This window comes from Cetorhinus maximus, chromosome 11 (assembly GCF_964194155.1).
Source record: "Cetorhinus maximus chromosome 11, sCetMax3.hap1.1, whole genome shotgun sequence".
NCBI classification, from domain to species: Eukaryota; Metazoa; Chordata; class Chondrichthyes; order Lamniformes; family Cetorhinidae; genus Cetorhinus; species Cetorhinus maximus.
In genome coordinates, this window is record NC_135889.1 from 118181866 (window position 1) to 118319818 (window position 137953).

The window sequence follows — 137953 nt, forward strand, 5'->3', positions numbered from 1 at the left end:
TGTCCCCACTCTCCTCTCGCACTGTTTTGAATGTTATCCCTCTCTCCTCACGCACTGTTTTAAATGTTGTCCACACTCACCTGTCGCTCTGTTTTAAATGTTCTCCCCACTTTCCTCTCGCACTGTTTTAAATGGATTCCCCACTCTCCTCTCGCACTGTTTAAAATGTTCTCCCCACTCTCCTCTCGTACTGTTTTAAATATTGTCCCCGCTCTCCTCTCGCACTGTTTTAAATGGTTTCCCCTCTCTCCTCTCGCACTGGTTTAAATGTTGTCCTCACTCTCCTCTCGCACTGTTTTAAATATTGTCCCCACTCTCCTCTCGCACTGTTTTAAATGTGGTCCCCACTTTCCTCTCGCACTGTTTTAAATGTTGTCCCCACTTTCCTCTCGCACTGTTTTAAATATTGTCCCCACTCTCCTCTCGCACTGTTTTAAATGTTGTCCCCACTTTCCTCTCGCACTGTTTTAAATGTTGTCCCCACTCTCCTCTCGCACTGTTTTAAATGTCATCCCTCTCTCCTTTCGCACTGTTTTAAATGTTATCCCTCTCTCCTTTCGCACAGTTTTAAATATTGTCTCCACTCTCCTCTCGCACTGTTTTAAATGTCATCCCTCTCTCCTTTCGCACTGTTTTAAATGTTGTCCCCACTCTCCTCTCGCACTGTTTTAAATGCTATCCCTCTCTCCTCTCGCACTGTTTTAAATGTTATCCTTCTCTCCTCTCGCACTGTTTTAAATTTTGTCCCCAGTCTCCTCTCGCACTGTTTTAAATGTTGTCCCCACTCTCCTCTCGCACTCTTTTGAATGTTATCCCTCTCTCCTCACGCACTGTTTTAAATGTTGTCCACACTCACCTCTCACTCTGTTTTAAATGTTATCCCTCTCTCCTCTCGCACTGTTTTGAATGTTATCTCTCTCTCCTCTCGCACTGTTTTAAATGTTATCCCTCTCTCCTCTCTCACTGTTTTAAATGTTATCCCTCTCTCCTCGCTCACTGTTTTAAATGTTATCCCTCTCTCCTCACGCACTGTTTTAATTGTTGTCCCCACTCTCCTCTCGCACTGTTTTAAATGTTCTCCCCACTCTCCTCTCGCACTGTTTTAAATGATGTCCCCACTCTCCTCTCGCACTGTTTTAAATGGTTTCCCCACTCTCCTCTCGCACTGTTTTAAATGTTGTCCCACTCTCCTCTCGCCCTGTTTTAAAAGGATTCCCCACTCTCCTCTCGCACTGTTTTAAATATTGTCCCCACTCACCTCTCGCACAGTTCTAAATGTTGTCCCCACTCTCCTCTCGCACTGTATAACTGTTGTCGCCACTCTTCTCTCGCACTGTTTTAAATGTTGTCCCCACTCTCCTCTCGCACTGTTTTAAATGTGGTCCCCACTTTCCTCTCACACTGTTTTAAATGTTGTCACTCTGTCCTCTCGCACTGTTTAAGTGTTGTCCCCACTCTCCTCTCGCACTGTTTTAAATCTTGTCCCCACCCTCCTCTCGCACTGTTTGAAATGTTGTCCCCACTCTCCTCTCGCACTGTTTTAAATGTTATCCCTCTCTCCTTTCGCACAGTTTTAAATGTTGTCTCCACTCTCCTCTCGCACTGTTTTAAATGTTGACCCCACTCTCCTCTCGCACTGTTTTAAATGCTATCCCTCTCTCCTCTCGCACTGTTTTTATTGTTGTCCCCACTCTCCATCGCACTGATTTAAATTTTGTCCCCACTTTCCTCTCGCACTGTTTTAAATGGATTCCCCACTTTCCTCTCGCACTGTTTTAAATGGATTCCCCACTTTCCTCTCGCACTGTTTTAAATGTTGTCCCCACTCGCCTCTCGCACTGTTTTCAATGGATTCCCCACTCTCCCCTCGCACTGTTTTCAATGGATTCCCCACTCTTCTCTCGCTATGTTTTAAATGTTGTCCCCACTCTCCTCTCGCACTGTTTTATATATTGTCCCCACTCTCCTCTCGCACTGTTTTAAATGTTGTCACCACTCTCCCCTCGTACTGTTTTAAATGGATTCCCCACTCTCCTCTCGCACTGTTTTAAATGTTAGCCCTCTCTCCTCTCGCACTATTTTAAATGTTATCCCACTCTCCTCTCGCACTCTTTTGAATGTTGTCCCCACTTTCCTCTCGCACTGTTTTAAATATTGTCCCCACTCTCCTCTCGCACTGTTTTAAATGTTGTCCACACTTTCCTCTCGCACTGTTTTAAATGTTGTCCCCACTCTCCTCTCGCACTGTTTTAAATATCATCCCTCTCTCCTTTCGCACTGTTTTAAATGTTATCCCTCTCTCCTTTCGCACAGTTTTAAATGTTGTCTCCACTCTCCTCTCGCACTGTTTTAAATGTTATCCCTCTCTCCTCTCGCACTGTTTTAAATGGATTCCCCAATTTCCTCTCGCACTGTTTTAAATGTTATCCCTCTCTCCTCTCGCACTGTTTTAAATGTTATCCCTCTCTCCTCTCGCACTGTTTTAAATGTTATCCCTCTCTCCTCTCGCACTGTTTTAAATGTTGTCCCCACTCTCCCCTCGCACTGTTTTAAATGCTGTGCCCACACTCCTCTCTCACTGTTTTAAATGTTATCCCTCTCTCCTCTCGCACTGTTTTAAATGTTATCCCTCTCTCCTCTCGCACTGTTTTAAATGTTATCCCTCTCTCCTCTCGCACTGTTTTAAATGGATTCCCCAATTTCCTCTCGCACTGTTTTAAATGTTATCCCTCTCTCCTCTCGCACTGTTTTAAATATTATCCCTCTCTCCTCTCGCACTGTTTTAAATGTTATCCCTCTCTCCTCTCTCACTGTTTTAAATGTTGTCCCCACTCTCCCCTCGCACTGTTTTCAATGCTGTCCCCACACTTCCTCTCGCACTGTTTTAAATGTTATCCCTCTCTCCTCTCGCACTGTTTTGAATGTTATCTCTCTCTCCTCTTGCACTGTTTTAAATGTCATCCCTCTCTCCTCTCTCACTGTTTTAAATGTTATCCCTCTCTCCTCTCGCACTGTTTTAATTGTTGTCCCCACTCTCCTCTCGCACTGTTAAAAATTTTGTCCCCAGTCTCCTCTCGCACTGTTTTAAATGTTGTCGCCACTCTCCTCTCGTACTGTTTTGAATGTTATCCCTCTCTCCTCTCGCACTATTTAAAATGTTATCCCTCTCTCCTCTCGCACTGTTTTAAATTTTGTCCCCAGTCTCCTCTCGCACTGTTTTAAATGTTGTCGCCATTCTCCTCTCGCACTGTTTTGAATGTTATCCCTCTCTCCTCACGCACTGTTTTAAATGTTGTCCACACTCACCTGTCGCTCTGTTTTAAAGGTTCTCCCCACATTCCTCTCTCACTGTTTTAAATGGATTCCCCACTCTCCTCTCGCACTGTTTTAAATGGATTCCCCAATCTCCTCTCGCACTGGTTTAAATGTTGTCCTCACTCACCTCTCGCACTGTTTTATATGGATTCCCCACTCTCCTCTCGCACTGTTTTAAATGTTGTCCCCACTTTCCTCTCGCACTGTTTTAAATATTGTCCCCACTCTCCTCTCCCACTGTTTTGAATGTGGTCCCCACTTTCCTCTCGCACTGTTTTAAATGTTGTCCCCACTTTCATCTTGCACTGTTTTAAATGTTGTCCCCACTCTCCTCTCGCACTATTTTAAATGTCATCCCTCTCTCCTTTAGCACTGTTTTAAATGTTATCCCTCTCTCCTTTCGCACAGTTTTAAATATTGTCTCCACTCTCCTCTCGCACTGTTTTAAATGTCATCCCTCTCTCCTTTCGCACTGTTTTAAATGTTGTCCCCACTCTCCTCTCGCACTATTTTAAATGCTATCCCTCTCTCCTCTCGCACTGTTTTAAATGTTATCCCTCTCTCCTCTCGCACTGTTTTAAATGTTGTCCCCACTCTCCCCTCGCACCCTTTTAAATGCTGTCCCCACACTCCTCTCGCACTGTTTTAAATGTTATCCCTCTCTCCTCTCGCACTGTTTTGAATGTTATCTCTCTCTCCTCTCGCACTGTTTTATATGGATTCCCCACTCTCCTCTCGCACTGTTTTAAATGTTGTCCCCACTTTCCTCTCGCACTGTTCTAAATATTGTCCCCACTCTCCTCTCGCACTGTTTTGAATGTGGTCCCCACTTTCCTCTCGCACTGTTTTAAATGTTTTCCCCACTTTCCTCTCGCACTGTTTTAAATATTGTCCCCACTCTCCTCTCGCACTGTTTTAAATGTTGTCCCCACTTTCCTCTCGCACTGTTTTAAATATTGTCCCCACTCTCCTCTCGCACTGTTTTGAATGTGGTCCCCACTTTCCTCTCGCACTGTTTTAAATGTTGTCCCCACTTTCCTCTCGCAATGTTTTAAATGTCATCCCTGTCTCCTTTAGCACTGTTTTAAATGTTATCCCTCTCTCCTTTCGCACAGTTTTAAATATTGTCTCCACTCTCCTCTCGCACTGTTTTAAATGTCATCCCTCTCTCCTTTCGCACTGTTTAAAATGTTGTCCCCACTCTCCTCTCGCACTGTTTTAAATGCTATCCCTCTCTCCTCTCGCACTGTTTTAAATGTTATCCCTCTCTCCTCTCGCACTGTTTTAAATGTTGTCCCCACTCTCCCCTCGCACTCTTTTAAATGCTGTCCCCACACTCCTCTCGCACTGTTTTAAATGTTATCCCTCTCTCCTCTCGCACTGTTTTGAATGTTATCTCTCTCTCCTCTTGCACTGTTTTAAATGTTATCCCTCTCTCCTCTCTCACTGTTTTAAATGTTATCCCTCTCTCCTCTCTCACTGTTTTAAATGTTATCCCTCTCTCCTCTCGCACTGTTTTAATTGTTGTCCCCACTCTCCTCTCGCACTGTTTTAAATGTTCTCCCCACTCTCCTCTCGCACTGTTTTAAAAGGATTCCCCACTCTCCTCTCGCACTGTTTTAAATATTGTCCCCACTCACCTCTCGCACAGTTCTAAATGTTGTCCCCACTCTCCTCTCGCACTGTATAACTGTTGTCGCTACTCTTCTCTCGCACTGTTTTAAATGTTGTCCCCACTCTCCTCTCGCACTGTTTTAAATGTTGTCCCCACTTTCCTCTTGCACTGTTTTAATTATTGTCCCCACTCTCCTCTCGCACTGTTTTAAATGTTGTCCACACTTTCCTCTCGCACTGTTTTAAATGTTGTCTCCACTCTCCTCTCGCACTGTTTTAAATGTCATCCCTCTCTCCTTTCGCATTGTTTTAAATGTTGACTCCACTCTCCTCTCGCACTGTTTTAAATGCTATCCCTCTCTCCTCTCGCACTGTTTAAAATGTTATCCCTCTCTCCTCTCGCACTGTTTTAAATTTTGTCCCCAGTCTCCTCTCGCACTGTTTTAAATGTTGTCCCCACTCTCCTCTCGCACTGTTTTGAATGTTATCCCTCTCTCCTCACGCACTGTTTTAAATGTTGTCCACACTCACCTGTCGCTCTGTTTTAAATGTTCTCCCCACTTTCCTCTCGCACTGTTTTAAATGGATTCCCCACTCTCCTCTCGCACTGTTTAAAATGTTCTCCCCACTCTCCTCTCGTACTGTTTTAAATATTGTCCCCGCTCTCCTCTCGCACTGTTTTAAATGGTTTCCCCTCTCTCCTCTCGCACTGGTTTAAATGTTGTCCTCACTCTCCTCTCGCACTGTTTTAAATATTGTCCCCACTCTCCTCTCGCACTGTTTTAAATGTGGTCCCCACTTTCCTCTCGCACTGTTTTAAATGTTGTCCCCACTTTCCTCTCGCACTGTTTTAAATATTGTCCCCACTCTCCTCTCGCACTGTTTTAAATGTTGTCCCCACTTTCCTCTCGCACTGTTTTAAATGTTGTCCCCACTCTCCTCTCGCACTGTTTTAAATGTCATCCCTCTCTCCTTTCGCACTGTTTTAAATGTTATCCCTCTCTCCTTTCGCACAGTTTTAAATATTGTCTCCACTCTCCTCTCGCACTGTTTTAAATGTCATCCCTCTCTCCTTTCGCACTGTTTTAAATGTTGTCCCCACTCTCCTCTCGCACTGTTTTAAATGCTATCCCTCTCTCCTCTCGCACTGTTTTAAATGTTATCCTTCTCTCCTCTCGCACTGTTTTAAATTTTGTCCCCAGTCTCCTCTCGCACTGTTTTAAATGTTGTCCCCACTCTCCTCTCGCACTCTTTTGAATGTTATCCCTCTCTCCTCACGCACTGTTTTAAATGTTGTCCACACTCACCTCTCACTCTGTTTTAAATGTTATCCCTCTCTCCTCTCGCACTGTTTTGAATGTTATCTCTCTCTCCTCTCGCACTGTTTTAAATGTTATCCCTCTCTCCTCTCTCACTGTTTTAAATGTTATCCCTCTCTCCTCGCTCACTGTTTTAAATGTTATCCCTCTCTCCTCACGCACTGTTTTAATTGTTGTCCCCACTCTCCTCTCGCACTGTTTTAAATGTTCTCCCCACTCTCCTCTCGCACTGTTTTAAATGATGTCCCCACTCTCCTCTCGCACTGTTTTAAATGGTTTCCCCACTCTCCTCTCGCACTGTTTTAAATGTTGTCCCACTCTCCTCTCGCCCTGTTTTAAAAGGATTCCCCACTCTCCTCTCGCACTGTTTTAAATATTGTCCCCACTCACCTCTCGCACAGTTCTAAATGTTGTCCCCACTCTCCTCTCGCACTGTATAACTGTTGTCGCCACTCTTCTCTCGCACTGTTTTAAATGTTGTCCCCACTCTCCTCTCGCACTGTTTTAAATGTGGTCCCCACTTTCCTCTCACACTGTTTTAAATGTTGTCACTCTGTCCTCTCGCACTGTTTAAGTGTTGTCCCCACTCTCCTCTCGCACTGTTTTAAATCTTGTCCCCACCCTCCTCTCGCACTGTTTGAAATGTTGTCCCCACTCGCCTCTCGCACTGTTTTCAATGGATTCCCCACTCTCCCCTCGCACTGTTTTCAATGGATTCCCCACTCTTCTCTCGCTATGTTTTAAATGTTGTCCCCACTCTCCTCTCGCACTGTTTTATATATTGTCCCCACTCTCCTCTCGCACTGTTTTAAATGTTGTCACCACTCTCCCCTCGTACTGTTTTAAATGGATTCCCCACTCTCCTCTCGCACTGTTTTAAATGTTAGCCCTCTCTCCTCTCGCACTATTTTAAATGTTATCCCACTCTCCTCTCGCACTCTTTTGAATGTTGTCCCCACTTTCCTCTCGCACTGTTTTAAATATTGTCCCCACTCTCCTCTCGCACTGTTTTAAATGTTGTCCACACTTTCCTCTCGCACTGTTTTAAATGTTGTCCCCACTCTCCTCTCGCACTGTTTTAAATATCATCCCTCTCTCCTTTCGCACTGTTTTAAATGTTATCCCTCTCTCCTTTCGCACAGTTTTAAATGTTGTCTCCACTCTCCTCTCGCACTGTTTTAAATGTTATCCCTCTCTCCTCTCGCACTGTTTTAAATGGATTCCCCAATTTCCTCTCGCACTGTTTTAAATGTTATCCCTCTCTCCTCTCGCACTGTTTTAAATGTTATCCCTCTCTCCTCTCGCACTGTTTTAAATGTTATCCCTCTCTCCTCTCGCACTGTTTTAAATGTTGTCCCCACTCTCCCCTCGCACTGTTTTAAATGCTGTGCCCACACTCCTCTCTCACTGTTTTAAATGTTATCCCTCTCTCCTCTCGCACTGTTTTAAATGTTATCCCTCTCTCCTCTCGCACTGTTTTAAATGTTATCCCTCTCTCCTCTCGCACTGTTTTAAATGGATTCCCCAATTTCCTCTCGCACTGTTTTAAATGTTATCCCTCTCTCCTCTCGCACTGTTTTAAATATTATCCCTCTCTCCTCTCGCACTGTTTTAAATGTTATCCCTCTCTCCTCTCTCACTGTTTTAAATGTTGTCCCCACTCTCCCCTCGCACTGTTTTCAATGCTGTCCCCACACTTCCTCTCGCACTGTTTTAAATGTTATCCCTCTCTCCTCTCGCACTGTTTTGAATGTTATCTCTCTCTCCTCTTGCACTGTTTTAAATGTCATCCCTCTCTCCTCTCTCACTGTTTTAAATGTTATCCCTCTCTCCTCTCGCACTGTTTTAATTGTTGTCCCCACTCTCCTCTCGCACTGTTAAAAATTTTGTCCCCAGTCTCCTCTCGCACTGTTTTAAATGTTGTCGCCACTCTCCTCTCGTACTGTTTTGAATGTTATCCCTCTCTCCTCTCGCACTATTTAAAATGTTATCCCTCTCTCCTCTCGCACTGTTTTAAATTTTGTCCCCAGTCTCCTCTCGCACTGTTTTAAATGTTGTCGCCATTCTCCTCTCGCACTGTTTTGAATGTTATCCCTCTCTCCTCACGCACTGTTTTAAATGTTGTCCACACTCACCTGTCGCTCTGTTTTAAAGGTTCTCCCCACATTCCTCTCTCACTGTTTTAAATGGATTCCCCACTCTCCTCTCGCACTGTTGTAAATGGATTCCCCAATCTCCTCTCGCACTGGTTTAAATGTTGTCCTCACTCACCTCTCGCACTGTTTTATATGGATTCCCCACTCTCCTCTCGCACTGTTTTAAATGTTGTCCCCACTTTCCTCTCGCACTGTTTTAAATATTGTCCCCACTCTCCTCTCCCACTGTTTTGAATGTGGTCCCCACTTTCCTCTCGCACTGTTTTAAATGTTGTCCCCACTTTCATCTTGCACTGTTTTAAATGTTGTCCCCACTCTCCTCTCGCACTATTTTAAATGTCATCCCTCTCTCCTTTAGCACTGTTTTAAATGTTATCCCTCTCTCCTTTCGCACAGTTTTAAATATTGTCTCCACTCTCCTCTCGCACTGTTTTAAATGTCATCCCTCTCTCCTTTCGCACTGTTTTAAATGTTGTCCCCACTCTCCTCTCGCACTATTTTAAATGCTATCCCTCTCTCCTCTCGCACTGTTTTAAATGTTATCCCTCTCTCCTCTCGCACTGTTTTAAATGTTGTCCCCACTCTCCCCTCGCACCCTTTTAAATGCTGTCCCCACACTCCTCTCGCACTGTTTTAAATGTTATCCCTCTCTCCTCTCGCACTGTTTTGAATGTTATCTCTCTCTCCTCTCGCACTGTTTTATATGGATTCCCCACTCTCCTCTCGCACTGTTTTAAATGTTGTCCCCACTTTCCTCTCGCACTGTTCTAAATATTGTCCCCACTCTCCTCTCGCACTGTTTTGAATGTGGTCCCCACTTTCCTCTCGCACTGTTTTAAATGTTGTCCCCACTTTCCTCTCGCACCGTTTTAAATATTGTCCCCACTCTCCTCTCGCACTGTTTTAAATGTTGTCCCCACTTTCCTCTCGCACTGTTTTAAATATTGTCCCCACTCTCCTCTCGCACTGTTTTGAATGTGGTCCCCACTTTCCTCTCGCACTGTTTTAAATGTTGTCCCCACTTTCCTCTCGCAATGTTTTAAATGTCATCCCTGTCTCCTTTAGCACTGTTTTAAATGTTATCCCTCTCTCCTTTCGCACAGTTTTAAATATTGTCTCCACTCTCCTCTCGCACTGTTTTAAATGTCATCCCTCTCTCCTTTCGCACTGTTTAAAATGTTGTCCCCACTCTCCTCTCGCACTGTTTTAAATGCTATCCCTCTCTCCTCTCGCACTGTTTTAAATGTTATCCCTCTCTCCTCTCGCACTGTTTTAAATGTTGTCCCCACTCTCCCCTCGCACTCTTTTAAATGCTGTCCCCACACTCCTCTCGCACTGTTTTAAATGTTATCCCTCTCTCCTCTCGCACTGTTTTGAATGTTATCTCTCTCTCCTCTTGCACTGTTTTAAATGTTATCCCTCTCTCCTCTCTCACTGTTTTAAATGTTATCCCACTCTCCTCTCTCACTGTTTTAAATGTTGTCCCCACTCTCCTCTCGCACTGTTTTAATTGTTGTCCCCACTCTCCTCTCGCACTGTTTTAAATGTTCTCCCCACTCTCCTCTCGCACTGTTTTAAAAGGATTCCCCACTCTCCTCTCGCACTGTTTTAAATATTGTCCCCACTCACCTCTCGCACAGTTCTAAATGTTGTCCCCACTCTCCTCTCGCACTGTATAACTGTTGTCGCTACTCTTCTCTCGCACTGTTTTAAATGTTGTCCCCACTCTCCTCTCGCACTGTTTTAAATGTTGTCCCCACTTTCCTCTTGCACTGTTTTAATTATTGTCCCCACTCTCCTCTCGCACTGTTTTAAATGTTGTCCACACTTTCCTCTCGCACTGTTTTAAATGTTGTCTCCACTCTCCTCTCGCACTGTTTTAAATGTCATCCCTCTCTCCTTTCGCATTGTTTTAAATGTTGACTCCACTCTCCTCTCGCACTGTTTTAAATGCTATCCCTCTCTCCTCTCGCACTGTTTTAAATGTTATCCCTCTCTCCTCTCGCACTGTTTTAAATTTTGTCCCCAGTCTCCTCTCGCACTGTTTTAAATGTTGTCCCCACTCTCCTCTCGCACTGTTTTGAATGTTATCCCTCTCTCCTCACGCACTGTTTTAAATGTTGTCCACACTCACCTGTCGCTCTGTTTTAAATGTTTTCCCCACTTTCCTCTCGCACTGTTTTAAATGGATTCCCCACTCTCCTCTCGCACTGTTTAAAATGTTCTCCCCACTCTCCTCTCGTACTGTTTTAAATATTGTCCCCGCTCTCCTCTCGCACTGTTTTAAATGGTTTCCCCTCTCTCCTCTCGCACTGGTTTAAATGTTGTCCTCACTCTCCTCTCGCACTGTTTTAAATATTGTCCCCACTCTCCTCTCGCACTGTTTTAAATGTGGTCCCCACTTTCCTCTCGCACTGTTTTAAATGTTGTCCCCACTTTCCTCTCGCACTGTTTTAAATATTGTCCCCACTCTCCTCTCGCACTGTTTTAAATGTTGTCCCCACTTTCCTCTCGCACTGTTTTAAATGTCATCCCTCTCTCCTTTCGCACTGTTTTAAATGTTATCCCTCTCTCCTTTCGCACAGTTTTAAATATTGTCTCCACTCTCCTCTCGCACTGTTTTAAATGTCATCCCTCTCTCCTTTCGCACTGTTTTAAATGTTGTCCCCACTCTCCTCTCGCACTGTTTTAAATGCTATCCCTCTCTCCTCTCGCACTGTTTTAAATGTTATCCTTCTCTCCTCTCGCACTGTTTTAAATTTTGTCCCCAGTCTCCTCTCGCACTGTTTTAAATGTTGTCCCCACTCTCCTCTCGCACTCTTTTGAATGTTATCCCTCTCTCCTCACGCACTGTTTTAAATGTTGTCCACACTCACCTCTCACTCTGTTTTAAATGTTATCCCTCTCTCCTCTCGCACTGTTTTGAATGTTATCTCTCTCTCCTCTCGCACTGTTTTAAATGTTATCCCTCTCTCCTCTCTCACTGTTTTAAATGTTATCCCTCTCTCCTCGCTCACTGTTTTAAATGTTATCCCTCTCTCCTCACGCACTGTTTTAATTGTTGTCCCCACTCTCCTCTCGCACTGTTTTAAATGTTCTCCCCACTCTCCTCTCGCACTGTTTTAAATATTGTCCCCACTCTCCTCTCGCACTGTTTTAAATGTTGTCCCCACTTTCCTCTCGCACTGTTTTAAATGTTGTCCCCACTCTCCTCTCGCACTGTTTTAAATGTCATCCCTCTCTCCTTTCGCACTGTTTTAAATGTTATCCCTCTCTCCTTTCGCACAGTTTTAAATATTGTCTCCACTCTCCTCTCGCACTGTTTTAAATGTCATCCCTCTCTCCTTTCGCACTGTTTTAAATGTTGTCCCCACTCTCCTCTCGCACTGTTTTAAATGCTATCCCTCTCTCCTCTCGCACTGTTTTAAATGTTATCCTTCTCTCCTCTCGCACTGTTTTAAATTTTGTCCCCAGTCTCCTCTCGCACTGTTTTAAATGTTGTCCCCACTCTCCTCTCGCACTCTTTTGAATGTTATCCCTCTCTCCTCACGCACTGTTTTAAATGTTGTCCACACTCACCTCTCACTCTGTTTTAAATGTTATCCCTCTCTCCTCTCGCACTGTTTTGAATGTTATCTCTCTCTCCTCTCGCACTGTTTTAAATGTTATCCCTCTCTCCTCTCTCACTGTTTTAAATGTTATCCCTCTCTCCTCGCTCACTGTTTTAAATGTTATCCCTCTCTCCTCACGCACTGTTTTAATTGTTGTCCCCACTCTCCTCTCGCACTGTTTTAAATGTTCTCCCCACTCTCCTCTCGCACTGTTTTAAATGATGTCCCCACTCTCCTCTCGCACTGTTTTAAATGGTTTCCCCACTCTCCTCTCGCACTGTTTTAAATGTTGTCCCACTCTCCTCTCGCCCTGTTTTAAAAGGATTCCCCACTCTCCTCTCGCACTGTTTTAAATATTGTCCCCACTCACCTCTCGCACAGTTCTAAATGTTGTCCCCACTCTCCTCTCGCACTGTATAACTGTTGTCGCCACTCTTCTCTCGCACTGTTTTAAATGTTGTCCCCACTCTCCTCTCGCACTGTTTTAAATGTGGTCCCCACTTTCCTCTCACACTGTTTTAAATGTTGTCACTCTGTCCTCTCGCACTGTTTAAGTGTTGTCCCCACTCTCCTCTCGCACTGTTTTAAATCTTGTCCCCACCCTCCTCTCGCACTGTTTGAAATGTTGTCCCCACTCTCCTCTCGCACTGTTTTAAATGTTATCCCTCTCTCCTTTCGCACAGTTTTAAATGTTGTCTCCACTCTCCTCTCGCACTGTTTTAAATGTTGACCCCACTCTCCTCTCGCACTGTTTTAAATGCTATCCCTCTCTCCTCTCGCACTGTTTTTATTGTTGTCCCCACTCTCCATCGCACTGATTTAAATTTTGTCCCCACTTTCCTCTCGCACTGTTTTAAATGGATTCCCCACTTTCCTCTCGCACTGTTTTAAATGGATTCCCCACTTTCCTCTCGCACTGTTTTAAATGTTGTCCCCACTCGCCTCTCGCACTGTTTTCAATGGATTCCCCACTCTCCCATCGCACTGTTTTCAATGGATTCCCCACTCTTCTCTCGCTATGTTTTAAATGTTGTCCCCACTCTCCTCTCGCACTGTTTTATATATTGTCCCCACTCTCCTCTCGCACTGTTTTAAATGTTGTCACCACTCTCCCCTCGTACTGTTTTAAATGGATTCCCCACTCTCCTCTCGCACTGTTTTAAATGTTAGCCCTCTCTCCTCTCGCACTATTTTAAATGTTATCCCACTCTCCTCTCGCACTCTTTTGAATGTTGTCCCCACTTTCCTCTCGCACTGTTTTAAATATTGTCCCCACTCTCCTCTCGCACTGTTTTAAATGTTGTCCACACTTTCCTCTCGCACTGTTTTAAATGTTGTCCCCACTCTCCTCTCGCACTGTTTTAAATATCATCCCTCTCTCCTTTCGCACTGTTTTAAATGTTATCCCTCTCTCCTTTCGCACAGTTTTAAATGTTGTCTCCACTCTCCTCTCGCACTGTTTTAAATGTTATCCCTCTCTCCTCTCGCTCTGTTTTAAATGGATTCCCCAATTTCCTCTCGCACTGTTTTAAATGTTATCCCTCTCTCCTCTCGCACTGTTTTAAATGTTATCCCTCTCTCCTCTCGCACTGTTTTAAATGTTATCCCTCTCTCCTCTCGCACTGTTTTAAATGTTGTCCCCACTCTCCCCTCGCACTGTTTTAAATGCTGTGCCCACACTCCTCTCTCACTGTTTTAAATGTTATCCCTCTCTCCTCTCGCACTGTTTTAAATGTTATCCCTCTCTCCTCTCGCACTGTTTTAAATGTTATCCCTCTCTCCTCTCGCACTGTTTTAAATGGATTCCCCAATTTCCTCTCGCACTGTTTTAAATGTTATCCCTCTCTCCTCTCGCACTGATTTAATATTATCCCTCTCTCCTCTCGCACTGTTTTAAATGTTATCCCTCTCTCCTCTCTCACTGTTTTAAATGTTGTCCCCACTCTCCCCTCGCACTGTTTTCAATGCTGTCCCCACACTTCCTCTCGCACTGTTTTAAATGTTATCCCTCTCTCCTCCCGCACTGTTTTGAATGTTATCTCTCTCTCCTCTTGCACTGTTTTAAATGTCATCCCTCTCTCCTCTCTCACTGTTTTAAATGTTATCCCTCTCTCCTCTCTCACTGTTTTAAATGTTATCCCTCTCTCCTCTCGCACTGTTTTAATTGTTGTCCCCACTCTCCTCTCGCACTGTTTTAAATTTTGTCCCCAGTCTCCTCTCGCACTGTTTTAAATGTTGTCGCCACTCTCCTCTCGTACTGTTTTGAATGTTATCCCTCTCTCCTCTCGCACTATTTAAAATGTTATCCCTCTCTCCTCTCGCACTGTTTTAAATTTTGTCCCCAGTCTCCTCTCGCACTGTTTTAAATGTTGTCGCCATTCTCCTCTCGCACTGTTTTGAATGTTATCCCTCTCTCCTCACGCACTGTTTTAAATGTTGTCCACACTCACCTGTCGCTCTGTTTTAAAGGTTCTCCCCACATTCCTCTCTCACTGTTTTAAATGGATTCCCCACTCTCCTCTCGCACTGTTTTAAATGGATTCCCCAATCTCCTCTCGCACTGGTTTAAATGTTGTCCTCACTCACCTCTCGCACTGTTTTATATGGATTCCCCACTCTCCTCTCGCACTGTTTTAAATGTTGTCCCCACTTTCCTCTCGCACTGTTTTAAATATTGTCCCCACTCTCCTCTCGCACTGTTTTGAATGTGGTCCCCACTTTCCTCTCGCACTGTTTTAAATGTTGTCCCCACTTTCATCTCGCACTGTTTTAAATGTTGTCCCCACTCTCCTCTCGCACTATTTTAAATGTCATCCCTCTCTCCTTTAGCACTGTTTTAAATGTTATCCCTCTCTCCTTTCGCACAGTTTTAAATATTGTCTCCACTCTCCTCTCGCACTGTTTTAAATGTCATCCCTCTCTCCTTTCGCACTGTTTTAAATGTTGTCCCCACTCTCCTCTCGCACTATTTTAAATGCTATCCCTCTCTCCTCTCGCACTGTTTTAAATGTTATCCCTCTCTCCTCTCGCACTGTTTTAAATGTTGTCCCCACTCTCCCCTCGCACCCTTTTAAATGCTGTCCCCACACTCCTCTCGCACTGTTTTAAATGTTATCCCTCTCTCCTCTCGCACTGTTTTGAATGTTATCTCTCTCTCCTCTCGCACTGTTTTATATGGATTCCCCACTCTCCTCTCGCACTGTTTTAAATGTTGTCCCCACTTTCCTCTCGCACTGTTCTAAATATTGTCCCCACTCTCCTCTCGCACTGTTTTGAATGTGGTCCCCACTTTCCTCTCGCACTGTTTTAAATGTTGTCCCCACTTTCCTCTCGCACCGTTTTAAATATTGTCCCCACTCTCCTCTCGCACTGTTTTAAATGTTGTCCCCACTTTCCTCTCGCACTGTTTTAAATATTGTCCCCACTCTCCTCTCGCACTGTTTTGAATGTGGTCCCCACTTTCCTCTCGCACTGTTTTAAATGTTGTCCCCACTTTCCTCTCGCACTGTTTTAAATGTCATCCCTCTCTCCTTTAGCACTGTTTTAAATGTTATCCCTCTCTCCTTTCGCACAGTTTTAAATATTGTCTCCACTCTCCTCTCGCACTGTTTTAAATGTCATCCCTCTCTCCTTTCGCACTGTTTAAAATGTTGTCCCCACTCTCCTCTCGCACTGTTTTAAATGCTATCCCTCTCTCCTCTCGCACTGTTTTAAATGTTATCCCTCTCTCCTCTCGCACTGTTTTAAATGTTGTCCCCACTCTCCCCTCGCACTCTTTTAAATGCTGTCCCCACACTCCTCTCGCACTGTTTTAAATATTGTCCCCACTCACCTCTCGCACAGTTCTAAATGTTGTCCCCACTCTCCTCTCGCACTGTATAACTGTTGTCGCTACTCTTCTCTCGCACTGTTTTAAATGTTGTCCCCACTCTCCTCTCGCACTGTTTTAAACGTGGTCCCCACTTTCCTCTCACACTGTTTTAAATGTTGTCACTCTTTCCTCTCGCACTGTTTAAGTGTTGTCCCCACTTTCCTCTCGCACTGTTTTAAATCTTGTCCCCACCCTCCTTTCGCACTGTTTTCAATGTGGTCCCCACTTTCCTCTCGCACTGTTTTAAATGTTGTCCCCACTCTCCTCTCGAACAGTTTTAAATGATGTCCCCACTCTCCTCTCGCGCTGTTTTAAATGTTATCCCACTCTCATCTCGCACTGTTTTAAATGTTGTCCCCACTCTCCCCTCGCACTGTTTTAAATGGTGTCCCCACTCTCCTCTCGCACTGTTTTAAATGGTGTCCCCACTCTCCTCTCGCACTGTTTTTAATGTTGTCCCCACTCTCCTCTCGCACTGTTTTAAATGGTGTCTCCACTCTCCTCTCGCACTGTTTTAAATGTTACCCCACTCTCCTCTCGCACTGTTTAAAATGTTGTCCCCGCTTTCCTCTCGCACTGTTTTAAATATTGTCCCCACTTTCCTCTCGCACTGTTTTGAATGTGGTCCCCACTTTCCTCTCGCACTGTTTTAAATGTTGTCCCCACTTTCCTCTCGCACCGTTTTAAATATTGTCCCCACTCTCCTCTCGCACTGTTTTGAATGTGGTCCCCACTTTCCTCTCGCACTGTTTTAAATGTTGTCCCCACTTTCCTCTCGCACTGTTTTAAATGTTGTCCCCACTCTCCTCTCGCACTGTTTTAAATATCATCCCTCTCTCCTTTAGCACTGTTTTAAATGTTATCCCTCTCTCCTTTCGCACAGTTTTAAATATTGTCTCCACTCTCCTCTCGCACTGTTTTAAATGTCATCCCTCTCTCCTTTCGCACTGTTTTAAATGTTGTCCCCACTCTCCTCTCGCACTGTTTTAAATGCTATCCCTCTCTCCTCTCGCACTGTTTTAATTGTTATCCCTCTCTCCTCTTGCACTGTTTTAAATGTTGTCCCCACTCTCCCCTCGCACTCTTTTAAATGCTGTCCCCACACTCCTCTCGCACTGTTTTAAATGTGATCCCTCTCTCCTCTCGCACTGTTTTGAATGTTATCTCTCTCTACTCTTGCACTGTTTTAAATGTTATCCCTCTCTCCTCTCTCACTGTTTTAAATGTTATCCCTCTCTCCTCTCTCACTGTTTTAAATGTTATCCCTCTCTCCTCTCGCACTGTTTTAATTGTTGTCCCCACTCTCCTCTCGCACTGTTTTAAATGTTCTCCCCACTCTCCTCTCGCACTGTTTTAAAAGGATTCCCCACTCTCCTCTTGCACTGTTTTAAATATTGTCCCCACTCACCTCTCGCACAGTTCTAAATGTTGTCCCCACTCTCCTCGCGCACTGTATAACTGTTGTCGCTACTCTTCTCTCGCACTGTTTTAAATGTTGTCCCCACTCTCCTCTCGCACTGTTTTAAACGTGGTCCCCACTTTCCTCTCACACTGTTTTAAATGTTGTCACTCTTTCCTCTCGCACTGTTTAAGTGTTGTCCCCACTCTCCTCTCGCACTGTTTTAAATCTTGTCCCCACCCTCCTCTCGCACTGTTTTCAATGTGGTCCCCACTTTCCTCTCGCACTGTTTTAAATGTTGTCCCCACTCTCCTCTCGAACAGTTTTAAATGATGTCCCCACTCTCCTCTCGCACTGTTTTAAATGTTATCCCACTCTCCTCTCGCACTGTTTTAAATGTTGTCCCCACTCTCCCCTCGCACTGTTTTAAATGGTGTCCCCACTCTCCTCTCGCACTGTTTTAAATGGTGTCCCCACTCTCCTCTCGCACTGTTTTTAATGTTGTCCCCACTCTCCTCTCGCACTGTTTTAAATGGTGTCTCCACTCTCCTCTCGCACTGTTTTAAATGTTACCCCACTCTCCTCTCGCACTGTTTTAAATGTTGTCACCACTCTCCCCTCGTACTGTTTCAAATGGATTCCCCACTCTCCTCTCGCACTGTTTTAAATGTTAGCCCTCTCTCCTCTCGCACTATTTTAAATGTTATCCCACTCTCCTCTCGCACTGTTTTAAATGTTGTCCCCACTCTCCCCTCGTACTGTTTTAAATGTTATCCCTCTCTCCTCTCGCATTGTTTTAAGTGTTGTCCCACTCTCCCCTCGTACTGTTTTAAATGTTAACCCACTCTCCTCTCGCACTGTTTTAAATGTTGTCCCCACTCTCCTCTCGCACAGTTTTAAATGGTTTCCCCACTCTCCGCTGGCTCTGTTTAAATGTTGTCCCCACTCTCCTCTCGCAGTGTTTTTAATGGTGTCCCCCCTCTCCTCTAGCACTGTTTTAAATGTCATCCCTCTCTCCTTTCGCACTGTTTTAAATGTTGTCCCCACTCTCCTCTCGCACTGTTTTAAATGCTATCCCTCTCTCCTCTCGCACTGTTTTAAATGTTGTCCCCACTCTCCCCTCGCACTCTATTTAATGCTGTCCCCACACTCCTCTCGCACTGTTTTAAATGTTATCCCTCTCTCCTCTCGCACTGTTTTGAATGTTATCTCTCTCTCCTCTCGCACTGTTTTAAATGTTATCCCTCTCTCCTCTCTCACTGTCTTAAATGTTATCCCTCTCTCCTCTCTCACTGTTTTAAATGTTATCCCTCTCTCCTCTCGCACTGTTTTAATTGTTGTCCCCACTCTCCTCTCGCACTGTTTTAAATGTTCTCCCCACTCTCCTCTCGCACTGTTTTAAATGATGTCCCCACTCTCCTCTCGCACTGTTTTAAATGTTCTCCCCACTTTCCTCTCGCACTGTTTTAAATGGATTCCCCACTCTCCTCTTGCACTGTTTTAAATCTTGTCCCCACTCTCCTCTCGCACTGTTTTAAATGTTGTCCCCACTCTCCTCTCGCACTGTTTTAAATATTGTCCCCACTCTCCTCTCGCACTTTTTTAAATGGTTTCCCCTCTCTCCTCTCGCACTGTTTTAAATGTTGTCCTCACTCTCCTCTCGCACTGTTTTATATGGATTCCCCACTCTCCTCTCGCACTGTTTTAAATGTTGTCCCCAGTTTCCTCTTGCACTGTTTTAATTATTGTCCCCACTATCCTCTCGCACTGTTTTAAATGTTGTCCACACTTTCCTCTCGCACTGTTTTAAATGTTGTCTCCACTCTCCTCTCGCACTGTTTTAAATGTCATCCCTCTCTCCTTTCGCATTGTTTTAAATGTTGACTCCACTCTCCTCTCGCACTGTTTTAAATGCTATCCCTCTCTCCTCTCGCACTGTTTTAAATGTTATCCCTCTCTCCTCTCGCACTGTTTTAAATTTTGTCCCCAGTCTCCTCTCGCACTGTTTTAAATGTTGTCCCCACTCTCCTCTCGCACTGTTTTGAATGTTATCCCTCTCTCCTCACGCACTGTTTTAAATGTTGTCCACACTCACCTGTCGCTCTGTTTTAAATGTTCTCCCCACTTTCCTCTCGCACTGTTTTAAATGGATTCCCCACTCTCCTCTCGCACTGTTTAAAATGTTCTCCCCACTCTCCTCTCGTACTGTTTTAAATATTGTCCCCGCTCTCCTCTCGCACTGTTTTAAATGGTTTCCCCTCTCTCCTCTCGCACTGGTTTAAATGTTGTCCTCACTCTCCTCTCGCACTGTTTTAAATATTGTCCCCACTCTCCTCTCGCACTGTTTTAAATGTGGTCCCCACTTTCCTCTCGCACTGTTTTAAATGTTGTCCCCACTTTCCTCTCGCACTGTTTTAAATATTGTCCCCACTCTCCTCTCGCACTGTTTTAAATGTTGTCCCCACTTTCCTCTCGCACTGTTTTAAATGTTGTCCCCACTCTCCTCTCGCACTGTTTTAAATGTCATCCCTCTCTCCTTTCGCACTGTTTTAAATGTTATCCCTCTCTCCTTTCGCACAGTTTTAAATATTGTCTCCACTCTCCTCTCGCACTGTTTTAAATGTCATCCCTCTCTCCTTTCGCACTGTTTTAAATGTTGTCCCCACTCTCCTCTCGCACTGTTTTAAATGCTATCCCTCTCTCCTCTCGCACTGTTTTAAATGTTATCCTTCTCTCCTCTCGCACTGTTTTAAATTTTGTCCCCAGTCTCCTCTCGCACTGTTTTAAATGTTGTCCCCACTCTCCTCTCGCACTCTTTTGAATGTTATCCCTCTCTCCTCACGCACTGTTTTAAATGTTGTCCACACTCACCTCTCACTCTGTTTTAAATGTTATCCCTCTCTCCTCTCGCACTGTTTTGAATGTTATCTCTCTCTCCTCTCGCACTGTTTTAAATGTTATCCCTCTCTCCTCTCTCACTGTTTTAAATGTTATCCCTCTCTCCTCGCTCACTGTTTTAAATGTTATCCCTCTCTCCTCACGCACTGTTTTAATTGTTGTCCCCACTCTCCTCTCGCACTGTTTTAAATGTTCTCCCCACTCTCCTCTCGCACTGTTTTAAATGATGTCCCCACTCTCCTCTCGCACTGTTTTAAATGGTTTCCCCACTCTCCTCTCGCACTGTTTTAAATGTTGTCCCACTCTCCTCTCGCCCTGTTTTAAAAGGATTCCCCACTCTCCTCTCGCACTGTTTTAAATATTGTCCCCACTCACCTCTCGCACAGTTCTAAATGTTGTCCCCACTCTCCTCTCGCACTGTATAACTGTTGTCGCCACTCTTCTCTCGCACTGTTTTAAATGATGTCCCCACTCTCCTCTCGCACTGTTTTAAATGTGGTCCCCACTTTCCTCTCACACTGTTTTAAATGTTGTCACTCTGTCCTCTCGCACTGTTTAAGTGTTGTCCCCACTCTCCTCTCGCACTGTTTTAAATCTTGTCCCCACCCTCCTCTCGCACTGTTTGAAATGTTGTCCCCACTCTCCTCTCGCACTGTTTTAAATGTTATCCCTCTCTCCTTTCGCACAGTTTTAAATGTTGTCTCCACTCTCCTCTCGCACTGTTTTAAATGTTGACCCCACTCTCCTCTCGCACTGTTTTAAATGCTATCCCTCTCTCCTCTCGCACTGTTTTTATTGTTGTCCCCACTCTCCATCGCACTGATTTAAATTTTGTCCCCACTTTCCTCTCGCACTGTTTTAAATGGATTCCCCACTTTCCTCTCGCACTGTTTTAAATGGATTCCCCACTTTCCTCTCGCACTGTTTTAAATGTTGTCCCCACTCGCCTCTCGCACTGTTTTCAATGGATTCCCCACTCTCCCATCGCACTGTTTTCAATGGATTCCCCACTCTTCTCTCGCTATGTTTTAAATGTTGTCCCCACTCTCCTCTCGCACTGTTTTATATATTGTCCCCACTCTCCTCTCGCACTGTTTTAAATGTTGTCACCACTCTCCCCTCGTACTGTTTTAAATGGATTCCCCACTCTCCTCTCGCACTGTTTTAAATGTTAGCCCTCTCTCCTCTCGCACTATTTTAAATGTTATCCCACTCTCCTCTCGCACTCTTTTGAATGTTGTCCCCACTTTCCTCTCGCACTGTTTTAAATATTGTCCCCACTCTCCTCTCGCACTGTTTTAAATGTTGTCCACACTTTCCTCTCGCACTGTTTTAAATGTTGTCCCCACTCTCCTCTCGCACTGTTTTAAATATCATCCCTCTCTCCTTTCGCACTGTTTTAAATGTTATCCCTCTCTCCTTTCGCACAGTTTTAAATGTTGTCTCCACTCTCCTCTCGCACTGTTTTAAATGTTATCCCTCTCTCCTCTCGCTCTGTTTTAAATGGATTCCCCAATTTCCTCTCGCACTGTTTTAAATGTTATCCCTCTCTCCTCTCGCACTGTTTTAAATGTTATCCCTCTCTCCTCTCGCACTGTTTTAAATGTTATCCCTCTCTCCTCTCGCACTGTTTTAAATGTTGTCCCCACTCTCCCCTCGCACTGTTTTAAATGCTGTGCCCACACTCCTCTCTCACTGTTTTAAATGTTATCCCTCTCTCCTCTCGCACTGTTTTAAATGTTATCCCTCTCTCCTCTCGCACTGTTTTAAATGTTATCCCTCTCTCCTCTCGCACTGTTTTAAATGGATTCCCCAATTTCCTCTCGCACTGTTTTAAATGTTATCCCTCTCTCCTCTCGCACTGATTTAATATTATCCCTCTCTCCTCTCGCACTGTTTTAAATGTTATCCCTCTCTCCTCTCTCACTGTTTTAAATGTTGTCCCCACTCTCCCCTCGCACTGTTTTCAATGCTGTCCCCACACTTCCTCTCGCACTGTTTTAAATGTTATCCCTCTCTCCTCCCGCACTGTTTTGAATGTTATCTCTCTCTCCTCTTGCACTGTTTTAAATGTCATCCCTCTCTCCTCTCTCACTGTTTTAAATGTTATCCCTCTCTCCTCTCTCACTGTTTTAAATGTTATCCCTCTCTCCTCTCGCACTGTTTTAATTGTTGTCCCCACTCTCCTCTCGCACTGTTTTAAATTTTGTCCCCAGTCTCCTCTCGCACTGTTTTAAATGTTGTCGCCACTCTCCTCTCGTACTGTTTTGAATGTTATCCCTCTCTCCTCTCGCACTATTTAAAATGTTATCCCTCTCTCCTCTCGCACTGTTTTAAATTTTGTCCCCAGTCTCCTCTCGCACTGTTTTAAATGTTGTCGCCATTCTCCTCTCGCACTGTTTTGAATGTTATCCCTCTCTCCTCACGCACTGTTTTAAATGTTGTCCACACTCACCTGTCGCTCTGTTTTAAAGGTTCTCCCCACATTCCTCTCTCACTGTTTTAAATGGATTCCCCACTCTCCTCTCGCACTGTTTTAAATGGATTCCCCAATCTCCTCTCGCACTGGTTTAAATGTTGTCCTCACTCACCTCTCGCACTGTTTTATATGGATTCCCCACTCTCCTCTCGCACTGTTTTAAATGTTGTCCCCACTTTCCTCTCGCACTGTTTTAAATATTGTCCCCACTCTCCTCTCGCACTGTTTTGAATGTGGTCCCCACTTTCCTCTCGCACTGTTTTAAATGTTGTCCCCACTTTCATCTCGCACTGTTTTAAATGTTGTCCCCACTCTCCTCTCGCACTATTTTAAATGTCATCCCTCTCTCCTTTAGCACTGTTTTAAATGTTATCCCTCTCTCCTTTCGCACAGTTTTAAATATTGTCTCCACTCTCCTCTCGCACTGTTTTAAATGTCATCCCTCTCTCCTTTCGCACTGTTTTAAATGTTGTCCCCACTCTCCTCTCGCACTATTTTAAATGCTATCCCTCTCTCCTCTCGCACTGTTTTAAATGTTATCCCTCTCTCCTCTCGCACTGTTTTAAATGTTGTCCCCACTCTCCCCTCGCACCCTTTTAAATGCTGTCCCCACACTCCTCTCGCACTGTTTTAAATGTTATCCCTCTCTCCTCTCGCACTGTTTTGAATGTTATCTCTCTCTCCTCTCGCACTGTTTTATATGGATTCCCCACTCTCCTCTCGCACTGTTTTAAATGTTGTCCCCACTTTCCTCTCGCACTGTTCTAAATATTGTCCCCACTCTCCTCTCGCACTGTTTTGAATGTGGTCCCCACTTTCCTCTCGCACTGTTTTAAATGTTGTCCCCACTTTCCTCTCGCACCGTTTTAAATATTGTCCCCACTCTCCTCTCGCACTGTTTTAAATGTTGTCCCCACTTTCCTCTCGCACTGTTTTAAATATTGTCCCCACTCTCCTCTCGCACTGTTTTGAATGTGGTCCCCACTTTCCTCTCGCACTGTTTTAAATGTTGTCCCCACTTTCCTCTCGCACTGTTTTAAATGTCATCCCTCTCTCCTTTAGCACTGTTTTAAATGTTATCCCTCTCTCCTTTCGCACAGTTTTAAATATTGTCTCCACTCTCCTCTCGCACTGTTTTAAATGTCATCCCTCTCTCCTTTCGCACTGTTTAAAATGTTGTCCCCACTCTCCTCTCGCACTGTTTTAAATGCTATCCCTCTCTCCTCTCGCACTGTTTTAAATGTTATCCCTCTCTCCTCTCGCACTGTTTTAAATGTTGTCCCCACTCTCCCCTCGCACTCTTTTAAATGCTGTCCCCACACTCCTCTCGCACTGTTTTAAATATTGTCCCCACTCACCTCTCGCACAGTTCTAAATGTTGTCCCCACTCTCCTCTCGCACTGTATAACTGTTGTCGCTACTCTTCTCTCGCACTGTTTTAAATGTTGTCCCCACTCTCCTCTCGCACTGTTTTAAACGTGGTCCCCACTTTCCTCTCACACTGTTTTAAATGTTGTCACTCTTTCCTCTCGCACTGTTTAAGTGTTGTCCCCACTTTCCTCTCGCACTGTTTTAAATCTTGTCCCCACCCTCCTTTCGCACTGTTTTCAATGTGGTCCCCACTTTCCTCTCGCACTGTTTTAAATGTTGTCCCCACTCTCCTCTCGAACAGTTTTAAATGATGTCCCCACTCTCCTCTCGCGCTGTTTTAAATGTTATCCCACTCTCATCTCGCACTGTTTTAAATGTTGTCCCCACTCTCCCCTCGCACTGTTTTAAATGGTGTCCCCACTCTCCTCTCGCACTGTTTTAAATGGTGTCCCCACTCTCCTCTCGCACTGTTTTTAATGTTGTCCCCACTCTCCTCTCGCACTGTTTTAAATGGTGTCTCCACTCTCCTCTCGCACTGTTTTAAATGTTACCCCACTCTCCTCTCGCACTGTTTAAAATGTTGTCCCCGCTTTCCTCTCGCACTGTTTTAAATATTGTCCCCACTTTCCTCTCGCACTGTTTTGAATGTGGTCCCCACTTTCCTCTCGCACTGTTTTAAATGTTGTCCCCACTTTCCTCTCGCACCGTTTTAAATATTGTCCCCACTCTCCTCTCGCACTGTTTTGAATGTGGTCCCCACTTTCCTCTCGCACTGTTTTAAATGTTGTCCCCACTTTCCTCTCGCACTGTTTTAAATGTTGTCCCCACTCTCCTCTCGCACTGTTTTAAATATCATCCCTCTCTCCTTTAGCACTGTTTTAAATGTTATCCCTCTCTCCTTTCGCACAGTTTTAAATATTGTCTCCACTCTCCTCTCGCACTGTTTTAAATGTCATCCCTCTCTCCTTTCGCACTGTTTTAAATGTTGTCCCCACTCTCCTCTCGCACTGTTTTAAATGCTATCCCTCTCTCCTCTCGCACTGTTTTAATTGTTATCCCTCTCTCCTCTTGCACTGTTTTAAATGTTGTCCCCACTCTCCCCTCGCACTCTTTTAAATGCTGTCCCCACACTCCTCTCGCACTGTTTTAAATGTGATCCCTCTCTCCTCTCGCACTGTTTTGAATGTTATCTCTCTCTACTCTTGCACTGTTTTAAATGTTATCCCTCTCTCCTCTCTCACTGTTTTAAATGTTATCCCTCTCTCCTCTCTCACTGTTTTAAATGTTATCCCTCTCTCCTCTCGCACTGTTTTAATTGTTGTCCCCACTCTCCTCTCGCACTGTTTTAAATGTTCTCCCCACTCTCCTCTCGCACTGTTTTAAAAGGATTCCCCACTCTCCTCTTGCACTGTTTTAAATATTGTCCCCACTCACCTCTCGCACAGTTCTAAATGTTGTCCCCACTCTCCTCGCGCACTGTATAACTGTTGTCGCTACTCTTCTCTCGCACTGTTTTAAATGTTGTCCCCACTCTCCTCTCGCACTGTTTTAAACGTGGTCCCCACTTTCCTCTCACACTGTTTTAAATGTTGTCACTCTTTCCTCTCGCACTGTTTAAGTGTTGTCCCCACTCTCCTCTCGCACTGTTTTAAATCTTGTCCCCACCCTCCTCTCGCACTGTTTTCAATGTGGTCCCCACTTTCCTCTCGCACTGTTTTAAATGTTGTCCCCACTCTCCTCTCGAACAGTTTTAAATGATGTCCCCACTCTCCTCTCGCACTGTTTTAAATGTTATCCCACTCTCCTCTCGCACTGTTTTAAATGTTGTCCCCACTCTCCCCTCGCACTGTTTTAAATGGTGTCCCCACTCTCCTCTCGCACTGTTTTAAATGGTGTCCCCACTCTCCTCTCGCACTGTTTTTAATGTTGTCCCCACTCTCCTCTCGCACTGTTTTAAATGGTGTCTCCACTCTCCTCTCGCACTGTTTTAAATGTTACCCCACTCTCCTCTCGCACTGTTTTAAATGTTGTCACCACTCTCCCCTCGTACTGTTTCAAATGGATTCCCCACTCTCCTCTCGCACTGTTTTAAATGTTAGCCCTCTCTCCTCTCGCACTATTTTAAATGTTATCCCACTCTCCTCTCGCACTGTTTTAAATGTTGTCCCCACTCTCCCCTCGTACTGTTTTAAATGTTATCCCTCTCTCCTCTCGCATTGTTTTAAGTGTTGTCCCACTCTCCCCTCGTACTGTTTTAAATGTTAACCCACTGTCCTCTCGCACTGTTTTAAATGTTGTCCCCACTCTCCTCTCGCACAGTTTTAAATGGTTTCCCCACTCTCCGCTGGCTCTGTTTAAATGTTGTCCCCACTCTCCTCTCGCAGTGTTTTTAATGGTGTCCCCCCTCTCCTCTAGCACTGTTTTAAATGTCATCCCTCTCTCCTTTCGCACTGTTTTAAATGTTGTCCCCACTCTCCTCTCGCACTGTTTTAAATGCTATCCCTCTCTCCTCTCGCACTGTTTTAAATGTTGTCCCCACTCTCCCCTCGCACTCTATTTAATGCTGTCCCCACACTCCTCTCGCACTGTTTTAAATGTTATCCCTCTCTCCTCTCGCACTGTTTTGAATGTTATCTCTCTCTCCTCTCGCACTGTTTTAAATGTTATCCCTCTCTCCTCTCTCACTGTCTTAAATGTTATCCCTCTCTCCTCTCTCACTGTTTTAAATGTTATCCCTCTCTCCTCTCGCACTGTTTTAATTGTTGTCCCCACTCTCCTCTCGCACTGTTTTAAATGTTCTCCCCACTCTCCTCTCGCACTGTTTTAAATGATGTCCCCACTCTCCTCTCGCACTGTTTTAAATGTTCTCCCCACTTTCCTCTCGCACTGTTTTAAATGGATTCCCCACTCTCCTCTTGCACTGTTTTAAATCTTGTCCCCACTCTCCTCTCGCACTGTTTTAAATGTTGTCCCCACTCTCCTCTCGCACTGTTTTAAATATTGTCCCCACTCTCCTCTCGCACTTTTTTAAATGGTTTCCCCTCTCTCCTCTCGCACTGTTTTAAATGTTGTCCTCACTCTCCTCTCGCACTGTTTTATATGGATTCCCCACTCTCCTCTCGCACTGTTTTAAATGTTGTCCCCACTTTCCTCTTGCACTGTTTTAATTATTGTCCCCACTATCCTCTCGCACTGTTTTAAATGTTGTCCACACTTTCCTCTCGCACTGTTTTAAATGTTGTCTCCACTCTCCTCTCGCACTGTTTTAAATGTCATCCCTCTCTCCTTTCGCATTGTTTTAAATGTTGACTCCACTCTCCTCTCGCACTGTTTTAAATGCTATCCCTCTCTCCTCTCGCACTGTTTTAAATGTTATCCCTCTCTCCTCTCGCACTGTTTTAAATTTTGTCCCCAGTCTCCTCTCGCACTGTTTTAAATGTTGTCCCCACTCTCCTCTCGCACTGTTTTGAATGTTATCCCTCTCTCCTCACGCACTGTTTTAAATGTTGTCCACACTCACCTGTCGCTCTGTTTTAAATGTTCTCCCCACTTTCCTCTCGCACTGTTTTAAATGGATTCCCCACTCTCCTCTCGCACTGTTTAAAATGTTCTCCCCACTCTCCTCTCGTACTGTTTTAAATATTGTCCCCGCTCTCCTCTCGCACTGTTTTAAATGGTTTCCCCTCTCTCCTCTCGCACTGGTTTAAATGTTGTCCTCACTCTCCTCTCGCACTGTTTTAAATATTGTCCCCACTCTCCTCTCGCACTGTTTTAAATGTGGTCCCCACTTTCCTCTCGCACTGTTTTAAATGTTGTCCCCACTTTCCTCTCGCACTGTTTTAAATATTGTCCCCACTCTCCTCTCGCACTGTTTTAAATGTTGTCCCCACTTTCCTCTCGCACTGTTTTAAATGTTGTCCCCACTCTCCTCTCGCACTGTTTTAAATGTCATCCCTCTCTCCTTTCGCACTGTTTTAAATGTTATCCCTCTCTCCTTTCGCACAGTTTTAAATATTGTCTCCACTCTCCTCTCGCACTGTTTTAAATGTCATCCCTCTCTCCTTTCGCACTGTTTTAAATGTTGTCCCCACTCTCCTCTCGCACTGTTTTAAATGCTATCCCTCTCTCCTCTCGCACTGTTTTAAATGTTATCCTTCTCTCCTCTCGCACTGTTTTAAATTTTGTCCCCAGTCTCCTCTCGCACTGTTTTAAATGTTGTCCCCACTCTCCTCTCGCACTCTTTTGAATGTTATCCCTCTCTCCTCACGCACTGTTTTAAATGTTGTCCACACTCACCTCTCACTCTGTTTTAAATGTTATCCCTCTCTCCTCTCGCACTGTTTTGAATGTTATCTCTCTCTCCTCTCGCACTGTTTTAAATGTTATCCCTCTCTCCTCTCTCACTGTTTTAAATGTTATCCCTCTCTCCTCGCTCACTGTTTTAAATGTTATCCCTCTCTCCTCACGCACTGTTTTAATTGTTGTCCCCACTCTCCTCTCGCACTGTTTTAAATGTTCTCCCCACTCTCCTCTCGCACTGTTTTAAATGATGTCCCCACTCTCCTCTCGCACTGTTTTAAATGGTTTCCCCACTCTCCTCTCGCACTGTTTTAAATGTTGTCCCACTCTCCTCTCGCCCTGTTTTAAAAGGATTCCCCACTCTCCTCTCGCACTGTTTTAAATATTGTCCCCACTCACCTCTCGCACAGTTCTAAATGTTGTCCCCACTCTCCTCTCGCACTGTATAACTGTTGTCGCCACTCTTCTCTCGCACTGTTTTAAATGATGTCCCCACTCTCCTCTCGCACTGTTTTAAATGTGGTCCCCACTTTCCTCTCACACTGTTTTAAATGTTGTCACTCTGTCCTCTCGCACTGTTTAAGTGTTGTCCCCACTCTCCTCTCGCACTGTTTTAAATCTTGTCCCCACCCTCCTCTCGCACTGTTTGAAATGTTGTCCCCACTCTCCTCTCGCACTGTTTTAAATGTTATCCCTCTCTCCTTTCGCACAGTTTTAAATGTTGTCTCCACTCTCCTCTCGCACTGTTTTAAATGTTGACCCCACTCTCCTCTCGCACTGTTTTAAATGCTATCCCTCTCTCCTCTCGCACTGTTTTTATTGTTGTCCCCACTCTCCATCGCACTGATTTAAATTTTGTCCCCACTTTCCTCTCGCACTGTTTTAAATGGATTCCCCACTTTCCTCTCGCACTGTTTTAAATGGATTCCCCACTTTCCTCTCGCACTGTTTTAAATGTTGTCCCCACTCGCCTCTCGCACTGTTTTCAATGGATTCCCCACTCTCCCCTCGCACTGTTTTCAATGGATTCCCCACTCTTCTCTCGCTATGTTTTAAATGTTGTCCCCACTCTCCTCTCGCACTGTTTTATATATTGTCCCCACTCTCCTCTCGCACTGTTTTAAATGTTGTCACCACTCTCCCCTCGTACTGTTTTAAATGGATTCCCCACTCTCCTCTCGCACTGTTTTAAATGTTAGCCCTCTCGCCTCTCGCACTATTTTAAATGTTATCCCACTCTCCTCTCGCACTCTTTTGAATGTTGTCCCCACTTTCCTCTCGCACTGTTTTAAATATTGTCCCCACTCTCCTCTCGCACTGTTTTAAATGTTGTCCACACTTTCCTCTCGCACTGTTTTAAATGTTGTCCCCACTCTCCTCTCGCACTGTTTTAAATATCATCCCTCTCTCCTTTCGCACTGTTTTAAATGTTATCCCTCTCTCCTTTCGCACAGTTTTAAATGTTGTCTCCACTCTCCTCTCGCACTGTTTTAAATGTTATCCCTCTCTCCTCTCGCTCTGTTTTAAATGGATTCCCCAATTTCCTCTCGCATTGTTTTAAATGTTATCCCTCTCTCCTCTCGCACTGTTTTAAATGTTATCCCTCTCTCCTCTCGCACTGTTTTAAATGTTATCCCTCTCTCCTCTCGCACTGTTTTAAATGTTGTCCCCACTCTCCCCTCGCACTGTTTTAAATGCTGTGCCCACACTCCTCTCTCACTGTTTTAAATGTTATCCCTCTCTCCTCTCGCACTGTTTTAAATGTTATCCCTCTCTCCTCTCGCACTGTTTTAAATGTTATCCCTCTCTCCTCTCGCACTGTTTTAAGTGTTGTCCCCACTCTCCCCTCGTACTGTTTTAAATGTTAACCCACTCTCCTCTCGCACTGTTTTAAATGTTGTCCCCACTCTCCTCTCGCACAGTTTTAAATGGTTTCCCCACTCTCCTCTCGCTCTGTTTAAATGTTGTCCCCACTCTCCTCTCGCAGTGTTTTTAATGGTGTCCCCCCTCTCCTCTAGCACTGTTTTAAATGTCATCCCTCTCTCCTTTCGCACTGTTTTAAATGTTGTCCCCACTCTCCTCTCGCACTGTTTTAAATGCTATCCCTCTCTCCTCTCGCACTGTTTTAAATGTTGTCCCCACTCTCCCCTCGCACTCTTTTAAATGCTGTCCCCACACTCCTCTCGCACTGTTTTAAATGTGATCCCTCTCTCCTCTCGCACTGTTTTGAATGTTATCTCTCTCTACTCTTGCACTGTTTTAAATGTTATCCCTCTCTCCTCTCTCACTGTTTTAAATGTTATCCCTCTCTCCTCTCTCACTGTTTTAAATGTTATCCCTCTCTCCTCTCGCACTGTTTTAATTGTTGTCCCCACTCTCCTCTCGCACTGTTTTAAATGTTCTCCCCACTCTCCTCTCGCACTGTTTTAAAAGGATTCCCCACTCTCCTCTTGCACTGTTTTAAATATTGTCCCCACTCACCTCTCGCACAGTTCTAAATGTTGTCCCCACTCTCCTCGCGCACTGTATAACTGTTGTCGCTACTCTTCTCTCGCACTGTTTTAAATGTTGTCCCCACTCTCCTCTCGCACTGTTTTAAACGTGGTCCCCACTTTCCTCTCACACTGTTTTAAATGTTGTCACTCTTTCCTCTCGCACTGTTTAAGTGTTGTCCCCACTCTCCTCTCGCACTGTTTTAAATCTTGTCCCCACCCTCCTCTCGCACTGTTTTCAATGTGGTCCCCACTTTCCTCTCGCACTGTTTTAAATGTTGTCCCCACTCTCCTCTCGAACAGTTTTAAATGATGTCCCCACTCTCCTCTCGCACTGTTTTAAATGTTATCCCACTCTCCTCTCGCACTGTTTTAAATGTTGTCCCCACTCTCCCCTCGCACTGTTTTAAATGGTGTCCCCACTCTCCTCTCGCACTGTTTTAAATGGTGTCCCCACTCTCCTCTCGCACTGTTTTTAATGTTGTCCCCACTCTCCTCTCGCACTGTTTTAAATGGTGTCTCCACTCTCCTCTCGCACTGTTTTAAATGTTACCCCACTCTCCTCTCGCACTGTTTTAAATGTTGTCACCACTCTCCCCTCGTACTGTTTCAAATGGATTCCCCACTCTCCTCTCGCACTGTTTTAAATGTTAGCCCTCTCTCCTCTCGCACTATTTTAAATGTTATCCCACTCTCCTCTCGCACTGTTTTAAATGTTGTCCCCACTCTCCCCTCGTACTGTTTTAAATGTTATCCCTCTCTCCTCTCGCATTGTTTTAAGTGTTGTCCCACTCTCCCCTCGTACTGTTTTAAATGTTAACCCACTCTCCTCTCGCACTGTTTTAAATGTTGTCCCCACTCTCCTCTCGCACAGTTTTAAATGGTTTCCCCACTCTCCGCTGGCTCTGTTTAAATGTTGTCCCCACTCTCCTCTCGCAGTGTTTTTAATGGTGTCCCCCCTCTCCTCTAGCACTGTTTTAAATGTCATCCCTCTCTCCTTTCGCACTGTTTTAAATGTTGTCCCCACTCTCCTCTCGCACTGTTTTAAATGCTATCCCTCTCTCCTCTCGCACTGTTTTAAATGTTGTCCCCACTCTCCCCTCGCACTCTATTTAATGCTGTCCCCACACTCCTCTCGCACTGTTTTAAATGTTATCCCTCTATCCTCTCGCACTGTTTTGAATGTTATCTCTCTCTCCTCTCGCACTGTTTTAAATGTTATCCCTCTCTCCTCTCTCACTGTCTTAAATGTTATCCCTCTCTCCTCTCTCACTGTTTTAAATGTTATCCCTCTCTCCTCTCGCACTGTTTTAATTGTTGTCCCCACTCTCCTCTCGCACTGTTTTAAATGTTCTCCCCACTCTCCTCTCGCACTGTTTTAAATGATGTCCCCACTCTCCTCTCGCACTGTTTTAAATGTTCTCCCCACTTTCCTCTCGCACTGTTTTAAATGGATTCCCCACTCTCCTCTTGCACTGTTTTAAATCTTGTCCCCACTCTCCTCTCGCACTGTTTTAAATGTTGTCCCCACTCTCCTCTCGCACTGTTTTAAATATTGTCCCCACTCTCCTCTCGCACTTTTTTAAATGGTTTCCCCTCTCTCCTCTCGCACTGTTTTAAATGTTGTCCTCACTCTCCTCTCGCACTGTTTTATATGGATTCCCCACTCTCCTCTCGCACTGTTTTAAATGTTGTCCCCACTTTCCTCTTGCACTGTTTTAATTATTGTCCCCACTATCCTCTCGCACTGTTTTAAATGTTGTCCACACTTTCCTCTCGCACTGTTTTAAATGTTGTCTCCACTCTCCTCTCGCACTGTTTTAAATGTCATCCCTCTCTCCTTTCGCATTGTTTTAAATGTTGACTCCACTCTCCTCTCGCACTGTTTTAAATGCTATCCCTCTCTCCTCTCGCACTGTTTTAAATGTTATCCCTCTCTCCTCTCGCACTGTTTTAAATTTTGTCCCCAGTCTCCTCTCGCACTGTTTTAAATGTTGTCCCCACTCTCCTCTCGCACTGTTTTGAATGTTATCCCTCTCTCCTCACGCACTGTTTTAAATGTTGTCCACACTCACCTGTCGCTCTGTTTTAAATGTTCTCCCCACTTTCCTCTCGCACTGTTTTAAATGGATTCCCCACTCTCCTCTCGCACTGTTTAAAATGTTCTCCCCACTCTCCTCTCGTACTGTTTTAAATATTGTCCCCGCTCTCCTCTCGCACTGTTTTAAATGGTTTCCCCTCTCTCCTCTCGCACTGGTTTAAATGTTGTCCTCACTCTCCTCTCGCACTGTTTTAAATATTGTCCCCACTCTCCTCTCGCACTGTTTTAAATGTGGTCCCCACTTTCCTCTCGCACTGTTTTAAATGTTGTCCCCACTTTCCTCTCGCACTGTTTTAAATATTGTCCCCACTCTCCTCTCGCACTGTTTTAAATGTTGTCCCCACTTTCCTCTCGCACTGTTTTAAATGTTGTCCCCACTCTCCTCTCGCACTGTTTTAAATGTCATCCCTCTCTCCTTTCGCACTGTTTTAAATGTTATCCCTCTCTCCTTTCGCACAGTTTTAAATATTGTCTCCACTCTCCTCTCGCACTGTTTTAAATGTCATCCCTCTCTCCTTTCGCACTGTTTTAAATGTTGTCCCCACTCTCCTCTCGCACTGTTTTAAATGCTATCCCTCTCTCCTCTCGCACTGTTTTAAATGTTATCCTTCTCTCCTCTCGCACTGTTTTAAATTTTGTCCCCAGTCTCCTCTCGCACTGTTTTAAATGTTGTCCCCACTCTCCTCTCGCACTCTTTTGAATGTTATCCCTCTCTCCTCACGCACTGTTTTAAATGTTGTCCACACTCACCTCTCACTCTGTTTTAAATGTTATCCCTCTCTCCTCTCGCACTGTTTTGAATGTTATCTCTCTCTCCTCTCGCACTGTTTTAAATGTTATCCCTCTCTCCTCTCTCACTGTTTTAAATGTTATCCCTCTCTCCTCGCTCACTGTTTTAAATGTTATCCCTCTCTCCTCACGCACTGTTTTAATTGTTGTCCCCACTCTCCTCTCGCACTGTTTTAAATGTTCTCCCCACTCTCCTCTCGCACTGTTTTAAATGATGTCCCCACTCTCCTCTCGCACTGTTTTAAATGGTTTCCCCACTCTCCTCTCGCACTGTTTTAAATGTTGTCCCACTCTCCTCTCGCCCTGTTTTAAAAGGATTCCCCACTCTCCTCTTGCACTGTTTTAAATATTGTCCCCACTCACCTCTCGCACAGTTCTAAATGTTGTCCCCACTCTCCTCTCGCACTGTATAACTGTTGTCGCCACTCTTCTCTCGCACTGTTTTAAATGTTGTCCCCACTCTCCTCTCGCACTGTTTTAAATGTGGTCCCCACTTTCCTCTCACACTGTTTTAAATGTTGTCACTCTGTCCTCTCGCACTGTTTAAGTGTTGTCCCCACTCTCCTCTCGCACTGTTTTAAATCTTGTCCCCACCCTCCTCTCGCACTGTTTGAAATGTTGTCCCCACTCTCCTCTCGCACTGTTTTAAATGTTATCCCTCTCTCCTTTCGCACAGTTTTAAATGTTGTCTCCACTCTCCTCTCGCACTGTTTTAAATGTTGACCCCACTCTCCTCTCGCACTGTTTTAAATGCTATCCCTCTCTCCTCTCGCACTGTTTTTATTGTTGTCCCCACTCTCCATCGCACTGATTTAAATTTTGTCCCCACTTTCCTCTCGCACTGTTTTAAATGGATTCCCCACTTTTCTCTCGCACTGTTTTAAATGGATTCCCCACTTTCCTCTCGCACTGTTTTAAATGTTGTCCCCACTCGCCTCTCGCACTGTTTTCAATGGATTCCCCACTCTCCCCTCGCACTGTTTTCAATGGATTCCCCACTCTTCTCTCGCTATGTTTTAAATGTTGTCCCCACTCTCCTCTCGCACTGTTTTATATATTGTCCCCACTCTCCTCTCGCACTGTTTTAAATGTTGTCACCACTCTCCCCTCGTACTGTTTTAAATGGATTCCCCACTCTCCTCTCGCACTGTTTTAAATGTTAGCCCTCTCGCCTCTCGCACTATTTTAAATGTTATCCCACTCTCCTCTCGCACTCTTTTGAATGTTGTCCCCACTTTCCTCTCGCACTGTTTTAAATATTGTCCCCACTCTCCTCTCGCACTGTTTTAAATGTTGTCCACACTTTCCTCTCGCACTGTTTTAAATGTTGTCCCCACTCTCCTCTCGCACTGTTTTAAATATCATCCCTCTCTCCTTTCGCACTGTTTTAAATGTTATCCGTCTCTCCTTTCGCACAGTTTTAAATGTTGTCTCCACTCTCCTCTCGCACTGTTTTAAATGTTATCCCTCTCTCCTCTCGCTCTGTTTTAAATGGATTCCCCAATTTCCTCTCGCACTGTTTTAAATGTTATCCCTCTCTCCTCTCGCACTGTTTTAAATGTTATCCCTCTCTCCTCTCGCACTGTTTTAAATGTTATCCCTCTCTCCTCTCGCACTGTTTTAAATGTTGTCCCCACTCTCCCCTCGCACTGTTTTAAATGCTGTGCCCACACTCCTCTCTCACTGTTTTAAATGTTATCCCTCTCTCCTCTCGCACTGTTTTAAATGTTATCCCTCTCTCCTCTCGCACTGTTTTAAGTGTTGTCCCCACTCTCCCCTCGTACTGTTTTAAATGTTAACCCACTCTCCTCTCGCACTGTTTTAAATGTTGTCCCCACTCTCCTCTCGCACAGTTTTAAATGGTTTCCCCACTCTCCTCTCGCTCTGTTTAAATGTTGTCCCCACTCTCCTCTCGCAGTGTTTTTAATGGTGTCCCCCCTCTCCTCTAGCACTGTTTTAAATGTCATCCCTCTCTCCTTTCGCACTGTTTTAAATGTTGTCCCCACTCTCCTCTCGCACTGTTTTAAATGCTATCCCTCTCTCCTCTCGCACTGTTTTAAATGTTGTCCCCACTCTCCCCTCGCACTCTTTTTAATGCTGTCCCCACACTCCTCTCGCACTGTTTTAAATGTTTTCCCTCTCTCCTCTCGCACTGTTTTGAATGTTATCTCTCTCTCCTCTCGCACTGTTTTAAATGTTATCCCTCTCTCCTCTCTCACTGTCTTAAATGTTATCCCTCTCTCCTCTCTCACTGTTTTAAATGTTATCCCTCTCTCCTCTCGCACTGTTTTAATTGTTGTCCCCACTCTCCTCTCGCACTGTTTTAAATGTTCTCCCCACTCTCCTCTCGCACTGTTTTAAATGATGTCCCCACTCTCCTCTCGCACTGTTTTAAATGTTCTCCCCACTTTCCTCTCGCACTGTTTTAAATGGATTCCCCACTCTCCTCTTGCACTGTTTTAAATCTTGTCCCCACTCTCCTGTCGCACTGTTTTAAATGTTGTCCCCACTCTCCTCTCGCACTGTTTTAAATATTGTCCCCACTCTCCTCTCGCACTTTTTTAAATGGTTTCCCCTCTCTCCTCTCGCACTGTTTTAAATGTTGTCCTCACTCTCCTCTTGCACTGTTTTATATGGATTCCCCACTCTCCTCTCGCAATGTTTTAAATGTTGTCCCCACTTTCCTCTTGCACTGTTTTAATTATTGTCCCCACTCTCCTCTCGCACTGTTTTAAATGTTGACCCCACTCTCCTCTCGCACTGTTTTAAATGTTATCCCTCTCTCCTCTCGCACTGTTTTAAATTTTGTCCCCAGTCTCCTCTCGCACTGTTTTAAATGTTGTCCCCACACTCCTCTCGCACTCTTTTGAATGTTATCCCTCTCTCCTCACGCACTGTTTTAAATGTTGTCCACACTCACCTGTCGCTCTGTTTTAAATGTTCTCCCCACTTTCCTCTCGCACTGTTTTAAATTGATTCCCCACTCTCCTCTCGCACTGTTTAAAATGTTCTCCCCACTCTCCTCTCGCACTGTTTTAAATATTGTCCCCATTCTCCTCTCGCACTGTTTTAAATGGTTTCCCCTCTCTCCTCTCGCACTGGTTTAAATGTTGTCCTCACTCTCCTCTCGCACTGTTTTAAATATTGTCCCGACTCTCCTCTCGCACTGTTTTAAATGTGGTCCCCACTTTCCTCTCGCACTGTTTTAAATGTTGTCCCCACTTTCCTCTCGCACTGTTTTAAATGTTGTCCCCACTCTCCTCTCGCACTGTTTTAAATGTCATCCCTCTCTCCTTTCGCACTGTTTTAAATGTTATCCCTCTCTCCTTTCGCACAGTTTTAAATATTGTCTCCACTCTCCTCTCGCACTGTTTTAAATGTCATCCCTCTCTCCTTTCGCACTGTTTTAAATGTTGTCCCCACTCTCCTCTCGCACTGTTTTAAATGCTATCCCTCTCTCCTCTCGCACTGTTTTAAATGTTATCCTTCTCTCCTCTCGCACTGTTTTAAATTTTGTCCCCAGTCTCCTCTCGCACTGTTTTAAATGTTGTCCCCACTCTCCTCTCGCACTCTTTTGAATGTTATCCCTCTCTCCTCACGCACTGTTTTAAATGTTGTCCACACTCACCTCTCACTCTGTTTTAAATGTTATCCCTCTCTCCTCTCGCACTGTTTTGAATGTTATCTCTCTCTCCTCTCGCACTGTTTTAAATGTTATCCCTCTCTCCTCTCTCACTGTTTTAAATGTTATCCCTCTCTCCTCGCTCACTGTTTTAAATGTTATCCCTCTCTCCTCACGCACTGTTTTAATTGTTGTCCCCACTCTCCTCTCGCACTGTTTTAAATGTTCTCCCCACTCTCCTCTCGCACTGTTTTAAATGATGTCCCCACTCTCCTCTCGCACTGTTTTAAATGGTTTCCCCACTCTCCTCTCGCACTGTTTTAAATGTTGTCCCACTCTCCTCTCGCCCTGTTTTAAAAGGATTCCCCACTCTCCTCTCGCACTGTTTTAAATATTGTCCCCACTCACCTCTCGCACAGTTCTAAATGTTGTCCCCACTCTCCTCTCGCACTGTATAACTGTTGTCGCCACTCTTCTCTCGCACTGTTTTAAATGTTGTCCCCACTCTCCTCTCGCACTGTTTTAAATGTGGTCCCCACTTTCCTCTCACACTGTTTTAAATGTTGTCACTCTGTCCTCTCGCACTGTTTAAGTGTTGTCCCCACTCTCCTCTCGCACTGTTTTAAATCTTGTCCCCACCCTCCTCTCGCACTGTTTGAAATGTTGTCCCCACTCTCCTCTCGCACTGTTTTAAATGTTATCCCTCTCTCCTTTCGCACAGTTTTAAATGTTGTCTCCACTCTCCTCTCGCACTGTTTTAAATGTTGACCCCACTCTCCTCTCGCACTGTTTTAAATGCTATCCCTCTCTCCTCTCGCACTGTTTTTATTGTTGTCCCCACTCTCCATCGCACTGATTTAAATTTTGTCCCCACTTTCCTCTCGCACTGTTTTAAATGGATTCCCCACTTTCCTCTCGCACTGTTTTAAATGGATTCCCCACTTTCCTCTCGCACTGTTTTAAATGTTGTCCCCACTCGCCTCTCGCACTGTTTTCAATGGATTCCCCACTCTCCCCTCGCACTGTTTTCAATGGATTCCCCACTCTTCTCTCGCTATGTTTTAAATGTTGTCCCCACTCTCCTCTCGCACTGTTTTATATATTGTCCCCACTCTCCTCTCGCACTGTTTTAAATGTTGTCACCACTCTCCCCTCGTACTGCTTTAAATGGATTCCCCACTCTCCTCTCGCACTGTTTTAAATGTTAGCCCTCTCTCCTCTCGCACTATTTTAAATGTTATCCCACTCTCCTCTCGTACTGTTTTAAATGTTGTCCCCACTCTCCCCTCGTACTGTTTTAAATGTTATCCCTCTCTCCTCTCGCACTGTTTTAAGTGTTGTCCCCACTCTCCCCTCGTACTGTTTTAAATGTTAACCCACTCTCCTCTCGCACTGTTTTAAATGTTGTCCCCACTCTCCTCTCGCACAGTTTTAAATGGTTTCCCCACTCTCCTCTCGCTCTGTTTAAATGTTGTCCCCACTCTCCTCTCGCAGTGTTTTTAATGGTGTCCCCCCTCTCCTCTAGCACTGTTTTAAATGTCATCCCTCTCTCCTTTCGCACTGTTTTAAATGTTGTCCCCACTCTCCTCTCGCACTGTTTTAAATGCTATCCCTCTCTCCTCTCGCACTGTTTTAAATGTTGTCCCCACTCTCCCCTCGCACTCTTTTTAATGCTGTCCCCACACTCCTCTCGCACTGTTTTAAATGTTTTCCCTCTCTCCTCTCGCACTGTTTTAAATGTTATCTCTCTCTCCTCTCGCACTGTTTTAAATGTTATCCCTCTCTCCTCTCTCACTGTCTTAAATGTTATCCCTCTCTCCTCTCTCACTGTTTTAAATGTTATCCCTCTCTCCTCTCGCACTGTTTTAATTGTTGTCCCCACTCTCCTCTCGCACTGTTTTAAATGTTCTCCCCACTCTCCTCTCGCACTGTTTTAAATGATGTCCCCACTCTCCTCTCGCACTGTTTTAAATGTTCTCCCCACTTTCCTCTCGCACTGTTTTAAATGGATTCCCCACTCTCCTCTTGCACTGTTTTATATCTTGTCCCCACTCTCCTCTCGCACTGTTTTAAATGTTGTCCCCACTCTCCTCTCGCACTGTTTTAAATATTGTCCCCACTCTCCTCTCGCACTTTTTTAAATGGTTTCCCCTCTCTCCTCTCGCACTGTTTTAAATGTTGTCCTCACTCTCCTCTTGCACTGTTTTATATGGATTCCCCACTCTCCTCTCGCAATGTTTTAAATGTTGTCCCCACTTTCCTCTTGCACTGTTTTAATTATTGTCCCCACTCTCCTCTCGCACTGTTTTAAATGTTGACCCCACTCTCCTCTCGCACTGTTTTAAATGCTATCCCTCTCTCCTCTCGCACTGTTTTAAATGTTATCCTTCTCTCCTCTCGCACTGTTTTAAATTTTGTCCCCAGTCTCCTCTCGCACTGTTTTAAATGTTGTCCCCACTCTCCTCTCGCACTCTTTTGAATGTTATCCCTCTCTCCTCACGCACTGTTTTAAATGTTGTCCACACTCACCTGTCGCTCTGTTTTAAATGTTCTCCCCACTTTCCTCTCGCACTGTTTTAAATTGATTCCCCACTCTCCTCTCGCACTGTTTAAAATGTTCTCCCCACTCTCCTCTCGCACTGTTTTAAATATTGTCCCCACTCTCCTCTCGCACTGTTTTAAATGGTTTCCCCTCTCTCCTCTCGCACTGGTTTAAATGTTGTCCTCACTCTCCTCTCGCACTGTTTTAAATATTGTCCCCACTCTCCTCTCGCACTGTTTTAAATGTGGTCCCCACTTTCCTCTCGCACTGTTTTAAATGTTGTCCCCACTTTCCTCTCGCACTGTTTTAAATATTGTCCCCACTCTCCTCTCGCACTGTTTTAAATGTTGTCCCCACTTTCCTCTCGCACTGTTTTAAATGTTGTCCCCACTCTCCTCTCGCACTGTTTTAAATGTCATCCCTCTCTCCTTTCGCACTGTTTTAAATGTTATCCCTCTCTCCTTTCGCACAGTTTTAAATATTGTCTCCACTCTCCTCTCGCACTGTTTTAAATGTCATCCCTCTCTCCTTTCGCACTGTTTTAAATGTTGTCCCCACTCTCCTCTCGCACTGTTTTAAATGCTATCCCTCTCTCCTCTCGCACTGTTTTAAATGTTATCCCTCTCTCCTCTCGCACTGTTTTAAATTTTGTCCCCAGTCTCCTCTCGCACTGTTTTAAATGTTGTCCCCACTCTCCTCTCGCACTCTTTTGAATGTTATCCCTCTCTCCTCACGCACTGTTTTAAATGTTGTCCACACTCACCTCTCACTCTGTTTTAAATGTTATCCCTCTCTCCTCTCGCACTGTTTTGAATGTTATCTCTCTCTCCTCTCGCACTGTTTTAAATGTTATCCCTCTCTCCTCTCTCACTGTTTTAAATGTTATCCCTCTCTCCTCGCTCACTGTTTTAAATGTTATCCCTCTCTCCTCACGCACTGTTTTAATTGTTGTCCCCACTCTCCTCTCGCACTGTTTTAAATGTTCTCCCCACTCTCCTCTCGCACTGTTTTAAATGATGTCCCCACTCTCCTCTCGCACTGTTTTAAATGGTTTCCCCACTCTCCTCTCGCACTGTTTTAAATGTTGTCCCACTCTCCTCTCGCCCTGTTTTAAAAGGATTCCCCACTCTCCTCTCGCACTGTTTTAAATGTTGTCCCACTCTCCTCTCGCCCTGTTTTAAAAGGATTCCCCACTCTCCTCTCGCACTGTTTTAAATATTGTCCCCACTCACCTCTCGCACAGTTCTAAATGTTGTCCCCACTCTCCTCTCGCACTGTATAACTGTTGTCGCCACTCTTCTCTCGCACTGTTTTAAATGTTGTCCCCACTCTCCTCTCGCACTGTTTTAAATGTGGTCCCCACTTTCCTCTCACACTGTTTTAAATGTTGTCACTCTGTCCTCTCGCACTGTTTAAGTGTTGTCCCCACTCTCCTCTCGCACTGTTTTAATTCTTGTCCCCACTTTCCTCTCACACTGTTTTAAATGTTGTCACTCTGTCCTCTCGCACTGTTTAAGTGTTGTCCCCACTCTCCTCTCGCACTGTTTTAATTCTTGTCCCCACTTTCCTCTCACACTGTTTTAAATGTTGTCACTCTGTCCTCTCGCACTGTTTAAGTGTTGTCCCCACTCTCCTCTCGCACTGTTTTAAATCTTGTCCCCACCCTCCTCTCGCACTGTTTGAAATGTTGTCCCCACTCTCCTCTCGCACTGTTTTAAATGTTATCCCTCTCTCCTTTCGCACAGTATTAAATGTTGTCTCCACTCTCCTCTCGCACTGTTTTAAATGTCATCCCTCTCTCCTTTCGCACTGTTTTAAATGTTGACCCCACTCTCCTCTCGCACTGTTTTAAATGCTATCCCTCTCTCCTCTCGCACTGTTTTTATTGTTGTCCCCACTCTCCATCGCACTGATTTAAATGTTGTCCCCACTTTCCTCTCGCACTGTTTTAAATGGATTCCCCACTTTCCTCTCGCACTGTTTTAAATGGATTCCCCACTTTCCTCTCGCACTGTTTTAAATGTTGTCCCCACTCGCCTCTCGCACTGTTTTCAATGGATTCCCCACTCTCCCCTCGCACTGTTTTCAATGGATTCCCCACTCTTCTCTCGCTATGTTTTAAATGTTGTCCCCACTCTCCTCTCGCACTGTTTTATATATTGTCCCCACTCTCCTCTCGCACTGTTTTAAATGTTGTCCCCACTCACCTCTCGCACTGCTTTAAATTTTTTCCCTCTCTCCTCTCGCGCTGTTTTAAATGTTGTCCCTATCTCCTCTCTCACTGTTTTAAACGGTGTCTAATTTCTCTCTCTGAGCGAAAAACATTGCATTGAGTTTGTGGCGTTTACCAATTGGCAACTTGTTTCCGTGTTGGGTGAGGCTCAGGTTTTGCTGGTTCACTGGCTGATGAACTGAATGGGACGTCATCTAAACCAGTTGAGCCGCTGCAGCCTTCAGACTCGGTTAGGTTTAGTTGTAACAGTGCAAAAAAAGAAGAGTATGTCTCTACGGCTGTGTCTCCCTCCCACTGGGAAGCGGTTGCTCCCCGGAATTCGGATGCTTCCCCCGCTATCTCGATGCAAGTCGGGCGTAAGACCAGCGGTGGTCGCGGCTCTCAATCCCCAGACTGACCGACCGACCGCGGATTTGAAAACCGTTCGGGATCTTCCTGTGCAGGGTCTGTTTTCTACCTTCTACTGGTACTTTGTGAAAGGATACCAAAACAAAACCCATGAGCTTCAGGTAAGGAATTGTTCATTTGAAGCTCGCTGGCTAGTTCGTCACTGAAAGTGGGACTTTGCTCAATGCACAGCAATAACTGCTTTTTCATAACATCATTAAACAAAGAAAGCCTTTGCACCGATTCTTTGAACAGAGCTTTTTAATTAGACTCCATTCTTTCTCCATAGCCCTGTAATGTTTGTCTCCTTTTAAATACAAATCTAATTCTCTCTTGAAAGTGATGTATCAAATATGAGAGACTGTGGTTATGTAATGCAGAGACCTGGGCTAACCCAGCGGACCTGACCTCAAATTCCAGCCTGGCAGTTTGAGAATTTTTTGGGGGAGGTGGTAGTGATGGTGGTGGTGTGAGGGGTTGGGTTTGGCAGGGATGTGCCCATTTAGTTTAAAGGGGAATAAGGTGCAAGGAGTGAGAGTGTTGGATAGTACAAGAATGAGTGAAGGAACTAACACCATATTTGATATGAGCAGACGAAGGGAGGATACAATTAAGGGATACAAGGACATGTTTACGATGCGTGTATGTTATTCAAGGGATGTGTGGCTTCGCTGGCTGGGCCAGCATTTATTGCTCTTCCCTAATTTCTCTTGAGAAGGTGGTGGTGAGCTGCTTTCTTGAACCGCTGCAGTCCATGTAGTGTAGGTGTACCCACAATGCTGTTTGGGCCTTTCTGCTTTTATTTTAACCCAAGGCGGGTGGGAATTTTCCTGACTTCCGTTGCCTGTGTCGATGCTGAAAATCCAGGCCAGCGTTTCAAATTGAATGATTTCTTCAGAAGGCATCCGCAGTATTTTTCTTTTATTTTGCTTTTATGATAATGAACCGAGTTACATATAAGATCAGTGATTAAAACACACTTTTAAATCATGTCAGAAACCAACGATGCATAAACCAAAAATATTGCTTTGAGTTTGTAATGTTTGTCAACTGGCAACTTGCAGAGTGTTGGGTCAGGTGTCCCACTCCTCTCTCACTGTTTAAATTGTGTCACACTCCATGAAACCATAAGACATAGGAGCAGAAGTAGGCCACTTCAACACAAAAACAGAAACAGAAATACCTGGAAAAACTCAGCAGGTCTGGGGCAGCATCGGCGGAGGAGAGCACGGTTAACGTTTCGAGTCCTCATGACTCTTCAACAGAACTAAGTAAAAATAGGAAAAGGGTGAAATATAAGCTGCTTTAAGGGGGGGGGAGGGGGTGGAGTTGGTTGTTGGGACAAGCAGCCAGTAACAGGTCGAGATAACCAAAAGATGTCACAGACAAAAGAACAAAGAGGTTTTGAAGGTGGTGATATTATTTAAAGGAATGTGCTAATTAAGAGTAGAAAGCAGGACAAAGTACAGATAGCTCTAGTGGGGGTGGGGGAATGCTAAAAGGTAGAGATAAACAATGGGTGGAAATACATTTAAAAATAATGGAAATAGGTGGGAAAAGAAAAATCTATATAAATTATTGGAAAAAACAAAAAGGAGGGGGAAGAAATGGAAAGGAGGTGGGGATGGAGGAGAGAGTTCAAGATCTAAAATTGTTGAACTCAATATTCAGTCCGGAAGGCTGTAAAGTGCCTTGTCGGAAGATGAGGTGCTGTTCCTCCAGTTTGCGTTGAGCTTCACTGGAGCAATGCAGCAAGCCAAGGACAGACATGTGGGCATGAGAGCAGGGTGGAGTGTTGAAATGGCAAGCGACAGGGAAGTCTGGGTAACGCTTGCGGACAGACCGAAGGTGTTCTGCAAAGCGGTTACCCAGTCTGTGTTTGGTCTCTCCAGTGTAGAGGAAACCGCATTGGGAGCAACGAATGCAGTAGACTAAGTTGAGGGAAGTGCAAGTGAAAAGCTGCTTCACTTGAAAGGAGTATTTGGGCCCTTGGATGGTGAGGAGAGAGGAAGTGAAGGGGCAAGTGTTGCATCTTCTGCGGTTGCATGGGAAGGTGCCGTGGGAGGGGGTTGAGGAGTAGGGGTTGATGGAGGAGTGGACCAGGGTGACACAGAGGGAATGATCCTTACGGAATGCCGCCAGGGGGGTGAAGGGAAGATGTGTTTGGTGGTGGCATCATGCTGGAGTTGGTGGAAATGGCGGAGGATGATCCTTTGATTGCGGAGGCTGGTGGGGTGATAAGTGAGGACAAGGGGGACCCTATCATGTTTCTGGGAGGGAGGAGAAGGCGTGAGGACGGATGCGCAGGAGATGGGCTGGACACAGTTGAGGGCCCTATCAACCACCATGGGTGGAAAACCTTGGTTAAGGAAGAAGGAGGAGATGTCAGAGGAACTGTTTTTGAAAGTGGCATCATCAGAACAGATGCGACGGAGGCGAAGGAACTGAGAGAATGGGATGAAGTCCTTACAGGAAGCGGGGTGTGAGGAGCTGTAGTCGAGGTAGCTGTGGGAGTTGGTAGGCTTGTAATGGATATTGGTGGACAGTCTATCACCAGAAATTGAGACAGAGAGGTCAAGCAAGGGAAGGGAAGTGTCAGAGATGGACCATGTGAAAATGATGGAGGGGTGGAGATTGGAAGCAAAATTAATAAATTTTTCTAGGTCCCAACGAGAGCATGAAGCAGCACCAAAGTAATCATCGATGTACCGGAGAAAGAGTTGTGGGAGGGGGCCGGAGAAGGACTGGAACAAGGAATGTTCCACATACCCCATAAAGAGACAGGCATAGCTGGGACCCATGCGGGTACCCATAGCCACACCTTTTATTTGGAGGAAGTGGGAGGAGTTAAAGGAGAAATTGTTCAGTGTGAGAACAAGTTCAGCCAGACGGAGGAGAGAAGTGGTGGATGGGGATTGTTCGGGCATCCGCCACTACTCCTTCTGGTGGGGCAGGCTCGAGGGGCTGAATTGCCTACTCCTGCTCCTAGTTCTTATGTTCTTTGATTTTTAAGGAGGAGGTGGTTCAAGTACAGGCTAGGTACATTCCAACAAGGGGGAAAGGTAGGGGAACCAAAGCCAGGGCTCCTTTGATGAAAAGGGAGACAGAGAATGTAATGAAATAAAAAAAAAGATGTATGATACAGGTCAGGTGAATTCTTCAAGCAAGAGCCAGGTCAAATACAATAGGTTGAGAGGAGAAGTGAAGAGGAAAGTAAGACGGGCAAAGAGAAAATATGAAAAGTGAATGGCAGTTAACATTAAAGGGAGCCCAAAAATCTTTTATCGGCTTGTGAATATTAAGCAGGTAGTAAGAAGTGGGATGGGGACAATTAGGATTGAAGAGGATGAAATGTGCTTAACAGTGCCAGGCAAGGTTAGGATACTTAATAAGTACTTTGTATTGGTGTTTCCCAAAGAAGAGGATGCTGACAAAATCTTGGTAAAAATGGAGATGGTAGAGGTAAGGGATGGGGTGAAAATTGAAAGGAAGGATGTACTGGAGGTTGCTGAGAGTGGATAAGCCAAAGGAAGTGGGGGTAGAGATATCAGAGGGGCTTGCCATAATCTTCCAATTGTCTCTACATACAGGGAAGGTGCCAGAGATTTGGAGAGTGGCAAATGTGAACTGGAAATGGAATAAGGACAGTACCAATACTTGCAGACCAGTCAGTTTAACATCTGTGGTGGTAAGATTTTAGAAACAATAATCAGAAAAAAATCAACAGACATTTGGAGAGGTTTGAGTTAATTAAAGATAGCCAGCACGAGCTTGTAAAAGGCAGATTCTGCTTAACTGGGCTATATTCAATATTTGGTGAGGGCTGAAGGGAATGTGGTGAATATTGTTCATCTGGATTTTCAGAAAGTATTTGACAAAGTGCCACATAAAAGGCTGGTTAACAAAACTGAGGCTCACAGAATAGGAGGGTCAGTATCAGCTTGGATAAAAAATTGGCTTTAAGGATAGAAAACAGTGAGTTGTGGTAAATGGTTGTTCTTTCTCCCAGAGTGTCATTGGTGTGTGGAATTCTCTTCCCCAGAAAGTAGTGGAGGCTGAGTCTTTACATTTACTCAAGGCTGAGTTAGACAGACTTTTGGTGGGCACAAGAGTAAAGGTTTATGGGGGGGAGCAGACAGGAACACAGAGCTGAGATGACAGTCAGATCAGCCATGATCTTATTGAATGGTGGGGTAGGCTCGAAGGGCCAAATGGCCTACTCCTGTTCCTATGTTCAGACTAGTCAGTGGTGTTTCTGGAATTTCAGTGCTGGGAGCAGTTTTTTAATATTTTTAAATGACTTGGATATAACTTGAGTAAAATTTGAAATTTTCCCCATGATACCTAACTTGGAGGAATGGTAAACAGTGAGGCTGATACTAACCAACTGCAACAGGGCAAAGATAGGCTAGCAAAATAGGTAGAGAAGCAGCAGATGGAATTTACGAACATAGGAATTAGGAGCAGGAGTAGGCCATTAAGCCCTTTGAGCCTGTTCTGCCATTGAATAAGATCATGGTTGATCTGATTGTGATTGTGAATTTCCAAAATTTTCAATGCATCTACAAAATCAGCAGCCCTTCCTTTAAGGCCCTAGGATGAAGTCTATCTGGACTTGGGGACTTGTCAGTTTTTAGTTCTAATAATTTTCTCAGTACCCTTTCACTGGTGAATGTAATTGTTTTAAGCTCCACCTTGCCTCTCATCTCTTGATTCACAATTGTTTTTCTGGGATGTCATTCTGGACGCAAAATATCTGTTCAATTCATCGCCATTTCCTTATCTTCCATTATTAGTTCCCCCGATTCACACTCTAGAGGACCAATGCTCACCTTGCTTATTCTTTTCCTTTTTAATTTAATACGGAGAAATGTAACACATGCATTTTAGCAGATGGGAGAGGGAGAAAGTGACTGTGGTGCTCAATTTTTACCAATAGCTTCTTTCAAGGCTCCACAGGTGATGTGTGTGAAGACTTGCGGGATCCCACACACAAGTGCATCCAGGAGGTCAGGGACGCCATCTTTACAAAGTCACAGAACTTTGTGCATTTCCCCTGGGATCAGGAAAACCAGGAAGCAAGAGTGCTGGGATTTGCGCAGGCCTCAGGCTTTCCACAGGTGCAGGGTGCCATCGACTGCACTCATGTGATGCTTAGATCTCCGTGGCAACACGCAGTCTACTACGAAGGGCTTCCAATCGCTGAATGTTCAGTTGGTGTGCGTCCACCACAAATGCATCCTACAGGTCTGCGCACGGTTCCCATGGAGCATCCACGACTCCTACATCCTTAGCAAGTCTCAAACCCCTGACATATTCCAGGGCCCAAAAGAGGCTGCAGGGATGGCTTCTCGGGAACAAGGGCCACCCACAGAGGACATGGCTGATGATGCCCGTGCAGCGACCTCAGGCTGCAGCTATAACGAAGCTCGTGCCGCAACCCAGACTTTGGTGGAGCAAGCAATAGGCATTTTGAAAACGAGGCTCCAGTGCCTTGACAGGTCTGGTGGAGCACTGCAATACAGACCCCAGAGGATGTTATGCATCATCGTCGCTTTCTGCGTGCTCCACAACCTGGCGCTGCAAGGGCGGGAGGAGCTGGCTGAGGGGGAGATAGAGGATTTGCACGTATCCTCTGATGAGGAGGATGTCAAGGAGATGATGGTGATGAAGTCCTCGAAGGCGAGGATGCTGGCGATGAGACCATCGCACTGGCCAGATGAGGCGCGCAGCTCGGGAGGCCCTCATAGCCGCAAGATTCATGGAGGATGATGACGAGATGCAGTGAGGACAGTCCTGACACCATCACCTTCAATTTGTGAATGTTTGACTCCTATGTGGCTGATGGAAGCGCACAAACCCTCAGTGCTCAGGTTCATGTCATAGAGACGTAGTGGAGGCCGTAATAGGCACTAGATTCCAGGAGAAGGATTATGATGACATGCAGTGAGGGCACTCCATAGATCTTCACATTGCCTCTGAATGTCTGACTCCTGTCTGGCTGAGGGAAGCTCGCTTGTGCTCTGTGATCAAGGTCATATCATGGAGACGCAGCCATGAAACTTTAAATGCACCTGATCCTTTGTCAGCCTTCAGCACTTGAGTACAGCGTCACTAGTCCAGATGCTGAAGAAATGGGGACCAGCCCCACCTAAAACATGCTGAGAGCACGCAGAGAGAATGACGGAACTCTGTGATGCCTGCCCACTGCATTCTGGCAGTAATAATGAGCACCATCGAGGTGTAGGCATCAATGAGTGTGAAGCCGGATCATCACTTTGGTCCAAAGGTTACACACTGCACAGGAAAGAGGCCCTGGACTGAGACACCTGCCTTTATATGATGTAGGAACCAAGGTTTCACATCTGAGTGACACGAGCACTCCTCATCATAACAAAGAGCCATAGGCAAGGAGACATTTTTGGAAGCTTATTTACAATAGTGAACATTATGTACAAGTGATTAACACCCGTGCCCAGGCTATGCAACAACATCATCTTAACCTTCCTAAACCTGCTGCTACATCTTGGTGCTCCCCTGACATCCATAGCGGAGGTAGAGGCATCCTGCTGACTGCTCGCCTTGTCTATGATGATCTTGGTGAGCATCTTCTGGAGGGCCCCGGCCTACTTTCGGGGTCACGCTGTGTGGCAGTGGCACCCTCCTTGGCCTGCGGAGCTGGAGCTGCTGGGGTCACAGGAAGAGGGGATTTGGATGGGCCAAACACTCCCGTAGTCACCCGAGTGACTGGCCCCCGGGTGTGCACCTGTTGATCCTCCTCCCAAGGGACCCTGGCTGACCACATGAGGAGAAGGGGAAGCTGGAGTGAGATCGAGCTGCTCCGCACCCCTCTCGCACATACACTGTTGGCGGCCAACTATGACGTCAGCGAGGGAGTTTTAGTCTGCGCAGCAATGCAGGAGCGATGTCCTTGGTGCGTTGGCATGCTGGCACTATCACCTCAGACTGAAGGCAGTTGGACTCCTCCATCGTGCCTTGCAATCTGAGAAGTGCAGCGGACATCCCTTCCTGATGTCCCTGAGCTTGCCTTTGCAGCTCCAGCAACTGTGACGTGACCGAGTCCAGAGGCTCCTTACTTGTCTCGGACTCAGCAGATTTTTGGCCTCCAGCAGTCCTCAAGAGTGCTGGAGACCTGGGAACTCCCTGCAGCCGCCTGCAGTGGATCAGACAGAGTGCGATGTGCTCACCAGCTTGTGACCCCAAGGCTACTCTAGAACTAGGTTCCACCAAAGAATGTGTCTCTGCGCTGGTGGAGGGTGTGGGTGGCGCTGTGATGGGTTTTCAATTAAGGCGTCATGACATTCTTCTTCTGAGGTGTCTTCGGGCTTGAGTCGAGCACTTGGCTCATGGACCCCCCCTTGGTTGCTTCCCAGATGTGCCTCCTCAAACAAGGAGAGATAATTAGGGCATGGCAGGGGAGGCGGAACAGGGGAACTCACAGCATGGTTGTCTGATGGATTTTGCGCTGCTGGATCCTTACTTGGCTGAGCACCGCCAACCTCACCGTCAGCACAAGAATGATCCAGATCGCCATCGGCCAGCTGGATGGCTTTATTTTCAAAGTCCGTGAGTACCTTGATTTCAGGCGTTCCTCTACAGGTCTGCGACCGCTCCATTTGTTGTGTGCCAGCTTGTCCTGCATGAAGACAGATGGAGAGAGAGTAAGCAGGACATTTGCCAGGCCAGATGATAAATAGAAAAGAAGCGTCATACGGACTCGAAACATTAATTCTATTTTTCTCTCCACAGATGCTGTTAGACCTGCTCAGTTTTTCCAGCATTTTCTGTCTTTGTTTCAGACGATAAGTGTGCCTGGCATGTGTGGATGGGATGAGGACATGATCTGCAGGGAAGATGAAGGTGTGTACGAGAGTGAATGGTGATGTCCCTTGAACTGGCAGCAAGTGAGATCCTTATGGGATTTGTGATGAGTTTGAAAGTTGAGAGTGATGAGAAGAGTGATTTACCCTGGTGGAACAGAGGAGATCATTCATCCTCTTTTGGCACTGGGTGGCTGGCCTCTTTTGCAGGGCATTGGTGTTGGCTACCGTTGCCACTGCCTACCACGCTGGATTGGTGACCTTGATTGCTGGTCTTCGCCCAGACCAGGGGTAGAGGACTTCATGGTAGGCCTTCACTGCATCCAGTCGGCACCTGAGGGAGGAACCTCTCAATTTGAATGCCGCACGTTTCCTCCCTTTAGCAGCCATAACTTCGCAGTAGTTTCCGAAACCTTAGAGAGTGCTAGCTCTGTGCAGGGGCGCCCTTTAAATATGGCGCCTGGGTTACTGAAGGCCTGAGGTGACGGTAGGGCAGGCGAATCAGAGGTCACCCTGCCAGCAATCTGACGTGTCTCCCGGGAATGCATTATTACTGAGGCAGGGAATCCTGGGAATGTGATGATATGACGCGAAAACCCACCATTGCGGCCGGCAGGTAAAACATCTGTTTTCCCACCCGTTACCGCACTTTGTGTAAATCTGGGACGATTCCACCTGTTAACTCTGTTTCTCTCTCCAGAGATACTGCCAGACCTGCAGAATGTTTTCTGTGTTTATTTTTGATATGACTGAACTGGTCATAAGATCATACATCGCATGTGTCCAAATTTATGTTATTATAGAACCATGGAATCTTGCACTTCAGAATGAGGCCATTCAGCCCACTGTGCCTGTGTTGGCTCTTTGAGATATCCAATTAGTATGACACTTTTACTCTTTACCCATAGCCCTATAAAATTTTCCTTTTCCAATTTTTAATTATCTACTTTCTTTTGAAAGTTATTATTGAATCTTCTCCCACTAGGCAGTGCATTCTAGATTATAACAACTCAGTGTTAAAAAAATTCTCCTCATCTCCCTCCTGATTTCAGTGACAATGTTTGTTTTGTGATGGCTCTTGTCATAAATGTTGTTCCTCCTTTGCTCCCATGGTTCTGCTCTTCTGCCATGACATTGTCAGAACTGCCACCTTCTCTGAACTTTAGAAGAATGAGAGGTGACCTCATTGAAACACATGAGATTTTGTGAGGACATTGTCACATTTCTGTTTGAAGAGGGTATTTCCTCCTATCCAGCAACTACCACATAGGCCAGTTGAAGAGGTGAAACTACAATCCCCGATCACACAGTGACCACAGAGACTCAGGCTTCCTTTCACCGGTTTATTCAAGCATATGCAAGGGAGCGGCAATCATTCCTGAAAATGACCCAGCTCCCAGATTGATTACATTTCACTACTTTTGTACTTTTTCTTATCAGAATACATTTGAATATATCCAATCGGTAACTGACACATGGGTACCATGTTAAAATTATCCTATTGAGTACATAAACATGTGAGTTTGCTAACCAATTATTCTAAAGGCTGTATACATAATTATATTATCCAATCAAAATTAAAACATGTACACAAAGACCTTGATTCTCATAACTCAGAACTGTTTGTGTTTCATCAAAGCCCCCTCTTGTCTTTGTATGTCCTCCCATATCTAAGCTAAACCATCTGCCCCATCCCTATCTGAGAGAGGAGTATACCTAAACTAACTTTATGTTATGTTTTATCTCCTGTCCAGCTCTCAAGGCTTCAACGTATCGTTGCACCACTGGAATGGTTCTGCCTGCGCTTAGACATTAGCTCGTCTCTTGAAACTGTGTAAATCACGCAAAACTCAAAAGTCCCTTTGTGTGCAATGTCCATCTGTTTACCCGCAGCTGTCAATAGGTTTAGCACCCACGGTTGATTGGAGATTTTAAATGTGTTCAGTAAATTCTTACTGTGTGTTGATGTTACAGTGACTCACTGTCAAAATATTGAGAGAAATTTCAGAACAAATTACTATTTTCTGTCTGATTTTTTTTTTGTCTCATTTGTAGATTTTGCAAAAGAAGATGTTTGGCCCCATTTGGAAGTCCAAAGTCGGTCACTTCAGTGTCATCAATGTGGCCAGCGCTGATTTGATTGAGCAGATTTTGAGACAGGAGGGTAAATATCCCTTGCGAGCCTACATGCCACACTGGCGGGCATACAGAGAGCTGCGAGGGCAGGCTTACGGACCACTTTGTGAGTGAGTATTGTGGGAACCATGCAACACTACCATTAAGGGTCCATTTGTTTAATGGATGAAGGTTTATCAGTTGTAAAAATATCGGAGATGGGGGAGGATGAAAGCTGTCTGGTTGAGAGTCAAGAATTATTCAGTTAGCTGACAAAACGTTTGTCACTTTTCAATGGGCCGTTCCAGTAGGAAAGGTGTGGGAGGTGTGCTGCAAGTAGGGATGCATTGGGTAAGCATTGGTGGGAGTGGAGGGGTGGGGAGGTTGAGGCAGGAAGTTACATGATGAAAGTTTCAGGAAGTACGGTGGTGTCCCCAAAAGGTCCATATTAGAAACACTGCTCTTTTTGCATAGGAATACATTATATGGGATAGGCCATTTGGCTCTTTCAATCCGTGCCAGTGTTTATGCTCCACTCAAGCCTCTTCCCATCTTTACTCATTTAAATCTATCATCGTAACCATCTGTTCCCTTCTCCCCAGTGTACATGTGTGGTTTGCACTTCAATGCATCCATGCTGTTCACTTCAACCACACCCTGTGATGACGTGTTCCACATTCTCAGCATTCTTTGGGTAAAGAAGTTTCTTCTGAATTCCCTATTGGATTTAGGAACATAGAAACACAGGAACATAGGAGTAGGGGTAGGCCATTCGACACATCGAGCCTGCTCTGTCATTCAAACAGAGTGTGGCTGATCGTCTATCTCAACACCATTTTCCCCCATTATCCCCATGTCTCTTGATGTCATTAGGACCCAAAAATCTATTGATTTCGGTCCCGAATATGCACAGTGATTGAGTTTCCTCAGCCCTCGGGTAGAGAATTCTAAAGATTCAGCACTCTGAGTGAAGAAATTCCTCCTCATCTCAGTCTTAAATGGCCTGTCCCTTATTCTGAGACTGTGCGCCCTAGTTATAAACACATGAACAAGGAGTAGGAAGGAGTAGGCCATTCAACCCCTCGAGCCTGCTCCATCATTTAATAAGATCATGGCTGATCTGATAGTAACCTGAAATCTGCATCCCACCTACCCCTGATAACCTATCACCCCCTTGCTTACCAAGAATCTATCCACCTCTGCCTTAAAAATATTCAAAGACCCTGTTTCCACCACCTTTTCAGGAAGAGAGTTCCAAAGATTCACGACCCCCTGAGTGAAAAATTTCGCCTCATTTCTGTTTTAAATGGGCGACCCCTTATTTTTAAACAGTGACCACCAGCCAAGGGATTCTATTCACATGAACTCTGTCACGAACTGCAAGAATTTCGTAAGTTTCAATGCGATCGCCTCTGTTATGACCGACGTTGTTGGTAAAGCGGAGTTATTTAAAAATCCCAGAGGGAAACTTTAAACAACTGTCATAACATTTTAAGTGTTATGTTTGCAATACGACTCTAAATTCAGACCACCAGTTCTTGAGGTTTTACATTAAACTAAAGGAAACATTTTATTAAGTTACACAGGTTAAAATATATATACACATGGCTACAAATTACTACTATCATAACTTTTAACAAATTCCCAAACTAATCTCCATTAAGGCAACAGCAACCCATAAATTTAACCAAACATCAGGCAAAGCATTTTCACCGTACGAATTCAAAATGAGGTTCTTTCATTTTGGTTGCTGTGTAGCCAGTTGGAGGCTTGCAGCTGCCTTTTGATCTCACATTGCCTCTGCTCTGCACACCCGAAAACTGCTGAAGTTATATCTACCACCGCCCATTGAATGTTAATTCTCATTGTATCAACAACCTCCGAACTAAACCTCTCTAACAATGAAACCCCTTTCATAGTACCATCTTTATTAGTAATATAAACATATTGCTTGGTAGCTGCTAGAAAGGCGTCAGGTTTCACCCCACTTCTTGAATGCTTTAATCAAAAAATGCAAATACACGCTAGTTCTCTGTTTACATCTCAAACTAGTACACATCAAAGTACCCAGACTAGCTCGGGCGTGAAAAAAGTTGTTTTACCCACCAGCTGCAATGGTGAGTTTTCGCGCCGTGTTGTCCCATTCACAGCGCGTTCTGCCTCGTTAATAATGCGTTCACGGGAAACGTGATGGATCGCTGGCGGGGAAGCACCTGATTCACCTGCCCTGCCAACACCTCAGGTTTTCAATAATCTGGATGCCATATTAAAAGGGTGCCCCTGCACAGAGCTAGCACTGTCTTAAGGGATTGAAAGCTGCTGGAATGTCAAGGCTGCCAAAGGAGGAAACATGCTGCCCCTAAATTTAGTAAGGCCTCACTTGAGCACCTACTTGTTGCACTGGAGGCCCACCGTGAAGTCCCCTACCCCCGCTCTGGGTGAAGATCAGCAAGCAAGGTCACCAATCCAGCATGGAAACTGCTGGTCAGCACCAATGCCTTGCAAAAGAGGACAGCCACCCAGTGCCGAAAGAGGTCATCACAGACAGGGCGTAGCAGTCAGCAGGCTGCCTCCACCTCTACTGTGGATGTCGGGGGAGCACCAAGATGTAGCAGCAGGGTTAGGAAGATCAAGAAGATGTCGTTGCACGGCCTGGGCACGGGTGTTAATCACTTGTACATAATGTTTACTATTGTGAATAAACTCCCAAGAATGTCTCCCCGCCTATGGTTTCTTGTTATGATGAGCTGTGTTCATGTTATTCAGATGTGAAATCTTGGTTCCTGCTCAAGATAAAGACAAGTGTCTCAGTCCAGGGCCTCTTGCCTGTGCAGTGTGTAACATTCAAACCAAAGTGATAGTCTGGCTTCCCACTCACTGGACACATTAATGATGTCTGCACCTTGTTATTGCTGCCGGAATGTTATGGGCAGGCATCACAGAGTTCTGTCATTCTCTCTGTGTGCTCTCAGCACCTTTGAGGTGGGGCTGGCCCCCCATTTCTTCAGCATCTGTGACTGGTGACGCTGTGCTCCCTGAAGGAGACAGGTGCTGAAGGATGATAAAGCATCAGATGCATTTAAAGTTTCACGGCTGTTTCTCCATGGCAAGCGAGCTGCCCTCAGCCAGACAGGAGCCAGACATTCACAGAGGCAATGTGAAGATCTAGGAAGTGTCCTCACTGTATGTCGTCATCATCCTCCTGGAATCTAGTGACTATTAGGGCCTCTGTTGCGTGTCTATGACATGAGCCTGAGCACTGATGATATGTGCACTGCCATCAGCCACACAGGAGTGAAACGTTCACAGATGCAAGGTGAGGATGTCAGGACTGTCCTCACTGCATCCCATTCTCATCCTCCTGGAATCTTGTGGCTATGAATGTCTCCTGAGCGTGCCTGCCTCGTCTGGCCAGTGTGATGGCCTTATCGCCGGCATCCTTGCTTTCGAGGGCCTCATCACCGTCATCCCCTTCGACATCCTCGTTGTCGGAGGATACGTGCAGCTCTTCCATCTTCCAGCCGGGTCCTCCCACTGTTGTAGCGCCAGGTTGTGTAGCATGCAACAAGCTCCGATGATACGCGACACCCACGACAGGTTGTATTGCAGTCCTCAACCGGACCTGTCGAGGCCCGGGAACCTCATTTTCAAAACGCCTATCATTTGCTCCACCAAAATGTGGGTCACAGCGTGAGCCTCGTTATATCATCGCTCTGCTGAGTCCAAGGCCGCTGCACGGGCACATCCTCACATCAGTCACATCCTCTGTGGGTAGCCCTTGTCCCTGAGGAGCCAACACTGCAGCTTCTGTGGACCCTGGAAGATGTCAGGGATCTAAGACCTGCTAAGGATGTAGGAGTTGTGGACGCTCCCTGGGAATCGTGCGCAGACCTGTAGGAAGCGTTTGTGGTTGCAAACCAGCTGAACATCCAGCGAGTGGAAGCCCTTGTAGTTGACTTAGTTAACTGCTTGTTGCCATGGAGATCTAAGCGTCATGTGATTGCAGCCGATTGCACCCTGACCCTGTGGAAAACCAGAGTTCTGCGCTATTCCCTGCACTCTTGCTTGCTGGCTTGCCTGATTCTGGGCAAAATGCACAAAGTTCTGTGCCTTCGCCAAGATGGCACCTGTGACCTCCTCGATACACTCCTGGAGGCTTGCGAGATCCTGCACTGGTCACCTGTGGAGCCTTGGAAGGAGCCACTGGCATAAAAATTGAGCACTGTGGTCACTCTCACTGACACTGCCAGTGGATGACCTCCATGTCCCCATGGCTTCAAATCCTGCAGCAGGTGGCACATGTGGCCGACTAGTTCCCTAGATATGCACAATCCTTGGCAACGTTGGTTCTCAGTCATCTGTAGGAATGACAGGCACTGTCTATAGACCCACCCTGGGTCTAGCAAAGTGCCTATGAGCGACAGCTCGCTGTGGATCTTCAGATGTGTGCGCAGCAGACCCTGCGCCTCTTCATCTTGCGCTCCTCCCTTTGCTGAGCCAAGCGCCTCCGCCACTCTTCTCTTCTTCTCTGCTCCCTGGAGGACATGAGGCATGCCGAGAAATCACCACGCTCCATGGTCCTGATGCTCTCCTCCTGCAGGATCAAAGAGAGAGATCCGTGGGTTAACATAGGTGTCCTAAGAATCTCTCCTCGTTATGTCTGAAAACTCCTTCCCACATGCAGGAGAGTGATGGCCCACCACATGGATGGCCATTGTATAGTGCGCTCGTTGGCTGTCTGAAACCCCGCCCTCCACATTTCTCCACTTGACTGATTGGCGGCAGCTTCGGCCGCTGGACTGCATTCTGTGCTCTCATTCTTCTAAACTGCCCTGCAAGGCTGCGCTGTTAGCTTGAACCATGATGGATACTGGTCCGATCCTTAATAAAGACATTGCAAGGGGCTGTGAGCATCTCCAGCACTGACTGTGCCATGGCCACCTTTCGCAAGGGGATTTTACAACTTGCTCAGCTGGCCAATTGCTTTACTGTCCGCTAAAATGCACATTCATGTTCAGTCTGTGCCCAAGGGGTGAAAATTTCTGGAGCATTTCGTGGGACTTTCATGCTTTTGTGTTGCTTGAGTGGGCAGCAAAGCTTCAGAGGCCTGATTCCAAGCACGTCAATGGAGTTGCAGCTGAACGGTCTCAGCTGCGGAAGAATGCTCGCTTCTGACAAGCTTTTCCAAGTGTGTGGCCTCTTCTCTCACCCCCACCCCTTGCTGTCTACCCTATCTAGGCCCCTTATAATTTTGTACACCTCAGTTAGGTCACCCCCTCAGCCTCCTCTGTTCTAAGGAAAACAACCCCAGCCTATCCAAGCTTTCCTCATAGCTGCAATTTTCAAGCCCTGGCAGCATTTTTATAAATCTCCTCTGTACTCCCTCCCGAGCAATTATGACCTTCCTGTAATGTGATGATTCATGTACTAGTCTACAGAGTTAGAGAGGGAATATGGAGAACTGGAATCCTATATAACCTCTGAGAGAACTGAGAACAAAGCCGGGTGTTTGGTGAAACTATCACAACGCTTATCTCTCTGAACCACAGATAGGGGCAAAGACTTCAGGGGGAGATGTAGGTTAGTGTAAATAGTATTTATGGGAGACAGAGACTTGGGGGAGAGGCAGTATAAAAGGTTAATATTAAATATGTAGTCTACATTATCAGTGACATAAGATCACATGATAACAGAGCAAGGTAAAAGAGAGTTCTATGTAGAGCCTCGTGCTGAGTCTGGATTTCACATAGTTAGTATAATGTTCAATAAAAGGTAGAGTTTACCAATAACCTTGCCTACTGTGGTATTTGTAAATCAAGACCATTAACAACCCCACCTAAGACCCACAATAATGATAACAGATACTGAATCCTTGTCTCTGCAAATAGAGCGATAGAATACAAAAGCAAGGAAGTTATTTGGGCATCACACTGTAGGAAGGATGTTAAGGCTTTGGAGAGGGTACGGGGGAGATTTACTACTGGTACCAGGGTTTTGAGGGATTACAGTTAAGTGGATCGACTGGAGAAACTGGGATTGTCCTCCTTAGAGCAGAAAAGGCCTAGATATAGATCAAGGTGTTCAAAATCATGAATATGGTTTTTATAAAGTGAGTGAGGAGAAACTGTTTCTGGTGATAGATGGCCCAGTAACCAGAGGACACAGTTTTAAAGTAATTGGCAAAAAATTCGGAGATAACATGAGGAAATAATATGTTTTATGCAGAATCGTTACAATTTGGAATGCATTGCCGCTTTCAAGAGGAAATTGGATAAATAGTAGAAAAAGGGAAAAGAATTGCTGGGATACAGAGAAAGTGCAGAATAATGGAACTAATTAGATTCCCCTTTCAAAGAGTGACCTACTTCTCTGTGCTGTATTAGCCTTTGATTCTATGAATGCATCCAAACATTTGGCAACCCTATTCTGGCTATTTGCCCACCCAGTTCAGCATTGGTTCAAGTCGAGACTTGAAATCTATATTTGATCCAAGCAACTTGTCACTGTGCATTTGGAGAATTTGTTGATCAGTGGGTTAAACTTACTGCGGCATAAGTAACAATTACATAACAAATTCATCTGAAAACCTTCTGTATTAACAAAGAGAATGTCACATTTAGTATTTTCAAAGGTAAATGTTGAGCATGCAGATCTCACATGAGCAGTTTGTATATTCTAGTTTCAGCCCATTGGTCGGTGCTTACCAAATTTTTTCCTGGTGTGACCTTATTTTAATGCCTCAGACTTTGTGTGACCCCAGAATTAAAACTTGAGGGACACAAGAGCTGTTAATGCCGGGTGGAAGGCTTCAGTTACTGAGGGTTTCTCCACCAAAACAAACACGCCTATGTTTTTACAGGCTTTATTTGTAGCAGCAACTGGGCCTCAGAGAGCAGCCCATTAGGCCACACCCACCAGAAACTTCTTTATCCCGAGAGTGATTAGAATATGGAGCTCACGACCACAGGAAATATTTCAGATGGATTGAATAGATACATCTAAGGGGAAGCTAGAGGAGGGAGAAAGGAATAGAAAGTTCTGCTGATAGGGGGAGATGAAGAGAGATGGGAGGATGTTCACAAGAAGCATGAGCACCGACATTGACCAGTTGGGCTGAATGACCTGTTTCTGTGCTGCACATTCGAGATAATCTCAGGTTCTGTAATTGAAGTCCCCCTCATCCTGTCTGCAATTTGAATGCATGGTATGGAGCAGGGGGCTGGATTTGAGTCTGCCATTGGCATATTAGAAGGTGGGGGGCTGGTAAGATAAAGCAGGTAGCTTTCTTTTGCCTTTTTGCCAACCCTGACCTGTTCCCCATATTATGGTGGGCGAGAAAGGCCCTTAAATGACAAATTAATGGTCACCGATGGGCCTCATTGCTCCTCTGCTGCTATTTTACATGCGGCAGGGGAAGGTGGAGGTAAGGCAGGTAGCCCGCCACCTGTATTGTGCGGGCTGCTGATGGGCAGGAAGCCGGGGGTTGGGGGGGGTGGCACCTCCTTTTGGGGGGATCCATCGGAAGTATGCCCCTTCTTTAACCCTACCTCCCTAGCCTTTAAAACCCAGCTGCCTCACCTCCCTGACCATCACCCTGCCTATCACTCTCCTCCCCCCACCTCCCTCACCACCACCCTGCCCACCTCTCACTGAGATATGCCAGCCAGGGCTGTCCAAAATCCCTGATTAACCTCTGAGCCCAGGCTCCATGACACTTCTTCTTTGGGGACTGTTTGTAATCCCATGAGTGGCCACTGTTCAATTCTGGCACTGCTGAGAGTATAGGGCTTCTGGCCAAATGAATTGACCGGCAGCTCTTTAGGGTGGGACTTCCTCCTGCAATGTCGATAAGACGTGAAAAGAAATCCAAAACTATCTATCAAAAATTTATTGTTTTTAGCTATTTTCAAAATGGACTTTCTGCTGAAACAAAAAGATGGCTGCCACAAGTCACATGCCCACAGGATTGGCCCTTCGTTCTGGAAGCTAGCAACAGAAGTTACAAGAACAAAAGAATCCTCCTCATCATCGTGGAACCTCACACCCAATTGTTAAGGACATTGTAATCATGAAACCAGGGGACTCACAGAGCAAAACCCATTATGCCTTCAGAGTAGTTAATTGATCCATCTCATACCTGGGACTGCCCAGGCCCATTTGAAAAGAGGATCATTGAGGGGATAATGGAGGTCATTTGCATCTTGATAAGCTTACTGCTCTAGCAGAGTCAGAGGGTCTGCCTAGACAATGGCTTCCTAACACAAGAACCTCATTATGGATAGCAACTCTTTCAAAAGTTAATGGCTGGGACATTATCAATCCTGATACCAAAAGTCAGTTCCAGTCAATAGGTAAACATCCCTTTTGACATCATTGTGGGGAAAGAAGGTCACATGACTCATGACCATTTTGAAACCCCTATATTCCTTAGAGAACTGAGAAACCCTCAGACTGTTGTTTTAACATCAACTGGAAAGGACTCCAGCAGCCCGCCTGAGCAAGCAGCCAACCAGTTACCACCTCGCAACTCCTCAAAGCCTGTTTGATTTTAAAAACCTCTGATCATTACCTGCCAAGTGGTCTAAGCACAGAAAGCCCATCGTGTTGCAGTGTCACTCGTTTCCAAGATTTTTGTGTTGTCTCCAACCCGAATTTTATCTGGACTGAACCCCACCGTGAAGAAAACACTCTCTGGGCTTTGGCTTCTCGGACTCTGAAAATCATATGAACTAATATTCATTTCTGTGGTTCTTTTACTGCTGCTGCCTATAGTTGTAAATCTTTCTCTTTTCTATCCCCCGTTACTCTGTGCGTGTGTGTGTGTGTGTGTGTGTGTGTGTGCACACGCTGTTGTGAACACTAACCCCCCCTGCCCCCACCCCAACCCTGCAATTTGAAAGTGAATAATGTAACCTTCTGAGTTAATCATAATGAGTTTGCTGCGAGTCATTAGTAAATTGGTTCACACAAACAGGGATTGGGGAAACACGCCAGAGCCCACTTTAAAAATACTTCAAAAGCACCTCTGCTTGTGGACAGACGGGAAGAGGATAAAGAAGTTCAGTTTCTGTCTCTCCTGTCCATGACGCTCCCCTGGGCGGAAGTCTGACTCTGAATCGATTAAGGCTGCTCCCACTGTAATATCACTGTGGAGCAGCCACATTCGGAGTCAGCGGGCTCAAGACTGACTTTTCTGTCAGGGGGGTGGAGGTGGTTGAGAGGAATAATTCTGCACGTAAAATCCACCCCAGGGCATAGCCAGTGGCTTACTCCTCTTATTCTTCCCGTTTCAGATATGGTGAAGACTGGAAACGCCTGCGGAGCATTTTGAACCCCAAGATGTTGAAGCCGAAAGAAGTGTCCAGTTATTCTCCCGCCATCAGCGCGGTGGTGACTGACTTTGTGAAGAAGATTCGGTGGCTGAGAGAAAACCAAGGAGGAGGGGTGATGGTGAACGATGTGTCCAGTGAACTGTACAAATTTGCATTTGAAGGTATCACCTTTAAATCTTAAAAAACAGAAGGAAGCCATTAGGTCCATTGCGCCTGTGAATGAATGATCCAATTAGTGCCAGTCTCTTGACCTTTCCCAATAGCCCTGCAACTTTCTCCCTCGAGTATTCATCTAATTGTTTTTTTTTAAAGTTATGATTGAATCTGCCCCCATCTTCCCATCAGGCAATGCATTCCAGATTATAACGCCTCGTTGTGTTTAAAAATGTCTCCTCAGTCTCACATCTGACTCTTTTGCTGACAGTCTTAAAGTTGGGTCCTCTGCTGACCGGCCAACAAGTTTTCCCTAACTTACTCTTTCACAGGTTTAAGTACCTCTGTTGAGTCACCCATTACCCCTCTTTACTGAGAAGTCTGTGTCACTCAAGATCATCCCTGTTCCCCTTCAAAACTACTTTTTAAGTGAAGATTTTGTCATCTGTGCTGAAATCTCCTTCATGGTTTGGTATTAAAAATGTTTTTATTGATATTGCTCTTGTGAAGATTTGGGGACGTTTTGCTATGTTAAAGACACTATACAAAAGCAAGTCGTTGTTGCTTTCTGACCCTCCTGCCAGTGGAAATAGTTTCTCCCTCTGCACTCTATCAAAACCACTGCTAATTTTGAACACCTACTTTAAATCTCCCCTTAAATCCTGTGCTGACAATCTCAGCTTCTCCAGTCTTTCCTTAAAACTGAAATTTTTCAGTGTGATTTGGACAAGCTGAGTGAGCGGGCAAATGCATGGCAGGTGCAGTATAATGTGGACAAATGTGAGGTTATCCACTTTGGTAGCAAAAACAGGAAGGCAGATTATTATCTGAATGGCTATAAATTGAGAGAGTGGAATATTAAACGAGACTTGGGTGTCCTCGTACACCAGTCACTGAAGGTAAGCATGCAGGTGCAGCAGGCGGTAAAGAAGGAAAATGGTTTGTTGGCCTTCATAGCGAGAAGATTCGAGTACAGGAGCAGGGATGTCTTGCTGCCATTATACAGGGCCTTGGTGAGACCACACCTGGAATATTGTGTGCAGTTTTGGTCTCCTTATCTGAGGAAGGATGTTCTTGCTATAGAGGGAGTGCAGCGAAGGTTTACCAGACTGATTCCTGGGATGGCGGGATTGACATATGAGGAGAGATTGAGTCGGTTAGGATTATATTCGCTGGAGTTCAGAAGAATGAGGGGGGGATCTCATAGAAACCTATAAAAATCTAACAGGACTAGGCAGGGTAGATGCAGGAAGGGTGTTCCCGATGGTGAGGGAGTCCAGAACCAGGGGTCACAGTCTGAGGATACGGGGTAGACCATTTAGGACTGAGATGAGGAGAAATTTCTTCACCCAGAGAGTGGTGAGCATGTGGAATTTGCTACCACAGAAAGTAGTTGAGGCCAAAACATTGTATGTTTTCTAGAAGGAGCTAGATATAGCTCTTGGGGAGAAAGCGGGAGCAGGCTATTGAGTTGGATGAAAAGTCATGATCAAAATGAATGGCGGAGCAGGCTCGAAGGTCCAAATGGCCTGCTCCTTTTTCTATGTTTCTGTGTTTCTATGAAATGACTCATCCCTGGTACCATTCTAAAAAATCTTGTGATTCATGGTACAGAGGGATCTGGATGTCCTGTTTTGTGAATCACAAAAGTTAGAATGCAGGTAGAGCAAATGAGTAGGCAGGCAAATGGAATGGTGGTGTTTATTGCCAGAGAAATGGAATATAAAAGTAGGGAAGTTTTACTGCAGCTGTACAGGCCCTTGGTGAGACCACATTTGGAATACTATGTACAGTTTTGGTCTCCTTATTTGAAAAAAGATATAACTACATTAGAAGCAGTTCAGGGAAGGTTCACTTGACTCATTTCTGGGAAGGAGGACTTTTTTTTATCTATTCTTACATAGGATGTGGCCTTCACTGGCGAGGCCAGCATTTGTTACCCATTTCTAATTGCCCTTGAACTGACTGGCTTGCTAGGCCATTTCAGAGGGCAGTTAAGACGTAAGAACCTTACGAAGAAAGGTTGAACAGGTTGGGCCTGTACCCAATGGAGCTTAGAAGAATGAGAAATGATCTTGTTGAAACATATAAAATCCTGAGGGGACTTGACAGAGTGGATACCAGGAGGATGTTTCCTACTCGGAGGGGGCGGGGTGGAGATTAGAATTATGGGCACTCTTTCAAAATAAGAGGCCTCCCTTTTAAGACAGAAATGAGGAGAATTTTGTTCTTTGAGGGTTCTTAGTCTGTGCAATTCTCTTCATCAGGAAACAATGTAGGCAAGGTCATTGAATTTATTCAAGGCTGAGTTAGACAGATTTTTGATAGACAAGGGAGTCAAGGATTATTGGGCCATACAAGAAAGTGGATTTGAGACCACAATCAGATCAGTCATGATCTTATTGAATGGTGGAACAGGCTCAAACGGCCAAATGGCCTACTCTAGGTTCACTAGATCGCTCCCTAGGGTGAGGGGGGTTGTCCTGTGATGAGAGGCTGAGCAAACTGGGCTTAAATTCTCTGGAGCTCAGAAGATTGAGAGGTGATTTCATTGAAACCTGCAAAGTTCTGAAGGTGCTTGATAGGGTAGACACTGAGAGATTGTTTCCACTGGCCGGGGAATCTAAAACACGGGGGCACAGTCTCAGGATAAGGGGCTAATCATTTATGACTGAAATGAGGAGAAATTACTTCACTCAAAGGGTTGAGAGTCTTTGGAATTCTCTACCCATAGGGTTGTGGATGCTCCATCGTTGAATATATTTAAGGCTGGGATTTTTGGTCTGTCGAGGAATTAAGGGATATGGGGAATGGGCGGGAAAATGGAGTTGAAACCCAAGATCAGCCATTATTGTATTGAATAGTGGAGCAGGCTCGACAGGCTGCGTGGTCAACTCCTGCACCTATTTCTCGTGTTCCTGCTCCTATGTTCCTCAATCTCTTCCTCACCTTCTCCAAGGCCTTGACACTGCCACTAAAGTGTGGTGCTCAAAGTTGACCGGGGAGATGATGGCATAGTGGTATTGTCGCTGGACTAGTAATTCAGAGACCCAGTGTAATGCTCTGGGGACCTGAGTTTGAATCCCACCACGGCAGATGGTGGAATTTGAATTCAATAAAAATCTGGAATTAGGAGTCTGATGATGACCATGAAACCATTGTCGATTATTATATTAAAAAAAAGCTACCTGGTTCACTAATGCCCTTTTATCTTTCGTCCTGAGCTGGTCTGGCCTACAATGTGGTTGACTTTTAAATGCCCTCTGAAATGGCCTAGCAACACACTCAGTTGTAACGAACTGCTACAAAGTCACAAAAAAGAATGAAATCAGATGGAACACCAAGCATCAACCTAGGCACCGGAAACGACAACTGTCGACCCTGCAAAGTCCCCCTTACTAGCGTCTGGGGGCTAGTGCCAAAATTGGGAGAGCTGTCTCATATAGTCACACTCTCAGAATCGCATCTTACAGATAATGTCCCAGGCATCACCATCACCATCCCTGGGTATGAACTGTCCCGCCGGCAGGACAGACCCGACAGACCCAGCAGAGGTGGTGGCACAGCGTATGTGTGTTGGGAGGGAGTTGCCCTGGGAGTCCTCAACGTTGACTCCGGACCCCATCTCATGGCATCAGGTCAAACATGGGCAAGAAAACCTCCTGATCACCACGTACTGCCCTCCCTCAGCTGACGAATCATTGCTCCTCCATGTAGAACACCAATTGGAGGAAGCACTGAGGGTGGCAAGGGCGCAGAATGTGCCCTGGGTGGGGACTTCGATGTCCATCACCAAGAGTGAATCAGTAGCACCACCACAAACCGAGCTTGCCGAGTCGTAAAGGATATAGCTGCTAGACTGGGTCTGTGGCAGGTGGTGAGGGAACCAAAAAGAGGGAAAAACACACTTGACCTCATCCTCACCAACTTGCCTGCTGCAGATGCATCTGTCCAAGACAATATCGGTAGGACTGACCACTGCACAGTCGTTGTGCAGACGATGTCCCGCCTTCACATTAAGGATACCCTCCATCATGATGTGTGGAACTAACACCGTGCTAAATGGAATAGATTTCAAACAGATCTAGCAACTCAAGACTGGGCATCCATGAGGCGCTGTGGGCCATCAGCAGAATTGTACTCGAACACAATCTGTAACCTCATGACCAGGCATATCCCCCACTCTACCATTACCTTCAAGCCGGGGATCAGGTCAGAGCAGGTCAGAGGCTAGGAATCCTGTGACACGTAACTCACCTCCTGACTCCCCAAAGCCTGACCACCATCTACAAGGCACAAGTCAGGAGTGTGATGGAATACTCCCCGAAAAGACAGCTCACCACCACATTCTCAAGGGCAATTAGGGATGAGCAATAAATGCTGGCCCAACCAGCGAAGCCCACATCCCAGAAATACATTTTTTAAAAACCATCTGGAGACTAACCAGTGATTTCTAAAGGTTTAGCATAACTTCTTTGCTTCCTTCCATTTCTTTGCAGATTTGAATGTTTTTTTTTGCACTCTAAATCTCAAAACTGGCGTTCAAACATATTTGTAACAAGGATAAAGTTATAATGAACACTTTGTACCTTCTGATAACTGTCAATAACTTAAATAATTGTTATGAAAATTAAAGTTATACACTTCAATAAAAGGCCATCAGTGTCAACCAATCAGCTCAGTTAATAGCTGAGACTGAAGGCTGTCCATAAGACCATAAGATATAGGAGCAGAAATTAGGCCATTTGGCCCATCAAGTCTGCTCCGCCATTCAATCATGGCTGATACGTTTCTCAACTCAATTCTCCCGCCTTCTCCCCGTAACCTTTGATCCCCTTACCAATCAAGAACCTATCTATCTCGGTCTTAAAAACACTCAATGACCTGACCTCCACAGCCTTCTGTGGCAATGAATTCCATAGATTCACTACTCTCTGGCTAAAGAAGTTTCTCCTCATCTCTGTTCTAAAATGTCTTCCCTTTACTCTGAGGCTGTACCCTCGGGTCTTAGTCTCTCCTACTAATAGAAACATCTTCCCCACGTCCACTCTATCCAGGCCTTTCAGTATTCTGTAAGTTTCAATCAGATCCCCCCTCATCCTTCTAAACTCCATCGAGTATAGACCCAGAGTCCTCAAACGTTCCTCATATGTTAAGCCTTTCATTCCTGGGATCATTCTCGTGAACCTCCTCTGGACCCTCTCCAGGGCCAGCACATCTTTCCTGAGATATGGGGCCCAAAATTGCTCACAATATTCTAAATGTGGTCTGACCAGAGCCTTATAAAGCCTCAGCAGCACATCCCTGCTTTTATATTCTAGTCCTCTCAAAATAAATGCCAACATTGCATTTGCCTTCCTAACTACTGACTCAACCTGCAAGTTAACCTTAAGAGAATCCTGGACTAGGACTCCCAAGCCCCTTTGCACTCCAGATTTCTGAATTCTCTCCCCATTTAGAAAATAGTCTATACCTCTATTCTTCCTACCAGAGTGCATGACCTCAAACTTCCCCACGTTGTATTCCATCTGCCACTTCTTTGTCCATTCTCCTAACCTGTCTAAATCCTTCTGCAGCCTCCTTGCCTCCTCAATACTACCTGTCCCTCTACCTATCTTTGTATCATCTGCAAACTTAGCCAGGATGCCCTCAGTTCCTTCATCTAGATCATTAATGTATAAAGTGAAAAGTTGTGGTCCCAACACTGACCCCTGTGGAACTCCACTAGTCACCGGCCACTATCCTGAGAAGGACCCCCTTATCCCCACTCTCTGCCTCCTGCCAGACAGCTAATCTTCTATCCATGCTAGTACCTTGCCTCTAACACCCTGGGCTCTTATCTTACTGAGCAGCCTCCTGTGCGGCACCTTATCAAAGGCCTTCTGGAAGTCCAAGTAGATAACATCCATTGGCTCTCCTTTGTCTAACCTACTCGTTACCTCCTCGAAGAATTCTAACAGATTTGTCAGGCATGATCTCCCCTTGATGAAACCATGCTGACTTTGCCCAATTTTACCATGCACTTCCAAGTATTCTGAAATCTCATCCTTAATAATGGACTCTAAAATCTTATCAACGACCGAGGTCAGGCTAATCGGCCTGTAATTTCCCATCTTTTGCCTCACTCCCTTCTTAAACAGGGGGGTTACATTAGCGATTTTCCAGTCCTCTGGGACCCTCCCTGACTCCAGTGATTCCTGAAAGATCACCACTAACGCCTCCACTATCTCTTCAGCTATCTCCTTCAGAATTCTGGGGTGTAATCCATCTGGTCCAGGTGATTTATCCACCTTCAAACCTTTCAGTCTTCCTAGCACCTTCTCCTTGGTAATGGCCACCATACTCACCTCTGCCCCCCGACTCTCTTGAACTTTGGGGATGTCACTCGTGTCTTCCACCGTGAAGACTGACGCAAAGTACCTATTCAGTTCCTCCGCCATTTCTTTGTTCCCCACTACTACTTCTCCAGCGTCATTTTCCAGCGGTCCAATGTCCACTTTTGCCTCTCTCTTACCCTTTATACATCTAAAAAAACTCTTGCAATCTTCTTTCATATTACTGGCTAGTTTACCCTCATATTTAATCTTCTCCCTCCTTATTTCTTTTTTAGTTGTCCTCTGTTGGTCTTTGTAGGCTTCCCAATCCCCTGGTTTCCCACTGCTCTTCACCGCATTGTATGCTTTCTCTTTAGCTTTTATGCTGTCCCTGACTTCCCTTGTCAGCCATGGTTGCCTCGTCCTCCCTTTAGTATGCTTCTTCTTCCTAGGGATGAATTTTTGCTGTGTCTCCCAAATTACTCCCAGAAACTCCTGCCATTGCTGTTCCACTGTCTTTCCTGTTAGGCTCATCTCCCAGTCAATTCTGGCCAGCTCCTCCCTCATGCCTCTGTAGTTACCTTTATTCAACTGTAATACCGTTACATCTGATTCCAGCTTTTTCCTCTCAAATTGCAGGGTAAATTCTATCATATTATTGTCACTTCCTCCTAAGGGTTCCTTTACCTTAAGCTCCCTTATCAAATCTGCCTCATTACACATCACTAAATCTAGAATTGCCTGTTCCCTAGTGGGCTCCACCACAAGCTGCTCCAAAAAGCCATCTCATAGACATTCCACAAATTCCTTTTCTTGGGATCCACTACCAACCTGATTTTCCCAGTCTACCTGCATATTGAAATCCCCCCATGATCACTGTAACCTTGCCTTTCTTACACACCTTTTCTATCTCCTGGTGTATCTTGTGCCCCACATCCTGACTACCGTTCGGAGGCCTGTACATAACTCCCATTATGGTTTTATTACCTTTGTGGTTCCTCAACTCTGCCCACACAGGTTCTACATCATCTGACCATACATCATTTCTTGCTGTCAATTTAATTTCATTTCTTACTAACAAAGCAACCCCACCCCCTCTGCCAACCTGCCTATCTTTTCGATAGGATGTACATCCTTGGATATTTAGCTCCCAGTCCTGATCCCCCTGCAGCCATGTCTCCGTAATGCCCACCACACAATACCTGCCAATTTCAATCTGCGCCACAAGCTCATTTACCTTATTTCGTATACTGTGTGCATTCAGATACAACACCTTCAGTCCTGTATTTCCCGTCCCCTTTCTCATTGTCATACCTTTATCTGATGTGCTTGAAGTTAGATTCCTAGCCCTTTCCAAACACTCTGTCCTATTTTGTGTTCTGGAGACTTTAATAGCCTCTCCTGGGCTCTCCTTTCTTTTCAGTTTTTTCATAATTTTCCATGAAGTTGAATCCACCCCTCCCACACGCTAACCTGTTGCTTTGTTTCCCATTAGTCATACTTCTTGGTGTTTTACCCTTCCCTCCCCCCACCCACTTTCTAGTTTAAAGTCCTGTTGACCACCCTATTTACCCTTTTCGCTAGAACATTGGTCCCAGATCGGTTCAGGTGGAGACCGTCCCAACGGTACAGATCCCTCCTGTTCCAATACTGATGTCAGTGCCCCACGAAATGGAACCCCTCTTTCCTGCACCACTCCTTTAGCCACGTGTTTACTTCCCTTATTCTCGCGTCCCTATGCCAATTTGCACGTGGCTTGGGTAGTAATCCGGAGATTATAACCCTTGAGGACCTGTTCTTTAATTTAGTTCCTAGTTCCTGATAATCCCCAAACAGGTCCTCTGTCCTAGTCTTACCTATATTATTGACGTGGACCACAACAACTGGATCCTCCCCCTCCCTCTCCAATATCCTTTGAAGCCGGTCAGAGATGTCCCTTACCCTGGCAGTGGGCAGGCAACATACCATGCGGGACTCTCGATCCTGCTTACAAAGGAAGCTATCAATTCCCCTAATTATAGAATCCCCTACAACTACCACTTGTCTTTTTGCTCCGCCCTCTTGAATGGCCTCCTGTGCCGCGGTGCTGTGGTCACCTGGCTCATCCTCCCTGCAGCCCTCTTCCTCATCCACACAGGGAGCAAGTACATCGTACCTGTTGGACAAGGTCAAGAGCTGAGGCTCCTCTGTTCCTGAACACAGGATCCCTCTACCTGCCTCACTTGCAGTCACACCCTGCTGACCCTGACCACTGACCGGACTTGAGGTACTTTATCTACTGGGTGTGAGCGCCTCCTGATACAAAGCGTCCAAACCAATCAGAAAACTGAGGAGTGGAACTGGATCCAAATGGAACCACACAGACCTGTTGGAGAGCAGGACTGACCCGACCATTCAGATCACTGTTTGTTGCATAGCACTTTAGGCAGAAAAGTTTCAAGTTGAGCTGATGGTTTTTAAGAGCAGATTGATGTATGTTTATTTAAGGGTTGCCTGCAAAGAAGTTGCTAAAATGCTGCCTTTAAGTGGCTTTATTTTTCTCAAAGGTTCCTTTTGTGGCACGCCCTGTGATTAATTTGTTGTTTTTCTCATGGCTGGTTCCAGCATATGTGAGGAGAAAAAAACCCCAGAGGACATGAATTTAAGACAATTGGCAAAAAAATGTGAAGGAAATGAAGATAAGAACCAAGAGCAGGAGTAGGCAATTCAGCCCCTCGAGCCTGACATGATTCAGTATCTCACTTCGGCCTCAACTCCAATTTCCCGCCCTCTCCTCATAACGTTTCAACCTGTTACTAATTAAAAATCTGTCTATCTCCTCCTCCTTAAATTTATTCAGCGTCCTGGCATCCACTGCACTCTGAGATAGTGAATTCCACAGATTCACGACCCTTTGAGAAAAGTAATTCCTCCTCATCTCTGATTTAAATCTACCACCCCTTAGCCTAAAACTATGGCCTCTTGTTCTAGAATGCCCCACAAGGAGAAACATCCGCTCCACGTCTACTTTGTCTATCCCCTTTAGCATCTTATATACCTCAATTAGATCTCCTTTCATTCTTCTAAACTCTAGCAAGTATAGGCCTAAACTGCTCAATCTCTCCTCATAAGACAAGCCCGGCATCTCTGGAATCAATCTAGTGAACCTCCTCTGAACTGCCTCCAATGCAACTACATCCTTCCTCAAGTAAGGGGACCAAAACTGTGCACAATACTCTAGGTGCAGTCTCACCAATGCCTGTACAGTTGCAACAACACTTCCCTATTTTTATACTCTATTCCTTTAGCAATAAATGCCAAAATTCCATATGCCTTCCTTATTACCTGCTGTACCTGCATACTAGCTTTCAGAGATTCATGCATGAGGACACCCAAATCACTCTGCACTAAAGCGTTCTGAAGTTTCTCTCCATTTAAATAATAAGTGACCTTTTTATTCTTCCGACCCAAATGGATAACCTCATACTTATCCACCTTAAACGTCATTTGCCAAATTTTGGCCCATTCATCTAACCCGTTCATATCCATTTGTAAATTTCTTATTTCTTCATTGCAACTTACTTTCCCACCTATTTTGGTGTCATCTGTAAATTTAGCTATTGTACCTTCTATCCCTGAATCCAAGTCATTAATATAGATTGTAAATAGTTGGGGCTCAAGGACCGAACCCTGTGGCACCCCACTAGTTACAGCTTGCCATCCAGAAAAAAACCCATTTATCCCGATTCTCTGCTTTCTGTTGGTTAGCCAATCCTCTATCCAAGCTAATATATTACCCCTAACTCTGTGTGATCTTACCTTGTGTATTAATCTTTTGTCGGCACCTTATCAAAGGCCTTCTGGCAGTCCAGATATACAATATCCACAGGATCCCCATTATCCACTTTGCTTGTCACATCTTCAAAGAACTCTAGCAAATTGGTCAAACACGATTTACTCTTCATAAAACCACGCTGACTCTGATGGATTGCATTTTGACTTCCTTAATAATGGATTCCAACAATTTCCCAATGACAGACGTTAAACTAACTGGTCTATAGTTTCCTACTTTCTGCCTCCCCACCTTTTTGAATAAGGATGTTATATTAGCATTTTTCCAATCCACTGGAACCTTTTCAGAATCCAGGGAATTTTGGAATATTATAGCCAATGCATCCACTATCTCCACTGCCACTTGCTTTAAGAAACGAATTAACTCAGTGAGTTGTTGTGATCTGGAATGCACTGCCTGAAAGGCCAGTGAAAGCAGATTCAATAGGAGCTTTCCAAAGGAGATTGGATAAATACTTGTGAAAGGAAAAAAATTGCATTGATATGTAAGAGCGGGGAAGTGGGACTAAATTGGACAGCTCTTACAAAGAGTTGGCGCAGAAAAGATGGGCTGAATGGCCACCTTTAGTGCTGAATGATTCTTTGATAAGGATGGTGTTACCTAAAGTGAGTGTGGTAACTGGTTTTGTTTAAGCATTCTTGTCTTGCAGAATTGCCTGCGGTTTGGATAAATATAGGGAATTTGATTGGAGAAATTGGAGGTGGCTGATGACACTTCCAGGAATGTGTCCAACCAGAGTAGGCAACCCTCTTGCCTCCTCTGGTTCCCTCACCCAATGGTGATTCTTCATGTGCGAGTCAAGACAGTCCCAATCCTTTTTTTTTCGGCTTATTTGAGCCACACTATAGTGGCCATCATTGATCTGAGCTTTTTTTTGTGGTCCCCCCGAACCCTAAAAGCTTGAAACTCCAATATTGTTTTTCCTGGTCCCTGATCCTCACTGCTTTGAAACCAAAATCTTACGGTGCTGTCCCCTAATCAAGTTCATTCTATCCCAGAGCTTCAAAACTGTGGAAATCTTTCCCTCCTTTAGTGCTTCTCTCCGTGCCTCTGTTGGCAGCACATTTGCTTGAGTTGCAAAATTCCAGGTTTGTTCAAGTCCCCCCCCAGGGCTTGAGCACATAAAATAAGGCTCACATTCCAGTGCAGTACTGAGGGAGTGCTGCATGGTCAGAGGTCCCTTCTCTTCTGGACATTAAATAATAGGCCTCATCTGCCTACTTGGGTGGATGTAAAAGATCCCATGCATTATCTTCCAGAAGAGCAGGGGAGTTCTCCCCAGTGTCCTGACCAACATTTATCCTTCAACCAACATCACAAAAACAGATTATCTGGGTGTTATCACTTTGCTGTTTGTGGGAGCTTGTTGTGCACAAATTGACTGCCGCATTTCCTACTTCACAACTGTGATTACCCTTCAGAAGTACTTCAGTGGCTGTAATGTGCTTTGAGGCATCCTGTGGTCACGAAAAGTGCTATATAAATGCAAGTCTTTATCACATTTCCCTTTGACAACCTTCAGGCTTTTTACAATTGCTGATTACTTCAGAATTTCAATCAAACTTTTCAGACTTAATGTCCTTGACCTTTCACCTCGCTATCTCAACTTAAAACTAAAGCCTCTGTGCTAAATAAAGGTTCAAAGATCACCTGGAAAAATGTTGCAAAGAAGAGTTACTGAAGTTTAAATGAGAGTAGATCTGTTCGAACCATAAAAGTTACAGAATAAACAGACTCAGGAGCAAGTTCCTTATCTTATCTTTTAGATGTCAGTTGTGGCTCAGTTGGTAGCACTCTCGCCTCTGAGTCAAAGGGTTGTGGATTTGTGCCCCTCCCCCCAAGAGAAGTGAGCACAAAAACCCAGGCTGACATTCTAGCGCCTGTACTGAGGGAGTGTGGCACTGACTGAGGTGTGGTCTTTCCAATGAGAACCATTCGTCTGGATGTAACAGACCCCATGGAAATGTATGAAGGGCAGGGGAGTTGTCCCTGGGTCAACTTATCAATCAGCATGATCTCTAAAACAGATTATCTAATCATTATCCTATTGCTGTTTGTGGGAGCTTATTGTGTGTACATTGGCTGCAGAAATTCCTACATTTCAGCAGTGACTACAGTTTAAAAGTGTTTCATTGTCTGTAAAATGCTTTGGGATTCCCTAAGGCCATACCAGTCTGTCTTCATTGTATCTCCTGACGCTGATTTGAAGGTGACTTTGCGCACGTGCAATGTGTCCGTCTGCACCAGCACTGCTTTCCTGTTGGTTGACTATATGACATTCGTACCAAGGGGAGTTCAATATTTTTATTATACGCATCTTGAGCATTGATGCAAATTTGATCAATTCTGAGGCGTCAGTTAACTACAGTACCACAAACCGGACAGAACATGCCATTAAATAGTGGAATACGCCTTTCTTGCCAGCCTTTGTGTGTGAATTTTATGACAGGAAATTGAGGAAATATATTATGAAATGGATACTTTTGATTATCGGCTTGTGAGGATTAAGAATAGAATGTAATGATATGGTGGAAAGTATATTAATGAACATTAAGCATAGTATGTTCTGGCACAGTGGAATATAGATGAATGAGGATTAAACATAGTAAATGTAAAGGGGATGGGAAAGACTATTATTGGGGATTAAACATAGTGGCTGGGATTTTCCGGCCCCATCATGGGTGGGACCTGCCGCGGCCGAGGCAGCCCCCCACCCCAGCCAGAAGCCCATTGACTTGCGGCAGGACCGGAAGATCCCGGCGGCGGACGGGTGCGGAAAATCCTAGCCCAGTGTGTTGTATGTGGTGAGTGGAAGGCAAACCACCACTGGGGGAGAAACAGCCTAGAAAAACAGCTCAGGATGAAGCATCAGCAGACGATGAGCCAAGGACCTGACTTCAGGCAGAGCACAAATGAACGAATGAATAGTATGTCTTATATTGAGGTATGTGGGCTACATCATGAATACAGGCACTGCAACTGTGCAGGGCAAGAAATGTGCCCTCTACAGCTGCGGCCTCAACAAATGCAGTCGTTCCCCTGTCACCCCCACCACTTTCTCTGTAATCTCCTCCAGCCCCACACCCTATGAGATATCTGTGCTGATATAAAACCTGGCCTCTTGGGCCTCCCTGATTCTAATTGCTCCACTATTGGTGGCTGTCCCTTCAGTTGCCTTGGGCCTAAGCTCTGGGATTCTCACCCGACACCTCTCGGCCTCTGTACCTCACTTTCCTTCTTTAAGACACTCCATAAAACCTACCTCTTTGACCAAGCCTTTGGTCACCTGGCCTAACATCTCCTTATGTGGTTCAGTGTCATATTTTCTTTTTAAATGCTCTGGTGAAGTCCCTTGGGATTTTTTAAATTTATAGTTTTAGCACCTTTAATATATTCGACAGCCAATGAAGTATTATTGAAGTGTAGTCACTGTTGTAGGGAACAGTTAAATGATTGCTGTGTATACCGAGCACATAACACACAAAGCCTATATAAAGCCTTGTATTTTAACTCAGGGCTGCTTTTGAGTTGCCAGTTGTGTTGAAATACATGCTAGTTCTTTAATCTGGCATCTGTGAAATGCAGTGAAGGAAACACTGCCAAGAATGCCTTCATAGCTGTAATTCCTTGCAGGAAAAAAGCATTTACATCGGGCGTGGCTGTCTGTGTACCTCTCTTGCCTCTGTTTGTTCAAAGCCTCACTGCAGAATCTTGAGCACAAATTCCAAGCTGACACTCCCAGTGCAGTACCAAGGGAGTATTGCATTGTTGATGCTGCCGTCTTTTGGATGAGATGTTAAACCGAGGCCCTATCTGCCCTCGCAAGTGGATGTAGCACCTTGAGCCTACTCTGCTATTCAATAAGATCAAGGCTGATCCTTACCCTGGACGCCACTTTCTCACCCAGTCCCCATGCCCCTTGATTTATTTAGAGTCCAAAAATCTATCAATCTCAGATGTTTAGGCAGGGATTTTCTGTATCCACTGGCGTTGGGTGTGTTTGGTGGCGTGAGTGAACAATATGGTGCAATGGGTTTCACGACAACGTGAAACCAGATGCGATTGTCCTCTCAGCTCGTGCTGAGACAATTGCCATACCTTGGCTGAATGGATGAGATCATTCATCCTCTATCTGTATTGGATGGCCAACCTCTTCTCTGCAGCATTGGCACTGATCACTACTGCCATCGTGTACCAAGCTGGTCCCCCTCCCGCGCCTAGAGCGGGAGTGGAGGACATCACAGCGGGCCTCCACGGTATCCAGAAGGCGCTCGAGGGCTGCAGTCTTCTTGTCTTTCGGGGCCATGCCTTCTTTGCTGCAGTCCTGTGCTAGAAGCCCTGAGCATGGCTGTACTTTAAATGTGGTACCGGGCGAGGTGAAGGAGTGCCAGGCGATTCAGAGCCCGCCCATCATCAAAACTATGTTCATCCCAGGAATGCATAATTAATGCTGCGGGTTTAGGACGATATGGCATTAAAAGCCGCCATTGCGGCCGGCAGGTAAAACGTTGTTTTCCCGTCCGAGAACACACTTAATGCAAATCTGGGATGATTATGCCCTTAGTCTTACAAGGTGCCATGGCGTTGTCTGAGCAGCGGAGCTATCCCTGGCCATCATTTATCCACCGACTCGCATCACTAATACAGATTATCTGGTCATTACACATTGGTGTTTGTGGGAGCTTGCTGTGTGCAAATTTGCTGTCACGTTTCCTACATTAAAACAGTAACTGCATTTGGCTACAAAACGCTTTGGGATGTCCTGAAGTTGTGAAGGGTACCATATCAACAACAATTTTTGTAATGTAGGAAATGCAGCAGCCAATTTGTACACAGCAAGCTCGCACAAACAGCATTTGTATTGATGACATGATAATCTATTTTATTGATGTTGGTTGAGGATAACTATAGGCCTGGATACTGGCTGCTGCTCTTCAAAGTCGTGTCATGTGATCTTTTTAGGTCTGACTGAGAGGGCGATAATTTAACATCACGTGCAAAAGATGGCACCTCTGTCAGTGTAGCACTACCTCAGCACTATACTGAAGAGCCAGCCAGGATTATCTTCAGAAGTCTTTTGGAGGAGGGCTTGAGCTTCTGACAGCCTTCTGACTCAGGGACAGGAGGGTTACCAATGAAACAAGTCTGATATCTCAGAAGAGCCTTCAATAATGCCCTAAAGGAAGCTGTGTCAGATGCATGTATTGAACACATGTCTGAAATCACAGGTCAAAGACTGAGCTCCCTTTTTCAGCAGTTGACTGGACCTTGACTTGGGTGGAAATTTGTCTGAGGGGGCAATGCACTCTCTCTGATAATAATTAGCTGTTCCTCCCCAGAAGGAAAAAAACAGTTCAGACCAGTACTCTTACCCCCAGTTTTTACTAATGTTCCATTTTAAGGTATACAAGACCAGTTTGGACCAGTATTCATATTTCCCAGTTTTTACTGTTTTTTTTGTACTGGGTCTGTATTTCATAAGCTGCAGCTTAACCAGTGATCTCAGGGATATTTCCATCCCTTTGCTCTTCCTGTTCTGTGCAATTGCATTCTTTCTCCTAATTGTGCTGTATTTTTCCCTTATTTCGGTGTCAGGAAAGATGGGGGAGATCTGAATACAGGAAGCAGTAAGCTTGGTATTAGGAGGATGGCGTTTCCTTGTTGTAGGAAGAATGAGGAGAGACCATATGAAATAAAGGTACAATTTTGAAGGAGGTGCAGAACCAGAGGGAACTGGGTATATGTACATAAATCCTTGAAGGTAGTAGGGCAGGTGGTTAAAAAGGCCTTCGGGATCCTAGATTTTATAAACAGAGGCATAGAGTACAAAGGCAAAGAAGTTGTGGTGAACCTTCATAAAACACTGTTTCAGCCTCAAGTGGAGCATTGTGTTCAGTTCAGAGAGCACTGCGCTTTCAGAAAGATTTGAAGACATTGGAGAAGGTGGGGAAAGGATTTATAAGAATGGTTCTGAAGATGAGGGACTTCAATTACGGTTATAGATTGGAGAACCCAGGGCTGTTCTCCTTGGAGAAGAGAAGGTTGAGATAGAGGTTTTCAAAATTATTAGGGTCTGACCAGAGTTCTTTTTTACTCATTTACGGGATGTGGACTTCACTGGCTGGGCCAGCATTTATTGTCCATCCCTCGTTACCCTTGAGAAGGTGGTAGTGAGCTGCCTTCTCGAACTGCTGCAGTCCCTGTAGTGTAGGTACACCCACAATGCTGTTAAGAAGGGAGTTCCAGGATTTTGACCCAGTGACAGTGAAGGAATGGCAAAATATTTCCAAGTCAGGATGGTAAGCGACTTGGAGGGGAACTTGCAGGTGGTGGTGTTCCCATCTATACGCTGCCTTTGTCCTTCTAGATGGCAGTGGTCGTGGGTTTGGAAGGTGCTGTCTAAGGAATCTTGGTGAATTCCTGCAGTACAACTTGCAGGTGGTACACGATCCTGCTACTGTTCGTGGGTCGTGGATGTGGTGCCAATCAAAATGGCTGCTTTGTCCTGGAGGGTGTCAAGCTTCTTGAGTGTTGTGGGAGCTGCACTCATCCAGGGAAGTGGGGAGTATTTCATCACACTCTGACTTGTGCCTTGTAGCTGGTGAACAGGCTTTTGGGAATCGGGAGGTGAGTTACTTGTCGCAGGATTCCTAGCCTCTGACCTGCTCTTGTAGCTACAGTATTTATATGGCTAGTCCAGTTCAGTTTCTAGTCAATGGTAACCCCCAGATGTTGATAGTGGGGGATTCAGTGATGATAGTGACATTGAGTGTCAAGGGGTGATGGTTAGATTCTCTCTTGTTGGAGATGGTCATTTCCTGGCACTTGTATGGTGCGAATGTTACTTGCCACTTGTCAGCCAAGTCTTGATATTGTCTAGGTCTTGCTGCATTTGGATATGGACTGGTTCAGTGCCTGAGGAGTCACGAATGGTGTTGAACATTGTGCAATCATCAACATCCCCACTTCTGACCTTATATTGGAAGGAAGGTAATTGATGAAGCAGCTGAAGATGGGTTGGGCCTAGGACACTACCTTGAGGAACTCCTGCAGTGATGTCCTGGAGCTGAGATGACTGACCTCCAACAACCACAACCATCTTATTTTGTATTAGGTATGACTCCAACCAGTGGAGAGTTTTCCCCCGATTCCCATTGACTCCAGTTTTGCCAGGGCTCCTTGATGCCACACTTGGTTAAATGCGGCCTTGATGTCAATGGCAGTCACTCTCACCTCACCTCGGGAGTTCAGCTCTTTTGTCCAACATTGAACCTCGGCCATAATGAGGTCAGGAGCTGAGTGGCCCTGCTGGAACCCAAACTGGGCATCAGTGAGCAGGTTCTTGCTAAACAAGTGCTGCTTGATAGCACTGCTGCTCTGCTTGAGAGTGTGGTGGATGCAGATTCAATCATGGCTTCCAAAAGGGAATTGGTAATTACCTGAAGAGAAAGAAATTGCAGTGCTATGGGGAAAAGGTAGGGGAGTGGGACTCACTGAGTTGCTCTTGCAGGGAGCCAGTTGTTGTACGGTGTTGATTACAGTTTGGTAGAAATCTTCATAGTCATCCACAAGTTAACTGTAAGTCTTTATTGACTGTTGGAACTATTTACAAATATACAGTAAAAGGTACAAGTTAGGAGTGGTCTCCATGCTTGCTGGTACATATGGCTTTGCCAACACTAGACTTAATGTGGGTCATGTGCTCTCTTACATCACTTTGTGTGCAGTACTGCACTCAATCCTGCATTAACCCTATATGTGCCTGACCCTTATACTACACCAGCAAGGACATAACGGGCTGAATGGCTTTGCTGCTGTGCTTTGCTGTAACATTCCATTATTCTCCGATTTGTAATGCCTGGTTCCATTGCCTCAGTGATTCAGGGTTCAGATCCATCTGTGAACTGTGCAGCCAAGAATTTTCCAAACTATTCTCTAGCAAGCAGTGTTAATATTTACGGAAATTCCTGTGTTTGTAATTCCAGTAAGTTGTTCCGGCATGGTTGACCTGAGGCTATCTTGCTTGGCTAGTAATCCCCTGGCCCACATTCATAATTCAGAGTGCATGAATTTAAATCCCCTCAGTATGAGAAACATCTGAAAATAAAATGCCGATAATGCAAGTGACCGTAAAATTGTCAGATTGTTGTAACGCTTCGGTTGGTTCATTCATGCCCTTTGTGGGGGAAACCTGGCATCTTTGCTCTATCTGGGCTCTATGTGACTCCAGGCTCACATCAATGAGGTTAACTCTTAACTGGCCAAGAAAACCACTCAGTTGTATCAAAATGCTAGCGGAGACACTACAGCTGCCTCACAACATTGAGAGAAGGGGATTAGATGCCCTATCAATGCCACCTAATTCCTGAGAATGAATTTAAAAAAAATAAAAAATGGGAGATTTTGTGTCTAAATTTTATGGCAGGAAGAATCAGGAAAGCTAATGATCCATAGGAGTATAAGAATTCTAAATAGTCGCTTCGGATCATAGAATTGTTACAGCACAGAAGCAGGCCATTTGACCCATCATGTCCATGCTGGAGCAATTCACGTCCTGCCACATTATCCCTACATCCCTGCACATTCCTCATTTTCAGATATTTAGGAAATTTAGAGAAATTAATGCCATAGAAGGAGGCCACTCTGCCCGTCATGTCTGTACCAGTCAAAAAATGAACCACCCAGCCTAATCCCATTTCCCAGCACTTGGTCTGTAGCCCTGCATGTTAGAGGGCTTCAGGTGCACATCCCAACATATTCTGAATGATTTGAGGGTTTCTGTCTCTACTACCCTTTCAGGCAGGTGTTCCAGACCCCTATCACCCTTTTGATGAAAACAGTTTCCTCCTCTTCCCTCTAATTCTTCTATTAATCACTTTAAATCTATGCCCCCTAGTCACTGACCTCTCTGCTAAGGGGAATAGGCCCTTCCCATCCACTCTATCCAGGCCACTCACAACCTTGTGCATCTTAATCAAATCTCCCCTCAGCCTCCTCTGTTCCAAGGAGAACAACCCCAGGCTATCCAGTCTCTCCTCGTAGCTGCAATTTTCCAGTCCTGGCAACATCTTCATAAATCTCCTCTGTACCCTCTCTAGTGCAATTACAACCTTTCTCTAATGAGGTGACCAGAACTGCACACAGTACTCAAGTTGTGTTCAAACTAATGTTTTATATAGTTCCAGCAGAACCTCCCTGCTTGTATTTTCTATGCCTTGACTAATAAAGGGAAGGGTTCCATATGCCTTCTTAACCACCTTATCGAACTGTCCTGCTACCTTCAGGAATCTGTGGACATTGGCTCCAAGGTCCCTCACTTCCTCCACACCTCTCAGCATCCTCCCATTTAATGTGTAATCCCTTGCCTTGTTTGACCTCCCAAAATGCATCGCCTCACACTTCTCTGGTTTGAATTCCATTTGCCACTTTTCTGCCCACCTGGCCAGTCCATTGATATCTTCCCGCAGCAATCCCCATCGCTATCAACCACACGGCCAATTTTTGTGTCGCCTGCAAACTTCTTAATCATGCTCCCTACATTTAAGCCCAAATCAGTATATATAACACAAAAAACAGGGGACCTAGCACTGAGACCATCTCACGGGCTAGTCGAGCAACAGCTTGACATAGTGATACTCATGGAATCATACCTTACAGATAATGTCCCTGACACCACCATCACCCATCCCTGACTATGTCCTGTCCAAGCGGCAGCACAGACCCAGCAGGTGTGGCAGCACAGTGGTATACAGTTGGGAGGGAGTTGCCCTGGGAGTCCTCAACGTCGAATCTGGACCCCATGAAGTCTCAAGGCATCAGGTCAAACATAGGCAAGGAAACCACCTGCTGATTACCACCTACTGCCCCCACTCAGCTGATGAATCAGTGCTCCTCCATGCTGAACACCACTTGGAGGCAAGAGTGCAGAATGTACTCCTGGCCAGGAACATCAATGTCCATCACCAACAGTGTCTCAGTAGCACCACTACTGACCGAGTTGGCTAAGTCCTAAAGGACATAGCTGCTAGACTGGGCCTGTGGCAGGTGGTGAGGGAAACAACATGAAGGAGAAACATACTTGACTTCATCCTCACCATCCTGCCTGCCACACCTGCATCTGTCCATGACAGTGTCGGTAGGCGTGACCAGCATACAGTGCTTGTGGAGACGAAGTCCCGTCTTCACGTTGAGGATACCCTCCATCATGGTGTGTGGCACTGCCACTGTGCGAAACGGGATAGATTTCGAACAGATCTAGCAACACTGGACTGGGCACCCACGAGGCGCTGTGGGCCATCAGCAGCAGCAGAACTGTACTCAATCACAATCTGTAACCTTATGGCCTGGCATATCCCCCACTTTACCATCATCATCACGCCAGTGGATCAACCCTGGTTCAATGAAGAGTGCATGAGGGCTTGCCAGGAGCAGCACCAGGCATACTTTAAAATGAGGTGTCAACCTGGTGAAGCTACAACGCAGACTATTTGCATGCCAAACAATATAAGTAGCAAGCGATAGACAAAGCTAAGTGATTCCACAACCAATGGGTCAGATCTAAGCTCTGCAGTCCTGCCACATCCAGTTGCGAATGGTGGTGGATAATTAAACAACTCACTAGAGGAGGAGGCTCCACAAGTATCCCATCCTCAATGATAGGGGAGCGCAGCACATCAGTGCAAAAGATAAGGCTGAAGTATTTGTAATAATCTTCAGCCAGAAGTGCCGAACGGATGATCCATCTCAACCCTCTCCAGAGTTCCCCAGCATCACAGACGCCAGTCTTCAGCCAATCCGATTCACTCCAAGTGATGTCAAGAAAGGGCTGAAGGCACTTGATACTGCGAAAGCTCTGGGCCCTGACAATATTCCAGCAATAGTACTGAAGACTTGTGCTCCAGAACTTGCCGCGCCCCTAGCCAAGCTGTTCCAGTACAGGTACAACAATGGTATTTACCCGGCAATGTGGAAAATTGTCCAGGTATGCCCTGTACATGAAAAGTAGGACAAATCCAACCCATCCAATTACTGTACCATCAGTCTACCCTCGATCGTCAGTAAAGTAATGGAAGGGGTCATCAACAGTGCCATCAAGCCGCACTTGCTTAGCAATAACCTGCTCACTGACGCTCAATTTGGGTTCTGCCAGGGTCACTCAGCTCCTGACCTCATTACAGCCTTTGTTCAAACATGGACAAACGGGTCGAACACCAGAGGTGAGAGGAGAGTGACTGCCCTTGACATCAAGGTCGCATCTGAGTATGACACCAAGGAGCTCTAGCAAAACTGGAGTCAATGGGAATCAGGTGGAAAATGCTCTGCTGGTTGGAGTCAAAGGAAGATGGTTGTGAGTGCTGGAGATCAATCATCTCAGTTCTAGGACATCACTGCAGGAGTTCCTCAGGATAGAGTCCTTGGCCCAACCATCTTCAGCTGCTTCATCAATGACCTCCCTTCCATCATAAGGTCAAAAGATTGGACGTTTGCTGATGATTGCATAATCTTCAGCACAATTCGTAATTCCTCAGATATTGAAGCAGTCCATGTCCAAATGCAGCAAGACCTGGACAATATCTAGGATTGGGCTGACAAGTGGCAAGTAGCATTCATGCCACACAAGTGCCAGGGAATAACCAGCTCCAACAAGAGAGAATCCAACTATCACCCCTTGACATTCAATGGCATTGTCATCATTGAATCCCACATTATCAACATCCTGGGGGTTACCATTGACCAGAAACTGAACTGGACTAGCCATATTGATATTGTGGCTACAAGAGCAGGTCACATGCTTGGAATCCTGTAGCGAGTATCTCACCTCCTGACTCCAAAAAGCCTGTGCACCATCTATAAGTCACAGGTCAGGAGCGTGGTGGAATACTCCTCAATTCACTGAATGAATGCAGCTCTCACAACACTCAAGAAGCTTGACACCATCCAGGCAAAGCAGCCCACTTGATTGACACCCCATCCACAAACATTCACTCCCTCCACTATTGATGCACAGTGGCAGCTGTGTTTACCATCTACAAGATGCACTGCAGGACCTCACCAAGGCTCCTTAGGCAGCAGCTTCCAAACCCACGACCACTACCATCTAGGAGGACGAGAACAGCACACCGATGGGAACACCACCACCTGGAAGTTCGCCTCCAAGCCACACTCCATCCTGACTTGGAAATATATCACTGTCCCTTCACTGTCGCTGGGTTAGTATCTTGGAACTTCTTCTGCATAAAATGGTGGTGTGGAGCCGAACGCAGGTGGTGGTCAGCTCCGCAACCACCCCTGCCCACTCCCACCGAGCCCGCCCTACGTGGGAAAAATTCAGGCCATGGTAAACATGGGGGAAGTTTAGAATGTAAAGTGTAAAAGGACATTTGCATTTTTAAATAAACCATACTAGATTATTTTCAAAGGAGGAGCGAAATGTGTCACCTAGCCAGGTGAAGTTTACAAACAGTGTGTTTATTTTTCTCAAAGATTACTGGTAAATGTGGTACTATAATAAATTTTTGTGAGCAGGAGGTAAAGTCCAAAGACATAGTAAAACAATCGGAATTTGCATTCAAAGGGGAAAATATGTATAAAAGCGCGAAGGCTATGTGTAAGGGAGGCATGTTTAAGATCTAACAAGTGTGAAAAGCCTTCAGCATCCATGCCTCAAGCTGCTGTTTTCAAAGAAGTGAAGTTAAGAAAACTCACTTTGAATTCAATTGTTCAGGGTATTGTGTGTCACCTTGCCTGGGTCTTTTAAAATCTATGCGTCTTACTGTTGCCTTAACAAAAGTGTAACTGCGAGCCAGATAAAGTAGGGGATTTGGAAGTCATCATAGTAGTAATTTGTATATCTATGTATGTGTTTAAAATTATTTCTCTTATTAATAAATGTTTAACCTAGTTTTGTAAAAACCTATAAGACTTGGTGGTCTTATTACTACTGAATTCAATAAATCTTGAAATTTATACAAATTGCTAAACAAGTTGTGGCAGTTGTTTCAAGTTTTGCTTTGAGATTTGAACAACTCAGCATTTACCATCAGCTGTGCCATAACATAGTTGGGGGCTCTTTGCGGGATATATTTGAGATTCCTTGATTCGGTTGGAGTTGGTGAATCTTAAAGTTACGAGTATTTGAATTCAGGAGTTGGTGTGAGGTTTTTTAAAGTGGTGAGACTGCAATATGGCTTTGGCAGGTGCTCAGACTTGTCTGGGAGTTGAAGTTATAACCTTGGCTGGTTTACAAAAGGTAACTAAAGTTAAGTTAATGGAATTGGTGGATAAATTACAACTGGGGTTACCTGCAGGGGCAAAGAAAGCAGATCTAAATTTAAATGCTATACCTTCAATTATAAGTGATGCCTGACACTAAGGAGTCACAGCTAGAGGTAGTGAGACTTCAGTTAGAAGTGAAGAGGCAAAAGGAACTGAGAAAACTCGAATTGGAGGGAAACGAAAAGGAAAAAGAATTGGAAATGAAAAAACTGGAACTAGAGGCAGGAGAAAAAGAAATGGCATTTCAAAGGGAGCAAGTGGAAAGGCAGGAGAAAGAAAGGAAGCTGGAACTGGAATTCCAGACAAGAGAGAAGGATAAAGAAAGAGAGACAAGGGAAAGAGAGAAGGAAGGAGAAAGGGCATACTGGGTTAAAAGGTTGGAAGTTAAAAGAGAGACCTCAGATTCTCAGGAAAATTGTGATGAGGAAAAAACCTTTAACCTAAACCCAGTGGTGAGATGTTTAAATTTGTACAAGCTCTTCCAAAGTTTGAGGAAAGAGATGTGGAAGCATTCTTTATTTCATCTGAGAAGATAGCTAAACAAATGAAATGGCCACAGGAAAACTGGACATTGTTGTTGCAATCCAGGTCGGTGGGTAGAGTGCATGAGGTATAAGCTTCACTATCAGAATAAATGTCGATGAACTATGATGTGGTTAATAAAAAAAGAGGCTATTTTGAGTGCATATGAGTTGGTTCCTGAGGCATACAGGCAGAAATTGTGGAATATGAGAAAACAGCCTGGGCTGTTAAGAGTAAAACAAAGTAATTTTGACCGGTGGATAGGGGCATTAAAGATAGAGACAGCATATGCAACTCTTAGAGAGGTAATTGTTTTGGAAGAGTTTAAAGATTCGATCCCTTCGTTAGTGAGAACTCATCTGGAGGAACAGAGGATTAAAACGGTAAGACAAGCAGCAGAGCTGATGATTATGAGTTAGTTCATAGAGCTAAACCTTTTTTTGTCACCCTTTCAAACCAGAAAAAGGATAAAAAGCGGGAGGGTGAAAGGAAGGTGCTTAATCAGGGATGAGAAAGGAATAGGTGGAAATTTGAAGTAAGTTTTTTTTTTCTCAATAAAATGGAAGATGCTGAGGGTAGAAGTGATATTTGAAAATTTAAGTGTTTTCATTGTAATAAAGTTGTACATACAAAATCTGTGTGCTGGAAATTGCAGGGAAAATCTGTTGGAATTATAGGGGTGCAGAAAAGTACCGGAAGTAAAAGTACTGGAAGTAAAAGTACTGTGGGTTCTGAAGCTCAGGCACAGGAAAAACCAGTGGTTTGTGTACAGGTAAAACAGGGAGAATCAGTGATAAGTAAAGAAGTGGGAACATGTTCACTATTTACCCAAGAGAATTCAGAGGAGCAGGTTGCAGAAATGCTTAGAGATTTTCTAAGTGAAGGGAAAATCTTTTCATCTGTACAGAGTGGAGTAAGTAAAGATGTTAAAATTTTAAGAGACACAGGGGCTAGTCAATCCTTAATGTGGGATAGTGACATTTTTTGTTCAGAGGGAGTATTTCAGGAACAGGTGATAATAAGTGGGGTTCATGGAGATGCTAAATCTATTTCATTGTGAAAGGTGAATTCAAAGAGTGAGTGGATAACAGGTGAGGTGTCTGTTGGAGTAGTGAAAAAGTTGCCCATTGCAGGGTTCACTTTATTCTGGGTAATGATATAGCTGTATCACAAATGTGGGTGATGCTTATGGTAGTTGAGCAACCTGTAGAAGTGTTTTCAACAGAAGTGTTGCAGAGAGAGCATCCTGGCTTGTTTCCAGATTGTGTGATAACAAGATCACAGGCTCATAGGTTGAAACAAGAAGAACAAGAAGTTCAAAGGCAGAGAGAGAGAGCGTGGAAATCCAATTAGCTGACACTGTTGTCATGAATATATTAATATATATAATGTTATTGGAAATTATTTTAAATTGGACTTGTAGTAGGGCCTGTGGGTGTCTGTGTGTGTCTTAATTGGATCAAAGCTAGATAGTCTGGGTGCTTTGATGTATAGTAGTTTTGAAATGTTAAATGGTAAGGTAGAAGGATATATTTGCATTTTGTTGAATACACCATTCAAAGCGTGAAATCTTGCACCCAGCTAGGAGACACCAAGCAATATGTTTATATTACTAATAAAACTATGAAAGGGGTTTTATTGCTAAAGAGGTGGGGTTCAAAGGGCCTGGTGATACAATGAGAATTTGCATTCAAAGGCTAGGTATATACAGTAAAGAGTTTTGTGTGTGTAAATCAGAGGCAGATAAGATTTAAGCCGCTTGTAAGCCTACAACGGTGCAAAGGAACCAACCTCATTTTGAATTTGTAAGATAAAATGTGCTTTGTCTGGTGTCTATTTAAGTCTATGGGTTATTGTTGCCCTGGGGAAGATTTACCTGGGAGTGATAAATTTGGTGATTTGTTTAATAGTTATTATGGTAGTAATTTGTAGACACGTCTATGTGTTTAATTTCTTGTTAAATAAATAAATGTTTAATTTAATTTATATAAGAAACCTCTTGAGGCTTGGTGGGTTTCATTTTTGAATTCAGAGCTGCAACTCAAACATATCAATTGAAAATATAGGTTATGACAGTTGTTAAAGTTTCCCTCTGGGATTTTAAATAACTCAGCCTTTACCAACTGCTCTGTCATAACAGTGTTTGATAAGGTTGTTCGGGAAGAAAAACTAGAGGACAATTCAGCTGAAATGTTTAACTCAAGGAGGTTAGTGGAGTTACAGAAAAAGGTTTTGGAAATAAAACATTTATATCAGACAGCTTACTCTGAAACAGAGGCAAAATGTATTCCAGAATGTTATTATCTTAAGGGTAATATTTTAATGAGAAAAAGGAGGCCTTATCATGCTTTATCAAATGAAAGCTGGTGGGAGGTGCATCATATTGTACTACCATTTGGATATAGAAATGATATCCTGAGGATAGCTCATGAAATTCCAATAGAGGGACACTTAGGAACTAGAAAGACAGAGGCAAAGATACAAAAACATTTTTATTGGCCTGGATTGCATAGGGATGTAGTCAAGCTCTGTAGAACATGTCACACATATCAGGTGATAGGGAAACCACAAGCAGTGATTAAGCTGGCACCTTTAATTCCAATTCCAGCATTTGAAGAACCTTTTACTAGGGTCATGATTGATTGTGCAGGACACCTCCCTAAAACTAAAAGTGGAAATCAGTACTTACTGACAATAATGGATATGTCTATCAGGTTTCCTGAAGCAATACCTTTGAGAAATATTACAACAAAGAAAATGTGGAAGAGTTAATTTTTTTACAAGATATGGTTTACCTAAGGAAATACAATCAGATCAGGGTTCAAATTTCATATCACAGCTGTTTAAGGAAGTAATGAACAGTTTGGCGATAAAACAATTGAAGTCAACAGCTTATCATCCTGAGTCACCAGGAGCTTTGGAAAGATGACAACAAACTCTAAACACTATGATGAGAGCGTATAGTCAGGGTTATCCACAAGATTGTGATGGGGAATTCCATTCTTGTTATTTGCTATTAGGGACGCTCCTAATGTATCGACTGGTTATAGTCCTTTTGAACTAGTTTATGGTCATGAGGTAAGGGGACCACTGAAATTGATTCACGAGAAATTGGTGGGTCAAGACTGAGAAACTACTCTCCTGGATTACGTATCAAATTTCAGAGAGAGATTGGACAAAGCATGTGAGTTGGCTAGGGAACATTTAAAGATATCACAGCAAGTGATGAAAATGAAAGCAGACAGGAAAGCTACAGCTGGTAGTTTTTTTGCTGGGGAGAAAGTATTAGTTCTGTTACCAGTACTGGGTGACTCATTAGAGGCAATGTTCAGTGGACCTTACAGGATTGAAAAGAAGCTGGGTGAAGTGAATTATTGAATAAATACTCCAGATAGAAGAAAGAAGGAGGGGGGGGGGGGGTGGGGTGTGTCATGTAAACGTGCTTAAAAAGTGCTTTGACATGGAAGAAGACCAAAAGGAGGTGTTAGTGGTGGTAGACAATGGTTTGTTTCTAACATTTGTACATCAAACATTATTCAAGTTTAAATTTATACAAGGATTTTATAACAAGTCCTTTCTTTAATTTGAGTCCCATTGGTTTTGCCAGAAATCTGTCAACGTGTTTTATTTTGTGCTTTCCTTTTCTTAGCGATCTGCAGCATATTATTTGAAACGAGGATGGGATGCCTGAAGAATGAGATTCCCGAGGAAACGCAGAAGTTCATCGAGGCTGTGTTTGAGATGTTCCGCCTCTCTGCAGTTCTCTCCTTCTTCCCAAAGGCAGTGACGCCATTTCTGTCCCAGTGGAAACAATTTGTAGCAGCATGGGACTATCTCTTTTACATCAGTAAGATGAAATTATTTGCAGTGGAATACTTAGTGAGATCCTTCTTCTTTACTTTAAAATGAACAATATGTCCAGAAGGCTTCATGGCAATACTAAGATGACCACTCCCCCTCCTCCCCACAAGTGGTCCAGTCACTAGTTGGCAAACAGAAACATTGGGCTGGATGTTACAGGATGGGGCCCTCCCCCGAACCTAAATGATGATGATGTTGGGTCACCAATACAATCTCATCGGGCCACTTGGAAAGCGAGTGGGTGTGGAAATCAGAAGCCCGCCCACATTTTGAAATAACTTAGCTATTGAGCTTGTTAAAGAGTCACTTTAACGCAATTTTTCATTGCCAGTCGCATTTCTTGGGCTTCGGACAGGCAAAGGTTTTAGAGTGCTATGCAGCAGATATGAAGAGGCAGAACAAGGGTGGGAGAAAAGGCCTGCCACCAGCAACAGATTCTGTTGGTGAAGGTGGCGGCGTCTGTATGCTTTTGGACTTCATTTGTAAACTTTTCCTTAAATTTGAGCCTGCTACAAGGAAAAGAAGAGAGATTGAGAGAGCAGGGGCCTTTAAATTAGCAGTCATGACCGACTTCCTGTTCACGGCAGAACCTCTCTGCCATGTGACATCCCAGCCTAGACTCCCGATTGGGTGCAGAGCCCCCCTTTGCATTGTTAATTGGCTGCCTTTCCATAATGGGGCTACTAATTAGTCATCTGATGCTTGATTCGCCAAGCTGAGATTGTGGGGATGGGACTGAATGGACCACTCACTTTCCATTCTGGCTCCCTCACCCTGCCAGAAAACGTAAAGTCCAGCCCATAGAACGATTTATAGTACAGGTGGAGGCCATTCGGCCCATTACATTTGCGCTGTCCAAAAAGGAGCTACTTAGTCTAATTTCACCATCCAGCTCTGTAGGTTACAGAACCTCAAGTGCCTATCCAAGGGTTTTTTTTTTTAAATGCAAGGAGGGTTTCTGCCTCTACCACCCTTTCAGGCAGTAAGTTCCAGACCCCCACCAACCTCTGGGTGAAAAATTCCTCTTCAACTCCCCTCTGATCCTTCTGCCAATTACTTTAATTGCCAGCTCTGTTTCCTTAACTTTTAGCTGAGAAGCTGGTGAACAAGAAAATCAAAGAGATACACGAGAGCATTGAGAAAGGCTGTTCAGTGGAAGGACAGTACCTCACATTCCTGTTGACCAGTACCAAGATGACTCCTGTGGATATATATGGCAGTCTTTGTGAGCTGCTGCTAGCTGCAGTGGACACCGTAAGAACAAGATATTTAATAATTAGTGCCTTTGGCTAATCGCAATAAACTCAATCCCGCTCAGGGACATGCTTAATGGATGAAGTGTTGTCTTTACGGAATCAAATGCATTATCACGGGATAACTCAAGTAATGTATAGAGCAGCAGAATGTTTTTTTAAAATGAGAGAGACGAGCAAATGTTAGCATTCAGAGGCATTTAGGTATCTTTGTACACAAATCACAGAATCTCAGGAAGTTAACATTCAGGTACAGCAAGCAATTAGGAAGACAAATGGTATGTTAGCCTTTGCTGCAAAGGGGTTGGATTTTAAGAGTAAATAAGTCTTGTTGGAATGAAATAGGAGTTGGTGAGGCCATACCTGGAGTACTATGTAAAGTTTTGGTCTCATTACCTAAGAAGGGATGTACTTCATTTAGAGGGAGTGCCACAAAGGTTCACAGGATTGATTCCTGGGATGACGTGATTGTCCTATGAAGAGAGTTTGAGTTGAGTGGGCCTACATTCTCTGGGGTTTAGAAGAATGTGAAGTGATCTAATTGAAAGGATAAAATTCCTGAGGGCTTGACAGGGTAGATACTGAGAAACTGTTTCCCCTTGGCTGGGGAGTCTAGAATGAGGGGATCAGAGTACCAGGATAAGGGGTCAGCCATTTAGGACTTAGATGAGGAGAAATCTCTGCACTCAGAGTTGTAAATCTTTGGAATTCTCTGCCCTAAAAGACTGAATGCTCTATCATTGTGCATATTTAAGACTGAGATCGATAGATTTTTGGACATTAAGGAATAGGATGGGAAAGTGGAGTTGATGTTGAAGATCAGCCATGATTGCATTGAATAGTGGAGCAGGCTCCTGGGGTCTGTTGGCCTAACCTATTCCTATTATAGATTTATGTTCTCCTGGTAGATAGTACCTGATTCTCTTTTACTGGTAAATATATTACATTGCATTTTGCTCCACTGATACAGCACAGTGTTCCCCACTTCTCTGCTGATTTATAGCACACAACTCCCTGTAGTGGTATATCACAGAACATTCCTCTGTATAGTACAAGACTTGGGAGGTCTTGTGGTGTGCCTGTAAACCAGAAGCTCTGGTCTCGAGTTCCACTCCGGGTCTTGATGGCCACGGAAGGCGTGTTCATGATATGGCCAATAAATGTTGATTGTCAACCTGTAAATCCTTTCAATACAGCTTTGGCAGCCAGTAAGAGTGGTAGAGTCTCCTGGTCATCCAGAACTGTGTGGTAGCTGCAGCACAACAGTCTCCCCACATTAAAAGAGCCTACGCGCAAGCTCTTGTCATGGGCTCTACTCTGTGGCAAACGTCCTCCTTGCTTCGAGGGGCTGATGATGATAAGTACATAATTCACCTTGACGCCATTGTGTATAGCATAGGAAGTCTCCCATGCTCTGTTGGCATACAGTGAAGAAAAACTGCTCCTATCTTTCAGACCTCCAACACAACCTCCTGGATCCTGTACAATCTGGCCAGGGAGCCGTCCATTCAGCAGGACCTCTATGAAGAAGTGACCAGTGTTTGCCCTGGAGACCAAATTCCAGGAGCGGAAGATTTTGCCAGGATGCCCCTGTTAAAGGCAGTGGTCAAAGAGACTCTTCGGTAGGGTATGGGTTTACACCCTCTGATTCCAGTTTTTCCCCTCTTGCTGTCTTTTTCCGCTTCTCTGGAGTTATTGACTCCAAAATCCCTGGGCTGAGGGTGCAGGGAAAATAAGTTTCCCCATTGAAGCATTGGAGGGTGTGGAGAGCAGAGTCAAACCCAATTTTACCAGGATTCCTTACTTTTAACAAATGTGGGAAAATAAGCTGAGGAACAGGAAGATTTCATTTACTCCCTCAAGCCTTTTCTGCCATTAATTAAGATCATGGCTGATCTGTAACCTAACTCTGTACACCTACTTTTGCCCCATATTCCTAGATACCTTTGAGATTGATGGATTTTTGTGAATCAGATTTAAAATCAACAATTGATCTAAAATCAAAAGGGAATTAGACTGTTATCTGAAAAGGAAGGGGACAGACACGATGGGCCAAAAGACCTCCTTCTCTGTGGTAACAACTCTGTGATTCAATGTAGGCAAATCTGAGGTCATCCACTTTTAACCTAATAAGCATACAAGAGTACCTTATAAATGGTGAAAAGCTAGCAACAATGGAGGACCGAAGAGACAGTGTGTGGGAGGGGGGGAGGGGGTGTCAGTACATAGGTAAATAAAGGTTATGCACAAATACAGAAAATAATCAAAAAGGTTAATGGAGTGCTGTTTGTAGAAGAGCTGTAAATTTTTATACCCTTTGTGTGAATAACTGTTTCCTAATTTCACTCCTGAAAGGTCTGGCTCTAATTTTTTGATTCTGCCCTGTAGTCCTAGACTCCCCCGATCATTGAAAATGTTTTCTTCCATTCTACTGGATCCGGTCCTATTAATACCTTGCAAACTTTGATCCAATTACCCCTTAACTTTCTAATTTTTTTTCATTCATGGGATGTGGGCTTCGCTGGCTGGGCCAGCATTTATTGCCCATCCCTAATTGCCCTTGAGAAGGTGGTGGTGAGCTGCCTTCTTGAATCACTGCAGTCCATGTGGTGGAGGTACACCCACAGTGCTGTTAGGAAGGGAGTTCCAGGATTTTGACCCAGTGACAGTGAAGGAACAGCGATATATTTTCAAGTCAGGATGGTGAGTGACTTGGAGGGGAACTTGCAGGTGGTGGTGTTCCCATCTATTCGCTGCCTTTGTCCTTCTAGATGGTAGTGGTCGCGGGTTTGGAAGGTGCTGCCTCAGGAGCCTTGGTGAGTTCCTGCAGTGCATCTCGTATATGGTACACGATGCTGCTACTGTGCGTCGGTGGTAGAGGGATTGAAAATAAAAACAAAATACTCCGGATGCTGGAAATCTGAAATAAAAACAGAAAATGCTGGAAAAACTCAGCAGGTCTGGCAGCATCTTTGGAGAGAGAAACAGAGTTAACGTTTCGAGTCCCTCTGGAAGAAGTCATATGGACTCGAAACATTAACTCTGTTTCTCTCTCCACAGCTGCTGCCGGACCTGCTGAGTTTTTCCAGCATTTTTTGTTTTTATCCTAGTTTGTATAATCTCTTCTCGTAATTTAATCCAGATGTCATTCTGGTAAATCTACACGGCACTCCCTCCAAAGCCAATATATCCTTCCTAAATTGCAGTGCCTAGAGCTGCTCACAGTAACTCCAGATATGGGTTAACCAGGGCTTTGTATAGCTGTAGCATGTACTCTATTCCTCTAGCTATAGAGGGCAGCATTCCATTAACCTTTTTGATTATTTTCTGTATTTGTGCATAACCTTTATTGACCTATGTACTGACAGCCCCCCTCCCACACACTGTCTCTTCGGTCCTCCACTGTTTCTAACTTTTCACCATTTATAAAGTACTCTTGTATGCTTATCACGTAAGAAGTGGATGACCTCAGATTTGCCTACACTGAATCACAGAGTTGTTAACGCACAGAAGGAGGTCTTTTGGCTCATCATGTCTAAACCTGTTCTTCCTTTTCAGATAACAGCCTAAATCCCTTCTAAATGCCTCGATTGAACCTGCCTCCACCACATTCTCAGGCAGTGCATTCCAGATCCTAATCACTCACTGTGTGATAAAGTATTTTCTCATGTTGCTTTTGCTTCCTTTACCAGTTAATTTAAATCCGTGCCCTCTGGTTCTTGATCCTTTCACCAATGGGAGCAGTTTCTCTCTATTTATTCTGTCTAGACCCCTCATGATTTTTAATACCTGTGCCAAATCTCCTCTCAGCCACCTTTTCTCCATGGAAACCAGTCCCAACTTCTCCAATGTAGCTTCATAACTGAAGTTCCTCATCCCTAGAACCATTCTCGTGAGTCTTTTCAGTTCCCTCTCTAATGCCTTCTCATCTTTTCTAAAGTGTGGCACCCAGGGCTGGATGCAATACTCCAGCTGAGGCCGAACTAGTGACTTATACAAATTTAACATAACCTCCTTGCTCTTGTATTGTACGCCCCTATTAATAAAGCCTAGGATACTGTATGCTTTTTTAACCGCTCTCTCAACCTGTCCTGCCACCTTCAATAACTTATGCACATATACACCCAGGTTGCTCTGCCCTTGAACCCCCTTTAGAGTTGAATCCTTTATTTTATTTTGTCTCTCCATGTTCTTCCTACCAAAATGATTCACTTCACATTTTTCCACATTGAACTTCACCTGCCACCTTTCTGTCCATTCCACCAGCTTGTCTATGTCCTTTTGAAGCTCTATACTATCCTCCTCATGGTTCACAATGCTTCCAAGTTTCGGATCATCCGCAAATTTTGAAATTGTGCCTTTACACCAAGGTCTAGGTCATTAATATATATCAGGAAAAACAAGGGTCCCAACATTAACCCCTGGGGAACTCCACAGCCTTTCTCCAGCCTGAAATCCATTCGCCACAGTTTTGCCTATTCACTGAATCTATCAATATCTCTTTGCAATATATGCTTTCATTTACACTGCCTATCTTTGTGTCATTGGCAAATTTGGATACGTGGCTTTCTATCCCATCCACCCCTGCACCCCCACCCACATCAAGGGGTTTTCTGGGGCATGCTTCAGTTATTCCAGGAATCCCATTCAGAATGCACTTGGGTCTTGGGCAGCCTCAGTTGAAAGCTCAAGTAAATCTTGATGGAGCTCCAGCAAAAGATCTTGTAAGTCTTGAAGACATAGACAATCAATGGCTCTTTGGGGCAAATTAAGATTGAGAGGTCCACCTCTTGCTTGTGCCCTGCCCGAATCTTTTCCAGTATCAGAATAGTTTGGTGCCACTCCAACATTGATGCCAGTGCATTGGGACGGGTGACTCTGAAATGCCATTATGGGAGTGACTGGTCCACTCAGAGCATTTAACGATCTTGTCCCTGGCATTTGGAATGCAGTCCATGCCTACTCCATAGGCTCTGCAGCACTTGCACAGCTGGAGTGAGACTCTCAGGAATTCAGGCCCTAAAGATCTTGTCCATGACTTTTCACTTAGTTGGTTGCTGATCTGGATTGGGAGATAGCACAAGAAGGAATATAGGAATGGGAGGAGGCCATCCAATTCCTCAAGTATGTTTCACCATTCAGTTAGATCATGCCTGATTTGTATCTCAACTCCATTTACCTGCCTTGCATCCATATTCACTTAATACCCTTATCTAACAAAAATTTATCAGTCTTAGTTCTGACATTTCCAATTGACTCTCAATACCCTTCTGGGGCAGAGAGTTCCAGGTTTCCACTATTCTTTGTGTGAAGTGCTTCCTGAAGTTACCCCTGAATGGCTTGGCTCTGATAGCTTTTGTTCTGGACTGTCCCCACCAGAGGAAATAGCTTCTCTCTCTATCAACCTTTTCAAATCACAGAATCACACAGTGCAGAAGAGGCCCTTCAGCCCTTCGAGTCTGCACCGACACGTGAGAAACACCTGACCTACCCATCTAATCCCATTTACCAGCACTTGGTCCATAGCCTTGAATGTTATGATGTGCCAAGTGCTCATCCAGGCACTTTTTAAAGGATGTGAGGCAACCCGCCTCCACCACCCTCTCAGGCAGCACATTCCAGACCGTCACCACCCTCTAGGTAAAAAAGTTTTTCCTCACATCTCCCCTAAACCTCCTGCTCCTCACCTTGAAATTATGTCCCCTCGTGACTGACCCTTCAACTAAGGGGAACAGCAGCTCCCTATCCACCCTGTCCATGCCCCTCATAATCTTGTACACCTCGATCAGGTCGCCCCCCCCTCAGTCTTCTCTGCTCCAATGAAAACAACCCAAGTCTATCCAACTTCTCTTCATAACTTAAATGTTTCATCCCAGGCAACATCCTGGTGAATCTCCTCTGCACCCCCTCCAGTGCAATCACAATCTTACTATAATGGGCGACCAGAACTGCACACAGTACTCCAGCTGTGGCCTCACTGAGATTCTATACAACTCCAACATGACCTCCCTACTTTTGTAATCTATGCCTCGATTGATAAAGGCAAGTGTCCCATATGCCTTTTTCACCACCCCACTAACATGCCCCTCCGCCTTCAGAGATCTATGGACACACACGCCAAGGTCCCTTTGTTCCTCACAACTTCCTAGTGTCATGCCGTTCATTGAATACTTCCTTGTCCAATTACTCCTTCCAAAGTGTATCACCTCACACTTTTCAGGGTTAAATTCCATCTGCCACTTATTTGCCCATTTGACCATCCCGTCTATATCTTCCTGTAGCCCAAGACACTCAACCTCACTGTTAACCACCCAGCCAATCTTTGTGTCATCTGCAAATTTACTAATCCTACCCCCCACATAGTTATCTATGTCGTTTATATAAATGACGAATAATAGGGTACCCAGCACAGATCCCTGTGGTACGCCACTGGATACTGGCTTCCAGTCACTGAAGCATCCTTCTGTCATCACCCTCTGTCTCCTACAACTAAGCCAATTTTGAATCCACCTTATCAAATTATCCTGTATCCCATGTGCATTTGCCTTCTTTATAAGTCTCCCATGTGGGACCTTGTCAAAGACTTTGCTGAAATCCATATAAACTACATCAACTGCACTACCCTCAGCTACACACCTGGTCACCTCCTCAAAAATTTCAATCAAACTTGTCAGGCATGACCTCCCTCTGACAAAGCCATGCTGACTATCCCTGATCAAACCTTGCCTCTCCAAGTGGAGATAGATTCTCTCCTTCAGAATTTTCTCCAATAGTTTCCCTACCACTGATGTGAGACTCACTGGCCTGTAGTTCCCTGGCTTATCTCTACAACCCTTCTTAAATAGCGGAACCACGTTAGCTGTTCTCCAGTCTTCTGGCACCTCCCCTTTGGCTAGAGAGGAATTAACAATTTGGGTCAGAGCCCCTGCGATCTCTTCCCTTGCCTCCCTCAGCAGTCTGGGACAGAAATCATCCAGACCTGGAGATTTATCCACTTTTAAGCCCATCAACACCTCCAATACCTTGTCACTCCCTATAACAATTTGCTCAAGAACCTCGCAGTCTCTCTCCCCGAGTTCCATATGTTCATCCTTATTTTCTTGGGTGAAGACGGTTGTGAAGTATTCGTTCAACACTCTACCAATGTCCTCTGGCTCTACCCATAGATATCCCCTTGGTCCCTAATGGGCCCTACTCTTTCCCCAGTTATCGACTTCCCATTGAAATACTTCTACAATATCTTGGGATTTTCCCTACTTTTACCAGCCAGAGCTTTCTCATATCCCCTCTTTGCTCTCCTAATTGCTTTCTTAAGCTCCACCCTGCACTTTCTGTACTCCACTAATGCCTCTGCTGATTTGCTTCCCTTGTACCTGCTAAAAGCCTCTCTTTTCCTTTTCATCGTAACCTGTATATCTCTGGCCATCCATGGTTCTCTGGGCTTGTTATTCCTTCTTATCACCCTAGAGAGAACATGTTGACCCTGTACCCTCCCCATTTCCTTTTTGAATGCCCCCCCAATGCTTCTCTGTAGATTTCCCCACAAGTAGCTGTTCCCAGTCTACCTTGGCCAGATCCTGCCTTATTTTACTAAAATCCGCTCTCCCCAATCCAAAGCATTTTTTTTTGCAACTTGTCTATTTCTTTGTCCTTTAATCATCTTAAACACTTGAATGATATATCATAGCTTAATCTGCTATACTGGAGGGATAAACCATTCTCTGCAACCCCTCTGCATAAATTAACTCTTTTAATCCTGGTATCATTCTGATGAATCTATCCCTCATCCTCTCCCTGACCAATATATCCTTCTTCTGGTGCCAGAACTGGATTCAACATGCCAAAGCTGTGTTTGAGAGAAAGAGGCAAAAGTGAAAGTGTAAAATCGAGGTGGGCTTCTCTCAGGCATGGCAGGTGGCTGTAAAGCAATCTTAATGGAGGAAGAGACTATCAACCTGCCACATTGAGAAGGAAAGCTTCTTCCTTCTTTGAAAAAAACCTCACTTTAGGTGATTTATTCATTCACAGGATATGGATTGGCAAGACCAGGAATCTGAAGTCACACGTAGACAGACCGGGGAAGGAAGGCAGATTTCCTACCCTGAAAGACATGAGTGAAGTAGCTGGGGTTCTGTCACAATCCAGTGAGAGAAACAATTATACTCACCATTAATGACACTAGCTTCTTATTCCAGATTTAACGAATGGAGTAATACCCCCTCCCACGGCAGCTTCCCAAGCAATAAGGATGAAGGTGCAACACCTGCCCCTTTACTTCCCCCCTCCTCACCGTCCAAGGGCCCAAACACTCCTTTCAAGTGAAGCAGCGCTTCACTTGCACTTCCCTCAATTTAGTCTACTGCATTCTACTGCATTCCCAATGCGGTCTTCTCTACATTGGAGAGACCAAACTCAGACTGGGTGACCGCTTTGCGGAACACCTTCGGTCTGTCTGCAAGCATGACTCAGACCTTCCTGTCGCTTGCCATTTCAACACACCACCCTGCTCTCATGCCCACATGTCCGTCCTTGGCCTGCTGCAATGTTCCAGTGAAGCTCAACGCAAACTGGAGGAACAGCATCTCATCTTCCGACTAGGCACTTTACAGCCTGCTGGACTTAATATTGAGTTCAACAACTTCAGACCATGAACTCTCTCCTCCATCCGCACCCCCTTTCCGATCCCCCTTTTCCAATAATTTATATTTTTTAATATATTTTTCTTTTCCTACCTTTTTCCATTATTTTTAAATGTATTTCCATCCATTGTTTCATCTCCACCTTTTAGCCTATTTTGATCCCTTCCCCCCACCCCACTCCCACTAGGGCTATCTGTTACTTGCTCGTCCTGCTTTCTACCCTTAATGTCACCATTAGCACATCCTTTAGCTAATATCACCACCTTCAGCACCCCTTTGTCCTTTTGTCTATGACATCTTTGGCAATCTCTCTGTTGCCTCCACCTATCACTGGCCCTCTATCCAGCTCTACCTGTCTCACTCCCCTCAACCAGCTTATATTTCACCTCATTTTTATTTTTCCTCAGTTCTACGGACTCAAAACGTTAACTGTGTTCCTCTCCGCAGATGCTGTCAGTCAGACCTGCTGAGTTTTTCCAGCTATTTTTATTTATGTATAATACCCTGCCTGCTTCATCAAAGCAGAAATCTTAAAATGAAGCATTCCATCTAAACTTCTTTGCTGATGGTGTGCAGTTTCTCAAGATACTTGTCCAATTTTCCCTTGACGATGTCTAAACCACTTGCCTCTATATTCTCCCTTGGTTAGCTGTTACAAGCACCCTCCCATCTGAATCTCCTTCTTGGCTCAAACTCATGCCCCCTTCTTTTGCCTATCTTGTGCCAATAACAGAAGCGCTGATGGATCTCCCAGGCCAGCACAAAAGCAAAATACTGCAGATGCTGGAATTCTGAAATAAACACAATGTTGGAAATACACAGCAGGCCAGGCATCATCTGTGAAGAGAGAAACAGAGTTAACTCTTGAGTCTATCCCCATGTGTTTTATTCTCCCTTGTCCTCTGTACGTCCTTTAAGCTCCAGGCTTTTAATAACACAAATTTCAGATTTGAGTGACCTGACTAAGACTCTACGCAATCTCACAGGATACAGCAACCTCTATTTCTCTTTTCATGCAATCCAACATTCTTTTTTGGACCACTAATAGATATTGATGCATTTACTATGACCCCAAGATTCATTTTCTGATCTCTCTTAGTGTGTAATTTCTTACCAATTGTGTAAGCTCACCTCTTTTCCTCACTCCTCCATTTATCAATGTTACGTTGCGACTGCCAATTATCTGCCCATTGCTCAAAGTGATGTAGATCCTTGTGACTCCACTGTTCCCACCCCCTGACCCATCCGCCACTGTATGTTAATCAATCTTTCCATTTTGGTATCCATAGACTTGGGAGATGAAGCTACTGGTATCCTCCTCAAGATCGTTTATAAAAGGTGTTGCCCAGCCCTGTGAAACTCACAATTGTCAACCTTTCCATCCAGATCAATTCTCATTCATCCAGGTCCTTTAATTAGGGACTTATCAAGGGCTAATAGGGTATATGGTGGTATGGTGGGGCGCTGGAGTTGGGGAAGGCATTTGGTGAGGATCCATTGTGTGGCTTTGCATCCACTCTTGAACCAGTCCTGGTGTCTTATTTTTTTTTTTTGTAAAAATATACTTTATTCATAAATTATCTTCAATCACATTCCAAACCATTTCAAAAACAACATTACAAGGGTACAATCCAGGTTAAACTTTTACAAAATGTATCACCAGGTGCATCAGTACAAACAATATTACAATCATTTACAGCCTTTCATTTTGATCTGTACAGCCCGAGGGGCTCTTAACAGTTCCCAGTCTCTCGGTGCGCTGTGGTAGAAAGGTCTTAGACAGCGACCCTTCCCCATTGCGCCTTTGCGGCAGCCGCCCCAAGCTTTAGTGCGTCCCTCAGCACGTAGTCCTGGACTTTGGATTGTGCCAGTCCGCAACAATCGGTCGGGGACAACTCTTTGTGCTGGAAGACCAACAAGTTTCGGGCAGACCAAAGCGCGTCTTTCACCGAGTTGATGATCCTCCAGCTGCAGTCGATGTTTGTCTCGGTGTGTGTCCCTGGGAACAGCCCGTAGAGCACAGAGTCCTGTGTCACAGAACTGCTCGGGATGAACCTCGACAGCAACCACTGCATCTCTCTCCAGACTTTCTTTGCAAAGGCACAATCCACAAGGAGGTGAACAACGGTCTCTTCCCCACCACAGCCACCTCGAGGGCAACGTGCAGAGGGGGTGAGACTCCTGGCGTGTAGGAAGGATCTGACGGGGAGGGCCTTTCTCACCACCAGCCAAGCTACGTCTTGGTGCTTGTTGGAAAGTTCTGGCGATGAGGCATTCTGCCAAATGACTTTGACAGTCTGCTCGGGGAACCATCCCACAGGGTCCACCCTCTCCTTTTCCCTCAGGGCCTCTAGGACGTTACGTGCTGACCACTGCCTGATGGACTTGTGGTCAAAGGTGTTTTTCTGCATAAATTTTTCCACCAGGGACAGGTGGTACGGCACGGTCCAACTACTTGGAGCGTTCCGCGGCAGCGTGGCCAGACCCATCCTTCGCAACACCGGGGACAGGTAGAACCTCAGCACGTAGTGACACTTGGTGTTTGCGTACTGAGGGTCTACGCACCGCTTGATGCAGCCACACACAAAGGTGGCCATCAGTATGAGGGCGATGTTGGGCACGTTTTTTCCCCCTTTATCTAGAGGCTTGTACATCGCGTCCCTGCAGACACGATCCATTTTCGACCTCCAGATAAAGCGGAAGATGGCTCGAGTGATCGCCATCGCGCAGGAGTGTGGAATGGGCCAGACCTGCGCCACGTACAGCAACAGCGAGAGTACCTCACACCTGATGACCAGGTTCTTACCCGCAATGGAGAGGGAGCGTCGCTCCCACATGCCCAGTTTCCTTTTCACCATAGCCACTCGCTCCTTCCAGTTTCTAACGCATGCCCCGGTCCCTCCGAACCATATCCCCAGCACCTTCAGGCCGTCAGCCCTGACAGTGAAGGGGACAAAGGGTCGGTCAGCCCACTTCCCAAAGAACATGGCCTCGCTCTTCCCACGATTTACCTTGGCTCCCGAGGCCAGTTCGAACTGGTCGCAGACGTGCATCAGTCTGCGCACCGACAGCGGATCCGAGCAGAAAACGGCGACGTCGTCCATGTACAGGGAGGCTTTTACTTGAGTGCCTCCACTGCCTGGGATCGTCACTCCTCCTATGCCCGGATCCTTCCTGATGGACTCGGCAAAGGGTTCTATGCAGCACACGAAAAGGACAGGCGAGAGAGGACAGCCCTGCCTGACTCCAGATCTAATCGGAAAGCTATCTGTTTCCCACCCATTGATTGAGACTGCGCTACTGATGTTAGTGTAGAGCAGTTGGATCCAATTTCGAATTCCCTCCCCAAAGCCCATTTTGGAGAGCACATCCCCCATGTAGGTGTGCGATATTCTGTCAAAGGCCTTCTCCTGATCCAAGCTGATGAGGCAGGTATCCACACCCCTGTCCTGTACATAGGCAATCGTATCTCTGAGCAGCGCCAGGCTGTCAGAGATCTTCCTGCCTGGCACAGAGCAGGTCTGGTCAGGGTGAATCACCAATTCCAGAGCGGATTTGACCCGGTTGGCGATGACCTTGGACAGAATCTTATAGTCCACATTCAACAGTGAAATGGGTCGCCAATTTCTAATTTCCTCCCTTTCCCCCTTGTGCTTGTAGATGAGGGTGATGATGCCTTTCCTCATGGATTCTGACATGCTGCCGGCCAGGAGCATACTCTCGTACACTTCTAGCAGGTCTGGGCCGATCAAGTCCCACAGAGCCGAATACAACTCCGCCGGCAGGCCGTCGCTTCCGGGGGTTTTACTCTTCTCGAAGGACTCGAGGGCCTTAGTCAGTTCGTCAGGAGTTAGCGGTTTGTCTAGGCTCTCCCGCGTACTGTGGTCTAAGACCTCCGTGATAGAGGACAGGAAGGACTGGGAGGCCGTGCTGTCCGTGGGCTTCACGTCATACAGACCGGCATAAAAGGATTTGCTGATCCTCAGAATGTCGGACCGTGATGACTTTATTGAGCCGTCTTCTTCCTTCAGGCTGCTGATCACAGAGCGCTCTCTGTGTACCTTTTGGAAGAAGAAACGTGAGCACGTCTCATCCTGCTCCACGGAGCGGACTCTGGAACGGAAGATGATCTTGGAGGCCTCCGAGGCAAAGTGCGAGGCTTGCTGGCCCTTCACCTCTTGGAGCTCCTCCTTGACATCGACCCCCATCGACTGCAGCCGGAGCAGATTCTGCATCTTTTCCTGGAGTCGGGACATTTCCCTCTGTTCCTTTCTAGCTTTCTGGGTGCCTTTGCGGATGAAAAACCTCTTGATGCTTCCCTTGATCACTTCCCACCAGTGTGTCAGGGACTCAAAGAGGGGTTTCACGGTTCTCCAACCTTTGTAATCCCTCTTGAGCTCCTCAATGTTCTCTGGGGTCAGCAGTTGCACATTTAGCTTCCATGCCCCCCTGCCCACCCTCAGGTCTTCCTCCAAGTGGCAGTCCGCCAGTAGGAGGCAGTGGTCAGAGAAGAACACCGGCTTGACGTCGGTGGATCTGACTGTGAATGCACGGGACACAAACAGGAAGTCTATCCTGGAACGAATGGACCCGTCTGGCCGCGACCAGGTGTATCTACGCTGCGCTCCGTCTGCAGGGTTGCTGAAGACGTCGTGCAGCTTGGCATCCTTAACTGTTTCCATCAGGGATCTGGACGTAGCGTCCAATCTGCTTCCGGCCCTGCCGGATCGTCCAGCCGCATCGATGATGCAGTTGAAGTCCCCGCCCAGAATGACCGGCCTGGAGGTCGCCAGCAGCAGTGGGAGCTGCTGAAAAACCTCCAGCCGCTCAGCCCCTTGTGCCGGGCCGTACACGTTAATTAACCGGAGTGGAGCGTTCTTGTACATTACGTCTGCTACCAGGAGTCGCCCGCCCACCACCTCCTTGACCTCGGAGACGGTGAAGTTGCCTCCCCGCAGCAGAATACCCAGGCCGGAGGAACGAGAGTCGTTTCCGCCCGACCAGATCGATGGCCCGTGGGACCACCATCGTGACCATTGCCTGTAGGAGCTGAGGTGCGGTATCGCACACTCCTGCAGAAACAACAGGTCAGCTTTGACCTTGGCTAGGTAGTCCAAGGTCGCAACACATCGCGTAGTAGATTTAATGCTACGCACATTTATGGATACAATCTTTAAACCCATATTAAAGCATTTATTCTCCTACCAAACCCACTGTCTCTGAGAGTCCCAGACCTTTAGTCTGCTCCTTCATACCCGTAGTGAGCTCAAATTCCTTCACTTTGGATGGGCTGAGGTAGATCTCCTTGGCCGTGTTCTGCTCCAGTGGCATCTGGAGGTTCACGTAGTGAGCGGGTTTTGAGATGACCTTTGCTGGAGAAGCTTCTCCAAAACTCACCCCCTCTGGGGGGTTGCTGTTCCCGGCTTCCTGGAGCTGGGGTGCGATGATTGCCTCACTGCTCCCAGATTCCAGGGGCTGTGGTGCACTGGCCTCCTCAGGTTGCAGGCAAAGTTGGGGTGCGCTGGTCTCCTTGTTGTCTCCAATTTTCTGGAGCTCGGGTGTCTCGTCCTCCAACGCCCTGGAGCTTTGCCGCCTCTTCTGTCGGTGCCGCTCTGGCACTTCCTCATCCGAAGAGCTGCTGCCCTTGTCATCCGTGTCGGATGGGAGACGCCTCTTGCCGCTTCTCTGGGAAACGCCTTTGCTTCTTCTTCGCTCCCTCTTACTTTTCTTGTTCTTCACCGTCCGCCACTCCCCCTGCTGCTTTTCCACTGCTGCCTCCTCCTCCATTGATTCGCTGTCCTGAGGACTGGAAGGTTCAGGGGGTAGTGCTGTTGATTGGCTCTCTGTTGCCTCAATCTCTTTCTCCACCTTGTCTCTCTCTGTGTCCTCCTTTGTCCCGTTGAGCTCCCTGGGGGCCTTGGTGGTTGGAGTGACACGGAACCTTTCTTCTGCTTCCCCCTGGTCGGCTTTGGCTGCCTGTGCGTAAGTACGGCAGCGTTTGGGGCAGGTCCTGTAGAGGTGACTTGCCTCGCCACACAGGTTGCAGCACTTGGCCTGTTTGCAGTCTTTTGTCTGGTGCCCTTCCTGTTTGCAGATCTTGCAGAGGGAGGCGCTGCAGTTGGCCGCCACATGGCCAGCCTTGCCGCATGAGCGACAATGCTTGGGTTGCCCAGCGTAGACCAGGTAGCCACGGTTTCCCCCGATTGCGAAACTGGAAGGAGGGTGGAAAATGGCTCCCTTACCATCGGTCTTTAGCGTGACCTTAAACAGGCGTTTGCCTGTCCAGATCCCCAAGTCGTCTCGAATCTCGGTGCCGCTCCCCACCTTATCGAAGTACCTGGTGAGGAAGGTGACCACGTCGGCGACAGGGACGAAGGGGTTGTACACATGCACCATCACCTCACGTTCCCGTTGCAACGGCAGAGAAAAGTGCGGCTCCGCCGTCAGGATCTTCATCTCCGGCAGGTCTCTCTTCTCCTCGAACACCCTCAGGAGCCGGACGCAGTCTGCCACTCGCTTGAAAGTCACGTCGAAATAACCACCTTTGCGGGAGTCGTGCAGGGTGAAGATCTCCGTAGCTTGGAAGCCGCACGCCTTCAACAGGATCCTCCTGGTGAAGAAGCCCCGATCCATAGGTGATCCTCCTTCGCTGTGGTTCACCGTGACTCGGACGGTGATAGGTAACCCACGGTATAGATTTGGATTGCGATTGGTTATCGCCCTTCCATCCCGACCTTGCCATGGCAGGACCATGGTGTCGCCCCTGCAACACTTGATCTTAGCCAAAAGGCAGGTATGCCGTCAGTTTTGGCTGACCCTTTTTAGTGGCAAGGTGCAAAATGGGCTGTGGTAATGCCGCATGACCCACTAACCATCAACCTTTACTGAGAGAGTGGCTAGAATGTGGAACGTGCAACAACAGGGAGTAGCTGGGGTGAATTTGCATTAAGGGGAAGCTAGATTAGCACAAGAGGGCAAAAAAAAAAGAAGAATATATTAATATGGTTAGATGAAGTAGGGTGGGAGGGGCGTCATATGGAGAACAAACACTGCCATGGCCTGTTTCTGCTGTACATTCTGTGGCCTGGATTGCATGCTGAGGGTGGGCTCCCTGCACCTCAGTGTAAATCTTGGGGGTGAGCCACCTCTGCTTGGCAGGCTCGCCCCACTTTAATTTTTTGGGCGATGGCCTTTTCATTAGTATCAGGCAGGAATTCTGTCCACCTCCAGGAGGAAGTCCTGCCTCATAGAGCTGCTGGCCAATTGGAGGCCAGGAGCTCTGCGCCACACCAGGATTGGTGGCCACCGCCAGTATTGCAGGAGACATGGGAGGAAGAGGAACTATGGATGTCCCCAAACTCAGGAAAGTCTGTGATCTCGCCAGAGCTGGACTGGCAGGGCCTGGCAAAGGAGGATGGGTGGGGGGGTGGGGGGAAGGAGTTTGGATGAGGCGAGGCAAAACTGTGGTGAGGGGGCCCTCCAATTGGCACAGGGGGTTTGGGAAGGAGGCACCCCCATTTCACTGACCAGCAGCCCTTAGAATTAAACTTGCCGGGCGACATGTTGAGTGCAGGCCTCTCCTGCTGCCCATTAATTCAGAGCAGCAGCGCTATTAAGCGGCACTTGTTTAGCAAGAACCTGCTCACTGATGCCCAGTTTGGCTTCCACCAAGGCCACTGAGCTCCTGGCCAAACATGGACAAAGGAGATCAACTCCCGAGGTGGGGTGAGAGTGACTGCCCTTGACATCAAGGCAGCATTTGACCGATCAAGGAGGCATCAAGGAGCCCTAGCAAAACTGGGAGTCAATGGGAATCAGGGGGAAAACTCTCCGCTAGTTGGAGTCATACCTAGCACAAAGGAAGATGGTTGTGGTGGTTGGAGATCAGTCACCTCAGCTCCAGGACATGACTGAAGGAGTTCCTCAGGGCACTGTCCTTAGCCCAAACGCCTTCAGCTGCTTCATCAATGACCTTTCTTCCATCATAAGGTTAGAAGTGAGAATGTTCGCTGATGATTGCACAATGTTCAGCACCACTCACGACTCCTCAGATACTGAAGCTGTCCATGTCTAAATGCAGCAAGACCTGGACAAATGGCAAGTAACATTCATGCCACACAAGTGTCAGGCAATGACCATCTCCAACAAGAGAGAATCCAACCATCACCCTTTGATGTTCAATGGCATTACCATCACTGAATACCTCACTATCAACATCCTGGGCATTACCATTGACCTGAAACTGAACTGGACTGGCCAAATAAATACTGTGGCTACAAGAGTGGGCCAGAGGCTAGGAATTGTACGAGTAACTCACCTCCTGATTCCCCAAACCCTGTCCACCATTTACAAGGCACAAGTCAGAAGTGTGATGGAATACACCCCACTTACAACTCCCACAACACTCAAGAAGCTTGACATCATCCAGGACAAAACAGCCTGCTTGATTGGCACCACATCCACAAGCATTCACTCCCTCCACCACCAACGCACAGTAGCAGCAGTGTATACCACCTGCAAGATGCACTGCGGGAAATTCACCAAGGCTCCTTCGACAGCACCTTCCAAACCCATGACCACTATCATCTAAAAGGACAAGGGCAGCAGATAAATGCCCTGCAAGTTCCTCTCCAAGTCACTCACCATCCTGACTTGGAAATATATCACCGTTCCTCCACTGTCCCTGGTTTAAAATCCTGGAACTACCTTCCTAACAGCACTATGGGTGTACCTACACCACATAGACTGCAGCGGTTCAAGAAAGCAGCTCACTACCACCTTCTCAAGGGCAACTGGGGATGATCAATAAATGCTGACCTAACCATTGAAGTCCATATCCCATGGATGAATTTTTAAAAATCCTTTAATTGGGCTTAGTTGCCCACTCAATGGCCTCAGCTGGGTCACAAATGGGCAGTCCACCCAACGCCTCCCCTGCTGCCAGTAAAATGACAGGGTTGGAGGCGGGCATAGGCGGCTGCAGCCCCAATTGCACAGTTCCCCCCACCTCATTTCCCACCCACAGGTGGCCCGTAAAATTCAGATAATCTGATTTCTGACTCGTGTGCATTGGGTAACAAAGATGTCAGTATAATCTGGGTGGCGGGGGGAGAGGTTTGGTGAATGCACGGCTGGGTAGGAGGGAGGTGACAAGTTGTGAACTGGCAGGGATCAGTGTCATTTCTCACTCTGAGTGCTCAGTTTAGTGTCCCTTGTGGCCAACCCTGCTTGCCTATCCAAGGGCGCAGATTAGAATAAGGTTGAAGAAGGCCATTCAGCCCACCTTAATTCATCCATCCCTCCAGAGAGATTCCAAATTCCCCTCCCTACTGCAGCATCCTGTTGTTTCTTAAATAGATTCCAGGGTTTGAGACCCCACAACTCTATCTAGAGATTTCTTCCACATACCAATCACACCTCATGGAGGTAATATTGACTTCTGTAAGATTCAGTAAGTGTAAACCAGGCAAATCAGTTTGGATGCCTGTTATAGGTCACCCTGTTGAAGTAAATGGAGATGAAAACCAGTAGAAAAGGGAATCTGGATAAATATTGCTCAAGAAGTCAAAATTACCCCTTTTGTGAGAAGAATTTCCTGATTATTTGCCCAAAATTTCCCTTTACCTTTTTGAACCTGTGCCCTTTAATTCCACTCCCAAGTTTTGTTTGAAATAATATTCTGGGTTAGCTTTTTCCTTAATAGTCTTTTATATATCTCTATAAGATTAATTCTCAGATACCTCCTCTCTGTACTCAAGTTTCCCCAATCTTTTCTCATCACTCACCCATTTCTGCTTCACCTTGAAATGAAATGCGTGTTGACTCAAATGAGAATTAATCCTTGCATTTCTTGTGATGTAGGATGTATCCTGTCGTATCCAGCAATGGACGAGTCACAGTGGAGAAGGAAGTGGTGGTTGGAGGATATATTCTCCCTAAGAATGTTAGTATTGGCCTTAAAAGCTTTGAGAAGGTGCCTCAGTAGAATGCCCACCATTTACCTATGCCCCACTCCATCTAAATTATTTTCAACTCCATCCCTGAGAGTGCTGGGTCACTCAGGCACTGAGTGGCATGGGTGCTTATGCAATCACTGGATAGAGTCACTCAATCCCTCTCGTTCAGGGAGATGCCTGTATACTGTAATCTCTCGATGCCTGTTATTCAGGGTGATATCTGTAACACTGATGATCTCATCGACCCTCTTGCTCAGGGAGATATCTGTGCACTGATTGGTGTGTCTCACTTCTTGCTATTGGAACTGTGTGCCCAGTGACGGTTTACAATCCCCCTCTTGATGAACAAACTGAACACTGACCGATGTCCTTTCATCACCTGTTGCAGAGGCAAACACCAGGGATGAATTATCTCCCTTCTCCTTTTTTACTCACTGGTCCTACTCATTACATCAGTAGAGAGAAATCATTCCACTACATACAAAGTGATTAAGCTTCCAAAGTAGAAAGCATGATAAAAATTATGGCAATAAAACATGTGAACAGTAATGATATCTGCTTTTCTAACACTCAAGTTACAGAGCAATCCTTTAGAATTAACCTCACTTTTAAAACTGTATAAAAAGTAATTAGACTATTGTCTTTTTTTTAAGTCAGGTCATAATCCTAATTAAAAGTGCAAGTTACCTTAATCACCATTTCATGTTCTGATTTTCCATTTAATCTGTAAATATGGGACATTGGAAGATATGTGCACCTTGCTATAATGCACAAAGTGATTGGTTGCATCTACTGAGATATGGCACAGCAGCAAAAAAACACACTTGTACCTTAATATAGGAGGAAGTCTTGTGGTGCAGTGGATAGGGTCCCTGCCTCTTAGTCAGTTCAGGTCCCACCTCAGGACTTCATGGCAAAGGAAGGTGTTTTCATAACACTGTCAAACAAGTTGATTATGAACCTGAAAATTCTTTCAATACGCCTGATGGCAAGTGTTAAGAGTGGGAGAGATTCCTGGTGAGCCATGTGGTGGAAAAAATGTTGGAGCCTCTACCATTACTATCCACAGCTCCAGACTACAACATGCTTGCTATGCACAAATTAGCTGCCGTGCTTCCTACATTACAGCAGTGACTACATTTCAATACTACTTCATTGGTTGGAAAGCACTTTGGGACACCCTGAGGCTATATAAATGCAACACTTTATTGAAGAAAAGGTTGAAAATATTGCAATGAGTGTATTGGGATGTGAAGTCTAAGTCTTTAATCTCTATCTCTCTCTCTACTTTGTGTAAGATGCACTAATTCTCACTCCCTCTACTCCAGAGCATCTTCCACCTGTGCCACTACGCTGTGTCTCAGGATGACAACGAGTTTGCTCAGCCCAGTAGCTTCAAGCCACATCGCTGGCTCCGCAGTGAGGGGGAGAAGCAGCACCACTCCTTTGCCTCCATTCCTTTTGGGTTTGGCACCCGCACCTGCCTGGGGAAGAGGGTGGCAGAGCTGGAAATGTACAGTGTGATCTCGCAAGTAAGTCATGGCGAGCGAGCAGGACAGAACATACGGCGCAGATTCACAACAATGGTGTATGGGTTTAAAGGGTTAAATTATCAGGGCAGGTTACATTGTATTTCTTAATATTTTCATGGGATGTTGGCATCTTTGGCTAGGTTCGTAGGCAGAGAAAGAGAGTCTACTGGGAGCTGTGGACCAGAAGCAGAGAGCTATCAGAAGCCAAGGATGTCTTCTGATGTGGAGCCACTAAGCAAGAATGCACTGAGGTCCATGCCTGAGCTGAGGAATCCACAGTGGTGAGGTGGAAGGAGAGCTGGAGGATTCCCTGGCTGAATGCTAGTGGAAGGACCCCAAGAAATCTCTTACCTTGCAGCGTCGCTGAAGACTAAGAATCAAAGTGAATTCCCAAGAGCTGTGGCATACCTTGGTTTGGTCCCAGGAGAAGTGAATGAACTCTCAAGATCATGTAATATATAGAAGAACTCTTGGGTGGAAGTAAAAGAAGAATGGGGTGTCAAGTATCAGTGTTTATGTTTTGTTGAGATTTTTGAGTCTAAAATATATGTATTTACAAAATATAGTGTTGTTAGGGAGTGCTTGCTTTGTTTAACTCTTGTACAGTGACTGTTTTTGTTTAAAACGTGAAATCGTGTGGTGTAGTACTTTCAGTTAATTATTGGCAGTTTGAATTTATTTTTAAAAGTTATTGGTCTCTGCCGAGATTGTAACACTGCTCCTGATCTCTTTTCTTTTCTCCTCTTCAGCTAATCAAACTCTTCGAAGTCAGGCCAGACCCTTCTGGAAATGTGGTTAAGCCGAAAACTAGGACGCTGCTTTTCCCCGGAAGCCCCATTAACTTGCAGTTCATCGACAGGAAGTGAACAAATGACTGACCGTCTGCCTGCCCAGCCCTGCTCTTTAACACCAGCTGACAAGATCTGCCCCATTAATACCCCCTGACTGTCCTTCTCCAGAGACAAGGAATTACCCTTGGGCAAATTGGCAAATACATCAAGGGTGGGGAGGGGCGCAATAAATTCCCACAAGGATTTCTCTGCTCATTCCTGCCCTCCTAACCTTCCTGGAGTCTCACACCACAGGAGGCCATTTGACCCATCGTACATTTGGCACCGCTTCTTCCCCTGGGGTTTGTGTTGAAGTTGCAGTAGTCACGTAGGAAAAACATGGTAATAATCACCCTCTCCCTCCCCCACTCCTCCACATAATGTGGCCAACATGACTTTCTGATTGCCAGTCTGTGTGTGACCAATTAGAACTTTTATGGGTGTGGTGGGCCTGTGAGTTTGAACTGAATTGACTGACTTACTACATTTCCCATCCTCACCACTTATAACATCCCAAACTGGCTGGAACACCTGACAAATTTGTACGAGCATCAGCTTCGAAGCTGCTGGTCACACCATCCTACCTGCTCTGGGCAGAAATAGCTGTTCTCACTCACCTGTCAAAGACAGATACTTTCTCTAGGTCTTAAAGGAACAGGAGGCCATTCAGCCTGGTTAAGCTTGTACAACCATTCAGTGGGATCATAGCTGCTCTGTTTCTTAACTCCGTCTATCCAACTTGGCCAGGACAGTATAAGGTATGCGTCTTGTGTCACACAGATTGCAATACAGCGAGAGCTACACTCAGGCTGTTTTAACTGTTGTAGAGTTCAGAAAGGGGGATCAAGAAATTGATAAGTAAAAAGAGAATATATGAGCAAATTAGCAAGAGATGTAAAAACACATCAGGGTATATAAAAGGAAGAGTTTAGCAAAAGTAAACCTGGGGCACTTAGCGACAGAGGCAGGAGAAATTATAACAGTGAATAAGGAATTGTTAGAGGCATTAAACAAAAACTTTGTATCTGTCTTCACAGTAGAGGACACAAAAAAACCATTCAAGAAAAATACCAAATGTCAAGAGAAACTAATAATTAATACACAAGGTCCTCTTCTTTGCAGACAGGAAGACCATGTACACACATTGCGCCTCGTTTCAACTAAACAAAACAGGTGACAGCCATTCACTGCTTTGTTGCCGGAGGTCACCGGTGACTTAGTTGGCTTAGTACAAAGAGGAGAAGAGTCAATTCTCTCTTAACTCTAAATTCGCTTTATTCACATCGTTAGATCATCTACATATAGCTTATACGTCTGGTTAAATATAGACATGCAGTTTACAGCAGGTTATACAGTTTTATACCCAAAACTTGGATCTAAGCACACACCCATTAGGTTTCTCTGACACTCCCTGAATGATCACAGAATATAAAAGCTAAGACCCGAAAAGGGGAGCTGACGCTGGCCAGGCGTTCCGTTCTCTCTCTCTCTTGCGTCTCTACGTTGCTGACGTAGGTTCTTCCGCTTCTGTGATGGTTGGTCTCCGGAGTTCTCGCTGCTTCCATGCCCGAAATCCTCTAGTCTTATACTGAATCTTATCTCTTCAAGCTGTGCTGTCTCTCGCCCATTGGTTTAGGCCTGCTGGCCTAGTTTGTGGCATATTCTCATTGGCTCTGTTCCAAGACTTAGGTAGCATTAACCTCGTTACTCCTTTTCTAAATAAGGACTTGTGTCTCATCACATTTCCTTTGGCTTTGCTAATTCAGACTGGTTCCAGCCAGCTCAGGCCAGTGAAGTTGCTCAGGAGTTTCTCTGGCCAACATCTCCCCCCTTTTAATCCAAAGATACTTATCTTAGGATCATTATTCTCCCTTTCTGTGTATCACTCCTGAGGCTGTCATTGTCCCCCAATGGGCATGTTACATCTGCGATATCATATGGTTATATAAAAATATAAAATAGAAGCGTATATAAAATATACATCACAGTGTCCTTGTATTGATAATTGTTTCTTCTGTTTCACTATAGGACTAACATTCAATCGGGGCAAAATTTCAATTTTCCACCTTCTAAGCTGATATGTGTTGGATATGACAAGTATTAAAGCACATATGATCACAACTACTGCATCATGTGATAAAATCCTGACCCATGGATGTATTTGAACATTAGATCCCCAATTCCAAAACTTATCCCAGAACCCGGGGTCCCGTAGCAATTCCTCTGCGTTATCAGCATGAGTTCTAATTATTTTAGTATGTTTAGTCCATTGATGAATTATCTCATTGGCTTCCTCCGCTATTTGCGTCCAATCCGCAGTCAGGTGTGGAATAGGTGATAGTTCGGTAGGAACATATTTCCGCAGACCTTGGTCTATATTGGTACGTTGGACTGTGAGATTTTCATTTATTACCACCTCATTATTGGCTTAGGCAGAACTTGTCCACCAATAACCAGGTCTAAGGTCACGTTGTTAATGGCCACATTGTGTCCTTCCAGAGGGTACTGTTTCCATCCTTTGTTATAGTTCATAGCCACTGTGGCTACGTAATACGTTTGTCCCACAAGGGCGTATTGAAAAAAGGACTGGCTGTTAAGAGGCAGAATGGACATCTCTGGTATGAGTTGCTACCCCAGTCAATATTCACATAGGTGTGGTCCCAGTTGAGCATAATTTTACCTCGACTGTCGCTCCCCGATGGTTGCTCAATAAATGGACCCACAAATTGACAAATAATTTTTCCCTCTGGGATTACCGACAATGTCACCTCTAGAACGTTGTTGCATGAAAACTGTACTCCCGCTCCCTCCGGTATACCCAAAGTTTTTCCCGCGCACGTTAACCCATCCATTCCCGTGTAATGCAAATTTAAGTCTTCTCTTTTCCCTTTGTTGGTTCGGACTGTCTTATTCTGCAGAGCAAAGTTGTTCCTGGTCTCGTGATATCCCTCCTCTGTAGACACTGCTTCAGGCACGTTCCTTTGTTGTGACGGCTCCGAGGCAGGTTCAACCACAGTTCTGATGATGGTCAATCCGATAGCAACAAAATGCATTATCCCCTTCATTTTAGGCTGGACCTGTAATGAACAAGTGTAATTTCTGTTCTTATTTACAGTTTCTTTTAAGTACTATTTTAAGTCCAGTCTCTCCATATACTGAGCCAGACTGTCCATATCCTGTTCCCAATTTGTTTCAGATTCTAACCGTCCGTTTCTTCTAACCCACTTATTCCCCCTCTGTTTTATTTTTCTTTCGTTTTTTTCCCTGGATTTGCCTCTGCATGTGAACGGACAGTATCAAATTTGTTTTCAATCACCTCCTCTTTGATCTGTATCTGGTCCTGTTCTTGATCTCCCTGAGCTTCGGGATTCGGAACATCGTTAGCATGGAGCAGCACATGCCAATGGTGATTATCTTGTTTTTCTCCCACTAACTTTAGCTGATTAATGTGATACCAGCCACTCTTAACTGGTGCCGTTAATATCTTGTGTACAGATGGGCTAGCTTTATCTACAATCTCATAGGGGCCAGCAAACTTTGGACTCAAGAATGAGGTGGGTTGATGTATTCTAATCATTACTCTTTGTCCGGGGCTCAACTCTGTCGGGCTGGCTTTTGCGTTGAAATAAGCCTTGCTTTGCTGTTTCTTCTTTCCCTGTCAGTGAGCAGCTATATAATTTGCTTCTTTTACTGTTTCTACTAACTGTTGTACCCATTTTTCTGATTTAATGTGGTCTACCTCGGGTTCAGACAAATCCAAACCTACCAACCCCTCCATTCCCCTCATGTCCCTTCCTGTCATGAGTCTTTAAGGAGTGTAGCCTGTTGATAAAGCCACGGTATTCCTGATTATCATCAGCGCACAGGGCAGAACGACCTGCCAGGTCGTCTTGTGCTGCTGCACCATTTTGGCTATCATGTTTTTCAATGTCCGATTCATTCTTTCCACAATTCCACTAGATTGTGGTCTATAGGGTATGTGGAAACTCTGTCTGACCCCAAAAAGGGTCATAACATCCTGCTACTTGGGCTGTAAAATGTGTTCCCTGATCCGATTCTATGCTTCGGGGTAAACCCCAATGGGTAAACACCTTTTCTAATAGAATTTTCGCAGTAATTTTGGCTGTGTTTGTTCTGGTCGGAAAAGCTTCCACCCATTTAGTGAAGGTGTCCGCTATTACTAGAATGTACTTGTATCCTCCTGGAGTGGGGGGAAGGGGTCCTACATAGTCTATCTGCAAATTAGTCCAAGGCCCTTCGTACTGGTCTAGTATGTCGGAGGGCCCCTTTCCTAACATTTCTATCGGGGTTGTGTTGTGCACAGATCAAACAATTCTTGACCTAGTGTTCCACGTCACCTTTCATTCCGGGCCACCGGCACACCTCCTTTATCTGATCCAGGGTGCTCTCTGTCCATTTATGTCCCCATAAGTCATGGTACCAGTGGATAATTTGGTTTCATCCCCCCTCTGGCACCACAAATTTTCCTTCACATAAAACCACTCCGTCTTGAATATAGACCCCCTCGTGCCTTTTTATATGTGTCTGACTCTGCTCCTTCTATTAGTTTTTTTCAATTCTCTGTCTTTCCTTTGCTCCTCTGTTAAATCCATTACTTTGACCTGCTTCTCTCTCTGGCCCCCCGATTTCCCCAATCGGCGGCTGCCATTCCTGTCCACTTACAGCAACCTCGTTTGGCTAGTTCATCAGCTTTCCTGTTCCCTTTGGGAGATAGTTTTGAATGAGCTTTCACTTTTGTGACCACAAATCCTTTCCCTTGTGCTTCTTCAAAAGATGTACCGCAATAGCGGGGCCGAAGGAAGGGGCCTTCCATCCGCTGAGACGAATCCTCTCGCCTCCCATAGGGGCAAATGTTCTGTGAGGCTATTACAGACATACATGCTATCAGAATATACGACTGATCTAGGCGGAAAGTATTCCGGGTGACCAACCACATAGGCGACGGCTGCTAGTTCTGCTGCCTGCGCACTCATGGTTTTAGGTAATTTCAGAGCCGCACTATATCTTTCCTGCCCGTGTTCATCCTCCATGTATATCCCACAGCCAGTTCTCCTTTCCCCATCCTGTACTGATGAAGAGCCATCCACAAACATTTTAAAATAGGGTTCTTCCTTTCCTGTTTCCTTTGTTTTTCTACTTTCAGGCCCCATCTTCCTCCCTCCCTTTTCCTTTGATACAAATGGGCCCTTGGGGTCATTTGCTATCATCAATTGACATTCATGTTTTTCTCCCTGATAAACTAAGTTGTCTGCTAACATAATAGTGGTTTTTACCCCCTTTACGGTTATATTTCTCCCCTTGCAGCAACAATGTTCACGTAGCGATTCTATTTTGGCTAACTGCACCACCCTTAATCCTTCCGTCTAACAGTAGTAAAACGGGGATAAAAACAAAAAACTACTGCGGATGCTGGAAATCCAAAACAAAAACAGAATTACCTGGAAAGACTCAGCAGGTCTGGCAGCATCGGCGGAGAAGAAAAGAGTTGACGTTTCGAGTCCTCATGACCCTTCAGCAGAACTGAGTGTAGTTAGGAGAGGGGTGAAATATAAGCTGGTTTAAGGTGGGGGGGCGGGGGGAGAGAAGTTGAGGGTAGGGTGGATGTAGGGACAAGCAAGCAGTGATAGGAGCAGATAATCAAAAGATGTCACAGACAAAGGAACAAAGACGTGTAAAAGGTGGTGATATTATCGAAGAGAATGTGCTAATTAAGAATGGATGGCAGGACACTCAAGGCGCAGCTCTAGTGGGGGTGGGGTGGAAAGACTGACAGGGCATTACAGGTATAGATTTAAAAATAATGGAAATAGGTGGGAAAAGAAAAATCTATATAAATTATTGAAAAAAACAAAAGGGAGGGGGAAGAAATGGAAAGGGGATGGGGATGGAGGGAGTTCAAGATCTAAAGTTGTTGAATTCAATATTCAGTCCGGAAGGCTGTAAAGTGCCTAGTCGGAAGATGAGGTGCTGTTCCTCCAGTTTGCGTTGGGCTTCACTGGAACAATGCAGCAAGCCAAGGACAGACATGTGGGCAAGAGAGCAGGGTGGAGTGTTAAAATGGCAAGCGACAGGGAGGTTTGGGTCTTTCTTGCGGACAGACCGCAGGTGTTCTGCAAAGCGGTCGCCCAGTTTGTGTTTGGTCACTCCAATGTAGAGGAGACCGCATTGGGAGCAACGAATGCAGTAGACTAAGTTAGGGGAAATGCAAGTGAAATGCTGCTTCACTTGAAAGGAATGTTTGGGCCCTTGAACGGTGAGGAGAGAGGAAGTGAAGGGGCAGGTGTTGCATCTTCTGCGTGGGCATGGGAGGTGCCATAGGTGGGGGTTGAGGAGTAGGGGGTGATGGAGGAGTGGACCAGGGTGTCCCGGAGGGAGCGATCCCTACGGAATGCCGCCAGGGGCAGTGAAGGGAAGATGTGTTTGGTGGTGGCATCATGCTGGAGTTGGCGGAAATGGCGGAGGATGATCCTTTGAATGCGGAGGCTGGTGGGGTGATAAGTGAGGACAAGGGGGACCCTATCTTGTTTCTTGACGGGAGGAGAAGGTGTGAGGGCGGATGCTCGGGAGATGGGCTGGACACGGTAGAGGGCCCTGTCAACGACCGTGGGTAGAAAACCTCAGTTAAGGAAGAAGGAGGACATGTCAGAGGAACTGATTTTGAAGGTAGCATCATCAGAACAGATACGACGGAGGCGAAGGAACTGAGAGAATGGGATGGAGTCCTTACAGGAAGCGGGGTGTGAGGAGCTGTAGTTGAGGTAGCTGTGGGAGTCAGTAGGCTTGTAATGGATATTGGTGGACAGTCTATCACCAGAAATTGAGACAGAGAGGTCAAGGAAGGGAAGGGAAGTGTCAGAGATGGACCATGTGAAAATGATGGAGGGGTGGAGATTGGAAGCAAAATTAATAAATTTTTCCAGGTCCCAACAAGAGCATGAAGCAGCACCGAAGTAATCATCGATGTACCGGAGAAAGAGTTGTGGGAGGGGGCCGGAGTAGGACTGGAACAAGGAATGTTCCACATACCCCATAAAGAGACAGGCATAGCTGGGGCCCATGCGGGTACCCATAGCCACACCTTTTATTTGGAGGAAGTGAGAGGCGTTAAAGGAGAAATTGTTCAGTGTGAGAACAAGTTCAGCCAGATGGAGGAGAATAGTGGTGGATGGGGATTGTTCGGGCCTCTGTTCAAGGAAGAAGCTAAGGGCCCTCAGGCCATCCTGGTGGGGGATGGGGGTGTAGAGGGATTGGACGTCCATGGTGAAGAGGAAGCGGTTGGGGCCAGGGAACTGGAAATTGTTGATGTGACGTAAGGTGTCAGAGGAATCACGGATGTAGGTGGGAAGGGACTGGACAAGGTGAGAGAGAAGGGAGTCAAGATAACGAGAAATGAGTTCCGTGGGGCAGGAACAGGCTGACACGATCGGTCTGCCGGGACAGTTCTGTTTGTGGATTTTGGGTAGGAGGTAGAAGCGGGCCGTCCGAGGTTGAGCGACTATCAGGTTGGAAGCTGTGGGAGGAAGATCTCCAGAGGAGATGAGGTCAGTGACAGTCCTGGAAACAATGGCTTGATGTTCAGTGGTGGGGTCATGGTCCAGGGAGAGGTAGGAGGAAGTGTCTGCGAGTTGACGCTCAGCCTCCGCGAGGTAGAGATCAGTGCGCCAGACAACAACAGCACCACCCTTGTCAGCGGGTTTGATGACAATGTTGGGGTTGGACCTGAGAGAACGGAGTGCAGTAAGTTCAGAGAGAGACAGATTAGAATGGGTGAGAGGAGCAGAGAAATTGAGACGACAACTAATGTAGCTATACGGGGGTGTGTTCTGTTAATATTGTAAGTGGGTTTAGTCTCACTACATAGGTAAAATGCTGCCTAAAAGACAGCTAGCAAGTGTTTTTCGCATATTGTATACCCCTGCTCTACTGGTGAGAGCATGCGTGAGGAGTACGCTACTAGTCATAATTTCCCGTGTGTCTCCTGTAATAGAACTGCTGAAAGGGTGGTGTCTGTGGTAGCCACCTCCAATAAAAACGGCTCAGTTGGATTTGGGGTTTTCAGAGCAGGCGCAGCAGCTAGTGCTTGCTTTGGAGCGGTCATGGCCTGGGTGTGTTCTGTTTTCCACTCCCAGGCCACATTCTTTTTTAATAATTCCATTAGCGGGGCCGCTTTTGTGGTGAATCCATCAATGTGGTCCCTGCAATATCCCACCAAGCCTAAGAAGGACCTTAACCCTTTTACATCCCACAGAATAGGGAGTCTGCCAACCGTCTCTATCCTTCGCTTGTCAATGTCCCTCTTCCCCGGTGTCAGAATCATTCCCAAGTAAGTAACTTTTTGTTTCATGATCTGCGCTTTTTTAGGGTTAATCTTTAATCCCAAGTCATGTAACAACTGCAGTAATTCATTTAGCAGTTGATAATGTTCCTCTTTGGCTTTAGTTTGTAGGAGTAAGTTGTCTACATACTGCACTGGACATTCAGGCCTTGAGAATCCTTTTAACCCTTCCCTCAGCCGTTGGTGAAATATGGATGGGGAATTGTGAAATCCCTGCGGCAGGGCAGTCCATGTATATTGCTGGCCTTGGAAAGTAAACGCGAATTTATATTGACATCCTTTCTCCAGTGGAATAGACCAAAAACCGCTACTTATGTCCAAAACCGTAAACCATTGCGCATCCTCATTTTGTCGAACTACTGTCTCTGGGCTAGTTGCTACAGTAGTGGCTGTTAACGGGGTGACTTTATTTAATTCTCTGTAGTCTATCGTTAGTCGCCAGCTACTGTTGGGTTTCCTCACCAGCCAAATAGGCACGTTGTTAGTAGAAGCTATTGGTCTTAATATCCCTTGCTGCAGCAGACTCTGTATCACCTACCCTATCTCTTCTTCTGCTTGTTAGACCATAAGACATAGGAGCAGAAATTATGCCATTCGGCCCATCAGGTCTGCTCCGCCATTCAATCATGGCTGATAAGTTTCTCAACCCCATTCTCCCGCCTTCTCCTCGTAACCTTTGATCCCCTTACCAATCAAGAACCTATCTATCTCGGTCTTAAATACACTCAATGACCTGGCCTCCACAGCCTTCTGTGGCAATGAATTCCATAGATTCACCACTCTCTGGCTAAAGAAGTTTCTCCTCATCTCTGTTCTAAAAGGTCTTACCTTTACTCTGAGGCTGTGCCCTCGGGTCCTAGTCTCTCCTACTAATGGAAACATCTTCCCCACGTCCACTCTATCCAGGCCTTTCAGTATTCTGTACGTTTCAATCCGATCCTCCCTCATCCTTCTAAACTCCATCGAGTATAGACCCAGAGTCCTCAAACGTTCCTCATATGTTAAGCCTTTCATTCCTGGGATCATTCTCGTGAACCTCCTCTGGACCCTCTCCAGGGCCAGCACATCCTTCCTGAGATAAAGGGCCCAAAATTGCTCACAATATTCTAAATGTGGTCTGACCAGAGCCTTATAAAGCCTCGGCAGCACATCCCTGCTTTTATATTCTAGTCCTCTCGAAATAAATGCCAACATTGCATTTACCTTCTTAACTACCGTGTCAAGTTAACCTTAAGAGAATCCTGGACTAGGACTCCCAAGTCCCTTTGCACTCCAGATTTCTGAATTCTCTCCCCATTTAGAAAATAGTCTATGCCTCAATTCTTCCTACCAAAGTGCATGACCTCAAACTTCCCCACGTTGTATTCCATCTGCCACTTCTTTGCCCATTCTCCTAACCTGTCCAAATCCTCCTGCAGCCTCCCCGCCTCCTTAATACTACCTGTCCCTCCACCTATCTTTGTATCATCTGCAAACTTAGCCAGGATGCCCTCAGTTCCTTCATCTAGATCATTAATGTATAAAGTGAACAGTTGTGGTCCCAACACTGACCCCTGCGGAACTCCACTAGTCACCGGCCGCCATCCTGAGAAGGACCCCCTTATCCCCACTCTCTGCCTCCTGCCAGACAGCCAATCTTCTATCCATGCTAGTACCTTGCCTCTAACACCATGGGCTCTTATCTTACTGAGCAGCCTCCTGTGCGGCACCTTATCAAAGTCCTTCTGGAAGTCCAAGTAGATAACATCCATTGGCTCTCCTTTGTCTAACCTACTCGTTACCTCCCCGAAGAATTCTAACAGATTTGTCAGGCATGACCTCCCCTTGATGAAACCATGCTGACTTTGCCCAATTTTACCATGCACTTCCAAGTATTCTGAAATCTCATCCTTAATAATTGACTCTTACCAACGACCGAGGTCAGGCTAATCGGCCTGTAATTTCCCGTCTTTTGCCTCACTCCCTTCTTAAACAGGGGGGTTACATTAGTGATTTTCCAGTCCTCTGGGACCCTCCCTGACTTGGGTGATTCCTGAAAGATCACCATTAACACCTCCACTATCTCTTCAGCTATCTCCTTCAGAATTCTGGGGTGTAATCCACCTGGTCCAGGTGATTTATCTACCTTCAGACCTTTCAGTTTTCCTAGCACCTTCTCCTTGGTAATGGCCACCATACTCACCTCTGCCCCCCCGACTCTCTTGAACTTTGGGGATGCCACTCGTGTCTTCCACTGTGAAGACTGACGCAAAGTACCTATTCAGTTCCTCCGCCATTTCTTTGTTTCCCACTACTTCTCCAGCGTCATTTTCCAGCGGCCCAATGTCCACTTTTGCCTCTCTCTTACCCTTTATATATCTAAGAAAACTCTTGCAATCTTTTTTTATATTACTGGCTAGTTTACCCTCATATTTAATCTTCTCCCTCCTTATTTCTTTTTTAGTTGTCCTCTGTTGGTCTTTGTAGGCTTCCCAATCCCCTGGTTTCCCACTGCTCTTCGCCGCATTGTATGCTTTCTCTTTAGCTTTTATGCTGTCCCTGACTTTCCTTGTAAGCCATGGTTGCCTTGTCCTCCCTTTAGTATGCTTCTTCTTCCTAGGGATGAATTTTTGCTGTGTCTCCCAAATTACTCCCAGAAACTCCTGCCATTGCTGTTCCACTGTCTTTCCTGCTAGGCTCATCTCCCAGTCAATTCTGGCCTGCTCCTCCCAGTCTACCTGCATACTGAAATCCCCCATGATCAATGTAACCTTGCCTTTCTTACACGCCTTTTCTATCTCCTGGTGTATCTTGTGCCCCATATGCTGACTACTGTTCGGAGGCCTGTACATAACTCCCATTATGGTTTTTTTACCTTTGTGGTTCCTCAACTCTACCCCCACAGATTCTACATCATCTGACCCTACATCATTTCTTGCTATTGATTTAATTTCATTTCTTACCAACAAAGCAACCCCATCCCCTCTGCCAACCTGCCTATCTTGTCGATAGGATGTACATCCTTGGATATTTAGCTCCCAGTCCTGATCCCCTTGCAGCCATGTCTCCGTAATGCCCACCACATCATACCTGCCAATTTCAATCTGCGCCACAAGCTCATTTACCTTATTTCGTATACTGCGTGCATTCAGATACAACACCTTCAGTCCTGTATTTCCCGTCCCCTTTCTCATTGTCGTTCCTTTATCTGATGTGCTTGAAGTTAGATTCCTAGCCCTTTCCAAACACTCTGTCCTATTTTGTGTTCTGGATACTTTAATAGCCTCTCCTGGGCTCTCCTTTCTTTTCAGTTTTTTCATAATTTTCCATGAAGTTGAATCCACCCCCCCACACGCTAACCTACTGCTTTGTTTCCCATTAGTCATACTTCTTGGAGTTTTACCCTTCCCTCACCCCCCACTTTCTAGTTTAAAGTCCTGTCGACCACCCTATTTACCCTTTTCGCTAGAACATTGGTCCCAGATCGGTTCAGGTGGTGACCGTCCCAATGGTACAGATTCCTCCTGTTCTAATACTGATGCCAGTGCCTCATGAAATAGAACCCCTCTTTCCCGCACCACTCCTTTAGCCACGTGTTTACTTCCCTTATTCTTGCGTCCCTATGCCAATTTGCACGTGGCTCAGGTAGTAATCCGGAGATTATAACCCATGAGGACCTGTTCTTTAATTTAGTTCCTAGTTCCTGATAATCCCAAAACAGGTCCTCTTTCCTAGTCTTACCTATGTTATTTGTCCTGACGTGGACCACAACAACTGGATCCTCCCCCTCCCTCTCTAATATCCTTTCAAGCCGGTCAGAGATGTCCCTCACCCTGGCACCGGGCAGGCAACATACCATGCAGGACTCTCGATCCTGCTTACAAAGGAAGCTATCAATTCCCCTAATTATAGAATCCCCTACAACTACCACTTGTCGTTTTGCTCCCCCCTCTTGGATGGCCTCCTGTGCCACGGTGCCGTGGTCAGCTGGCTCATCCTCCCTACAGCCCTCTTCCTCATCCACACAGGGAGCAAGTACATCGTACCTGTTGGACAAGGTCAAGAGCTGAGGCTCCTCTGTTCCTGAACATAGGATCCCTCTACCTGCCTCACTTGCAGTCACACCCTGCTGACTCTGACCGGACTTGAGGTATTTAATCTACCAGGTGTGACCGCCTCCTGATACAAAGCGTCCAGGTAACTCTCCCCCTTCCGGATGTGCCGCAGTGTCCAGAGCTCGGAATCCAGCTCATCAATTCTGAGCCGGAGTTCCTCCAGCAACCAACACTTGCTGCAGATGTGGTCACTGCGGCTCGCAATGGGATCTGCCAGCTCCCACATCATACAGCTACAGCACATCATCTGCCCAGCCATCTCTACTTAGATAATTAATTGATTAATTAGCTTTGCAGTGTTTTTTTTTCAAATTTGGTGCAGATTTCCTACCAACCAATCAGGTCACAGCTTTCCTGTGACTTCACTTTTTCAGTTTTGGCTTCAGTTATTCTGTGCCTCGAGGTCACTGCTCCGGTGTTCCTCCCTCTGAGTCTGCTCCCTAGAGACAAGGCCGCGAATCCCCGAGGTAAGCTAGATTTATAATTACTGCCCTGGTGCTCCTCCCCCAGAGTCTGCTCCCAGGATTTACTCACCAATCAGCTGCTTTTTCTTTAAAATCCACTTTCAGAAGGCAGGTCTGGTGCACTCCTGAAGGCACTGCCTCTTCCTCTTTTTTTTTAGGTTTGAGGAGGAGGGAGGGATGGGAACACAGCAATGTAATGTTTGGGGCTATTCCGTTCTTTGACAGTGGGTCCTCCTCGATTCCCTCCTGAGTCGCGGTGGCTGCGATGACTTCTCCCAGAATTTTTTTTTTTTTTTTGTAAAAATATACTTTATTCATAAAATATCTTCAATCACATTCAAAACCATTTCAAAAACAACATTACAAGGGTACAATCCAGGTTAAACTTTTACAAAATGTATCACCAGGTGCATCAGTACAAACAATATTACAATCATTTACAGCCTTTCATTTTGATCTGTACAGCCCGAGGGGCTCTAAACAGTTCCCAGTCTCTCGGTGCGCTGTGGTAGAAAGGTCTTAGACAGCGACCCTTCCCCATTGCGCCTTTGCGGCAGCTGCCCCAAGCTTTAGTGCGTCCCTCAGCACGTAGTCCTGGACTTTGGATTGTGCCAGTCCGCAACAATCGGTCGGGGACAACTCTTTGTGCTGGAAGACCAACAAGTTTCGGGCAGACCAAAGCGCGCCTTTCACCGAGTTGATGATCCTCCAGCTGCAGTTGATGTTTGTCTCGGTGTGTGTCCCTGGGAACAGCCCGTAGAGCACAGAGTCCTGTGTCACAGAACTGCTCGGGATGAACCTCGACAGCAACCACTGCATCTCTCTCCAGACTTTCTTTGCAAAGGCACAATCCACAAGGAGGTGAACAACGGTCTCTTCCCCACCACAGCCACCTCGAGGGCAACGTGCAGAGGGGGTGAGCCTCCTGGCGTGTAGGAAGGATCTGACGGGGAGGGCCTTTCTCACCACCAGCCAAGCTACGTCTTGGTGCTTGTTGGAAAGTTCTGGTGATGAGGCATTCTGCCAAATGACTTTGACAGTCTGCTCGGGGAACCATCCCACAGGGTCCACCCTCTCCTTTTCCCTCATAATAAAATATGTGGGCGTAGGCACATTAGAATTAATTTTCTTTCCTCAGCATCGTCTAAACCGTGTACCCCTCTCTGTTGCCTGACCGCTAGGAACAACTCCCTAGGATCATCCCCGGGTGCACACGTCCCAATATCTTTTGCAATATTCCTCAATTCGTGTACCCCAAGTGGGCTGGAATATGTCATACTCGGGCTGGCTGGTCCCTGGCCATCTGCCCCTACCTGTGCTCTGGTGGTTACAAGGGGGGGCCATTGGGGCAGACGGTTTTTCCGGCTCTGGAATATATGTCGGCGGTGGATCCTCTGGTGGAGGTTCCCCGTCACCGCTGCTGTATCTATCCACCCTGTCTGCTAAATCATCCCAATCTACATCCCCTTGACTGTTTCCTTCACCTCTTCCGGGTGCGGAAGCACACAGTATGCCCCTCTGTGCGGCTAGCTGATCTTGCAGCCTCGCTATCAGTTTCTGACACTTTGTGTGATCACCGGTACTGCTCCTCTTTTCCTGAGCTGCTCTGTGATTCACATTCATAGCAGTTTTTAAATCACTACATTGTTGTTTCCATCCCTCCACCTCAGCTTTAGCTGCTTGGGCTTCTCCCTCTCTCTTACTCTTTTCATTAGCCAATTTTTCGCACTGTAACTGATATTGGTTCACGTGCATCAAATCCGCACTTCTCTGTCCCTTTAAATCAGTTACCTTCTCACTAAGGTGGGCTATCTCCTCACGGAGTTTTTTTTATTCGCTCCCTCTAGTCTGTCTCTCTCCCTCCTAGCCTGCTGTCAGCATTGTATCCATTCCTCAACTAAACATCCGATCGCTACGGACTTCTGTACCTTTTTAAATTTCTTATCTGACATATTTGTTTGCGCAATTCTCCAAAGGGCCTCCCCAGGGGGTTTTCCCTTGTTACCAGTGTGACCCGCATACTCCCCGTATTGCAGCCACTTCCCTATTATGTATTTTTGAAGGAGTGCCTTCCAGTCAAAACAATCCAAATCCCCAGGGCTTGGAGATTCCCTTTGATTCGTCATCTTATGTTAATAGCTATGAATTAACCCAAACTCCTGTTCTCTGTGTACTTTGCCAACTCGGTTCGGCTCGAGTCTCCCGCTGACTCAACGGAGAGATTTATTCTCGAGCCCACCCAGGGACGCCAAATATGTTGCCGGAGGTCACCGGTAACGGTTGTTGGCTTAGTACAAAGAGGAGAAGAGTCAATTCTCTCTTAACTCTAAATTCGCTTTATTCACATCATTAGACCATCTGGATGAACCAGTTAGTCTTTCTTGTCCATAAGACATAGGGGCAGAAGTAGGCCATTCGGCCCATTGAGTCTGCTCTGCCATTCAATGAGATCATGGCTGATCTGATAATCCTCAACTCCGCTTTCCTGCCTTTTCCCCATAATCCTTGATTTCCTTACTGATTAAAAATCTGTCTTTCGCAGCCTTGACTAAACGGCCTCTACAGCCCTCTGCAGTAAAGAATTCCACAAATTAGCTACTCTCAGAGAAGAAATTCCTCATCTCTGTTTTAAATGGGCGCCCCCTAACTCTGAGGTTATGCCCTCTGGTCCTAAGCCCTTCCACAAGGGGAAGCAACCTCTCAGCATCTAACCTGTCAAGCCATTTTTTGGTTGTTTCTATGTCATAATGCGTTCGCAAAAAACACTTTTGTTAATTGTATATTCATTGATTTAATTGCATGCAGGTAGCAGGTATTAACTTGTGCCCAAAAATTAGGAACAGATTGAAACTGTGGTTGTTGAGTTAGGAGGTGAGAGTTTATAATGTGCATCTCTGTAAAATAAATTCTTACGGAAGTATGTAAAGCTTGGCTCTAGTTCTATCCTTCACCACATGGCCCTCTTGAATACAACAACTTACCCCATTGTTTTTGTGATCCTTAGTCTATTCTCCCTACTGACTCTCGACATAAAAACTTTCACCCTCTCAGAAAGAGTTAATAATTGAAACCCTAATCAGGCTGCCCCTTAATCTTGTGAGTGACGAAAGCCACCTAAAGCTTTTTTCTAGACTTTTGCTCTGCCCCATCTTTACAAGGCAGGCATTAACTTCAAGATTAAAAATGATGAATATCAACTTGGGTTTTAGTGGCAAATGATGCCACACTTACCAATTGAGGCAGAAATGAAAACTGAACATTGGAAAGTTGAATGAAAATGGAAGTTCCAGAGGCCTCGTGAATGATCAACCTCTGGAAGTGAAAGTAGGGTTAAACTTTCAATGTTCAGTTTAATGGTTACAAGCAAAACATTAACCTATCTTCTCTCTCGTTTGCTCTTTCTCAGAAGCTGTGTTACCGGTGTTGTCAGATTTTATTGTAGGGTTTACATCAGAAATACTTGCGGGGGAGACATTAGGATTCACCCTCCCTTTCAGGCTCATCTCCTAAAAGGTCAAAAGCCATGAAAAGCAACTGCTTTCAGTCAAAGAATGGCAAGTCGGCATAAGTGAAACTATTGAAGTACCCAAATTTCGGTTGGACATAGAGTCTTACCATAAAAGTGGTTCACACCTATACCAGGCTATCTAGGTCAAGCACACATGTATGCAGGCCAATTATCTGTCCTTCAGACAGGATAACCCAATAAACCCATATCACCAAAGGCACAGGTCTGAGAAGGCAATAGCTTAGTATTGCCAGCATTCACTGTGCATTTCATACTGAACAGCCCTTCTATTATAAAAACAAAAGACTACTGCGGATGCTGGAAATCCAAAACAAAAACAGAATTACCTGGAAAAACTCAGCAGGTCTGGCAGCATCGGCAGAGAAGAAAAGAGTTGACGTTTCGAGTGCTCGTGACCCTTCAACAGAACTAAGTAAAAATAGGAGAGGGGTGAAATATAAGCTGGTTTAAGGTGGGGGGTGGGGTGGGGGGAGAGAAGTTGGTGGTGGGGTGGGGGTGGTAGTAGGGACAAGCCAGCAGTGATAGGAGCAGATAATCAAAAGATGTCACAGACAAAGGAACAAAGACGTGTAAAAGGTGGTGATATTATCTAAGAGAATGTGCTAATTAAGAATGGATGGCAGGACACTCAAGGTACAGCTCTAGTGGGGGTGGGGTGGAAAGACTGACAGGGCATTACAGGTATAGATTTAAAAATAATGGAAATAGGTGGAAAAGAAAAATCTATATAAATTATTGGAAAAAACAAAAGGGAGGGGGAAGAAACGGAAAGGGGGTGGGGATGGGAGAGGGAGTTCAAGATCTAAAGTTGTTGAATTCAATATTCCGTCCGGAAGGCTGTAAAGTGCCGAGTCGGAAGATGAGGTGCTGTTCCTCCAGTTTGCGTTGGGCTTCACTGGAACAATGCAGCCAGCCAAGGCCAGACATGTGGGCAAGAGAGCAGGGTGCAGTGTTAAAATGGCAAGCGACAGGGAGGTTTGGGTCTTTCTTGCGGACAGACCGCAGGTGTTCTGCAAAGCGGTCGCCCAGTTTACGTTTGGTCTCTCCAATGTAGAGGAGACCGCATTGGGAGCAATGAATGCAGTAGACTAAGTTAGGGGAAATGCAAGTGAAATGCTGCTTCACTTGAAAGGAGTGTTTGGGCCCTTGAACGGTGAGGAGAGAGGAAGTGAAGGGGCAGGTGTTGCATCTTCTGCGTGGGCATGGGGAGGTGCCATAGGTGGGGGTTGAGGAGTAGGGGGTGATGGAGGAGTGGACCAGGGTGTCCCGGAGAGAACGATCCCTACGGAATGCCGCCGGGGGGGTGAAGGGAAGATGTGTTTGGTGGTGGCATCATGCTGGAGTTGGCGGAAATGGTGGAGGATGATCCTTTGAATGCGGAGGCTGGTGGGGTGATAAGTGAGGACAAGGGGGACCCTATCATGTTTCTGGGAGGGAGGAGAAGGTGTGAGGGCGGATGCTCGGGAGATGGGCCGGACATGGTTGAGGGCCCTGTCAACGACCGTGGGTGGAAAACCTCGGTTAAAGAAGAAGGAGGACATGTCAGAGGAACTGTTTTTGAAGGTAGCATCATCAGAACAGAAGCGACGGAGGCGAAGGAACTGAGAGAATGGGATGGAGTCCTTACAGGAAGCGGGGTGTGATGAGCTGTAGTCGAGGTAGCTGTGGGAGTCGGTAGGCTTGTAATGGATATTGGTAGACAGTCTATCACCAGAAATTGAGACAGAGAGGTCAAGGAAGGGAAGGGAAGTGTCAGAGATAGACCATGTGAAAATGATGGAGGGGTGGAGACTGGAAGCAAAATTAATAAATTTTTCCAGGTCCCAACGAGAGCATGAAGCAGCACCGAAGTAATCATCGATGTACCGGAGAAAGAGTTGTGGGAGGGGGCCGGAGTAGGACTGGAACAAGGAATGTTCCACATACCCCATAAAGAGACAGGCATAGCTGGGGCCCATGCGGGTACCCATAGCCACACCTTTTATTTGGAGTAAGTGAGAGGAGTTTAAGGAGAAATTGTTCAGTGTGAGAACAAATTCAGCCAGACGGAGGAGAGTAGTGGTGGATGGGGATTGTTCGGGCCTCTGTTCGAGGAAGCAGCTAAGAGCCCTCAGACCATCCTGGTGGGGGATGGAGGTGTAGAGGGATTGGACGTCCATGGTGTAGAGGAAGCGGTTGGGGCCAGGGAACTGGGAATTGTTGATGTGACGTAAGGCCCTTCTATTATATTCAGTAGAGATAAACCGGCTGAACCGTCTAGTGGCTGTTTTGCTGGTAGGAACTTGCCTACATGATTTAAGACTCAGATTTTAAGATACCTGGTCTAAAGTTAGGAAATCTAGAAGAGGATTCAGTGATATAGTATACAGATGCACATCTTATAGCTTAGAGAGACACTGTTAAGATCCTGAACCTTTAAAATCCCACATTTTCTACTGCCAAGAGTTAGTCAATTGGCCCGCGGTGACAATTTTCTCCTCCCTTTGGAGATGCTTACCTGTCACTCCACTTCCCCTCAGGTGATTTGGCCTGTGTCAAAATTACCGCACAATTAAATCATAGCATCAACTTGCATCATACAAAGCTCACTGTCATCCAAATAAATGATAAAAAGAAAGAACATTTTACAGACAGAAGACAGCAAAAGGACAATATTTGAGGTTACTCACAATATGTGCAGGATGAACAGATAGTCCCAGGTGAACCCTTCTGTAACTCAAATCTTTCAACACATGAATTCCTGTAGGAAAATAAATATACATATAGCTTATATATCTGGTTAAATATAGACATGCAGTTTACAGCAGGTTATACAGTTTTTTATCCAAAACTAGGATCTAAGCACACACCCACTAGGTTTCTCTGACACTCCCTGATAGGTCACAGAATATAAAAGCTAAGACCCGAAAAGGGGAGCTGTCGCTGGCCAGGCGTTCCATTCTCTCTCTCTCTTGCGTCTCTACGTTGCTGACGTAGGTTCTTCCGCTTCTGCGATGGTTGGTCTCCGGAGTTCTCGCTGCCTCCACGCCCGAAATCCTCTAGTCTAATACTGAATCTTATCTCTTCAAGCTGTGCTGTCACTTTCCCGTTGGTTTAGGCCTGCTTGCCTAGTTTGTGGCATATTCTCATTGGCTCTGTTCCAAGACTGAGGTAGCATTAACCTCGTTACTCCTTCTCTAAATAAGGACTTGTGTCTCATCACATTTCCTTTGGCTTTGCTAATTCAGACTGGTTCCAGCCAGCTCAGGCCAGTGACTGAGCTCAGGTTACTTCAGCTCAGGAGTTTCTCTGCAGCTTCATTCCCCAGGGCAATGCCTTGACCAATCAAAGCCAACCTGCCTGATTTGAATTTAAACAAAGCTTGGCAGTTAACTATCAGGCATCAGTTAACTCATGCATTCTCCATGGCAATGCTTATACCCATCAGAGACCACCTGCCAACCAATCAGCACTCGCTTCTCATGAGCTATAAATTGTTCCCTTTACATTTGGTATTCTTGTGAATTGCCCTGATGAGTGCAAGACAAAAAGCTTTGACAATAGTTATCTTCTTTCAGCAATACTCAAGTCCTGTACCACCGAATGACTCAAATTAGTTTTAGTAAAGAAATAGTACTGGAGAAATGAATGGGACTAATAGTTGACAAGTCCCCTAAACCTGATGGCCTACATCCTCAGCTTTTAAAGAGACAGTTACATAGATAGTGGATGCATTGGTTTTTATCTTCTAAAATTGCCCCGATTATAGAACAGTTCCTGCGGCTTGGAAAGTATCAAATGTAATCCTACTATTCCAGAAAGGAAGGAGAAAACTGGGAACCATAGGCCAGTTAGCCTGACATCCGATGTCAGAAAAATGTTGGGATCTGTTATTAGGAATATGGTAACAGAGCACTTAGAAAATCATATGACTAGGCAGAGTCAACACAGACTTATGAAAAGGAAATACTGTTCGACAAAACTATCAGATTAGGTAAGGGGGAACCAATAGATGTGTTGTATTTGGATTCTCAAAACACAGTCAAATAGATGTCACACCCAAGGTTATCCCGCAAGGTTAAGGCTCATGGATTGAGAATTCGTTAATTGACAGAAAACAGAGAGTAGGGATAAATGGGTCATTTTTGACTTGGCTGGATGTAACTAGCAGGGTGCCACAATGATCAGTGCATGTCTAGACCTCAACTATTGATAATCTATATCAATGATTTAAATGAGGGACCTGAGTGTAATGTATCCAAACTTGACGAGGATACAGTCAGGTGTGAAGTAAGTTATGAGGTGCAAGCAAAGAGGCTGTGAAAGAATTCAGGCGAGTTAACTGAGTGGAAAAGAACATGGCAGGTGGAATATAATGTGGAGAAATGCAGAGGTAAGAAAAATAGGAAAGCAAAATATTTTTAACATGTTGAGAGACTGGGAAATGTTGATATTTAGAGCTAACTGGGTGTCCTTGTATACAAGTCGCAGAAAACTTACAGATACAGCAAGCAATTGGGAAGACAACTTATACATTAGCCTTTATTACAAAGGGATGGGAGTATAAAAGTAGTCTTACTACAATTATATAGTGCCTTGATGAAAGCACACTTTAAATACTGTGTACAGTGAGGGGAGATGGTGGCATAGTGGTAATGTCACTGGACTAGTAATCCAGAGGCCCAGGCTGATGCTCTGGGGACTCATTTGTAATTAGAATCTACTGTCAGGAATGAGACCATGAAACTATCATCGCCTGTTGTAAAAATCCATCTGGTTCACTAATGTCCTTTAGGGAAGGAAATCTGCCATCCTTACCTGGTCTGGCCTACATGTGACTCCAAACCCACAGCAAAATGGTTGACTCTTAACTGCGCTCTGAAATAGCTTAGCAAGCCACTCAGTTCAAGAGCAATTAGGGATGGGAAACAAATGCTGGCCTTGCCAGCGACACCCACATCCCATCAAACATATTAAAAAGGAAAAACAGAAAATGCTGGAAAAACTCAGCAGGTCTGACAGCATCTGTGGAGAGAAAAACAGAGTTGACGTTTTGAGCCCTTATGACCCTTCTTCAGAGCTTCATAGTTCTGAAGAAGGGTCATAAGGACTCAAAACGTCAACTCTGGTTTTCTCTCCACAGATGCTGTCAGACCTGCTGAGTTTTCCCAGCATTTTCTGTTTTTATTTCAGATTTCCAGCATCCGGAGTATTTTGCTTTTACAATATATTTAAAAAGTTTTGGTCTCCTTAACTGAGGAAGGATATACTTGCCCCTGAGGGATTGCAACAAAGGTTCACTGGACTGGTTCTTGGGATGAGAGGTCTGTCCTTTGATGAGAGATGGAGTACATTAGACCTATATTCCCTGGAATAATCATTGAAATATAAAAAATACTGAATTTGCTTGACAGGGTATATGCTGAGAGGCTATCTGTGCTGGCTGGGTAATCTAGAACACAGGAGCACAGTCTTGAATAAGGACTCGGCTATTTAGGAGTCAGGTGAGGAGAAATCTTTTCACTCAAAGGGTTGTGGATTTTTAGAATTCTCTGTTCCAGGGAGATGTGGATGCTGAGAGATGCAGAATATATTCAAGACAGAGACTGATATATTTTTGAGAATTAAGGGAATTGGGTATTGAGGATCAGCCATGATCTTGTTGAATGGCGTGAGATGGTGTTTGGCCTACTCCTGCTGCTATTTCTTATTGTTATGTTCTTACTGGGTTAGGTGGAGGGAGCAAACACAGGACTCGGCTGCAGGCTGCAATACTGGTGAGCAGAGCAAGAAGGAACTTGCATTTATGTAGCACCTTTCATAATGTTAGGGCATTCCAAAGCGCTTTACAGCCAATGACGTATTTATTTTGATGCATTGGGAAACCGAGCAATTTCTACACAGTAATGTTCCATGTCAATACAATAATCACCAGATTATTTTTTTTAGTGGTGTTGGGTTGAAGGACATATATTGCTCAGGGCAGAGGAGAGAATTCTCATTCTTCAAAACAGTGCCATGGAATTCTTTTATGTCTATCTAAGAGGGTAAAAAGAGCCTTGGTTTAAATTTCATCTGAGAAACTGCACCTCAGACAGTGTTGCACTCCCTCAGTACTGGCACGAGAAGTGTCAGCCTCGATTTTATGCTCAAGTCTCTGATTTGAGGCTATGAACCCACAACGCAAGAGTGTTACCCACTGGGCCATGGCTGACACACCAAGAAAATAAATGTTATCAAAAAAAGAATTATATCTCCATGGAGGGCTTATTTACCATGGTGACTAGAGGACATTGGATATGCAATTTGCTTCTTATAGATTTAAATGTTGGAGTGAGTTCAATATTTGCTGCAGCTTTGCTTTATGTTACCCCGATGGACTGTGAATTTTCTCTTTTCTTGCAGTCTCATGTTATGAAGCATTTGTGACATTTTATTTGAAAGGTGCAAATAACTCTTCTGCAATTGGGAGGTTGTTATTTTATTGCAGATACAAGAGCCAACACGCTATTCTGACAAAATAAACATGCACGCTTCCTTTCATACCATTGTCTTTCATGAAATAGAACAGAGAGATCATAACAGAGGGAAGCCATTCTGTCCATTTGGATATAACACTACAGGGTAAAGCACAACATGCTGCAGTTACAAATTAAATGCACAGGGGGAGCCCCTAGGTCACCTTGACAAGTTTTCTGCCCATAGGGTCAAAGAATGGCAGCTGTCCTTGTGGGCAGGGCAAGGGAGGAGGAACAAGGAGAGAAGGTAGATAGGTGAGACATCCCTTTGGGGTCAAATTGGCTCGATCACGATTGACTGGCAAACAGAGAGATTGGAACTGAGTCAATCTTTGGTCAGAGTAGGTTCTGGACACGAAGGATGTTTGGCCAACCATCCAGCTTATTGTGGGTCTGGGTAAAGGGTCTGAGACTAAGGGAGGAAGGAAGAGTCTGTCATTGGGGACCAGGAACTTTGCTGCTCAGCTGCAGGGAATCTGCAACTCATAAACCCCAGTGGGAGACCGGTCTTCATCAGACAGACAGAGAGTAGTTCAGCAGAACTCTGGCTTTAGCTCAATAAACTTCAAGTTAATTTCCAAGTCTCCAGGATTGCTCTGGAGTCAACAGAAACTAAAGATTAATGTCCCAGCCACTGCGGAGGAAAAACCCAGGAGTAGAAGATAAATAGGAGCATAACATTTGTGGGATTTTTCTCCTTCAATTTTGAAAACTTATAAAAATCAAAAGATATTGGAGATGGGAGGATCAGAAGGGTTTTTTGGAAGTGGAAGACCATGTGATTCAGCAATGCATCCAATCAGATTCAACAATCTTAGCTGTAGCCCTTGGCGTTCCCAAGCCAAGCCTTGAGGCAAGTGGGGCACACTCATGACAGAGTTTACACCCCGAAATGGGAAACTCCCCCGGCTTGGACCCACCAACACAGCAATAGGTTTCCGCAAATGTCTGACACCCAGTGAACCGAAACAAGAGGACAAAAGGCTCAAAACATATAGAGCTTCACGTGACCAATAGATTAACCGACAGCTTGGGCAACTCCTTCAGGGTCAGGACCAGGAAGCTGACTGCTGTGGAATACAACAGGTGAATATTATACACAGAAAGTGCCTACACCTGGTTGGGGAGGGAATGGAGAGCCAGGTCCACCGGTCAAATGGTGGGAGTGGGGTGTTCTGGGGAGTTCCAGCATAGACAAACATATTGTCTAACTACTGGACGTACCACCTTGAATTGGGGATTCAGGGAATGAGTTGAAGCTAATGTTCGATCCTTGGCTCATTTGGCAGATCACAGTGCAATCTAAGAACATGAGAAATCAGAGCTGGAACTGGTCATTCAGCCCCTCAGGCCTGATCCATCTTCCAACAAGATCATGGCTGATCTTCTGCCTCAACTCCACCTTCCTGCACTATCACCTTTTCCCTTAGTTACCTCTGTAGGCAAAAAAATCTATCAATCCCTGCCTTGAATCTACTCGATGATTGAGCACCCACAGCTTTCTAGGGTAGAGAATTCCAAAGGTTCACAGCTCTGAGTGAAGAAATTGCTCCTCATCTCAGTCCTAATCTTTGCACCTTTGCCCTGGGCTGGAGTGAAGGTGAAAACAGGCCAGTAGCTACTGCTCTGCATTTTCCAGCTGCTATTGAGTGCTGCTCATGACTGGGTTACCAACTCTGCTGATTAGGACTTGCAGGCAAAGAGCAGCTCTCTAATGCCATGAAGCTGATGCTGGCATTTATTGTAATATTGCCCTGAGCCCCCCGAGCTCTTCCTGCAAAACAGCACTTGCCCCTTTTAAAGAGGCAAGTATCCCACCATTGTTAAAGGAACAGCAACTAATCCCATAAACCTTGGCAGCATTACAATTACTGAGTAGTTTGATATCCAACTTTTCCATTGAAGACGTAACTGCAACTGTGGATGAATAGACACCGACTCTAGATCTGGACACCACTCATTACAATGTCATTTTGTCAGGAAAGAGGATAACATCTGGATCCTGGGAAAGGCAGCTCTATCCCCAAAAATCAAAAGCGATTTGACTGCTGGGCGGTGACAGGGGCTCTGCTCTAAGGGAGTCAACAGTCACTGATCTGACTGGGAGGCGGAGATCACAGCAGCTCACAACAAATGGGAGACTGAGGTCTGTTATGGCAGCATAAAGTGAAAGAGTCTGGATAAAGACTGCTTGCTGGTTGGGAGGTGGGATTCCAATTTGGCGGGCAGAGAGTTTTGAATCAATATGCTGATGACATTATTCTGCTCGCTAACTCAGTGGAGGAACTACAGGAGTTGGTGGATTGTCTTGCTCAAGTTAACCGGAATTACAGTCTCCTGATCAGTGTCGACAAGACAAAGGCCATGGGGATGAGTGGAAAGACCTGAAAGATTCTGATTATTGAAGTTCAGCTTGAACAGCTTGATACCTTCTGCTATCTTGGGTCACTCATTACAGAAGATGCAGAGTCTACCGAAGCAATTCGCGCAAGACTTAACAAGGGTCATGGTGTTGTGAATTCACTGAAAAGGGTATGGAGTAGCCACAGCATCTCGATTACAATGAAAATTTGTCTCCTGAAAGCCCTTGTGTGGACGGTGACGATGTATGGCTGTGAAAGAAGAGTGACGGGGCTCGAATAAGAGCATTTGAAATGAAAGGACTCAGACAGATTTTATGTGCGTCATGGACAGCCAAGCAATCGAGTGGGTGCCCACCAAGAAAGCTGCGTTTAGAGGAAATTGTCTGAGGCGGTGATATCAAGGAAGCTCACATGTTTTGGACAAGTGATTCGAACAGGAGGGGAATGTTTGCAGAAAGAGAATGCAAGGCAAAACACCTGGAAAAGGTGCACCAGGAAGACCCAAGATGGCATGGATGGATAATATCAGAATGTGGGCTGGCCTCTTTATGAGGCAGGCAGTGAGGGCAGCGGGAGAATAGAAATCAGTGGAGGGAGATTGTCCAGAGTGCAGCCAACCCTCGGATGAAAGACCAAACAAGCTGGGAGAGAGTCATGGAGTGTTTGCTCAGGGAGCAATAATAACTTGTGCATCAGG

At 45.5% G+C, this 137953-nt stretch overlaps 1 protein-coding gene across 1 annotated transcript; it reads left to right on the top strand.

Annotated features, from left to right (window-relative positions):
• The first annotated feature begins 42201 nt into the window (after positions 1 to 42201).
• cyp27a3 (cytochrome P450 family 27 subfamily A member 3) lies at positions 42202 to 114076 on the top strand. The gene is made up of 9 exons (XM_078552648.1): positions 42202 to 42620; positions 52395 to 52585; positions 61748 to 61947; positions 89532 to 89729; positions 90834 to 90997; positions 92452 to 92618; positions 109497 to 109578; positions 110920 to 111123; positions 111873 to 114076. The coding sequence occupies exons 1-9, from the start codon at positions 42294 to 42296 to the stop codon at positions 111987 to 111989; spliced, it is 1650 nt and encodes a 549-aa protein (XP_078408774.1). The 5' UTR covers positions 42202 to 42293; the 3' UTR covers positions 111990 to 114076.
• The last annotated feature ends 23877 nt before the right edge of the window (positions 114077 to 137953 follow it).

Coding starts and splice junctions, on each gene's coding strand:
- cyp27a3 (XM_078552648.1), top strand. CDS start 42,294: ATGGGACGTCATCTAAACCAGTTGAGCCGCTGCAGCCTTCAGACTCGG. Junction 89,730..90,833: donor GGACTATCTCTTTTACATCA/GTAAGATGAAAT, acceptor CTTAACTTTTAG/CTGAGAAGCTGGTGAACAAG. Junction 111,124..111,872: donor TGTACAGTGTGATCTCGCAA/GTAAGTCATGGC, acceptor TCTCCTCTTCAG/CTAATCAAACTCTTCGAAGT.